Raw genomic sequence first — 137,505 nt, 5'->3', positions numbered from 1 at the left:
TTTCTGTGGTGCTTTGGGAAATTAATGAAGCAGTTTTGGTCAGAGGGAGGAGGTGAACTGTGATGCAATCCTACAGGCCTTGGATAATCCCATGCAGAGTTCTGATGCTATTAAGACTCTTCAGGGAAACGGACTTTGGCCCAGTGGTTAGGGCGTCCGTCTACCATATGGGAGGTCCGCGGTTCAAACCCCGGGCCTCCTTGACCCGTGTGGAGCTGGCCATGCGCAGTGCTGATGCGCGCAAGGAGTGCCGTGCCACGCAAGGGTGTCCCCCGCGTGGGGGAGCCCCACGCGCAAGGAGTGTGCCCATGAGGAAAGCCGCCCAGCAGGAAAGAAAGTGCAGCCTGCCCAGGAATGGCGCCGCCCACACTTCCCGTGCCGCTGACGACAACAGAAGCGGACAAAGAAACAAGACGCAGCAAATAGACACCAAGAACAGACAACCAGGGGAGGGGGGGAAATTAAATAAATAAATAAATCTTTAAAAAAAAAAAAAAAAAAAAGACTCTTCAGCTGTGTGTCTCGTTGCGGCAAGGTGCCAGGCCTTGATAATTTCCTCCACTACACGTTTTTTTGCAGACTCTCCTGCGTTAGGGGTCTGACTTTGGGCAAGGTGGATTTTTGTGTTTGGGGGCACTCAGTTGACTACTAACAGCTGCTAATACTCCCAAGAGTCATAGAATTGAGTGCCTCAGGCTGAAGGGGGAAGCTGGGCAGAATGCTACAACATCCACTACCACTCACCCCTTGCACTGCTCGGATCCACTTTCTTCATATCAAAGGTTCAGAGACAAACTCCTCCAAGATACTGAATCTCATTTTTTTGATAATTGACAGGAGGAAGAAAGTTAGGCATTGCAGCTGGCCTTGCACTTGGTCTTACTTTGCCTGAGCTGCTGTGACAAATCCCACACAAAGGGATCCTTACACAACAGAAATGCACCAGCTCATGGTGTGGAGGCTAGGAGAAGTTCAACACAGATGCATCAGCCAGGAAATGCTTTGTCCCCCAAATCTGTAACATTCTGGTGCTGGGTGCTGGTGATCCTTGGGATCCCTTGACTTGTATCCCTGTCTCATATCACATTACAATGTCCTTTCCCTTCTCTTCTTGGTTCTGTTGCCTTCCACCTTATGGCTCTTTCCTGTGGCATTTTCTACCTGATTTCTTCTGCTCATAAAGGTCTCCAGTAACCCAGATCAAGGCCCACCCTCCATCATCTGGGCCATACCTTAACTAAAATAACATCTTTAAGAGGTCTTATTTAAATGGGTTCACACTCACAAGGATGTGGCTTAAGATGCACGTGTCTAAATTGGGATACATAATTCAACCGACCACAGGGGTCAATGGACACTCGTGGTCTGTCTTTCCTAATGAAGTCCCAGGCTTTCTGTTGCAATGTTCTCCAAGGAGACCCCACCAGTAGGCAGTGGTGCACAGGGCCATGTTAGGATGGGCTCCCTGGTCTAGAACCACAAGTCCACCATCAAGTCCAACAATCTCTATAGCATATCATGTTCCCCTAACAATTCACTTGAGCATAGCAGTTCCATGTACTAATGGATGAACTGCTACTGGACACTCTGCAAAGACATGCCTGTCTAATGTTGAGAGAAGTAGAAACAGGGCGAAGGGGTGAGGTCATGTCAGGGTGTGTACCCCTGCTGTCTTCTTAAGAGACACAGAATGATTCATCTCTGAACTGGTTCTAATGTACTTACCTAGAGCTCTCCACAGAGAGTCATAACCCTTGAGAATCTTAGGGACAAGTTTTGATTTTGGGATTTAAATTTTATTTGGATTCAGGTGGCCTCTCCCTGTTCAAATTGGTCTGGGAATTCATCAAAATGGACCCAATTTTTAAATTCCCCCACGATCCTAGTGAAAATAGGAACAGAAATGGCCAGACCCATGTTTTAATGTAGAAGAGTTGAAAATAGACTCATTCTGTCCACAGCATATGGATAGTCAAGATGGGGAGACGCCCTTTCCAGGAAACATGAAGTAGATGGGTGCTTTTTCTTAAGCTGTAGTTTATCAGTAACACAGGAGTTTTCAGGGAATTTTCCCCAGAAGTGGATATCACTGTTGTGGTTCTGTGGGCACCTGCCCACCCACACTGGGGATCCGCCCAGAAATGGTGAACTCTCCAAAGAGAGGTCTCAAGGTCACTAAGTCATTGAAATGAACCGACCAGAAACCACCAAGAAAGAAACCAAATCACTAGATTGGCTGTCGCCCTCAGCCCTGACACATTCCAGGGAAGAAATCAAAGTCAAGAAGAAAATTTAGAGTTTTCAGGTAATAGCCACATATGGCTTAATTTGTTTGGTGAGTTCTTACAAGTCTTCAAAAATCAGAAAATCCATAGAGAATAACAGAATAGAAAAAAGGAAAAGGTCCCAATTTAGTTTTTTTCCTGATTTTTAAAAATGATTTTTTATGATCTTTTTTTTAAAGATCCATAGATCACACAAAATGTTACATTAAAAAATATAAGAAGTTCCCATATAACCCACTCCCCACACCCCCCACTGCTCCCACATCAACAACTTCTTTCATTAGTGTGGTACATTCATTGCATTTGATGAATACATTTTGGAGCACTGCTACACAGCATGGATTATAGCTTATGTTGTAGTTTATACTCTCTCCCAGTCCATTCAGCAGGTTATGGCAGGATATACAAAGTCCTGCATCTGTTCCTGCAATACCATGCAGGACAACTCCAAGTCCCGAAAATGCCCCAATACCACACCTCTTCTTTTCTCTCCCTGCCCGCAGCAACTCCCGTGGCCACAGTCTCCATATCAATGATATCATTTCTTCCATTGCTAAAGTCACAATAATTCCACAGCAGAATACCACTAAGTCCACTCTAATCCATATTTTATTCCTTCATCCTGAGGATCCTGGGGTGGCGATTTCCAGCCCACCTCTAAATCAAGAGGGGGCTTAGATCCCACATGGCTGATGGATGGAATTCTCCTGCTTACAGCTGTAAACTCTCTTGGTTCCCTGGCGTGGTGGCTGACCATCCTCACTTCCCTGTTAGCTGACCTGGGTAAGGCCAATGAGCGGGGGAGTAGGTGTTGCAACTCTGCTGAGGCTCAGGGCTCAGCTGGCACATGGACAGTCCAGAGATTCAAGTCTCCTGAGCATTCACAAACCCCAGTGCCAACCACAGGTCCAATCTATGATCCTTGCCTCATCCCTGTTGGCTTTCTTGGCTGGCACCATGCCATGTGCTAAATGGCAAAAGTCCCACCTACATACCCACTTGCCCCCCTAACCTCGGGGCTGGCGCACAGTCTCTCCACTGCCCCAGGTCAAGCCCCTATTCCTTCGGCACTGCTCTTCACAGCAGGGAGAGAAACAGAGCCCGCTGTGCAGGTAGAAAACACCAAGCCCAAAGCTGCTTTTCAACCAGGTTTATTGAGATGGGGCAGGGGAGGGAAGGGCATGGCTGTCCAGTCTGGGTGGCAGGAGGGCAGCTTCTTATCCCGAGACATGTCCACTCCAGCCTGGCCTCAACCAAACAGGATCAGGGCCACCGTGGAAAGGAGAAGCCAAGTTGAGTCTGGCCTCCACCGTGCCTGTGGGACAGTGGGATGCTGAGCCCTGCTCGGTGCTGAGATGGGAATGGGAGCTGGGACTAAGTGTTGGGGGGCTCCTATGCCAGGTCGACCAGCAGCTCCCCCCATGTGGGGTGCATTCCTCACTCTGACCCCTTCAGCCCCTGATGGCCACCCTCAGTTCAGTTAGGGTCAAGCCAGCTGAGAAACTGAGCTTGTCAGAGGCTTGGGCCAAGAGGACAGGGAACCAGGTACCCACAACAAGGCATGTGCTGCCTCTTGTGGGATGCTGAGGAATAGAGGGTTCCCACTCTGAGAGGGTTGGTGGGGGTTGCCCACCCAGGGAGGGAACCCCAGGGTGCCTTAGGTATCATCGGAGTCTTCATGGGCAACACAGCCTCGGGGTCCAGCTCAACCCCACACATCCTGAACCCCAACAACAGGGAGGAACTCCAAGGGGTTGAACTGGTTGACAAAGGGGTTGACCACAGCCCCCACCGTGGCATCCACAGCAGGAGCAGCAGGCTTGGCCACTGGGTTCACGAGGAGCACAGGAGCTGCAAAGCACAAGGAGCAAAGAATCATCTACTTGTGCCCCAGATGGGTCCTGTGCATACCTGCTGAGCACCTGTCTGCTCCAGGAGGTGCCCCAGGGAACCTTCAGGACCTGCCCGGTGTCCCTCACCCCCACTCACTCACTGAGGGCTGTCATGAGCTCCTGAAGCTGGGCGGTGGGACACATGGGCTGGTATCAGTCCATCTTGGCCTGCTGGGACTGGCAGTCATGAGAACAGACAAACATGCACAAAGCGGGCAGGGCAAGAGAGGAAGCTGGAGGACTTGGAGTGCCCCGAGCGCTGCAGTGTGGAGCAGGCTTCCTCCTCAGAGGATGGAGTGGCTGCCTGGGAGGTACAAGTGGTGTGGTGGGCAGGTGAGGAGATGGGCTGGCAATGAGGCGGCAAGGATGGAGGGAGCCAATAAGAGAGGTCTGGGGTTCGAGGAGCTCAGACAGGACCCATCCCAGTGGAAAGAACAGACCTTGAAGGACAGGTCCCACAGCTTCGAGGTGTAACAGCATCATCAGCATCACTGAGAAGGATCACACAGCACACCAGGAAGGTGGTGGCGAGCTTCATGGTGGCTTGGGGCTCAGAGAATGCTCCTGGGGTCTCCTTCAAAGCTTCTGAGAGCTTGGCCCTGCCCGCTTCATATACCCTGTCCCCTACCTCCTCCAGGGGCGGAGGCCTCACCCCATTACCCTGAGGAATGTGCTGTTTGCTCGGAGCCTCTGTCAACATCCTGCTCTGGCCAGTGGGCCCTGGGAAGCCTACGCCCTGAACCCGACCCAGGTCTCTGGGGACTGTTCCTCTTGGCAGGGTCTCGTGGGCCTGAGAGGGCTGGACCCATGCCCTGAGAGTAGGAACAAAGGCTGTGGTTTGTCTCCCACAAGGCCTACCTGTGGAGGGCTTTCTGTTCTGGCCCCGCCTCACCCCCACAGCAGGTGAGCGGGTATGAAGGGTTGGCTGGGGGCAGGGGGAGAAGAGGCTCCACACACAGGTGAGGTGCCTGCAGAATCCACTGTGAATCCCAGTCCTGCCTCCTAGACTGGAAATGCCCTGCAGACAGGATCCTCATAGCTCCTTTTGGACCCAGTGCTTGAGGCACCTGGTGGAGCCTCCAGGTAGCCCCCAGGTTTTCAGGCCGCACCTGAGCCACCCTCCCTGGGTGGACCACAGGCCACCTTTCCGTGGCCCTCCACCCAGGTCTTGGAAAATTTTCCAGCTTTAAATTCACTCTGGATGCAGGGAATGGTTCCTGGTGTAACCCAGAATTCTCTACAATTCTTCAAACAAGTGTTGCCTACAAAAGTCTGGCAGATGGAGAGCAAAACATATGGGTACCCATGAAGAGGCTCATGGGCTAGGAGGATTTGGCTTTCCAAGGTGTGTCCTGGATTAGCTCTTCCTTGATTTACAATTCATCTTGACCTTTGCAATATGGTTTCGGTCTCTAGCTACACATGAACTACCATGACCATAACACATGACCCAGCTTGTAACTCTTATTACAGTTCTGTGGCTGCTTTGAGTTCTCTAACCATGACTTGCTAATGGTCATGATAATTACATGCATATTCACATTTAAAAAATCAATTCCTTATACTTTTTCTTTCCTGTTTTGTAGGGGGCTTTTTGCTTTATAAACATTGAGTTTGGTATGTAAATTTCATTGGTTATGGTGGAAGTCATTTCAACAGGTAATACATTTTCAACTTGTGACAATTCGGCTTCTGGGCGATTTTCTGGAAGGAATGCTGCTCACAAGGTAGAGGGGCAACTGTCCTCATTACTATGGATAAGAGTGCTCAAGTGGGAAAGGTGTCTTTTCCCTGCAAGGGGACATTTATTGAATGGATGCCATCAGACTGGGACCGATATGTTAACTCCAATGGGTGGGCTAGGTAGACTGCATTAAATGGCAGAAGCTAGTCTAGGAAGACTTGTCTTGAGGAAAAATGGAGGCTGGTTCCTGCTTAGCTGGGACAACCACTCAAGGTTGTTATGGAAATGTGTGGACCCATTTGAGAGATTTCTCTTGGTTTAAAACCAAGGAGATTTCCTCTTTTCTCTCTCCTCTATCCCCTGTGGACCTGCCTCCCCATTTGGCATAAGTCTCTGAAATTGTCTCAGGCTGAGTCCAGGGACGTGGTACTAGACTCCAATTGTGCTCCCTTTTGGGAGCACCTCCTCAGCTTGGGGATGCAGGGAGGAATGAGTCCTTTGATGTGAACCTGCTGTGGCAACTGGGAATTGTCTAGTGCTTGCCAAAGGTATATGGGAGGAGGTGGGCAGGGTGCTGGTGCTGGAAAGTTCTCATCCTGTTGAGACTTGAGGAAAGGGGTCTCAAGCAAACAGGGTCCCCTGAATTTGGAGGTGGGGAGTAGCTTTTCCATTTCCACTGGCTCAGGTCTACCTGCTGCTGATAGATCTCATACTCCACTCAGGACCACTTGGGTAGTGGGATGGGGGACTTCCCTGGCTGAAGCTGAGCCAAACAGGAAGACAGAGGAGGGCTGAAGATTGAACTGCCATTCTTTATAGGGACTCAATTTTTAATTAAAAAAAGTATTTTTACACCAATATTACAATTTACCCAGTTACCACAGGATAATAACTACAATAGCCATACGTCTACTTTAGTCATTGGTTACATGCCCCCCTTATTTTTGCTCATTCCTCCATCTTGGGGGGTTTAGAACGATGTTCACTCTGACTGCTGCAGGCTGAGAAAGGATGTAGATATTATGAGGCAGAAGAATGGAATTGTTTTGCTTGCAATTGAAGGTACTCCTTGCATTTGGGATGGAGCTGGTCCATCAACATCGTTTGTTAGTTGTGCAGGACAGGCCCAAGGAACTGGAGAAGGAGTTTGCTGCATATCTGCTGGGTTTCAGGATTCAACCAGCAGAGGAACAATATGAAGGTTTTAAGTCTCTGAAAAATATACTTAACAGGTAAATTTAAAATTATAGGTTCAAATAAAAGAAGTAGAAGGATCATGCTTAGGGGATTTATAAATGAATATAATGGGGAATTAGCTTTTCATATATACCAAGATAGAGTCCGTTGAGGGGATGTTGATTTCATGAAGCCGTGTGGCTTGGCTACAATGTCTGTATGTCTTAGTGCCCTCAGGAGCCTAAACTTTTGTTTGTGGCAGTTTGTGAAGTCTGGCTGATACCTGTATAAGCATAACCTCTGGAATGACCTCCTAATTTACTTTGAAATGCCTTAGCCATAAAAACTCTATTTTAATTTAATAGTTCCCCCTTTTGATCAAGGTCTTTCTCCAAATGCATCACTGGTTCATGCTTGGAAATAATCCCTCAGTGCCAGGGAGGCTCATCCCTGGGAATTATGTCTCACATTGGGAGGTAGGTAGTGAGTTTATTTGCACCATTAGGTTTAGAGTGAGTTCACACTTGAGTAACAAGATTTTCAGGGGGTGATTCATAAGCATTAGTTATAATTAGGCTTAGTTTCATTATTACAGGACTAAGGTTCCTAAGAGCAATCATTAAGATCGAGGGCTTGGCTAATTAGCCTGTTTTCTTTTATTAGGCAAGGCTCATATATTTCAGAGATTTTTGCCATCTTATTTGAGAAAATAGGAGGAGGGAAGTTTAATATTTTATTAGCTACTATGAGGGCTTCAATCTATCCTGAAAAATATCTGTGGCAACTAGGACACATTTATATCTCATAGAAGTTTTTTCTATATGACATTCAAGCTATTCAAAAGACCCTGTCTGTTGACACACCTGACCATGTCCCACTTTTACCTTCTTACCAGATGTGCCAGTTTGAGATTGTTTAGAATTCCAAAAAGAGAGATTATGTTTGTAAACTTGTGTGTTCCTCCAGGTGAGATACTCTTTAATTGTATTAGATATAGCTGAGTTGTCTTTGATTAAATTATGTTAAGATTAGGGCTTTTCCCTATATATTCTATGTAGTATTTATGTAATCTAAGTATCTTCTTAAAAATTATTTAAAAAAAGACAAAAAAACTAGGGCTTTGATTTGACCACATCAGTAGGGTATAACTCATTTTAAGTCCCCACCCCCTTGGTGGGCTGTATCAATGGATACTCACTCAAGAAGACACACAGAAGAAGATACATGAGAAAAAAGAGAGAGGTCCAGAGACAAGGAAGAGAAGAGAAATTTAATCCTGTGGCCCCAGGAAGAGGTGAGCCATTTGCCTGATAGTTTACAGTTGAAGAGAACAGAGCAGCTGAGCAGCTAATGGCCAAAAGAACAGGCAGAGACAACCCTCCACCTTGCTTCAACATGTGGCAACTGACTTTGGTGAGAAACCAACCTTGAGTTGGGCTCTTTAGGGCCTTGTAACTGTAAGCTTTTACCCCAAATAAATACCCTTAATGAAAGTCAACAGATTTCTAGTGCTTTGCATCAGCATCTCTTTGGTTGACTAATACAGAATTTGGTACCAGAAGAGTCTGATGCAATTACCCAAAATGCTGGAATGGTTTTATAAATGGCTATAGCAGTTTGATATAATTGATGAATTCTAAGAAGAAATATTGGATGTACCTGGGCATGATTGAGTTATGATTAGGGCTTTGCATCCCCACCCCTTGGTGGGTGGGGACTCACAGATGCTGGACATTGTATGTCCTGCCATGGCCCACTGGGTGGACTGGGGGAGAGCATAAACTACAATGTAGACCACTATCCATATGGTGCAGCAGAGCTCCAAAATGCATTCACCAAATGCAATGAATGTTGCACGATGATAAAAGAGGTTGTTGATGTGGGAGGAGTGGTGTGAGGGGGGTGAAGGATATATGAGGACCTCATATTTTTTTAATGTAACATTAAAAAAATAATAAAGAAGAAAAAAAAAAAGGCATGGCAAAGAACGGAGTTGTGGGTTTTTGATGTTGGAGTTTGATGCTGAAGACTTAAGCTGGAGCTCCAGAAAATAAGCTCACAGAGGAAAGAGAAGCCAGCCCCAGGAAGGAAGGACTCTTATAGTCAGAGAAAAGCAAGCCCAAGGAACGTAAGAACCCAGGAAGCCTGAACCCTCGCAAACGTCGGCAGCCATCTTGCTCCAAATAGACTTTGGTAAGGAAAATAACTCATGCTTTATGACTTGGTATCTATAAGCTCCTACCCGAAATAAATACCCCTTATAATGCCCAGCAGATTTCTGGTATTTTGCATCAGCACCCCTTTGGCTGACTAATATAATGACTAAGGAGTATTTTTTGGAGAAATTGCCAGATGCTTAATGAAAAAGGCTCAGACTACTTTGAAGAGAATGTTAGTGATGTGGGTTATGGGTGGGAGGTTCTTTGTCTCTTCAGAGATAACTTAAGCTGTTTGACTTGTGGGTGTAGAATGGTGAGAGGCTGCAGTCCTGCCCTTAGTGACAATGGCAGTGACTCCAGTCCCAGGAGACAGTTTAAGACTGCAAGGTCTATAAACTTTAAGTATTTAGGGGAAATGCAAACAAAATATGTTGAAAGCTTATCTAGAATGTCTGGAGTCCATGCTAAAAGTTTACCTAAGATGTGGAAGATATCTATGCTAATGCAAGCTTATTGAGAACTGAAACAAAGCAACCATTTGGCCTTTCCTCGTGGTATAAAAGACGTTTGAAAATCTTGTTCCGGGCTCGGGATTCAAACAGAAGTTCCCGAGTCCCACCGGCCGTCAATAAACCATTTTTCCTTCTCAAAATCATTCCTGCGTCCTGGCCTCTCTATACCCAAATAATTGAACCTCTCTCAAATTCTACAACACTAGTAGGAATGTGGAGCCTAAAGTTATTTCTGATAAGGCCTTAGAAGGAAATGATGAAACTATTGCTGGAAGCTGGAGGAAGGGCAATCCATGTTTAAAAATTGCAGAGAACTTAGCAAGATTGACTCCTGATGTTATACAGAAGGTAGAATTTGAAAATTATGAACTTGGACATTTAGCCAAGGAGATTTCCAAAGTAAATGTGGAGAATATAGTCCGGCTTCTCCTTGCACCTTATAGCAAAATGTTGGAGGAAAGAGTTAAGTTGATAATTGAATTATTGGGCACAAAGATACCAAAAGCTGATTCCAGAAATTCCAAACCTCTGATCTCCAGAGGCTCCAGAGGCTTGGAATTTCCCCGATGATAGTACCCCATTTGAGGAATTAACTAAACTTGGAACTTGTAAGGCAGAATTGAAAACACAGTTATCCAGGAAAGACTTGAGGAAAGTGTTACTGTCTGATGGCTTGGACCCCAGCTTCCTGCATGCTAAACCGACAAGCATTTTGAGAAAGCTGTAGGAACAAAACCACTGTCAGCCTGGACAAAAAGGGACATGGAGGGGAGAGATGGAAGGGAAAAATGGCTTTAACAGAAAAACTATGGCCGCCGAGGTCTGGAATTAAGACATCTCCTTGGGCCAAGTGAGGGACCCCACCCATCTGTATGGAAAGGGTGAGTTTGCCCCAGTATTTAAAGATGGTAGATGTTCCAGCCTGCTCTTCAGGGACGATTTTACCACCCCAGGATACAGGGAGGGTGGAGCACATTACCCAAGTATTGGGGAGAGTGAGGTCGACACCCTAGTGCTCTGAGAGGGGTGGACATGTTCCCTGTAGATTAGGAAAGGCCAGGTCACCAACTCACAGTTCTGAGGAGATTGGACCTGTGTGCCAGAGATTAGGGAGAATGTTGCTGCCGCCTCACTGTACTAAGAGGGTTGAGACTCTACCTCAGAGATTGGGTAAAGTGTGGCCATCACCCCAACATTCTTGGAGGGTGTATTAGTCAGCCAAAGGGGTGCTGATACAAAATAAAGGGCATTTATTTTGGGTAGAAGCCTACAGTTACCAGGGCATAAAGTGTAAATTACTTTCCTCACCAAAGTTTGTTGCCGTGTGTTGGAGCAAGATGGCTGCCGACGTCTGCAAGCGTCCAGCCTCCCTCTTCCCCTTTAGGCTCCGTGGTCTCAGCTCCTTCCAATGTCAGCTGTAGGCTGGGATAAGGCTCATCTTTCTCCCAGGGCTCAGTTCTCTCTGGGCTCAGCTGCTCTGCTCTCTCCACAAGGCCAGCTGTAAACTATCAGGCAAATGGCTTGTCTCTCTTCCAGGGGCCTCTGCCATGTCTCACGGAGCCATCTGTCTTTCCTCATGTATCTGCTTCTCTGTGTGCTCACTTCCTGGGGCTCCAGCATTACAGCTCCAAACTCTGTTCTCTGGCATGGCTTTTCTCTGAGTCCCTGTCCACCTAGGGGGTGGGGATGCAATGTCCTACTGATGTGGCCCAATCAAAGCCCTAATCATTATTTAACCAAGTAAAAGTGAAGCCTCTGAATCCAATATAATCTAATATGCCCAGAGGAACAGCCCAGTTTACAAACATAATCCAATATCTATTTTTGGAATTCATAAACAATAGCAAACTGCTACAGAGGGTGAGGTCTGGAGCTCCATCACCAGACAGATGTTTGGTGAGGGTGGAACCAAGAAAACGGCCTTTGGGCAAGCCTGTGGAAAGGGTGGGCCCCCATGAGGCTCCAAGGAGAAGAAACCCTCATCTTAAGAAGGACTCTCAGACTTTGAAATCTAATGGAGTATATCCTGCAGGTTTTCAGAACTGTTGTGCAACAGTGACTCATGTTTCCCTCCCCAATTCCCCTTATGGTAATGCAAATGTTTATCCTACATCTGTCCCTTTGTATATTGGAAGCAGATAAATTGTTTTGTAAGTTTCACAGGTCTACAGTTTCACAGGTCTACCTTGCCCCAAGAAAAACTGTATTTGTAAAACTGTGGTGTGATTTTGTACTTAGCATTGCTTACTGACAGGATTTAAGGTTTTTTGAATATTGCAATGTCTTTTTGGAATTCAGATGGTTGAGCATGGCAGTTTGAGAGTTTGAGATTATTTATGAATTCCAAAAAGAGAGATTATGTGTGTAAAGTGGTCTTTTTCCTCCAGGCAAGACACCCTTTGATTGTATTGGATTCGGCTGGGATGACTTTGATTAAATTATGTTAAGATTAGGGCTTTAATTGGACCACATCAGTATGGTATAATTCATTTTAAGTTCCTGCCTCCTTGGTGTGCTGGAAAAATGGACACTCACTCAAGAAGACACATAGAAGAAGATACATGAGAAAAGAGAGAGAGCTCCATAGACACAGAAGAGAGCTTTGATCCTGTAGCCCCATGAGAGATGAGCAATTCACCTGATAGTTTACAGTTGAAGAGAACAGAGCAATTGAGCAGCTAATGGCCAAAAGACCAGGCAGAGACCACCCTCCATCTTGCTTCAGCATATGGCAATTGACTTTGATGAGAAACCAACCTTGGGTTGGGCTCTTCAGGGCCTTGTAAATATAAGCTTTTACCCCCAAACAAATACCCTTTATAAAAGCCAGCAGATTTCTGATTCTTTGCATCAGCACCTCTTTGGCTGACAAATACACCAGGGTTGTGTTAATTGACAGGTAGAATATAATCTATATAGCAATATTCCCATAACCTCCTGCCCTCTGTTGGCACTTAACATTGGTGTGATACTTTTGTTACAATTGATGCAAGAATGTTAAAATATTACTGTTACCTATAGTCCATATTTTGCTTTAGGTGTATATTTGCCCCACATACTACCCTATTATTAACATCTTGTACCAGTGACCTACTTTTGTTTTAGATCCTGAAAGAACATTCTTATATTTGTATTATTTACCACAATCCTTGGCCACCACAAGGTTCACTGGGCTATCCCATGTTTTATCCTCTCGCTTTCCTTCTACTAACATATATGACCCCAAATCCCCCTTTCAACCATGGGCAAAAATGTATTTCAGCGCTATTATTTACACTCACAATATCATACTACCATCACCTCTGTCCTTTCCCAAACCATTACAATCAACCTCATTATAAATTCTGCACAGATTAAGCATCAGCTCCCCGTTCTTGACCCTCATTCTATCTCCTGGTAACATATCTTCTAAATTCCACCTCTTTGTTTGCTTATTATATTTAGTTCGTATTAGTGAGATTGTACAATATTTGTCCTTTTGCGTCTGGCTAGTTTCACCCAACATACAGTCCTTAATGTTTATCCATGTTTTTGCGTGCATTTGTACTTCATTTCTTCTTACAACTGAATAATATTCCATCATATGTTTATACCACATTTTGTTTATCCATTCCTTAGTTGATGGACACTTAGCTTGCTTCCATCTTTTGGCAATTGCAAATAGTACCGTTATGAACATTGGTGTGCGTATATCTGTTTGTGTTCCTGCTTTCAGTCCTGTGTATATATCTAGTTGTGGAATTTCCAGGTCATATGGCAATTCTAAGTTTGCTGAAGAATCACCAAAATTGTCCACCACAGTGGATGCATCATTCTATTAATACCTTCCCACCAGCAGTAAGTGTTCCTATTTCTCCACATCCTCTCCACACATTAAGTTTTCTGTTTTTGTAACAGTGGCCAGCCTAGTAGGTGTGAAATGATATCTCATTGTGGTTTTGATTTACATTTCCCTAGTGATGTTGAGCATCTTCTCATGGGCTTTTTAGTCATTAGTATTTCCTCTTTGAAAAATATCTATTCAAGTCTTTTGACTATTTTTAAATTGGATTGTTTGTCTTTTTAATGTTCAGTTGTAGGATTTCTTTACATATGCTGGATATTAGACCATTATTGGATATGAGCTTTCCAAATCTTTTCTCCCATCGAGTAGGCTGCCTTTTCACTTTTTTGACAAAGTCTTTTGAAGCAGCAACAGTTTGAAATTTTGAGGAAGTTCCATTTATATAATTTTTCTTTCATTCATCATGCATAAGGTGTAAAATATATGCCTACCACAAGATCTCACAGATGCTTCCCTGCATTTTCCTCTAGGAGTTGTATGGTCCTGTGTCTTACGTTTAGGTCATTGATCCATGTTAGTTAATTTTTGTATAGAGTGTGAGATTGGGGCCTGCTTTCATTATTTTGGATATGGATATCCAGTTCTCCCAGCACCATTTGTTGAAGAGACTAGTTCTGTCCCAGTTGATTGGACTTGGAAGCTTTGTCAAATATCAGTTGACTGTAGATGTGTGGGTTTATTTCTGAACTCTCAAAATGATTCCATTGGCAAATATGTCTATCTTTGTGCTAAAATCATGTTACTCTGACAAATGTAGCTTTGTAATATGTTTAAAAGATAGGAAATATGAATACTCCAACTTCATTCTTCTTTTTCAAGATGTTTTAGGCTATTAAGGACCTCTTACTCTTGCATATAAATTTGGTAATTGGCTTTCAATTCCTGCAAAAATGGCTGTTGTAAGTTTTACTGGGATTGCATTGAATTTGTAAATCAGTTTGGGTATAATTGACATCTTAACAATATTTAGGCTTCCAATCCATAAACAGGGAATATTCTTCAATCTATTTAGGTCTTCCTTGATTTCTTTTAGCCATGTTATGTACTTTTCTGTGTACAAGCCTTTTACATTCTTAGTTAAATTTATTCCTGATATTCAATTCTTTTAGTTGGTCTTGTGAATGGAATTTTTTTCTTGATTTCCTCTTTACGTTGCTCATTAGTCGTGTATAGAAACACTACTGATTTTTGCATGTTGATCTTATATTGCACCACTTTGCTGAACTTGTTTATTTTATTTATTTATTTATTTATTTTTAAAGATTTATTTTATTTATTTAATTCCCCCCCCCCTTCCCTGGTTGTCTGTTCTTGGTGTCTATTTGCTGCATCTTGTTTCTTTGTCCGCTTCTGTTGTCGTCAGCGGCACGGGAAGTGTGGGCGGTGCCATTCCTGGGCAGGCTGCACTTTCTTTTCACGCTGGGCGGCTTTCCTCACGGGCGCATTCCTTGCGGGTGGGGCTCCCCCACGCGGGGGACACCCTTGCGTGGCACGGCACTCCTTGCGCGCATCAGCGCTGCGCATGGCCAGCTCCACACGGGTCAAGGAGGCCCGGGGTTAGAACCGCGGACCTCCCATGTGGTAGACGGATGCCCTAACCACTGGGCCAAAGTCCGTTTCCCTGAACTTGTTTATTAGCTCTAGTAGCTCTGTGGTAGGTTTTTGGAGACTTTCTACATATACAATCATGTCATCTGCAAATAGTGAAAGTTTTACCTCTTCCTTTCCAATCTGGAGGCCTTTTATTTCTTTTTCTTGCCTAATTTCTCCAGCAAGAAATGTCGAATAAGAGTAGCGACAGTGGACATCCTTATCTTAGTCTGAATTCGGGGAAAGTTTTCAGTTAACTGTAGGTTTTTCATATATCCCTTTAACATGTTTAGGAGGTTTCTTCCATTCCTGACTTTCAAAGTGTTTTACAAGGAAAGGATTTTGTTGAACGACTATTCTGCATTGATAAAGACGATCAAGTAATTTTTCTCTTTATATTTGTTCATGTGGTGTATTACATCAATTGATTTTCCTGTGTTGAATCACCCTTGCATATCTGGGATAAAACTCAGGTATTGTTGGATTCAGTTTGCAAGCATTTTCTTGAGGATTTTTGCATCTAAATTAATTCGAGAGATTGGGTCTGTAGTTTTCTGTTTTTGTAGCACCTTTATCTGGTTTTCTTTTTTTGTAGCACCTTTATCTGTATCCCCTTTATCTGATGTTGGCTTCATAGAATGAGATTGGTAGCATTCTTTCCTGTTCAATATTTTGGAAGAGCTTGAGCAAGATTGGCATTAGATCATCTTTGAATGATGGATAGAATTCACCTGTGAAGCCATCTGGTCCTGGGATTTTCCTTGTTGGGAGGTTATGATAACTGATTCAATCTTTTTACTTGTGATGGGTCTGTTGATGTCTTATATTTCTTCTAGAGTCAGTGTAGGCTGTTCGTGTGTTTCTAGGAATTTGTCTATTTTCTCAAAGTTCTCTGATTTGTTAGCATACAGTTGTTCATAGCATCCTCTTGTGATTCCTTTTGTTTCTGTGGGGTTGGTAGTGATGTCCCCTCTTGTGTGTCTGATTTTATTTAGTTACATCTTTTCTCTTTTTTCTTTTTCAGCCTAGCCAAGGGTCTGTCAATTTTATTGACCTTCTCAAAGAACCACCTTTTAGTTCTGTTAATTCTATTGTTTTTTGTTGTTGTTGTTCTCAATTTCATTTATTTCTGTTCTATTCTTTGTTATTTCTTTCTTCCTGTTTGCTTTGGGATTTGTTTGCTCTTCTTTGTCTGGTTCACCCAGATGTGCAATTAGGTTTTTTATTTTAGCTCTTTTCTTTAAAAATGTAGGCATTTAAGGCTATGTATTTCCTTCACAGCACTGCCTTCATTACATCCCATATTTTTATATATTGTGTTCTTGTTTTCACTCACCTCAAGATATTTATTGATTTCTCTTGCCATTTCTTCTTTCACCCACTCATTGTTTAAGAGAATGTTGTTTAACTTCCATATACTTGTGAATTTTCCAGTTCTTCACCTGTAATTGATTTCCAGATTCAGTCCACTGTGGCCAGAAAATGTGCTTTGTATAATTTCAATCTTTCTAAATTCATTGAGACTTGTTCTATGGCCTAACATGTGGTCTTTCCTGGAGAATGATCCAAGACCACTCTAGAACGATGTATAATCTGCTGTTTTAGGGTACAATGTTCTGTACATGTCTGTTAGGTCTAGTTCACTTATCATAGTATTCAAGATCTCTGTTTCCTTATGGGTCCTCTGTCTAGATGTTCTATCTATCACTGAGAGTTGTGTATTAAAGTTCCCCACAATTATTGTGGCGGCATCTATTTCTCCCCTCAGTTTTGCCAGTGTTTGTTTCATGTATCTAGGGACACCCTAGTTAGGTGCATAAATATTTATGATTGGTTTTTCTTCTTGGTAGATTGCCTCTTTAATTAATATGTAGTAACCTTCTTTGTCTCTTATAACTGCTTTGCACTTTAAGTCTATTTTGTCCAACATTAGTATAACTGCCCCAGATCTTTTTATCATTACTATTTGCATGGAATATCATTTTCCAACTTTTCACTTTCAACCTATTTGTGTCCTTGAGTCCAAGGATCCTTTTTTTTTTTTTTTTACCCATTCTGCCAAAGTGTGTCTCTTAATAACATTCAATGATGTTAATGTAAAGGTAGTGCTTACTTAAACCATTTTATCCTTATGTACTATCTTACTTTTGTTTCACTTCTTACCTTTTTAGTTACTCTTACTAATAAACTTCATTTCTACACTCTCCTCCAAACATCTCTCTCCTGTCTTTTCCTTTCAGCCTGTAGAACTCCCTTTAGTAATTTTTTTTTTTAGGGCAGGATTATTATTTTTTTAAGTTAATTAATTAATTAATTCTTTTGTATTTTTAGAAAGACACATAGAACCCAAAAAATGTTACATTAAAAAATATAGGAGGTTCCCATATACCCCACTCCCCACCCTCAAAAAAAAAATTTTTTTAAAGCAGGTAATGGGGATTGAACCCAGGACCTCATACATGGGAAGACAGTACTAACCACTGAACTACATCTGCTCCCCTAGTATTCTTTTTTAAATTTCATTATTTTTATTTTTTGTTTTTTGGTGTCTTCTTAATATCTTTTATTTCTTCCTTCATCTCCCTGAGTTGATTTAGGGGATTTATATAGACTTCTTTGATTAGTCATTCTAATGTCTTCATCTTCTCTGACTTTTTAATTTGTTCTTTTGACTGGGCCATATCTCCCTGTTTCTTAATATGGCTTGTAATTTTTGAGGATATCTAGGCATCTGATTAATTTGAAGAGTTTACTTTGATGGTCAGTTTTTCTTCTTGCCTAGGGCTTTATTTTTGTTCGACTTTGTGTTAAGTCTCTTCTTTGACACTTGCTTCTGCTTATTCTAAATCTTTTGAATTTCCCATGCTTAATTGATCAAAACCAGGCCAGGGACCCATGAAAGGGGCACAGGCCAGTTCCAAGAGCCAGTTCCTCTGTGTGGCCTCTCTCAGTTTCCCTGTCCTGCTTTTTCCTTGATATTGTACCATGGTCCCCTGGTCTCTGAAGCCCAGAACTGCCACCTTGCTTCCTCTCTGCACACCTGTGCCCACCTACACCGAGTGAGGCCTGCTCCACAAGCTACCCACATAGCTTCCCCCTACACCTGGTGAGGCTGCACCCCCACTGTTTCCTCAATACCCCTGAGGCCTCCCTCACTGGCTGTCTGTGCTGTTCCAACCCCTCTGCACCCTGACAATTTCCCCCACTCCCAGCAAGCCTGCTTGTCTTCTCGTCATTTCTGGAAGAGGAGTGTGCCCTGCGACTCCCTCCACCACCATGTTGACTCTCCTCTCATTCCAAGTGAAACTGGTTGCCAAATTTGTTGATGGGGCTGCATTCCTAGTGTTCAAATACTGTACATTTTTCTTTTGCTGGTATATTCATTTGTGAGGGCTGCCATAACAAAGTACCATATACTGGGTAGCTCAAAACAACAGAAATGGATTCTTTCATAGTTCTGGAAACTGGAAGTTAGAAATTAAGGCGTTGGCAGGGCCACACTCCCTCTGAAGGTTCTAAGGAGGCTTTGCTCCATTGCTCTCTCTTTGATCCTGGTGGAGGCTGGCAAATCTTTGGTGATCCTTGGCTTGAAGCAGCGTTAAGTCCAATCTCTGCCTTTGCCTTCACATGGCTCTCTCTCCCTTGATGCTGTATGTTTGCTCCCCTTCTTCTAAGGACATTGGTCATATTGGATTAGGGGCCCATCCTACTTCAGCATAACTTGGTCTCAACTATTTCCATATGCAACGACCTTATTTCCAAATCAGGTTACATTCTGAGATCCTGGAGGTTAAGGATTCAATATGTCTTTTGAGGGATCACAATTCAAGTCATCACAGCTGGATTTAGCCAGACCGCATTGTCATCTGGTGCTCTTGAGCAGCCCTTTGTCTGGGGAACTCAGGCAGTACAACTGAGGACAATGCCAAATTGGAACTGCAACAGTGGGCTGGACTTTTGGAAAGTGTGTCCGTAGAGCTGACTTAGATACTGACCCATTTCAAGGTTCTGGGTGCCACATCTCAGGAGCATTTCTGGGAGGGCTGTCTCCTATGATACCAGAGAACCATCAGCCTTGTTACTGCCAGGAGGGATCAGAAATCCCCTGACCACGTTTCACTGTTAAAACAGGGGGTTTTCAGAGGAAGAAAGATATAGAACCAAGTTACTGCAGGGGACAGAGTGCTAAGCCTCTCTGCTTCTCTCCCGGCTCCCTGCCGCCCATTCCTAGCTGGGATTACTGTCTGGTGAATTCCGTGCCCTAGATTGTTCACAGGCAGGTCCCACCCATGGGCAGGTCCACCTTGCCTCCCTCTTTTGTTCAAGTGGCTGTAGTGGTGGCACAGATCTGGCCTTCTCTGACCCTTTCTCTTCCTTGGGTTTTAGGTCAGGAAGAAGTGCCTCAGGGGTGTGTAATCTAGCCCTGTGCTCTGGTCCAATATACCAGACTTCTATGAGTTTGGGGCACAAATATTCTGGTATTTTGACAATGTTCTTATGGGGGTTCCCAAATGAAGCAGGGATGGCTGAAGCAGGTATCCCTGGGTTCCTGGCCAAAATCCATCTAATTAATGCCCGAACTTCGTATCATCTCTTTTAGGGAAAATTTGCTTTTCCTAGTGCCTTAGCTGAACTTCTTAAACAAGTGTGTTAAATGAAGGCCAGAGAAAATGGTTACAATTTGGACTGGAATTCTAAAACCAGGGCGTGTTGGAGTCGGTACGACCATGGCCTTCTGTGCCAGATCCAAAGCACTGTGCATTATGACCCCAGCCTAGCTCTCCTCTTTGCTTCTTGTGTCCAAGCCAAAGGTTCCCATGAATATTTTATTTGCATTTGTGATAAGAGGGGCAAGAATATTTATTTAATGGGATTAAGTATAAAAACGTTTATTTGCAGCTTACTGACCTTGCAGTCCATGACTGTGGGCCAAGCATATATTTACACATCTCCAGGGCTGCAGCTTTTCTTGGCACCTCAAAGCACCAGGGTGGGTAATCAAACTAAATGTGGGCAGGGAAAAGCATTGCTTACCTACCCCACTGGAGCAGGGTTTCCTAAAACCTGGGTTAATTCTTTGTAGAAATGTGACCACTGAATTTATTTTTAAAAAATAATAAAAATCAAGAAGCAAAAAAAAAAAAAAAAAAAATCAAAAAAGAAAAAATCACAGAAAACAACTTACATGTGTCTAGGTGTTGATGTGAGTGAAGTCGCTGTGCTTCTCCTCCCCATTTTCTTTTGTAGAACTATTTGAGATGATTCTCTATTCTAATCAAAAATAAAATTTTGAAGAGGGACCAGGAATGACTTACCCAGTACCCCCCTCCCCAGTGCCCACCTGCTTCTTCTGGGTTGAAAGTTGGAGACCTGCTGTCAAGGCCTTCTGTTTGTTAGACTTCCCTGGTGTGCTTCCTGCAAACTGAAGTGTGAGTCTCCAAACCCTGAAATGCAGGACCCTTCCCCCTAGCTGCCATGGCCATCCTCAGAAAGGCAGCCAGGTAAACAGGGAAGTGGGCAGGGCCCAGTGTCCAGGGTCAAGGATAAGGCTAAGAGGATTTCGCATTGACCGTGATGGCAGCAGGAGCAGGTGGCCTCTTCCTCCCTCCCCAGGGGAGCTGATTCTTATTCCCTATTCATCTTCAGTTTATGGCACTGGGACTCCAGAAAGGTCACGTGGGGTCGCCCACCCTCTGGTCCCAGGTAAATGTGAATGGAGACAGGTACTAGAACCTGTCCTCATCCTTGATTCCCTCACCCCAGGCCTTCTGACAATACCTAAGAAAGTCTGCTGCTCCCACCCCATGCTTGTCTGGTCAGTGGTCAGTGAATCGGAGGATCCGGCAGGAGTGTAAATATGAGCTGAAATGTTTTGATTGTACCTATTTGTGGTTTAGCTTTGTATTTAAAACAAGCAAAAAAAAAACAACAACAAAGGAAATACACTTGAAAATTATTTGTCAGCATAAAAACAGAACATAACCACATTTTGTTGGAAAACTGTTTTTTTCCTGACACTAAACACAGATGCCTTGTTGTGTTTTGTATGCTCCTGTTGCTGATTCTTCCCAAACTCTGCTCCTGTACGGGTGGAGAAGTTTACTGAGTCACCCGTATCCAGTCCTCTGTGCTCCTGCTCCCTTTCGGGCGGGGATCCTATTGACCAGTCCTGTCTGGTAATTCCCTGTGCCTCCTGTGCCTGGTCCCATTTTCTCCTCCAGCACGGAGAGGGAGTCACCTGGCCGTGTGGGGTGGGGACTGGACCTGGGACTCAAACTGCACCTCCTCATAGAACTGTCCCCCAGTCACCCCGTTCCTGCCTTGCTGGTCTCCCCCTGCAGTACCTGGTACTCCCCCACCGTAGCCCCCACGTAGTCCCCTGTCCTGGAGGGCTGGCTTGCCCATGACCAACCACCCCTCCCTCATCTTCGCATCTTTCAAAAAAAAATTTATTTTTGGCAGGCTCTGCCTTTGTTGTCTCCTCCTAAATTCCCATTGTCCTTGCAGGCTTACAACTTTTTAACAGTTATTAAATTAATTCCATTTTTAGCAGGACTACGGGAGAGAGTAAAGGAAATGCATGTGTCGAATCTGCCGCTAAAAAAAATTCCTTAACCGGAAGGAACTAGATTTAAATGTGAAAACGTCTCCAGTTTCATCCCGGCAGATTCATTCACTGGTTCTCCGCTTGCTGGTGGAAGAAAACCTTTTTCTGCCTACCAATATTTCTAAGAGTAAGCAGGACTGCGTTGGGTCTTTTTGTGGAGCCCAGGCAGTCTTCTCTTCGTGGGTATCTTCTTCTATAAAAAATAACAATATCTAACTTCGGTGTGGGCATAAACACGCAGATGATCCAGGCTGGGTTCATTGTTACATTCTCTTTTCTATGATTTCTACAGTTTCTCGTTTCTATGAAAACATTATCGTGGGCCCTGAGCACTTGGCTTCCTGGGACTCATGGAGAAGTCCTGAGAGTAATTAACTGGGACCTCCTGATGAACTGTCACAGAAGGTGTGTTCCCAGGCTATGACGCCACTGGCAAGGATGATGTGGGAGCATGTTCCTAATCTGGTCTGCGGTCAGGGATTCATGAACGTGTATGCGGTGATAGTGGTGGGGTGTGTGACGGTTATATTCATGTGTCAACTTGTTTAGGTTATGGTCAAGTGAGCACTGACCTGATTTTTACTGTGAGAGTAGTTCATAGACATATCACCAGTCAGCTGATTCCATCTACAGCTGGTTGCATCTACAATCAACAAAGGAGACTGCCTTCAGCAAGAACAGTTTCTTCAATCAGTTGGAGACCTTAAAACTAGATCTGAGCAGTGGTTGAAAAGGAAAGTGTAAGGTCATGTATATTACTGAAAGGAAAGCTAAAAAATGCAACATGGGACAGTAGAGCCTAGTTAAACCTCATGTGAAATATGAATAAGGGTAATATTACATATATGACTTTTTCTTTGAAACTGAACAAATGTATGTTAATACAAGATGTTAATATCAGACCAAAAAAACACTGCTAAGTGAAAGAAACCAGACACAAAGTACTACATATTGTATGATTCCATTTATATAAAATTTAAATATAAGTCAATTTATAAAGATGAAATTAGATTGGTGGTTATATAGGACTGGGGAAGGATAGAGGGATTGAGAAGTGACTGTTAAGGAGTATGGAGTCTTTCTTTTTAGAATAATCAAATTGTTCTGAATTTTTTGTGGTGATGAATGGTCAACATTGTGATTATACTAAGTGCCATTGATTATATACTTTGGATAGGTTGTATGGGATATGAATATATCTCAATAAAATTTCTTTTAAAAAGCTAGATCTGAGGATTTCAGCAGTCAGAAATCCTAGGAAAATCAGTTACTCCTAGGAAATTCATTGAAACCTTCATTGAGTTTCCAACTTGTGGACTGCCCTAAGGATTTTTGACTTGCCAATCCCCCTGGTTGCATAAGCCAATTCCTATAACAACTTTCTTATTTACTAAGAGATAGTATAGTAAATATACATATATTTACTGTAAATATATATAGTAATTCCTGTCCATTATGTTTCTCTGGAGTACCCTGACTGTGACAGTTTGATATTATTTATGAATTCCAAAAAGAGATATTGATTATGTTTGTAAACTGGACTGTTCCTATGGGCATGATACTCTGTGATTGATTTAAATTCAAAGATTTTACGTTTACTTGAATAAATAAAGATTAGGAATTTGATTTGACCACATCATTAGCGGAACTCAGTTTGAGTCCCTGCCCGCTTCGTGGGCTATATAAATGGATACTTAATCAAGAAGACAGGAGAAGATACATAGACAGAAGATACACAGTCTATAGACACAACAGAGAGATGAGCCATTTGCCTGATAGTTTGCAGCGCTGAGAAAGCCCCTGGAAGAGAGAGTAGCCCTCCAGCCTCCAGCCGAGATTGGAAGTAGCTGGGACCACAGAGCTTTAAGAGAAACAGGAAGGCTGACCCCTCGCAGACATCGCCCACCATCTTGCTTCAACACATGGCAGATGACTTTGGTGAGAAAGCAACCTTGAGCTGGACTCTTTATGGCCTTGTAACTGTAAGCTTTTACCCCAGATAAATGCCCTTTATAAAAAGCAACAGATTTCTGGTACTTTGCATCAGCACCCCTTTCGGCAGACAAATACACTAACAGGTGGAAATACGTGTCCCCTCAGCACACACCCTGGCAGTGATGCCTGCTTCTTTTAGCCCCCAGGTGCCACCTGGGCACATAAGGCCAGGTTGCTGGGCCTCTGTGCTAGAAGGGGAGGTGTTTTGGAGACCCTTATCCACAGCCCAGCTCTGCCACTGATGCTCAATCAAAGTTTCAGGACTTTTATCCAGTCCCACCCACCCTGTTATCCAAACAGGAGCCTGATCAGAGAGGAGAAGGTTCTGCTCTTTATCATGCTGGGAGAACCTGAGAATGAACGCTGGTATGTTTGCTCAGCCCAGCCTCGCCTGCCTCAGAAGCCCAAGGCAGCTGCTATAGCTACAAAGTGATCAAGTCTTGAACTAGAGGGGAATTGGCAAAGACCCACGCATGCACCTCTCCAAGTCTGGACCCCTCTAAGCCTGCACCCCTCCAACGGGGTTCCCTCACACTGGACTTCTCCAGCAGGATCCATCTAAGCAGAGACCTCTCTGGCAGATTCCTCACTGGAGCTCCAGGTCCACTTGCACTGGCCCAAGTCATCAGGGTAGACAGACCTCGGGAGCTACCAACACACAGAGGACCAGAGAAAGCCACATGGCAGGGAAAGATAAGAATGAAACAAGGGGCCAAGAGGAGGCGAAGACAAGGCGCTGGTGGTGTGATGACAGAACTTAGTCCTTGGTGTCTTTTCAGGGGCTTTCCTGCTTCCCCCTTCCTGGCGTTCTTTATCTTTAAAATAACTCCACCATCTTTCTGGAGTATGGGAGTTGCAAGGGGCCTATTCCTGGATTCTCACAAGCCTACAAAGTAATGGTATTCCTTCTTCACACATGTCCCAATGTCTCTAATCTGAAAAACACATCCATGTGCTCATGGGATCTTCACAGGCATCCAGCAATGTGCATGTCATTGTACCCCATATCAGCAATGAGGAGGTGACTCAGACCAGGTCCCCAGCAGTGATATTCAAGGCCAAGGCTTACACTAGGCACGTGGAACCCTCAACCCTACACCAGCTCCCAGAGCTGTCCCTTTAGCAGGGCAGGTGATGGGGGCCGTTGAGGGGCTGGCCCGAGCCCAGACTGTGTGGCCAGGATGGAGGATGCCTTAGCATTCCCTGCCTGTGGTTCCCAGACTGGGTGGCTTAAAACATCACCCACTTGGGAGCTGGTGTAAATCAAGTGGTTGAGCGCCGGTGTACCACATACGAGCTCCCAGGTTCAATCCCTGACCCTGGTTCCTAAAAAAACAAAAACATCCCCCCCCCAAACAAAACAGACAAACATACATTTACTTTCTCATAGCCAGAAGTCCAAAATCAGTCACCCTAGGCTGAAATCTAGGTGTCAGCAGGGCTGTGCTCCCTCCAGAGGCTCCAGGTGAGAATCCATTCCTCACTGTGCTGGTTTGAGTCTTTTGTGGACCCCAGAAAACCCGGTTCTTCAAGTGAACCCATTCCTGTGCCTGTAAAACCCATTGTAGATGGGACCTTTTGATTAGATTCGGTTAAAGGACCTTTTGATTAGATCACTTTTTATTAGATTGCTTCAGGTAAGGGCCTTTGATTAAATAGCAGGACCCAGAGTGGGTCTTAATCCTTTTACTGGAGTCTTTTATAAACAGAGGACTTAAGAAAAGCCACAGACACAGCAAAAAGTGACAGAGATGGAGAGAGGCTTCCAGAAGTTGATGAGTCTGGGAGGGAGAAAAACCACAGGCCTGGAGGAGTAGGGAGAGATAAGCAGACTGCATTGTGCCTTGCCACGTACCTGATTGCCCACAGCTGCAGCTTAGGAAAGAGCATCTCTGATGATGCCTTGGTTTTGACATTTTCATGGCTTCAGAACTACAAGTTTTTAACCTAATAATTTCCCATGATCAAAGTCAACCCACTTCTGGAATATTTCTTCCAGGAGTCTTTAGCAAACTAAAACACTCGCCTATCCAGCCTTTGGTGGCTGCTGGCATTCCTTGGCTTACAGATGCATCCCTCTAATCTTTCCACCCTTGCACAGCTGTCTCTTCTCTAATCTCCCTCTGCCTCCCTCCTCCAGGATAGTCTCATCAGGAGACACTTCACTTCATCCCATCTGCAAAGTGCCTGTGCCAGGTGAGGTAACACTCCCAGAGGCCAGGGCTCCGGACATGGATATCTTGGTTAATGCTCAACCCACCACTCCAAGTTCTGTGTTGCCCCCTCCCAGTCCAGCAGGGGGTCTCCAGAGAGGGTGTCAAGGCCCACCTGGCCCGCGGGCCAAGGAGAGGGTGCAGGAATGGGCTATGCCTGGAGCGACAGCCATGAGCATTCTCTACCCCACCTTGGCTTTGGCCTCCCACCCAGGCTCCAGCACAGAGGCTGGGGGTGGCACCCAGGTCACGCTTCGTACCTTCTGCAGAGAAGGTGGTCAGTCTGTGTGGTACAATGCCTGCAGGACAGCCCTTTGGGCCACAACAAGTGTTCACACCTCAGCCACTCCTCTGAGCATGCAAGAAATGTTGGAGGGTAAATAGGGCCACCCAGGGTAGTGGGCCAAATACTGAATTTGGGGCTCCCTTGTCCCACACAGGTCTTGGGGTTGGTGCTCAGCTCAGCCAGAGGAACCGAGTGGAATGTGCTAGGTGCTGTTGGCTCCGACCTTTAGTTCAACAGCCCCACCGTGGTTGGATGCTCCAGGAAGTGAGCAAGGCTGGCGGGCCCTTCAAATCACAGAGGAGGGTGTGTCACCTGGCAGGGGACTGCATGCAGCCCGGGCGAATCACCCTCGACATGGTGGATCCTTCGAGATCCCCCCAGCCCAGCGTGTCAGGATTGGTCTGCAGAGTCCAGCTCAGGCCCTGCTCAGGCTTCCTCAGGTCACGCTTTGCCCCCTCTCCCAGGCTCTGGGAGTTCCCAATCCCTGCCCACCTCCTGGCTCTGGCTGGCCTCCAGGATCTGTGTGGTTCTCCCAGGTCCCACCACCGTGGCGAGCGCACCCCAGGGCCACAGGGTGGCTGTGTGCGGGTGTGTGGGTGAAGCTCAGCTGCGGGAAACTCTCCCTTATGTCTCTTCTCACTCCCACTTTGCCACTTTGCTCAAACCAGAATCTCAGTTTCCAAGACTTGCCACCCAGGAGCCTTCTCGGATTAAGTACATTATTCACCAAACTGGGGCAGATTGTGGACATCACTAGGCGCGGTGCTGAGACACGGGCAGCTGGAACCTCTGCCTGGGGCGGGCAAGGTCTTTAGCAGGCATCATCAGAGTCGTCCAGGGCGGGGGTGGCTCTTCAGGCCCACCTTCTTCTTTTTTTTTTTTTTTTAAAGATTTATTTTCATTTATTTAATTCCCCTCCCCTCCCCCGGTTGTCTGTTTTCTGTGTCTTTTTGCTGAGTCTTGTTTCTTTGTCCGCTTCTGTTGTCGTCAGCGGCACGGGAAGTGTGGGCGGCGCCATTCCTCCTTTCCTTCGCGCTGGGCGGTTCTCCTTATGGGCGCACTCCTTGCGCGTGGGGCTCCCTTACGCGGGGGCACCCCTGTGTAGCAGGGCACTCCTTGCGCGCATCAGCACTGCGCGTGGACCAGCTCCACACGGGTCAAGGAGGCCCGGGGTTTGAACCGTGGACCTCCCATGTGGTAGACCGACGCCCTAACCACTGGGCCAAAGTCGGTTTCCCAGGCCCACCTTCTTGATTTCTCTCCCATGACGCCCTGTTCGTGCCGTCTCGTGGCCGCTCCAGTTTGGGCGGCGAGCGACGTTAGCTTCTCGGGGAGTCAAGATTCTTGTTTTGGTGCGTTAGCATGTGTCTGTGACGTTCCAATATATATTTTTTTTTTCCTCATCTGTTTTTTTTTTTCTTTAACTTTTTTTTTTAATATTTATTTATTATTTTTTTAATTACATTAAAAAATATATATGAGGTCCCATTCAACCCCACCGCCCCCGCCCCCCACTCCCCCCACAGCAACACTCTCTCCCATCATCGTGATACATCCATTGCACCTGGTAAGTTCATCTCTGAGCATCACTGCACCCCATAGTCAATGGTCCACATCATAGCCCAGGCTCTCTCACGTTCCATCCAGTGGGCCCTGGGGGGATCTACAGTGTCCCGTAATTGTCCGTGAAGTACTATCCAGGATAACTCCACGTCCCGAAAACGCCTCCACATCTCATCTCTTCCTCCCGTTCCCCACACCCAGCAGCCCCCATGGCTACCGTTCCCACACCCATTCCACATTTTCTCTGTGGACATTGGATTGGTTGTGTCCATTGCACACCTATGTCGAGTGAGGGCTTAGATTCCACATGGGTACTGGATGCACTCCTCCCGCTTCCAGTTGTAGACACTCTAGGCTCCATGTTGTGGTGGTTGACCTTCTTCAACTCCATGTTAGCTGAGTGGAGTAAGTCCAATAAATCAAAGTGTAGGAGCTGAAGTCTGTTGAGGCTCTGGGCCTGGGTGTCATATTATCAGTCCAGAGATTCAAATCCCCTACATATATCTTAAACCCAGCACCAACTACAATTCCAATAAAGTAGCATGCAAGTCTTGTGAAAAGAGATCCCCTCTGAGTCCATTTCCATCACGCAGAAACACCAGCTCCAAAGAAGGGCCATCTGTCATGGCAGTGAACCCCTTCTGCCATGACCATAGAACCCATGGGTCTCTTTATCCCTCAAAAGAACCAATACCTGGGGTTGTATCTACCTTATCTGTCTCTTAGACTCTGTGATGTTCCAATATTAATCGTTCCTCTTTCTATTTCTAATGCAGATGCACACACAGGCCTGGAAACATGCTCTGTGGCTGCCGTTCCTCATTGCCCTGTGTTCCTCTGCCCCTGCAAGGAGGCGGTGGATGGGGCAGCCTGCTCCGTGCCGGGATTGGGGGACCCACAGAGACTGGCCAGCACAGTCCTGTCCTGGGCAGTGGCCTTCCTGGGGAAGCCCTCCTGGGCCAGGACCTTCACAGCAGCCGGTGGACAGACCCCCGCCTCTCTCTCCTGTCCCCGGAGTCCCCAAGGGCTCTGCCCAGAGCCAAGGTGAGGGCATCCCAGTGGGGCTTCTGGACGTCTCCCTGCACCCATCAGAGGAGTTCTGAAGATGCACAGTGGGGGCTGGGGAAGCCAGGCCATGGGAGCAGGGAAGGTAGCTGGCTCTCAAGGCTCCCCGGCATTTTAGGCACCTGGAGGGGCAGTGCCCCCCGGGCTCACGCTGTGAATCCCTGCCAGACGCCCTCCACAGACCCCACTTCCTCCTTCCTCCCTGACGGCCGTCTGGGCCTGGGACGCTCGGGGGCCGTGTCTCCAAGGGCGCCCTGCCCACCTGTGTGGGCACCTCTCAGGTACTTCCTTTAGCCCCTTCCCTGCCCAGGGCCCTCTTCCCCGCAGGGTCCTCTAGGGCCAGGACCTGAGGACAGGGCTCAGGGCGGGGCTGGTCATGGCCCCGGCACTTTGGTTCGACCTTCTTCCTCAGCTGAGAAGTGGGGTCGCGTCCAGGGGCCGTGGGTGACGTAGGTGGGGCAGGTCTGGGGATCGGATTTTGCAGAAGACTGTGTAGGAAACATCTGGATAGCCAGGCTGGATATCCACAGAAGTCTGCGCTGGGCTTAGGCATCAAAGGCTCAGCGAATACCAGCGCCTCCTCAATGAAGAGCAGAGCTCCCCTTCCCAGATGTCCTCCAAGCCGTCTCCTTCCGTCTTCAGTGTCCACCTGCTGCAGCCCCAGCACTTCCCACACCAAGGCCTGGCACGGCCGCCTGGCTGCTCTCCGGGCCCCACTCTTGTTCCTTCACAATCCGTTCTTCTCAGAGCAGAGTCACCTTCCTAAAATCGTCAGTCAGGCCCCATCACCCCTTTCTCCAAAGTTGTGTTACTTCCCTTTAGCCTAGGGGGAAAAAACCCCCAAAGACCTCCTACTTATGGCCTACTTGGCCCTATATGATCGCCCCCTGCCCCGCCTCCTCTCACCGCCCATCACCCGCCCTCTTTTGTTGTGACCGTCTGGCCTCAGGGCCTTTGCACAATCGGGTTCTGCTGGGACCTGGGGAGGACAGGCGCACAGAAGGAGCATGAAGATCCAGCCCAGGGCCCAGAGGCAGAACCAAAGGCAAATGAGAGTGCGGGGGGATGGGGGGCAGGAGGCTCTGGTCCCCCCCAACACACACAGATGGACAGATGGACCTCGAGCCCACGGCCCTGGAGCCTCAAAGGGCTTGGTACCCACCCAGGCCTGAGTGCCTGGGGACCACCTGACGGCTGACACAGAGTTAGGGTCTACGTGCGGGACCCTCGGCTAAATTCAATCCATGATATTGTAAAGTAATTCAGTCAATGTATGGGGCTCATTTCTGTACTCCCGTCTAGATTTATTACGGAAGCAACAGCAGCCACAAAACCCACAAATGGCGAAGAGCAGGCTTTGTGGGCAGGAGCTCTTCACGCTCCCGCTGAAAGCCGCCGAGCGTTCGGACAAGGCCACCGCGGCTGGAGTGGGGGACATTGGCACCCAGGGCTGGGGACAACCCAACCCCGTCCTTCCGGGCCGGGCCCCGGTCCAGCTGGCAGGGCCGTGGCTGCCCCTGGGGGCCAGCTCCGCTCCCGTGTTCCCTCCCGAGCCCCCGGGCGGGCCGGGGCCCTCAGCCGGGTGGCCCGTGCCATGCCCCGATGTGTGGTCGGCACTGGGCCAGTGAGAAGGTGGGTCCCACCGACGCCGCTTCCAAGCGTAGGGCCCCGCTTTCTGCGTTTTCCACGCTTCACGCCCACAAACCTGGCAGCTAAGTCAGAGTCCGGGCAAGCACCGACCAAGCTGGGTGCTTCCCCTTGGCCCCTGCGGGCTCGCCACTGCCCCTCTCTGGGCCTCTGTTTACCCAGCCTGTGAGTGGGGTGATCCCAGTTACTCTCCAGTGAGGATGTGGGGTGCTGGCTGTGCTCCCTGGGGCCGTGGGCCGTCGGTGTTGAGGGCCTGGGGCAGCACTGGGCTCTAGCAGGCGGCGACTGCATTGTCTCGTCGCTTCACGGATAAAATTTAGAAGTTGCAAGCTCAGGAAGCCCGTCCGGGAAGCGCAGGCATTAAATGCCCACGGTGGAGAGAAACCCAGTACCCTGGCCGCTTCCCCGGCGCCCTCTGCTGGTGGCCACGGGGATCTCCACCCCTGGCCAACAGGCCGCCCACTGGGCGAGCCCGCGCCTCTTTCCCTGCAGCTTGTCCAGTGGCCTTGTGGGGCTGATGGTCTGGGGGTGGGGTGGGTGCGGGGGTACCAAATCCAATTTTCACAGAGAGCTTGGACTTAGCCTCCATTCATTGTAACTCAAACACTGGCATCAACTTTATTATTATCTCTTGTTAAATATTTTAGATCTTTTCAGAGAACATCTGTTTATAAGGGCGTGTCAGATTTCTTCCCCAGTACATTTGTGTGTGCAGTTACATGACAGGAGAAGAGGAGGACGGGGAGGGGGCGAAGCATCCCCACCAGCGCACACGGGAGGCCCCGGGGCCCTCGTCACACACACTGCCCCTCCCCGAGCAAACGGCCTCTGGACTTCCATGAGCCGAGACCCTGTCCCCGGGCCAGGTGACATGCAGATGGCGGTCGCAGATGCGATCGACGTCTCATAAAGCAACAGCACGCTCTGGAGTGAGGGTCTGCCGAGCAAGCCCCCCAGGCAGCACAGCCGCCTGTCCTGCCAGCGTCTTGTCGGGTGGGGGTGGGTGGGGTCAGCTGTGGGGGCACTAACTGGGTTGAGGGTCCCGGGCCAGGGGGTGCTCGGGCCATGGGAGTAGGGAGGCGGGTGGGGGGCAGGGCTCGGGCTTGCAGACAAGCTGCTCCCCGGTGAGGGCAAGGCTTGACCTTCTGAGTCCCCAGTGTCATGGACCAGGGAAGCCCGGCAAAGACAGGGGAAGGCCGAAGACGGGGTCGCCCCAAGGCCACACGGAGGCCCGCTGACCGCTGAGCGCACAGGGCACTGCGCACGTCCTCCAGGCCAACCCCACAGCCTTCCTCGGTGGAGCCCACCGTCTTCGCCTCCTTGAGGACAATTACGGCTTGGGAGAAGACTCCGGCAGCAGACCCGGGCTCCGGAGAGGACCCGGGGTTTCTCAAAGGAGGCAGCCGTCAGCCATCAGCTGGATCTTCAGTTTCCGGGCTAGTCGAGTGTGCCGGGGAGGGGGGGGCTTCTCTCAAGATAGCTGGCGCCTGCCCCCTCTGCTCTGATGGCACCGCTGCCTGAGGGTCTGAGGCTTGACCCCTCTAGATGCGCAAAGGCCTTCCTTGGGCTTCATTCGGATCAACGTTTTGAAAAGTAAAATCTTCACAGCAATGAAAATAGTCTCTGAACTTCTAATGGAAAAAAAAAATCTGTCCTGGTTCAATAGTTCTGGATGCTCCGGGTAAATGACAGGCGATTTGCCTTTTGTGACTGGGTTCATCACGGCGGACACGGCCGTCCCCTGGGAGGGCTAGCTGTTTGGCCGGGCCCGGGAGAGGCACCCCCGATTCCTTCTTGATTGTTCTGGGATGGGTAACGTGACACCCGCTCTTCAGGCTCTAAGAGGCAAGTGGAGGAAACCAGTAGCCATGGGAAGGGAAGGTGGCATTTGGGGCAGGGGCGAAGAGACTGGCTCAAGTCTAGCTCTACCTCAACCACCCTCTGATCCACGTATTCCTCATCAGAACATGGGAAGGCCGTGCCACCCGCTCATCGTGATGGGAGGAAGTGATCAGTGGAGACGGTCTCCCCGGGAGAGCCCTGTCCGGGGCCACCACCTGGGGGCATCGAGCAAAACAGAGTTTGAATCTGAAGGGGTACAAGGGACCAAAGGAGCACAGAGGCTGGCACTGGGCTTGGAGATGGAGCTCAGGTGAGGTCCTGAGCCTGGATTCTTTGCTCTTCCTAGCTAGGAAGGTGGTAGAGAAGGAAGAGGAAATCCTGCAGGGGCTGAGCTACCGGTGAGTTCCCAGCCTGGGCCTCCAGCCCTCGGTCCGCCCCTCCAGACACGGCCCCCAGGCTCAGCACGGGGTGGAAGCCTGGCCGGCTGCCGCCTCAGTAGCCGCTGTCTGCGAAGAAGGGTGCGCAGGCAGACGGGGCGCAGTCGCCTTCCCTGCACGGACCCGACAGCTCCCCGTACTCGCTGTTGTAGAACACCTGGCCTCCTGCGGCTCCCCGGTCCGACCTGCGCTGCATTCCTTGGGGGTCAGGGTGAGCCCCGGTCGCATCCGCATTCCGCCCAGGCCCTATACAGCTGCCAAGACAGGAAAGACAGCATTAGTGGGGAAAGAAAAGGGGCGGGACAGGACCCAGGTCAAGGTCGGGTTGGAATCACCAAAGATACAATCAGATCCTATCGAGTGGGCTCCAAGACAATGGGTAAGACCCAAAGACGGGACTTAAGAGAGAGTCAACCAGACTGATCGGGTTTGGCAAGCACTCACTGCAGCTTTCTCTGTCCTGGACTTCATCACCCAAAGCCACTTCTCCCCCACTCTCGCTCACCTCGACACCACCATTCATTCTCGCTCACATATCCGTGCTAACTCCAAAATGCACCCGCCTGCAGCTCGTCTACAGCTCTCCATTCGTCTGCCCCTACTTTAGAGCAAGCTGCCCTTTTCACACTCTGTGACAGCTTCCTAGCGGGTCTATCTTCTCCCACTCTTGCCTCTCTATAGTCCAATCTTCAGAGAGATCCCTCAATAGATCATGTGAGTCTCTTCTTGACAGATGCTCCCAGGGCTTCCCGTTGCTCTCAGAATGAAATCCGAGCTTTTTACCACAGCCTGTGAGACCTGGCAGCGTCCAGCCCTGACTGCTGCTCTCCCTCAGATGCTCTGTCCTTGGCTCTCACTTACTTTGAGTTCGTAAAAACAAATGCTGCTTTATTCTTGTTTTGCTTTGTGTGATGGTATTGAAAAGCATGGTGCCAATCTGATTCTTAATTTTCTCTGTAGGTGATTTGGTGGGTTTTTTTTTTTATTTGCTTTGATTCCCAAAGTGTTTATCTTTAAATTCTAATAGTTCTATCAGAATATGTCTCAGAGTCTACTGGTGTGGGTCAATTTTCCCAGTTGCCTGGTGGGTCCTTCCAATATGCAGATTCAGGTCTCCTTTTATTTAGGAGAGTTATCTTGAAGTCTGAGTTTAAAATTAGTTCTGTTCCACAGTTTGGATTTTCTCTCTCACGGATGCCACTTTTACATGTATTAGATCGTTTTACTCGTCTTCTCTGTCCATCTCTTTCTGGCCCTTTTTATCTCTTTACTTATTTCCTTTACCATCTCCATCCTCTGTGCCTCTACTCTAAGTCTGCTCATATAGATTGTTCTTTGAGTGCCCTGGTCTTCATTTTTGAAAGGATTTGTTTTTTACTTCAATTTCTTTCCTGAATTTGGTCAGCTCCCATTTTATAACTTACTATTGTTTGTCCATTTTGAATTTCTAACTTTCTGATTCATAGTCCAGTTGTTTAATTACCTAATTCATTTTGGAGGGTCATGTTACAGTTTTCCTCTGCTTCATTTTAGGAGCATTTACAGCTACTGAAAAATTTTTTATTCCAATTTTTTTGGTTTCTTCTTGTAAAAACTTTGTATGGATAGTACTTATTTCCTGGACCAGGAATGGCTGGTTATCCCAGGGAGGGGCTGAGGATTTGGGAGGCTTCACAGGTTTCTTTCATTGAGAGTGCTGTATCAGACTCACATCTTTGTTATCACTTCAAATTCCCTTGTCTTCAAAATGGCCGGTTGATGCAGCCTGGAATTTAGGAAAAGTTAATGCCTTGTGGGATGAATGTTGAGCAGTGATTAACAGGAGACAGGAAGGCACAAGGCAGAAAATGCCTTCTTTCCTCTGTCCCACAAACCCTTCCTCCAAGGCACATTCTCTCCACGGACCCATTTGGAGAACTTTCCACATGCCAGGTGAATGCACCTCCTAGTGGCCTGCTGCATCATCACGATACATTTCCAAGAAGAGTGACCCTGCTGTCACAGTAGTGAAGTGCATTTTCTATAACAGATGGATCTCTTGTATGTGAGTATCTGCCTTTTTCTGAATTCTTGATACTGCTTTGCTTGCATCTTCAGCAACTAAACACTTGGGCAACTTCTTCCTCAACTCCTGAGCACCTCCTTCCTTCTCACTGCCCTTCCACAAGCAGTGCCTTCCCAAAGGGCTGCTCCTGGTGCTTCAGGCTTTCCCTGGGAGCCCTATTCTGCTCTACCAGGTCCCGGACTCCTCTACTTTCTCCCCAGTCTGTATATTTCACTGTCCCAAGGACCTTGCCACATATCCTCCTCCTGTGGGACAGTTTCCATCTCCCTCTCATCCACATGGGCTCAGGCTCGCCTCTGCTGGCCTCGATGCCTAGTTACCTATTCACATGTAAACTGGAGGGTGTCTCCATCTGTTTATTGCACAGGCATGAATGATGTATAGACCCATTTGCTCGGACCTCCTTGTGGATCAGGCTCGGAGGATGGAGGTTTGAATTTCAGCAGCTCTCATCCCCTCGTTTGCCCTTCTACTTAATTACGTTGGGTAGGGGGTGATTAAAGACTGTTTGGTAAAGAAACATTAGCTGGAAACTTTTTCTGTCGGTGAAACTAGCATCAACACTCCCAAACGAGGTTATTAATTCAGGTGACCTGAGGGACTCAAGTTTTCAAAAGAGAAGGCACAGGTGCACGACACAGATGCAGGGATCATTCCTGGCTGTGAACCCCGTAACTGCCAGTGCTGACAATGCCACAAACGGTGCCTTTTGGACGTGGGTGTAAAAAAGACTTGAGTAACTGGTTAAGTTGTAGACATCATCGACACACATAACAAGAAAGGTGGAAAATGACATCAACTATCTTAATGTTATGTAAACAAAATATGTGTCATTTGGGGTAAAAAAAAAGTCAGTGACAATATCATATACAGATTTAAAACCTGGGAGACTCGTGGATTTGCACTGGCAAACTGGACCAGGTGACTGCAAAAGCGGCTCTTCACAGAGACGCTGAAGTCTGAGGTGCCAGTGAAGGATCTGAATAAAACTGGCTCTTGATGAAAGTGGAAAAGAGCATGGTTTTTAAAAATACTGTAGCTCGTGTCACTTGCGCAGGTGTGTGCAAGTAAACTAATAAACAGATCAAATACATATTTAACTGTTGTATCTCTATCACTTTTCAAGTTGGCCCAAATGCTTGTATTTTTTGGCCTCTTGTCCTTGGACACATGGAGATCACCTTAACTCCAGGTATTGGCCTGTGACCGTATTATCAAAATATGATACCAGCCACTCCAGGTTACATGTCTCTGACTCTTGCAACCTTTGGAGCTAAGAGCTGGGGTTCAGGGGAGGGGGTAGCTTCTCCTGGCTGGGGGAAGGGGTGTGCATGCGTTGTGTGTGGTGGGTCATACGTGGTGGATTGTACATGGGTTCACAAAGGCAGAGCCTCTGAGAATCAGACACATTAACTCAGGTTTGAGAGTAGGAGCCTGAAAGGGTGGTGGTGGCATGTCAGGGGCCAGCACATGCTGGGGCTGCCGGGAGAGGACGGTGATGGATGAGTGGGGGCTTACTCGGAAGGCCAGATGGCCAACCACCTTGAGTCTCAGAGTGGTTTACCTTGCAACACACGAAGAGGAGCCATGAACGGCTTCGGGTAAGAGAGTAGCTGGGGCTCCCCCAGAAGCCAGCCTCCCTCATGGCACCCTGCCTTCAGTGCCTGGATTGCCAGGACCCTGCTCAGACCTGCCTTATGGGGGAAGCGGTTCCAGGAGTCCTTACCTCAACCCGCCTTCTTGTCTATGTCTGTTTTCTATCCGCGCAAGCTCCTCAGAGGCCAGCACCATCCCACTGTCTGTCTGGTTGTCCTGTGCAGAGACAACAAGGCAAGGGCTATGGGCCCTACTGAGGCACTTCTGAGGGGCAGCCTTCCCCTGCCAGGAGGGAGCCAGCACGAACGGCCACCTGCACCGCTGCTGGCTCATTACCCCCTTTCTGGGAAAACTGAGCCGGAAACCGGACGTCCATTCCCTCTACCCCCAAACTAGCCAGTGAGCATCACGTGCCCCACGTCACAGAGTGGGGGGAGTCCTGGGGGTGGAGGTGGGGGACAGTGCCCGGTGGGTGCTTAGTAGGTGGTAAAGCTGAGCTGTCCCCATTGTTGGCCAAGCATTGGACTCAGGGTGCAACGAAAGGAGACACACTAAGAGGTGGAGGAAGAGGCCTGAAAGAACCTGAGACTTCATAGTTAAAAAAAAAAAGACCATGATGGAGAGACACCCCAACTTTAGTGAGATCTTGTTATCCTTGGATTGCCTATGATTCTGAGTGGCTCAAGAGGGGGAACTGCAATCTCTTCAGAGCTCAGGGCCCTCCCAGGTCACCTGGTCCTGAAGACGTGAACTCAGGCATACATGGCTCTGGCCAAGTCCTCCTCTGCTGCCTCTGCCACCCCATCCTTCCCATGGTGGTTTGGGGCCGTATGTACCTCAGAAAAATATGTTCTTAAACCTAATCCATTCCTGTGGGTGTGAACCCATGGTAAGTAGGTCCTTTTTTTAAAAATTTTTAAGAGGTACTGGAGATTAAACCCAGGATCTCATACACGTGAAGCATGCACTCAAGCACTGAGCTACACCCACCTTCTCCTAAGCAGGACCTTTGGATGAGGCTACTTCAGCTAAGGAGTGGCCCACCTCAATCAGGATGGGTCTTAATCCTATTACTGGGGTCCTTTAGAAGAGGGAAGAAATTTAAACAGAGAAAGCCACAAGAAGCTAGAAGCTGAACGGCCGTGGAACCCAGAAGAGGAGGGAGAGCCCAGGAGACGCCATCCCGTGCCTCGTCATGTGACATGCTAAGGAGCAAGGACCACTGGCAGCCGGACCCCGAACGCCAGTCCTCGGGGAGAAGGCATCGCTTTTGACAGCTCGATCTGGACTTTATCCCAGCCTCGAATTGTGAGCAAACAAATTCCCATGTCATGGTATCTGCTTGAGCATCCCAGGAAATGAATGCACTCCCCCGGCCCAGAGCTTGCTGACCATGGCCTAAAAGCCATCGTCCCTCATCTGGGAGGGAGGCTGGGATGAGGGTCCGCCACTGGAATTCACACCTGGGAGGCCCAGTCTCCTCTTCTGCAGGAGGGAGACACTAGTACCAACCCCACGGAGCTGTCATTAAATCAGGTCATGACCCAACTATGCCTGTACCTGAATACGGGTGTCATCACCTGAGCTGACACCTGTGTCCAGGATCTCCTAGAAGGGTCCTTCCTCAACTCTCAGGTCATGTGGCTTGGTGGGACCTGTGATCTGGGCAGATCCACCAAGAAGCATCCTGGGGCTTTCCTAGGAACCACTGGGGAAAAGGAGCAGTCTTTCCAGAGGGGTTTCTAAGCTGGTGGGAGGGGGCCTGGGGCCTGTGAAAGTGGTGATGAGGACCCGAGAGAGCAGCCGAGGGAGAGTGGTGTCACGTGAGCACCGAGATCCAATCACGCCTGAGGCTCTCCCTGGCCTTGACATTCTCAAGGGACAACTGATTCCCTTTTCTGTCTAAGCAGATCTGAGCTGGCTTCTGCCCCAGGTTCAAGAAACCTGACCGATGCTCACCTCCCCCACAAAAGAGCCAAGCAGGCCCCCATCTGAAGCCCCTAGCCCCCATCCTCACCAGTTCTCATTGGGCTTACCCCCGAGGCTTTGTAGGTTGTTGGGGCCATGGGAAATTCTTCAAATGTGTTCAACCTGGAGGAACTCTGGGTCTGAGTCTCCCTGGCCAGGCATCCAGGAAAGGACACACAATTGTAATATCTGTGGAGGGAAATGGAAAGCGCTGGAGAAACAGTCCACCCACCCTCTGGAAAGTTTGAGCCATCTCTACCTCTGTTCCTCTCTCCTCAAAGGACCCCACGTCTGGGTTGTGAGCACTGGAGCCTAGGTCTCAGTGCAGGTCTGGGGTCCTCCCCAGCTGGGCATGTCCCTGCCCATCCTCAGCCTCCCTTTCTTCTCCCAGCCAAAGAGGTAAAGCCTCCCGAGTCCACTGGTGGGGAGAGAACGGAAGGCGCATGCAGTGCATCCCGCCTGGGTGTGGGCTGGAGCTGGTGAGGCCCTCGCCCCGGGGTGTGCCTCCCCAGGTAACTCCAGGCAGTTCTGGGGATTCGAGCCACCCAACTGGCCACCTGTGAGTGCATGTGCATGCCTGCGTGTGAACATGCATGGCTGTGCTCCTGTGTGCAGGTGAGTGCCATGAGCGAGTGTGGACATGTGTGTGTTCCCATGTGCAAAAGTGCACCTGTGTTGGAGGGTTGGTGGGAGGAGCGCGACGCTCTTGTCCCCACATGCCTGCTCCTACCCTCTGCTGGATGGATTGGGGGCCACAGTCTCAGCGCCCACCTCTCAACGCATCCTTTTACAGCCGGGAAGGATGCAGTGGGGGCAGCCATCCTGGAGCGTAGTCCGCCACTTGGGAAGGGAATCACTGACCCAGAATGTCACTGCAGGATCTCAGGCTGAGAAACTGGGTACCCATCCGTGGGATGCCTGCTCTGTCCCCAGGGTTTTGGCCAGTGGCCCTAGGGATGCCCCCCCTGGAGCCTAAGGGAAGACTCAGGCTCAAACTCAGGCAGCTCCTGGTGATGTGGATCCAGGCACAGGGACGGCAGCTCCCTTGGCACAGAAGCCGGAGGGCAGAGAGAGGTGAGAACTAAGCAGGTAGCAGAAAAAGCCAAGCCAAGCCGCAGCCCCCGTGGCCTGGGAGGAGGCCCGCTGCGGGGGGCCGAGCCCAGCCGCGTTTAAAATGACTTTGCTGCGCGCACGGGCACGCAATGGTCTCGCAAGTCGCCGCCGCTGGGCTTTTCCTTCGTGACCGGTAAATCATCGTACATACCCAAAGAGAAAATACATGTCTTTCGTATCTATAAATGCCAGAATATAAGATCTATTTTATAAACTATCAACGTATCAAAATATAAAATATATTTTATTGGGGTAAAACAGACCGCGTCCGCCGAACCGCTTCGCCCCCGGGCCCCAGGGAGGGGCTGACCTTGCGGCCAGGCTGTGGCGCTGCAGGCGGGGCGGGCTGCCCTCGGCCTCGGCGACGTGCAGGGCGGTGGTGGACGCCTGCAAGAAGCTGCCCTCCTCCTCCGAGCTCTGCGAGCCGCCCGGGGCCCGGCGCTCCTCCTCCTCCTGCTGGGAAGTGACGAGGCGACGAGGCGTCAGCCGCCCGGGGCACCCTCCCCACGGCCCTGCTCCCGCTCCTTCCCACTCAGTGGGATCACCGTGGGCACCCAGCGCCTTCGGTTCTCACGCTATGCGGGACCCTGGGGCTGCGGAACCGTGGCCGGGGTCCCCCCACCTGCTGCATTAAACCCCCACGACAGCCCTGCCAGGCGGTCTGGCTCTATTTCCGGGATGAGGAAGGTACCCTTTAGGAAGGGGACGGGGCAGGGCCGGCCAGGGCGCCTCCCGCCAGGGGTCCCGCCTGCTCCTGCGGCCTCGGCCACCACTGCCAACAGGTCCTGCCTAAAGTGTCGGTCCCCAGCCCCCGGGTGGCCTGGGCGGTCCCTAGCTGGAGACACACAGGGCGCAGAAGCCCAGGGCGGGCGAGAGCGGGCGTGAGGGGGCGTGGGGCAGAGGGGCCAGCGCGGAAGCAGGAGAAGCTCCGGCCGGGCAAGGCCGGGCTCCAGCTGGGGTCCCTGAGCGGGAAGAGGCCTGGGTCTCCACCCTCAGGGGCCTGGGGCGTGCAGGCGGGGGCTGGGGTCTGCCCTGGCCGTCACCTCGCGGCAGAGGGGTGGCAGGGAGGAGGCCCAGGGGAAAGGGCCAGAGGTGGCGGCTGGCCGGCATGGAGAGCGGGGCGGGGGGCTGGGAGGGTTAAGGGCTCACCTGCTGGTCCCCGCCCTGGAGCAGATCCCCCAGGAGCTCCACCAGCTCGGAGAACGCAGGCCGTGCTTTGGGGTCCCCCGACCAGCAGCTCAGCATGATGCTGCGTCTGCAGAAACAAGCAGGGCCTCCTGGAGGGTGTTCTGAGCCCCCCCAGCCCCTCCCGCTACCTCTGCATGCCCCCCTCCCCCCGCCCGGGGACTCATGCACACGCTGTCCCTCCTGCCCAGAGGGTCCTTTCCCCCTCAGCTCAGTGTCCCCTCCTCCTGGGGATCCCTTTCCTGTCACCCCAGCTGTGTCTGCCTCCCGCTGAGTGTCCTCAGAGACCCCCATGCCACGTCTCCGGGAGCCCATCACAGCTAAGGTGATGGGGTCATCTGGGTGGTGCCACCGGGGACAGAGGCCAGGCCTGCGCTAGCCCCCTCTGCCTGCCCTGGGGGCGACGTGGGGCGGGTGCTGACGGGTGGCTGGTTCACCGCAGGCCTCCCCTGTGCCCGAGGACCACTCCCCCCCCCACACCGCATGACCATCTCCCTGTCCCCACCCCTGCCCTGTGCCCTTTTGTCCCCCCCATGCTGATCGTCCCACATGCATGCGGCACCCTGGCCCACTCCCACATTTGCAGGACCCCCATGCCCACAGTTTGCTCCCCGATGTCTGCGCGACCCTCTGTGACCACCCCAGTGCCCGGCGCCTGCACGCCCCTCCCTCCTGCCCCCCCCATACCCGCATGCCGCTATCCCCTTGCCCCCCCTGCTCCCACCCCCAGGCTTAAATGGCTCGCAGGACTCACATGGCAGGCGTGGCCAGCTCTGGGGCTCTCATCCGGGTGCCCTCTCTCAGCCGCTGGCAGAACTCCTCATTGATCTGCACCCCTGGGTACGGGGAGGCCCCTGAGGGTGGGAAGGGACGATGGGGTGGGTGGGGAGCCAGCCCAGACACCCGGACTGCCTCGGCCCCCGACACCCCTCACCCCTGGGCAGGTGGCCGGCCCCCCATTCCCCCCCGCCACCCCACCCAGCTCTGGTTTTTCAGTTGATTGAAAAAGGATGAAGCCGCCTCCTCGCTGGGGTCACCCTGAGCTTTGGCACCGTCATGCAACGCATCTGGGACGAGGGGCGCCTTGGAGACCGCTTTAGCCAAACCAGGGTGACGGGCTCTGGGGTTGGGGAGCCAGTTTCAGCAAAACAACGCCCCAAGCCTGTTGCCCTCACCTTCCTGAGGGCGCGCTCTCCGCCACCCGTCCAAGCCCTCCCCAAATCCTGTCGGCGCTATGTCCAAACACCCCCTGCCTCTAACCCCTCCTTGGCGCCCCCCGCCCCCTCCCCCGGAACCTTGCCCCTCTCCTAACAGTCCTCTCTGTTTCCCGCTCCCCCTCTACCCACTCCCCAGGCGGGTTCCATCTCCCCCTTGTCAAATGACACTGAACGCCGAGGTCCTCGGGCTGCTCCGGCTACGCCTCCCGCCAAGTGAGCCCCCCAACCCCATTCTCCCCCCACCCACCCTCTGCTCGGCACCCAGACCACTCCTGGCACACCAGGACAGCGTCGTGGCCACCCCCACCCCCACCCCCGCCTCCTTGGGCCTCTGTGCTCCCCCCCAGGCCCTCCTGCCTCTTTCTCTCCCCCCTCCCCTGCATTCCCCCCCTTAGTCCCCCCACGCCACGTTCTAGGCTCCTGCAGCTCTTCGGAAGTCCTGCCCCAGTCCCTCTGGCGCACACAGGGGCTTTGCTGCACTCTTTGCGAAGCTCCCTTCTTAGCAAGACCCTTTATCCTGGTTGCCATCCCGTGACAGCTTTTGCTTTTTCGCTTGTTCGCCGCCTCCGCCCGCCCCTCTTCCAATCTAAAGTGGGGATCCACTGTTGGCTGTGGAGCCCAAGTTCCCAACTGGGGCCTCGCCCCTTGCCCCGTGAAGACAGGAGCACACTGCCAAGTGGCAGGTGAGGAAGGGGTTCAGCCAGAGAGGGGGAGATCTGGGGAGAGCCCGGGTGAGGCCCCCTACTTCTGAGGACCCTTCTGTGTGTGGGGGGTGTTTCCTGGCAAGCTCATTCCCAGGCCCTGTGTGAATGCCAGTGGGTGGCACCAGCTCAGGTGCCAAGGGCTGGAGTGGGGGGCCTCGGGGGCCCACGAACCTGCTGGGTGCCACTAGCCCAAGTGCACATCTCCAGCCAGCCCCTCTCCGGCCCTCTGCATCAGAGCGGCCGCGGTGAGCCCCAGATGCCCCTGAGCCCAGAGCACGGGAGGGTGGGGCGGGCCCGGCTCTCCCCCTCCCTGGCCCCCTGCACTCACCCAGGGAGAAGATCTCCCAGAGAAGCACCCCGAAGGACCACACGTCGCTCTGCGTGGTGTACACCTTGTCGAAGATGCTCTCGGGCGCCATCCACTTCAGGGGCAGCCGGGCCTGCGCCAGGCGGGCGGGGGCGTTAGGGCGCTGCGAGGCCCCCGGGGGAGGGAAAGGGCCAGGCACTCGGGCAGCCCCATCCTGCCCCGCAGACTCCCAGGGGCCCCAAGAGGAGCTTCCCTGGTTGCCTCGGCCCCCCCGGAGACCTGACAGCTCCAGCTCTTGGCACCTGCTCTGGTCTCCTCCCTCCACTTCACCCCATTTCGCGTCCCCGCTGCCCACCCCCCGGCTTTCCCCACTGCAGGTCCTGTCTGTCTCACTTGAGGGCTTTCTCCCTTCTTCTCCCGCCTGTCCCAGCCCCTCTCTGCCCCTAGGCGCTCTCACGGGCATGCCTGCACCCCCTGCTCCAGCTCCCGACCCTCACCCGGCCTCCCGTGCACCCCCACCCCTGCACCCCGCTCCCCTCTTCTTGTGCCTTACGGGGGAGGCTTCTGCAAATGCACACCTGCCCCTCACCTCCAGGTGCCCCGCACGCCTGTGTGTCAGGGTGAAGGACAGAAGCCTTCCACGGTGTGGCCACATCTGGGCAGGGTGCCCCCCCCCACGACTTGGACCATTCTGGTCATCTCCCTGCCTGCAGCCCCCCTTCCTTTTTCTCTCCCCATAGCAAACACCTGATCAGCTTTGGGTGCTTGCTCAGGGGTTGCCGCCTCCCTCTGCTGCCCCTGAGCTCCCCCAGTGAGACACACACCCCTGCCTGGGCACGGGGGTACTTTTCTGTGACACCGCCCCCCACCCCAGACCTGCCTATCTCTGTGACTGAGACCACGTGGGGTCCACCTCTGCGCACCCAGTGTCCAGCAGGGGGACCAAAGTGTTGGGCAGAACACCAACTCCCATCACAGACGTCGATGCCTGCTCGTACGCTCTTGCCTCAGTTTCCCACAGTGGGGCCAACAGGGGTCCCAGGAGGGCCCCAGAGGGGGGGCAGTGAGTCTCCAAGCAGCTGGGTAGGTGGAGTCAAGAGGACCCACCCCCCCTCCTGCGCCACCCGCACCCCGTCCTGGACAGGGGCCCGAGGCCCTGCCCAGCGCCCTCTCAGCGGGAGGCGGGCACTCACGCTGCCCTTGCGGACGTAGTCGGGGTCTTTGTAGATGTCCCGGGCAAGGCCAAAGTCACAGATCTTCACCACGTCGCTCTCAGACAGCAGGATGTTCCGAGCAGCCAGGTCTCTGTGGATGCACTGGGAGGGCCAGGGGGCAGTCATAGCAGCCCCTGGGGCTCTGGGTGCTGCACCCAGTGGGGGCCCCCGGGGGGGCGGTTAGCGCCAGAGGCGTGATTTGTACGGCTGCTCTGAGCCTGGGCGTCCCCAGGATGCTCCAGAAGGCTCAGGGAATTGTGGGGACCAAGCACATCTTGGCACGCTGGTGGGTTTGTGACTCCCCCCCCCCTCAAGGGCCTTCTGGGGGGGTGCAGCTCACCTTGCGGGAGGCCAGGAACTCCATGCCCCGGGCCACCTGGAAGCTGTAGCAGACCAGGTCTTCCATGGTCAGCGGGCTCAGCCACAGGTCCTCGACTGCAGGAGGAGAGCGCGGGGTCGGAGGGGCCCCCGCCATGGCTCCCACCTTCCACCCGGCCCCCAAGGGAGCTTCGGGTCACCCAAGCCTGACTGCATCCCTCCTGGTTCCTGAGGCCCCTGGCACTCACTAACAAGCACGTTGTCTGCCACCCCCAACCTCCACTCTCTCTGGGACGTCCTTCCCAGTACCACTGGACCTTTGCATGTGCCACCTCCAGCCTGGACTGCCTCCCCCTATGTCAGGCGAACTCCTATTCATCCTGTGATGCCCAAGTCAGCTGTTTAAAACGACCCCTGAGGAACCCTCCCTTTCTGAAGCTGAGACCATCACATCCTGGTCCGTGTGGACGTTTTTGCTCCTCTAGTCTGCCTCTAGCCTGACAGGAGGCCCCTCCACGAATAGCACCAGATAGGCTTATACTTTGATCTCTTGATCGGGAGGCATCAGGATGCCAACCAGCTATCCCTGGGTACCGGGAGGCCAGGCTCTCACCCTCTTGGGGCGCAGGGGCCCGCCCCGCTCCGCCCTTGCCCATCAAGAGCCGGGAGAGAAGCGCGCGGTCGCTGTTCCCGGGCCGGCTCTTGGGGTCAGCCTTGGCGCCTTCTACCATGGCGCGAACGCGCCTTCGCTGCTCCGGGGACTTCTCCTGCGGAGGCACAAAGCGGGCTTGAGGGGAACCCCGCCACCCACGGCAGGGCGATGCCCCCTCCTCCCGCCACCTCGCCCCTGCCCCCTCCCCCCACCTCTGTGGCTTCGCCGTCAGAGCCTCCTCACCGCGTAGGGGCTGAAGGCGTCCCGCTTCGTGCGCAGGAAGTTGGAGAGGTTGCCGTACTTGCAGAACTCCACGATCACCATGAGCGGGCCTGGGACCGGCAGGCGGGGGCGCCTGGTGACCCGGGGCACGCCGGGCGGGCGGGGCCCGCAGCGAGCGCTCGGGCGACACCGCCCTCTCGGTCCACCCCACCTCGGCTCCGCCCCCTCGGCGCCGCCCCGCGCCCGCCGGACGCCTCTGCCGCCCGCAGCGCAGCGGTACCGTTAGGCTTCGTGCAGGCGCCCAGAAGGTTGACCACGTTGAGGTGGTTGCCGATGTGGATGAGGATCTTGAGCTCGGACATCAGCGCGCGGTGCTCGCTGGCTGTGGCGCCCTCTGGGGGGGATACAGGAGCCCCGCGTGCTGCGCCACCCCGATCCCTGCGCGCCCCCTCCCCACCGGTGCGGGGCGCAGGCGCGCCCTGCTGGCCTCTCGGAGGCAGGGGTCAGGCGGGATAGGGAAGGATTACCCAGAGAGTCCCAGGCCTAACTCTGACTCCCACCGGCTCCCTGTGGACCCCTGGGGGGAGATGCTAATTCTGAGCCTCAGTTTCCCTTCCTGCACCACCGCCCCATTAGCCCACGCCTGCACCCCACCAGCTCCACCGCCCTCCCCTTCACCCTCTGTCCCTCCCCGCACCTTTCAGCATTTTCACGGCCACGGTATCACAGCTGCTGCCCTTGCTGATGCCAAAAGCAGACGCTTCCACCACCTTCCCAAAGGCTCCGTGGCCCAGGACTCTCCCTGGGGGGGGGGGGGGGGGGGGGGGGGGAGTGCTCCAGGTGAGCTGTATGGTGAGGGTGGAGAGGAGGGGGCCGCGGCAGCAAGCCCTCCTGAGGGCCAGGAAGCGGGAGGAAAACCTCAGGCATGCCAAACAGGAAGAGCGCAGGAAGCGGGAAGAGAGGCGGAGGAGAGCGGGCAGGAAGGTGGTGTATCCTCTCCCAGCAGGTGGGATGCGGCCCCCTCTGCTCGAAGCCAGGAGGAAGTGACCTCAGGGGGCCTGGGAACTGGGAGCCCTGGCCACGGTTCTGGGGATACAGCCCAGATGGCCGGGTCAGGCCAGGTTGGGGGCGGCGGGGTCTAGGCGCGCCCTCCTGGCCCGAGTTCTGAGAAAGGAGGGATCCCGGGCGCCGCGGGCTGGACCCGGGGCAGGCGGGGTGCCGCCCTCACCGAGGTGCAGCCGCTCGCGGGGGAACTCCCACTGGCTGGCGTCGTAGGACAGGTACTCGCACTGCTCCTCCAGAGGCACCTCCCCAGGGTCCATGATGATGGACAGGTAACCGGTCTTGATGTCCGCGTGGGCGGGCTGCGGCGTGGGGGACAGCTCATTGCTTTGGCCGTGCCACCCGGGGCTCGGGTAGCACTTTCGCCCACGTCTCCGGGGACTGTCAGTCGAGGAGCCCGTGCACAGAGGACAACCTGTGTTTGGAGTGGGACCCGGAAGGCTTCCCGCGAGATGAAGCTTATAGATGCACAAGGCGAGACCCCAGGGCCCAGGAAGGCGGGACAGGGACCTTATTTTTTATCTCAGTGGCTGGCGGGGGAGGGGCACTCACCCTCCTCATGTTACAGAAGATGAGGAGGAGGAGGATCCAGAAGAAGACGGCGATGATCCCGGTGCCCACGAGGATGGCCACCTCCATGCTGCCCCTGTCCTCGGAGCCTGCGTGGGCACAGAGGGGACGCGGTCGCGGGGCGCGCCCCTCGGGCGGGCACCGCTTTGCGCCACGTGGCCGCGGGCGGGCGCCCAGGCGGGGCGGGCAGGCGGGTTGCGGGGGCGCGGGGCGGCGGCCGGACCTTCCACGGCCACGCTGGCGGAGGAGTTGACGCAGCCTCTGGCGTTGCACACGCTGCACAGGTAGCGGCCCGCGTCCTCCTCGCGCACGCGCTGGATGCTCAGCTTCTGGTTCGAGTCCGCCAGGTCGATTCCTGCAGCCGAGCGGGTGAGGGAGGTGCGGGGTGGCGGAGGTTCGAATCCAGGTGGGGTTGGGGCCCGGGCCTTGAGGGCCGCGGAGGAGCCCACTCCACGCCCCAGGGACCTACCGGACTCTTCCTCCAGGGGCCTCTCGTCTTTGTACCACACGATGCTGGGTATGTGCGCCCCGGCCACCGGGCACCGCATCTCCAGGGAGTCGCTCACGTTCACCAGGAGGTCGGTCAAGTTCTGCGTGAGCCGCGGGGCTTCCAGGGCTGGGGGTGGGGAGGTGGTCGAGGGGGAGCTAAACAGAGCTGCAGGAAGCAGGAGGGCGCCCTGCGAGGGGGGTACCCTCCGGGGTTGGGGGCCAGAGAGGGGACCCAAGGGTGGGAGGCCCGCGTGACGTACGCAGCAAGCGAGGAAGGGGTTTGCGCGTGGACGGGAAGGGGGGCCCCTTGGGCGTAGGAGGAGGGGGGCTGGGCAGCCCCGCTGGGCCAAGCTTGGAAGTGCAAGATCAGGTCGCGCGCAGGGCCGAGGCAGGAGAGGGACGGCGCCGCGCCCCCTGCTGGCCAGGCCGGGCCCCTCCTCACCTTGCACCGACAGGTATTTCTTGTGGCAGTGCTTGTCCTGGCTTCTGCGGTCCTGCACCTCACACACGTAGTCGCCCTCGTGCTCGAACGTCACGCGAGGGATGCTCAGGCTCAGTGTGGCGTGGCGGACCCCCGGCGCCGCCTCCTCCAGGCTGGCCTCCAGTGGCGTGGCGAACAAGTGCACGTTCTTGCAATCCAGCAGCAGCGGATTCCCGTGTGCATCGTGCAGCGTGGACAGGTTGAGGCGGTACCAGCGCAGGTGCTCGTACGTGTAGTTGTCTGCGCGGCAGCTCAGGCGCACGGCCTGGCCCTCCAGCGGATCCTCCGAGGGCTCGGACTCGATGCTGAACCCGTCAGGGATGGCTGGGGGGCGGGGGGGTGGCGTTGATAGAAAGGGCGACGGCAGCGCCCGGTGCTCCCTCGGCCCCTTTCCCAGTGGTCTTTATACTCATTCAGTTCTCTAGCAACGCTTGCTGGTCTGTGTATATTGGGGTCGGGGACACCGCCCTGGAGCCCTCTCCCCCACTTTTTTCGCCACGATCCCCCTCTTCGGAACAAAAGGGCCAGCTCTCCAAAGCCAGCGGGGCCAGGTCTGCTCCTGCCTCCCCTTCACTTCTCCCAGAACAAGCCGCAACGGGGTTACTGCCCCACCTCTCCCTGGAACCCAGCTCATTGGTGAGCTCTGTGTCCCCGTAACTCCTTGGACCATGCCCTACCGGTCTGCTCTCCTTGAAACATCAGTTCCAGGCCTCTGGGTGGCCTGGCTGCTCTCCGTGAGTCTCCTATGGGCCTCCTCCACCCCACAATGTTCTCTCTGGAGCCATCTGGGTCCCCTCGTTTTTCACTCTTCCAGCCACCCTCCTCTCTGCCCCTGGACCCAGCGACTGTGCACCCCTGAGCTTCTTAGCTCTCCTGAGGCCATTGGCACCTCTGAGAATCTGGAGCCTCTATGGATCTTCTCCCATGGGGCCAAATGCACACGTGAGCCGTGGGGCTGCACAGGCTGGGGCGGGGGTCAAGGCGGAGCTAAGCGGAGGTGTCGGGAGCAGGAGGGCCGTGCCGGGGGTTGGAGACGGAAGGTGCCATTCCATCCCAGAGGACCGGCAACGCTCTGCCTCTGTGCCGCTGCCCCGGGTCTCTCTCCAGCGTGGCCCCCACCTGGGCCCTAACCGTCCTCCACCCAGCCCCGCCCAAGGGGAGCGGCCAGGCCCGGGGAGGCCATCTGGTCACTCACTGGTCACGTAGAAGTAGATGAGCCGCTCGTCCTGGCCTGCCTTGTTGAAGACCACGCACTTGTACATGGCGGACACGTTGGCATCCGGGATCACCAGCCTGCTCACCGTCTGGGCAGAGCACGGGCACCGGCCTCCGTTTCCGGCCCCACGTCTCCCATCCCCGCCCTCCCCTTTCTGCCAGGGGCCCTTTGCCGAGAAACAGGGACACCGAGGCTCCTGAACTGAAAGTGGCCAAAGCTCAGAGACAGAAACCAGGGCGTGGTGAGGCATGGGGTCCTGGGGCTGGAGAGGCAGGTGGCTCCTCAGAAAAGTCCAGGGAGGAGTCTATGGACAGCTTGGACCGGCTGGAGCTGGGGTGGGAGGATGGCGTCAGGCAGGGGCAGTGCTCGGTCTGTGGCCGTGGCGAGGAGGGGAGAGGAGCCAGCTTGGCACTGGCCTTGGTCCCAGATGGGGTTAGGATTCAGGGCTCAGGCCACGGCCCAGGTCAGCATGGGATCCTCAGGACGGGCCCACATGGGCGGAGGGCTGCCCGCGGCCCCTGTCCCACAGCCCAGCGTGGTGGCTGGGGCGGAGGCTGGGTCCAAGGCTCCCCGAGGGCTCTGGTCTCCTGGGAATAGGAGGCTTGGGGAGCAGGGGAGGAGAGAAGGCCCGAGGCCCTGCCTACCAACCGAAGACAGCCCCCCCTCCCCTCCTCTCCCCAGCCGGGCACTTCCTGGCCAGGCCTGGAACAGGAAGAGGCTCTGGAGGTGTGTAAGAAAACAGGAAGTGACTGTAGGAAGTGGGTGCCTTTGTTCAGCCCCTCCTCCCCCGCCTGGCCTCTCCTCGGCATTGCCCCCAGGCTGGGCCAGCCCTCTGCCGTGACCTGTCCAGTCCCCCCATCCCCTAGTCCCCTCCCGGCCCTGGGGCCTGTGGGTGGCTGGGGCCCAATGGCCGGGGGATCTCAGCCTCCTTGTCTGGGAAGCAGCGGGAGGGCCAGCCTGCCATGTGCTTGGAGGCAGGGGCACTGAGGCCCAGGGACACTGCAGAAGGAGCCGCTGATCCTCAGCTGCTGTCCCCAAAGGGCTGAGGGCAAGTGGACAACGGGGAGAAGAAAGGCCAGGGGCGGTCCCCTGCCGGCCTCCCTCTTCTTCTGCCCCTCCGCCACTCGGGGACTCGGCCGGCTCGCACCTTATTTTTCCCCTCCACAAACTCCGTCGAGGTGTCCAGGCTCTCGATGGGGTTCACGGCGTCCTGCATGGTCACCTCCCTCCAGTCCCTGCACTGGAGCATGCGGTCCCGCTGCTGCCGCCGGCTGCTGGGGGCAAGGAACGGGGCAAAGGCTGGGCAAGGATGGCGGCAGGGAAGGACCGCGGGGGAGGAGAGACTCTTGTCGTGCCCAGAGTCTTCTTTGCATGTTGGGATGGGCAAGGCCTCGGGCTGGCCAGAGGGGTACGGGGTGAGCCTCCCTGGGGTGAGCCTCCCTGGGGTGGGGCTTTGTTTCGGGAATGCTCTCTCACCTCTTTATCCCCGCAGCCCTACAGCTTGCCAGACCCACCCATACCCAACAGGACAGGCACCTGCCACCCGCACAGCAGCACTTCTGGCCTGCCTGGGTGGGCGCCACCCCCTACCCCCCACAGGCGACCCCCCACAATGCTGTCCTTCCTGCCATGCCCACCTTGGGTCTGCCCACCCAGATCTCCCAGGCGCAGCTCGAGTCACCGCTCTCGGCACCTTGGACCATCCCTCCCTCCCCTTTGGTCCCCACTGGGAAGGGGTCTCCCAAAGGAGGCTCTTTGCCTCCCCCAGTGGAGCAGAGGACCCCTCAGTTGTGTGGAACATAAGCGTGAGCATCGGAGGGATGCCAGTTCTGGAGATGCCAATCATGTGGAATTCTGTCCCCCTCGGAGCCTTGAACACTGATGAGCTGACTCAGACTCACAGGCCACCCTGCCGAGCCCTCCCCACCGACCACAGAGAGCCTCAGCCCCTGTGCGGGGGTAGGGGGCTAACCAGGCTCCGCTCTGGATTCCTCAGCTTCATGCTGTCTCCTCTACCCTGCCCCACAGGGAATCAGACCCACCCACCCACTGCTGCAGAGCCCTCCCTGGCTCCCTAGTGCCTTCAAGCCAACACTCGGCTTCCTGTGCTCCACGGCCCGCTGTCCCCACACAGGTTCTCCCTATCCCCTGTCCCTTGGTGGGGGGGAAGCACGGCTCAGCTACCAGGCCGCTTACGACTGTGTGACCTTGCGAACGTCACGCCCCATCTCTGGATCTCAGGATCCTTCTTAAGGAAGGGGGTCCTGTGAGCAGGGCACATGACGAGCTAAGGAACAAGGAACATGAGACTGCGCGACGGGCGGACGGCGCTCAGGGCGGACGGAGCTCGGGACGTGGTGCATACAACTACCCCGGGTGCGCCCGCTGGGCGGGAGGCGGCCTCCTGGGAATGCAGAGGCGCCTTTCTCTGTCCTCTCCTGAAGCTGCAGGTGCAGGTCCAGGGGTCTTTGCTCTTGTGGGAGGCTGGGGGGTGGGGCATGGACAGACCCGCCCCCGGCGCCCAGCCCAGGGCTGCTGGGTGGAGGACAGACGCAAGGGGGGATCCGGTGAGGCTCGAGCCTCTCCGGCCAGGCGAGGTGGGGCCAGGCATCTGTGACCGTCGAGGCCAGGACGAGAGCGAGAGCTGGAAATTCTGGCTGAGCCTAGAGGCGGCTCCCGGGAGGGGAGTGCGGTGCAAGCGGGGCTGGGAGATGGGAACCAGTGGAGCTTGGGGACAGGGCGGGGAGATGGGGGGTGACAGGGCCGAGGGCCACTCACAGGCTGCGCTGGGCGAACGTCTTGCAGGGCGTCCAGGGCCTCCAGTGCCACTGGACGCTCAGGGGCGGCGGCACCCCGTACGTCGTACACGTGAGGGTCTGGCGACTGTGGCGGGAGTAGATGCTGGGAGAGGAGGCCTCCTTCTCGTGGATGTGGGGGGGGACTGGGGGCACAGCGTACAGCCCGCCGTCAGCACGCGCCCGCCCCGCCCGGCCCCAACGCCCGCCGCCCGCCCACCACCCGCCGCACCGTTCACCACCAGCTCCAGGCTGATGTTGTGTCGCAGGCCGGCGGCCGAGTTCCACAGGGCGAGGGTGTAGGTGCCCGTGCTGGCCTCCGTCACCTCCTTGATCACTAGGGCGTGCGGGCTGTGGTGGCCCGAGACCGCCCTTCCGTCCTTGTACCTGGCCCGGGAAACGGAAGTCAGGGGACTGGGGGGAGCCCTCCATGCCCGGCCCCCACAACCAGAACGGACTACGGGGAGGCAGGAAGGTAAGGCGCGGGGAAGGTCAGAGCCCGGGGTCCTTCTGGGACCCTAGCAGACACCGCTGGAAAAGGCTGGCAGGAACGGGACAGGAGAGCCGGCTCAGGTCTGGGGAGCAGGTGGCCTCGTGGCGACGCAGCCCTTCTACTTCCCATCCAAAGGCTTGAAGGGTTTCCTACAAGTGAGATCGCGTCCCTGCTGGAGGCAGTCCCCTTCTCGATGCCCTGTCTCAGCACCCTCAGCGGGCCCTGCCCTCTTCCTCCTGGGCATCCGAGAGCGTTTGCCGAGTGAAGGTCCATTCCCTACAGAGCACAGCCTAGAATCCTCCCCGCGGCCTGCAGGAGCTCTGGGTGCTGGCTCTGCCCTCCCAGTGATGCTCTCCAGCCACCCGGCTTCCTTGGCGACCTACCGCAGGACCTTTGCATGATATGCTCCTCCTTCTAGATACTGCATGGCTCCCGCCCTCCTTCATTCAAGTCCCTGCTCACATACCGCCTCCCTGAGAAGCCCTCCACGGCCACCCTGGACCAAGCAGTGGGTCAGCCCTCTCTTGCCCCTCCGCTCCCTTGCTGCTCCTTGAAGTGTAGGCTTTTTTCAACGCATGCCTCCGTGGATCGTCTCTCTGTCCCACTGAACTGTCCCCATATGAGCGGCGGCCCCCTCTCAGTGCCACATCCCCAGCACCCAGTACGGGTGGGTGCTCGTTGGCCGTTGCGTGCACAGGTAAATGAATGAACGAATGCCTCGCAGCCCAGGGGCTGAGCCAGAATTCCTCCAGGCAGCTGCATTTGTACCCCGAGCTCTGGATGCTGTCTGGAAAAAATCCTCCCCCAGGGCAGCAGCCTTTCTCCGTGGGTCCTGGTTGTGCAAAGCCCGAGACGAACGCCGCGTGGGACATGGGAGAGAGAGCTGGGGACGCTTGAGGGCTCAGGACATTAGGGCCATGGATCTGCTATGTCGGGGACGTAGGGGGCCACGCTCAGCTGTGACTCCACCTAGCACCACTGCAGCCCGGACTCAGAGAGGGACATAACTTGCCTGTGGTCACAGAGCGAGGCAGAGTAGGGGCAGGGATCAGAGCAGAACCAGCAGGAAGCACCTCCACAGTGGGGGCAGGTGTCACGGATTGAATTTTGTGCCCCGAAAATATAAGTGTGAGTCCTATCTTCCGCCTCATGAAGAGAATCCTATTTGGAAATAGGGTCTTTGAAGACGTGATTTGTGAAGATTAGGCCAAACTGGATGGCGGGGGGGGGGGGGTTGTTGCTGGCAATCCCTTATGACTGGGGCTAATTTGGACACAGAGACAGCCAGGTGACAAGGGCAGAGCCTGAGCGATGCCACAAGCCACAGCCAGAACCCTACCGCCTTCAGAGGGAGCACTGACACCTTGATTTTGGACTTCTGCCTCCCAGAACTGTGAGACAATGCAATTCTGTTGTTTTAAGCCTGCCCTCCGGTGGTATTGTGTTATAGCAGCCAGAGGAAACTAAGACAGCAGACTCCTGCTTAGGGTATGCTCTGGTGCATAGAGGGTTAGAATCCTGATTTGGCCACTGGCCAAGATCTGTGCCCTAGACAAATCCCTTCACTGCTGTGAGCCTCGATCTCCGGAGTATACTGGGAAAACAAAACGCATGGGGTGTGCGGCTTCACTGCGGCATGGAACATAAACTGGGCAGCACAGGACCAGGCACGGAAGAGGTGCTTTCTAGATCCTGTGTGTCCACCAGACTGTGCATTCATTCACTGACTTGTTGGTTCCTCACACAAACACCATGTGATACCTCAAAAGGTGAGGTCTTGGGAAGTGGATGTGGCTCAATCCCTTGGGCACCTGCCTACCACATGGGAGGTCCCAGACTCTGATCCCGGTGCCTCCTAAAGAGGATGAGCAAGACTGCAAGCTGACATGGCGAGCTGATGCAGCAAGATGACGATGCAGCAAGATGACGATGCAGCAAGATGACGATGCAGCAAGATGACGATGCAGCAAGATGACGATGCAACAAGGAAATGCAATGAGAGAACAAGCAGGGAGCAAAGGTAGTTCAAGTGATTGAGCACCTCCTTCCCACGTGGGAGGTCCTGGGTTCAGTTCCCAGTACCTCCTAAAATAAAATTAAGACAAGTAGGGAAACTATGTGGCTCAAACAATTGGGCGCCCGTCTACCATATAGGAGGTCCAGGGTTCGATGCCCAGGGCCTCCTGGTGAGGGCGAGCTGGCCCACACGGAATGCCGGCCCACGCAGGAATCTCGCCCTGTGCAGGAGTGCTGCCCTGTGTGGGTATGCCGCCTAGCATGGGAAAGTCGCCCTGTGCAGGAGTGCTAGCTGACATGGAGAGCTGGTGCAGCAAGATGACGCAACAAGAGACAGAGGAGAGACAATAAGAAGACATAGCAGAACAGGGGAGCTGAGGTGGCGCAAGAGAGTAATCGCCTCTCTTCCAATCTGGAAGGTCCCAGGATCAGTTCCCATAGCCGCCTAATGAGCAGACAAGCAGACACAGAAGAACACAGAGCGAATGGACACAGAGAGCAGATAATGGGGGGGCGGGGAATGGAGGAGGGGAAACATAACTAAATCTTAAAAAAGAAAATTAAGACGAATAGTGCAAAACAATGAGATGGGGGAGAAGTTAAATAAATCTTGAGGAAACGGACTTTGGCCCAGTGGTTAGGGCGTCCGTCTACCACATGGGAGGTCCGCGGTTCAAACCCCGGGCCTCCTTGACCCGTGTGGAGCTGGCCATGCGCAGCGCTGATGCGTGCAAGGAGTGCCATGCCACGCAAGGGTATCCCCCACGTGAGAGCCCCACGCGCAAGGAGTGCGCCCGTGAGGAAAGCCGCCCAGCGTGAAAAGAAAGAGCAGCCTGCCCAGGAATGGCGCCGCCCACACTTCCCGTGCCGCTGACGACAACAGAAGCGGACAAAGAAACAAGACGCAGCAAATAGACACCAAGAACAGACAGCCAGGGGAGGGGGGGGGAATTAAATAAATAAATAAATCTTAAAAAAAATAAATAAATAAATCTTGAAAAAAAAAAAGGTGAGGTCTTTCCCTTGTAGCAACCACAGCACTGTGGGAAACACCAGGGGGCCCGGGCTGGGGGTCTCGGGTGGGCAGGAGGCTGGCCGAGCACTTCTGGGAGGCAGGTGTGCGTCAAGTGAGAAGGGAAAAGGCGAAGGTGGCAAATGTCCAAAGGGAAATGCTAGGCTGGGAGGTGGTCTAGCCGATTGAGGCCGGCCTCTCTCAGACCCTGGAGGCGGCCGGGCCGGCTGCCGTGCCCACGCCAGTCCCCCTGGCTCCGTAGGGCAGGGGACGAGGCCCCAGGCACTCCCGGAGCCACGCTGGGAGCCCTCCCCACAGGCAGGGACGAGGAGCAGGAGGCGAAGCCCGCCTCTTGCCTGCTGTCAGCACTCTGCAGAAGCCCACCCAGGGGGCCTGGCGCCTGCGGGCTCACAGGGAGGGTCACCACAGGCCCAGGGCACCCCGGCCCTCCCGGGAGAAGCGGCGTCCAGCCGCACGGCCAGGCGGGCTCCTGGCTGAGGACGCCCGGGCTTCCACGCCCTTCTACGGCTGGGACCCTCAGCGCCCTTGCAGTTGACACACAGACCGGGAGCTCTAGCAGCCGTCGTGGGAGGCCTTGCCCGCGGGACCGAGCCCGGGGCCGGGGTTCAGAGCAGGTGGCTGAACCCTTGGAGCATCTCGGGACTCCTGGAGGGGAGGGTCCCTGGGGTGGGAAGGAGACCTAGGAAGCCTAAGGCCATTGCTGCAAGGCAGGCCCCCGGCTTCAGGGCATCCGTCCAGCTGGGAGGGCCCCAGAGAGATGCGAACTGGATGCAGGAAGCGGTTCAGAAAAGCCCCTTGCTCTGCCCAGCCCACCGCACGCGACGGACGGCCGTCACGCCACCAACCCAGACCAACCCTCCCTGGAACGGAAACTCTGCTCCCACCGCGTACGGGGAGAGAAGAGGGGGCAGCCCGGGTGGAGGTGCCCTCGGGGTCTCCCCTCAACCGTGTGGGCACCCCCGGGGCTCAGGGCGCGGCCCCCGACGGGGAGGGAGGCTGCCCCTCTGACCCCGGGCTCCACCCTCTCTCGGGCCCAGGTGGGGTCACCCGGGGAAGGTGGGGTGGGGGAGCAGGGCCGTTACCACTGGAACTGCGGCGGGGGGTAGGCGGCCAGCTTCACGGGCAGCTTCACCAGCTTGTCTCCGGCGGTGGCCTCCAGGACGGGGCCCTTGAGCCACTCGACGCTGATGAAGGGCTTTTCTGCCGGACAGGAGGAGCCAGGGTCAAGCATCACGGACCCGCCACCCGCAGACTGGGGCTCCCCTGTTTTGTGGGTGCCCACGGCACTCCCCTTCCCCCTGGCTCGGCCTCCCACTGCACGGGGCACCCTGACCTCTGGGCCCTGTGGCTCGGTGACGCCCCTGGCCCATCCGGCTCGAGGGTGCCCGGTCAAACCGTACCGTGCACGATGACCTGGGTGCTCTCGCGGAACCGCTGGAAGCCGTTGCTGGCCTCGCACGCGTACGGGCCGAGGTCCCCCTGGCTGACGTTGTGGATGGTCAGGATGCTGGAGAGCTCGGTGTGCGTCTGCTGGGAGCGCCGCTCGGGCACCCACCTGCCCCGCTCGGCCTGCCCGCCCCGAGGGGAAGCCCGCGTCAGAGAGAGGCTGGCTCTGCAGAGCTGACCTGCCAGGCAGCGGCGGCCGGGGGCCCCAGACCCAGGTCCACGGAATTCCACGGGGTGGGAAGACCTCCCCATAAGACCGGGCCTGTGCCTGCTCTGCACAGAGCCCCCGCGTACCCTGGGCGGAGGGCGGGCGTGGGCAGTGCCTGGGGGCTCCCTGGGACAGTACCAGGCATGGGGCAGGCGTGGGCAGTGCCTGGGGGCTCCTCGGGACAGCACTGGGCGTGGGGCAGGCGTGGGCAGCGCCTGAGGGCTCCTCGGGACAGCGCTGGGCACGGGGCAGGCGTGGGCAGCACCTGGGGGCTCCTCGGGACAGGGCTGGGCGCGGGGCAGGCGTGGGCAGTGCCTGGGGGCTCCTCGGGACAAGGCTGGGCACGGGGCAGGCGTGGGCAGTGCCTGGGGGCTCCTCGGGACAGGGCTGTGCACGGGGCAGGCGTGGGCAGTGCCTGGGGGCTCCTCGGGACAGGGCTGGGCACGGGGCAGGCGTGGGCAGTGTCTGGGGGCTCCTCGGGACAGGGCTGGGCACGGGGCAGGCGTGGGCAGTGCCTGGGGGCTCCTCGGGACAGGGCTGGGCGTGGGGCAGGCATGGGCAGTGCCTGGGGGCTCCTCGGGACAGGGCTGAGCGTGGGGCAGGCATGGGCAGTGCCTGGGGGCTCCTCGGGACAGGGCTGGGCGTGGGGCAGGCGTGGGCAGTGCCTGGGGGCTCCTCGGGACAGGGCTGGGCAAGGGGCAGGCGTGGGCAGTGCCTGGGGGCTCCTCGGGACACCACCAGGCACAGGGTGGACGTGGGGGAAGGCACCCTGGCAGGCCCGGTGACCTCACCTGCTTTCCTGGGTAATCCCAGTCGAAGGTGACGCCGGAGTTGAACTCGGCCCACACGGTACAGTTCAGGACCAGCTTCTCCCCGACCAGCAGCTCCAGCGACTTCTTGGGGATCAGCTGGATGTCATAGAGCTCGTTGCCTGGTGACACACCCACAGTGACACACACGACGGGCATGCGAGCTTGCCCGCGGCGCCCCCCGAGCGGCCCGCGCAGCCCCTACCTGTGATGTGCACGACGAAGGGGTTGGAGAGGAAGTCCTGGCCGCCCACGGTGGCCTCGCACTGCAGGTACAAGGCGTCCCGCAGCAGCGCCAGGGGCACCCGCATGCCCCGCTGGTCGTCCCACACCACCTCCTCCCCGTCGGGCTGCAGCGTCGAGCTTTGCTGGAGGGACACGGTGGCCGTCAGGGCTGCCCCCTGCCGCCCGGCCGGCCCGGGAGCTGCCATTCCCGGGGGGATGGGGCAGGGGGGCTGGAACCCGGGGTGGGGCTGTACCGAGCGCAGCGTGACGTTGAGGCCAGGGATGGACACCAGACAGGGCACCCACATGTAGTCCTTCCTGTTGACCAGGAGCGTGTCAGCCTTGTTGATGAATGGCTGCTCGAAGTCTGGGGGCAGAGGGCAGGAGTTGGGGCTCAGGAGCAGGAAAGGACGGGGCTTGGGGTGGCCTCTGGCGGGGGCTGGCAGGGATGACATCCTGCTTCTCTCCCTCTTGCAAGCTCAGGGGGCTGGCCGGCCGTGGGCAGGGGTGTGCAGGGCACTGGCCGCCCCCTCGTTGGGTGACCCTCCTTTTGGACCAGAAGGAGGACTGTCATGGGTTGAATGGTGTGTCCCCCCCAAAAAAAAGTCTTAATCCCTAGTTCCTCCAAATGGTGTGTCCCCCCCCAAAAAAAGTCTTAATCCCTAGTTCCTCCAAATGTGACTTTCCTTGGAAATAGAGACTTTACAGGTGGAATAACTCCAGAAGCAAGTTAAAATGAAGTCGTACCAGAATAGACAGGGTCCTTAATCTAATATGAGCAGTGTCCTTGTAAGAAGGGGAAATGAGGACACAGGCCGACAGATGTGGGGGGACGCCATGGGGCAACTGAGGCAGAGAACGCCTGGCAAGTGAGCACCGGAGGCCAGGAGAGAGGCAGGGGACAGTTTCGTCCCCGAGAGCCTTCGGAGGGGACGCAGTCCCGCCAGCACGTGGGTTTCGGGCCTCAGGCCTCCAGCAGTGGGGACATGCGTTTCTGTTGTCTCACGTCCCCGGTTTGTGGTACCCTGTTACTGCGGCCAGCCTGGGGGGCCCGGGGAGCAGGCGGGCCGGCCGCCTCCCCGGGGCCCCCAGGCCTCACCTCTCACGAACACGTAGGCGCTGGCCGCCGTGGTGCCCTCGATGCGCGCCTTGATGTACTTGTAGTAGCAGCGGTAGCAGCCCGTGTCGTTGGCCCGGGCCCCGCTCAGCAGCAGCTCCTTGCAGTAGGGCCTCGTGTCCGAGCCGGGACAGTCCCGCACGGCCCCCGTGTCCTCACCATCCTTCTCCCCTTGGGCCGGTGCCTCCGGAGCCCCTGGCCAGGCCCACTCGAGGGGGTGCTGCCCCCTGGCAGGGGACAGGAGAGGTCAAGGAGACTCCCCGGGGAGGCTCGCCCGCAGCGGGCCCCTCCCTGAGCCCCGGGGTGTCTGCGGGGATGGTCCGGGCCAGGGGCTGCGTGTGGCCGGCCGGCCTGCAGGGAGGCCGGGGCTCAGACCAGAGCTGGGCCGCTGGGGAGGTGACACCTTTGGGTGTCGTGGGGAAGGAGGACTCGGGGCAGGTGGCCTGGGAGCAGTGTGGGTGATCTGGGCTCAGCGCAGATGAGCTGAGGCTAATGAGGGGTGACCCGGGGGTGGGTGCAAGGGGCCTGGAAAGTCAGTGCAGGGTGGCCTGGGGTGGGTGCTGGTGACCCGGGCAGTGAATATGCGGTAACATGGGGTCATGTGGGGCTGATCTGGGGGTGGGTGCAGGTAACCCAGGGTCAATGTGGGGTCACTGGGGGGTGACCTGGAGGTTGGGTGCTGGTGATCCAGGTCAGTGTGGGGTGACTCGGAGGTGAGTGCAGGTGACATGGGTTGGTGCACGGTGGCCCAGGGCTGGGCGCAGAGTGCTGTGCGTCCAGTGTGGGGTGGGCACAGGGTGCCTTTATGCTCGGGGCGGGGAAGGCCTGTGCCTCTAGGTCCACTGTCCACACCCAGGCTCCCGGGGAGCCCCCCTGCGCCCCAAGGCTTCTCTGCCCGTGGGACCGGCTGCCTTATGGGTCCTCCTCAGCCTTCTTCAGCCTCCAGGGCCTGACAGGTGGCAGGTACCCAGGGCCCCTCCTCCCGGGGCCGGGGTCCGAGTACCTGCAGGAGATGGACAGGCTGTCACTGGCGTTGATGACGTGCGTCTCCTCTGTGATGTTCAGGGCCGGGGGGGTCATGGAATAGCCACTCGCCAGGCCTGGGATGGAAGACAGAGCCAGCGTGGTGCCGGGTGTGACTTCCTGCGACGGAGGCTGACCAAGCGGCCGTCGGCCCTTCTCCGTCCCGGGAGCAGACGCCGGCGAAGGGCAGGGGCAGCCCGGGCTCGAGGCCAGCACGGCTGGCCCCAGCCTGTGCGCCCCGTGTCGCCGACAGCAGGCTGACCCCGAGCCCGCTCCAGTGCCCACTGGAGCGTCGACCCTGCCCCAGGCTGAGCCCGGCCTGCGCTGACCTCTGACCTCTGCCCCTACGTGAGTCCACCCAGACCCCATGCTGAGCTGCCGGCACCGCGACTGGGAGCCTCGTCCCTGCACATGGGGAGGCCCTGGAGTGTGTCACCTTGGCCTCGTGGCCCCCACATCTCTGCCTCACGCCCCCTCCCCACTGAACTCCAGTCCCACCCCCACTGCTCGTGGGAGGCCCCCGACACCCCAGGCCTGCCCCCACGCCCAGACCCGAGGGCCTTGGTCAACCCCAGGCTCTTCCGCTCATGCCCCCAGGCTCCCCCGTGGATTCTACCCCCCACCTGCCTTTGAATCCCCTAAACGCCCTCCTCCCCCACAGCTCCCCCCGCCGGCTGCCCCAGCCTCCCCTGGGCTCTCCCTGCTCCGGCCTCCCCCGTCCGTCCCCCGAGGCCTGGCCCTCAAACGCACACGCCTGCCTCTCCTGTTCGCAGGAAGCCTCGACCCTGTCCCCGGCAGCTACTCACCCATCACCTTCCTCCTGGGGGACCCCCCAAGCAGCCCTCGGGGGCAGCCCTGCTCACCCAGATCTTATGTCAGCGCCACACGGGCCACGCGGCCGCCAGCCAGTGCCGGGGCCAGTGTTTCTGTCTTCTGTCCCTCCCTCCTGGCCAGCCCTCCTAAGGACCACACCTGGGCGGGTGGAAGTTGGAAGGCACTTGGAGAGCACCTGTAGTGTGTGTGTGTGTGTGTGTGGGGTCTCCGTGTGTCTGTACGCATGGATCTCTGTGTTCGTGGGGCTGTCCGTATGTGGTTCTGTGTGTATTTGTGTATTACCGTACCTCTTTGTGTATCTGAGTGGTGTGTGTGGGCAAACATATGTGTCCGTGTGTCTCTCTGACACGTTACTACGTGCACATGTACTTGCGGGGGTGTGTGAGGCTGTGTGTGCATGTGTGTCATGTGTACGGGTGTGGGTTGGGGTGTGTGTGTTTGTGCCTGCGGGTGTGCACCTGTGTGCGTGGCTCTGCATGTATTCGTGTGTTACTGAGTGACGAGCTGTGTGGTCTGTGTGTGTCTAAGTAGTGTGTGTGGCTGTGTGTGTTCAAGCATGATTGTGTCTCTGACATGCTAGTGCACACTTGCAGGTGTGTGTGCGTGTGTAGTGGGGGCCACGCCTGTGGGCACGGGTCCGTGTGCATTTGTGTCTGTGGGGGTGGCTCTGTGCTCACGGGGCTGGGGTGCGCCTGCGTATTTGTGCATCATGGAGTGTGACGGACCACGCGTATCTGGGTGTGTGAGAGGAGGGTGACGCCTGTGGGCGGGGGTGCGAGGCTCCTTGCGCGTGCGTGTGAGCACGGTGGGATCCTGGGGGGTGGGGTGGGAGCAGCCCCCCGGGGGGAGGCCTGGGGCTGCAACTCTGGCAGATGCATCCTGCCAGGACCATCCTGAGACAACAGGAAGGGAGGACGGCGTGGCCGGACGCCCAGGGCTGCGTCCTGTCCCTGCCCCTGAGTCCCTGTCCTCCTGGGGTGGGGCCCAGCCCACCACCAGTTCCCAGCCCCTTCCAACCCCGCGGGCCTGGTCCCCCCAGCCCGGCTGGCCTGAGGCCCTGGGTCCCGCCCTGGCAGCTAAAGGGGCTGGGGAGGAGCTCGGGGGACCCCACCCTGACCCCGAGTACCCCCAGGTCTTACGTTGGCACCGTGCTGGCCATGCGGCCCCCAGCCGGTGCCCGGCAGGGGCTCCCTTCTTCTGCCCCTCCCTCCTGGCCAGCCCCCCTAGGCAGGGAGCTGGGAGGCCTCTGCAGAACATCTAGTCCCACTGTATGGACAGGAAAGCTGAAGCGTCTCCGCCACCTGCGCAGCCGCACCCAGGGGGTGGCCCCTCGCCAGCCGAGGGCGGCGGCGGCTGGGCAGTCCTTCCTTAGCGGATCCCAAGGTGCTTCCTTCGTGCACCCCGCTCTCGGGACTCACCCAGTCCTGGTCCCACGGAGTGGAATACCCTGGACCCCACCCCCAGGTGCATTCTCTGTCTGCGCTCTGCTGCCAGGTCCAGGCTCCTCCCCCCAGGACAGGTCCAAAGCCCCCTGCCCCCGTCCAAGCCCCACCGTGCACGCGGCAGTCCCTGCACCAGGGCTGGGGGAGCAAAGGCAGGGTCAGGTGAGAAGGGGTCAGGAAGAGATCTCTCCCACCCTGTGGGAGGGCACCTTCGAGTGTGGCTTTGAAGGAGAAGTGGGTGTTTTCCAGGCAGTGGAAACCAGAGAAGGTCATCCCAGGCACACAGGTGGGTACAGGTGTGTGGGCACCCAAGTAGATGGATGGTGCTTCCATCCTCTGAGCTACAGAAGGCAGGGGTGGGTCTGGGGCGGGATGGGGCTTGGTGTCCACCACATGGTCCCAGTTAGAGGATTCGAGAGGGGTCTGGCGGAGCCCTCTGTCCAGGCTGACCTGAAGCTGGGAGGACAGAGGAGAGGAGCAGGACAGTGGACAGCCCCAACCCCACCCTGGGCTGGGAGGTACTGTGCAGAGGCTGTGCAACCAAAGGGAGGGGGGAGTTATATCACTGAGGGAGAAGGTTTTGTGCACTGGGGTGCCCAGGGAGGCTATGGCACCCCTTCTTGGGTGTGCATATCCTCCTAGGCACACACCTGGCAACTGCCAGTGTGAGGTTGTGGCAATTGTCAGCTCAGCCTCCTTTGGTGACTCCTCTTGGCTTCCAAGACAAAGTTCAAGTTTGCTAGCAGGGCACAAAATTGCCTTTGCCTTTCTCTCCAGCTCCAGCTCCTGACACACCTCCAAGGGCTGCCAGGTCCAGCCTCCTCCCCCCAGGACACCATTCTCACCATTGTCCCAAAGTGCCAAGTCTTCATGTCTTGCTCCCCCTTTTGCCTGGGATGCTCATACCTCCCTCCTCGGCCCTCTGAATTCCTCCTTTTTGCACATCCCTTCCCTATGGAGCAGTCATCATCACTTAGACAGTTTTGGCCTCACCCTCTCCTGGCTCCTACTGCTAGAACATTTGCCAGACTGAAATGTGGTTTTCTGTTCACATCGGAACAGAGACTGTATTTTATTCATGTTCCTGAGCCCAGGAAAGAGGAGATGCACTACAAAGATTTAGGGGATGTATATACAGGATTCATTGGAAAGATGAAGGATAGATGAATGATGGATAATTAGATGGATAGATGGATGGGTGACTGGATGGTAGGTAGATGGGTGGATAGGTCAGTGGATGGTGTGTGGGTGGATGGATGGGTGTGTAGGGGGTGGAAAGATGGATGGGTGGCTGGATGAATGGATGGATGGATGGATGAATGGATGGATGGGTGAATGAGTAGATGGATGAATGGGTGAGTGGATAGATGACTGGGTGGGTGGGCGGATGGATGGAGCCTGAAGGAACTTCCTTCCTAGAGGCCACTATATCACCAACGAAAGCATGTGGACCATTTTGCTAAAACAGGGGCATCAACCATTGTACTTTCCATTTTACCAGTTTGTGCAAGCCTCTCTCTGTGGCCACATGCCCTGACTTACCCCAGTGCCCCTTTTGCTTTCACCAACCTTCCATTTGGCCCTCTGAGATCATTAAACTTTATCGTACACCTCCTGTCCTCTCTAAATGTTCCCTCCACCACCTATCTAGCTGAAACCTGGTTCTCTGAGGACACCACCGTCCCAGTTTGGGGGTGGGAGATTACTGCTCTCACACTCCACATGCCCGAGGGCAGGAGATAGGGGTGGCAAACTGCTCCCGGCCACTTTCCCTCCCAATAGCAAAATGCTTTGAGGCTCATGCCCTTTGACCATACCTCCCTCTCCTTGCCAAAGCTGTCATTGGCTGCTCCCCTTGTCACTTCCCCTCATTCTCTGCTGACCATAGCTCCTGGCTCACCATCCCCCACTCATCCAACCCATGCTTCACTACAGCGTCCACAATGATGACTCACCAGCACCCTGGCTTTTAAGATCCCTCCCGTCACGATTTTCCTCTCTGTTCCCCTTCAATCGCTCACTTCCGTGGGCACACCCTGGACTTGGTCATCACCAGAAACGATGCCATCTCTGAATTCCTGATGTCTCACGCTTCTCTTCCACCTTCTCCTCTCCTTTTTGCTTAGAAGCTCTTGGTTCACCACTGCCAAATTCATCAAACTCACCAAATCCCAGCCCAGGCATTTCCCCTGGATTCCGCTGGGACGCTTTCCCATCACTCCATCCATCCCCTGCCGGCACCTCCGCGTTCCTGGCCCAGGGTGGACTCCAGGGTCCATCGTTAGGACTGTTCCCTTGTCTTCTCACCTGCATTCCAACCCTCCACCCCACACCTCCTGAGCAGCTGAATGCTGCACAAGGAAGGCAGAGCCCTGCATTGCCTGCTTCCCCTTCCTTCTCGTGTCTGCGGGTCGTAAGTGGGCATCAGCACCACGGGTCAGGTGTGTTCTCTGCCGTCACTGTCTGCACGGAGGAAGCCATCAGATGGAGACCTCTCCAAACCCACACCATCAGCCGATTCCTGGAAACCCTGCAATTCTGCCATTCCTGTTCCCAAGGCCAGGCCTCCCATCACGCCCGGAATCCCATTTCCTTGAACCTGATTCCCGCAGAGAATTCCTTTCTCTTCTGACTACCAAGCTCTCTTTCTCTCTGTGGCAGGGGTTCTTAACCAGGGATCCGTGAGCTTGAACTGAAATTCAAAAAAATATTATTCTTGTGGGGATGCATGGGCAGGAATGTGATATATTTATTAAATAATACATGGCATAGTGTGGGCTTAGGAAGGGTCTGTGGTTTTCACCTGGCTGGCAAAGGGGTCCATGGAACAAAAACATTTAAGAACCCCTGCTCTATGGAATTCTCTCCCACCTTCAAAACAAAATAGTTCCTTGATCCCATATTCCTTCTGGCCATTTCCCTCTTTCCTACCTCTCTTTGTAGCAAAAGTCCTTAGAGGAGCTGCCTCTGCTCACCGTCCCGCTCCTCTCACCTTCACTGTCTACCTCCTGGAGTGCAGCGCCCACCCCCCCTCCCAGAGGTGCTTGCCAAGGCTCCACGCTGCCCTCCTTCCTGCTGGATTCAGGGCGCGCTCTCCAGGCTCCTCTGCTGTCCCCTCTCTCGCTGGTTTCTGGGACCTCATGCTCCCACCTTCTCCACCCAACTGCTCTTCTTCACTTCCCGGTCTCTACCACCCTATGTCCTCGGCATTCTGACACCTTCAGCATTTGTACATCCAGCCCAGACCATGTCCACCAATGCTGACCTTAAGTACCCGGCAGTCCGCTTGCCTCAGACACCCCCAGAAACCTTCAGTTCTGCCTTCCCAACACTAAAGCCCAGACTCGTTCCCTCCTGGCTCCTCCCTTCATGTTCCCACCTCCCACATGCATGGCACCGTGGAGACCTGCCTCTCCACCCCCATCTGGCTGAGTGCATCCCAGAGCCAGCCCCTTTCCTCCTGCCAGGGGAGCCTGGACAATTGCACTTGCCCCAAAGTGGTCTCCTGAGTCCACTTTGCCCCCCTCCCGTCCTTCTCTATGCAGTTGTTAGAGTGATGTATTAAAAACACAAACAGGGCCATATCGCTGTCATGCTTAAATCTTGTTCATGACTTTCTGCTGCACTTCCAGGAAACTCTGGACCCCTGCCCGCCCCTGACCACCTCTCCACCTGTTCTTGTTCTGCTTTCACCTGGTGTTCACATCCTGCCTCACCATAGCCTCCAGGCTCTTCCTTCCTTCCCTGTGCTTTGCATGTACCTCTCCTCCTGTTAGGCTGCCCCTCCTATGCCCTGCACAAGCCTCAGCGTAGATATGGCCTCCTTAGCCCCTACAAAACCTAAGTCCCTCCTATAGGTTCCACCTCAGCCTCCTGGTCACTTACTTCGTTCCACTTATCACGAGTTGTAATTATCTTATTCACTTACTTGTTTGTTTAATATCTTTTTTCCCAGTTCCTCGACTTGACAGTAAGTTTCAGTGAGGTAGAGACCCTGATTTCCCTCTCTTCTATCCCGCCCCATGCCTAGCACAGCAGCTGGCACAGAATAAATGCTCAATACATACTTTTTGAATGAATGAACAGGTGGATGGATAGATGGATGAGTGTAAGGAAAGATGACTGGGTGGATGGACAGACGGACAGACTGGTGGGGAGACAGCTGGAAGGATGGGTAGATGCAAGGAAAAGTGAAAGGAATAGGATGGATGAGTGAACACAAAGATGGAAAGGAGGAGGGCAGGATGTAAAGGTGGATGGACAAAAGTAAGGATGGGCGGACAGAGGGATGAATGGAAGAATGGAAGGATGGATGGATGGATGGAAGGATAGAAGGATGGATGGGTGGATGGATGGATGGATGGATGGAAGGATAGAAGGATGGATGGGTGGATGGATGGATGGATGGATGGATGGACAAATGGATGGATGAACAGATGAAAGGAAGGAAGGATAAATGGATGGGTGGATGGATGAATTGATGGACGAAAGGAGAGTAGAAGGATGGACAGATGAAAGGATGCCTGGATGGAGAGTTAGAGCTCGCTGAGGTCTTCCTTGGGGTTGGAATTATACCATACTCTGTTTCTTTGTTTCCCAGTTTTAAGGAACAGAATCCCTGATGACTGTGTGTACCCCACGCTCAGTGCCTGGGGCGGATTTGGGCCCGAGGCCTCCCCCCACCCCAGCCCCCACGTGCCTGAAGAAAGTGCATCCTTTCCTGCCTGGCTGTTGTCTGTCCCGGCCTGTCCTTCCTTTCCCGCAGCAGGAAGCACTGTCATCCTGGCCTCTGCCACACTCCCCCTGCCTTCCTGTTCCTGGCCCGGGAACTGGCTTCTTCCTTCCCCCTGCCGGCTCGGCCCTGGCCCCCAAACCTGCAGCGCAGCCGCGGGGGCAGGTGCTGGGCCGAGGTCAGCCGGGCCAGGGTGCACACCTCCTCTTCTCTGGGCCGTCAGCAGATCCAGGGCACCATCCGGCCTTGGCCGTGGGGACCCTGGCGTCAGCCACAGCACGCCCGACGGTGGGAGCAGCTCCCAGGGATCTGCAGCCGCTTCCCGGGGCAGCGCTAGCACCCCCTGGGGAGGGCGGGCAGGGCGGGGAGGGAAGTCCGCGGGTGCGACGCTGACCGTCAGCCCGGCACCGGACAGATGGCCTGACGGCACTGCCTCATCTGAGCCTCGCAACAGGCTGCCGTCCAAGGGCCGGGGCCTGGGGGAGGCCGGGCTCCTGTGCCATGCCGCGCGGCGCCCAGGGTGCCCACCCAGCCCCGTGGGGCCAGGAGCTCAGACCAGAACCTGGCCCTCCCCCGCCTCTGAGCTCCCCAGCCCAGCAAAGCCTCCGAGACCCCCCCACACCAGGCAGGACAGCCCAGACAGAAAGCCATCCTGGTCCCTAGCCCCCAGCTGCCCCAGTGCACCCCTCCAGCCCCTCTGTCCTCCTTGGCTGCAGGCAAAGTCCTTTAAGCCGCCAACGATGCTTTCCAACTAAAAGCGCCTCCTGGAGAAACTGAGGGAAAAGCCAGCCAAACACAAGAGGAAGAACGGCTGAGAAGCAGCGCGGCTGCTCTTTTGTCCCATCGCCGTCCCGCCGCGGCCCTGACCCCACCCCCTCCGTGAAGAACTCAGGTTTTCCTCTCTGGGCTCAGCGGGACAGGATGTGGTCCTTGGTCCTGCAGAAGCACCCAGCCTGGGTCTTCCCTGCAGGGCAGAGGTGGGTGCTAGCCTGGCGTGGTTTCTAGGAAGCTGCCTTCCCAGTGGCCGCGAGGCTGCAGGGGAGGACCAGCCCAGCTGGGGGAGGGTGCAGCGGGGCAAGGGGACCCTGCCTGAGAGAGGCAGGGCAAGCACCGCAGCAGCTGCCCACCCGCGCCGCTCCCCACGCCCCACCCCCAGCTTCCATGTCCCCGTCCCCTCCTCTCCCACCCCCCGCCGAGTCCCAGCACCCATGCCTCTGCTGGGGCAGCAGCAGCAGCCTCCTTCCTGGTCTAACGGCACCCTTATCAGCTCCTCGTGGCCCCCTAGAGCTCTGCACGCCCTCGGCCTGGGCTCTGGGGCGGCGTTGGTCCCGACAAGCCCCTGCCCTCCTGGCTGGCTTCCCATTGCTCAGCCACACCGGCCATCTACCTGCCTACCTGCGCTCAGGTGATTTCCTCTTTCCTCCTCTTTCCTTCCCTTGCTCTCCGGGCGCGTGGCTCAGGCTCCGAGGTCTATGACGCCTGCCCCGACCCCCCCACCAGCCCTGACCCACAGTGCAGGGGGCTTCCAGGGGCCTCACTGCTCTGTCCCCAGGTCCAGCGCGGGCCGACACAGGGGCCAGCTCGGGGCTGTCTGCGTGCTCAGGGATGGCTTTCCACACACTGGCAGAGAGCCGGGCCCTGCCGCGGGCCCCCCAGGACCAGGCTCCCCTGGCCCCCCTCCCTGGGCTGTCCTGCAAGACGGTGGATTGCTTGGACCACCCTGCTGGCCCTACCCACCCTCCTCTTTGCAGCTGTGTCCAGGAGGACAGAGGCAGCCGGGGGCCAGGTCTGGGGCTGCTGACCAGAGGTAAGGCATGGGGGAAGCATACCCATGCAGTGGTCATTTTCCCCTACCCAAACCCAGCCCAGGGCGTGGGGCCGGACCGACACACAGAACGGGTGGGGAGAAGGCAGGGGAGTTCTGTCCTGGAGTCCCCTGCCCCCGCCCACTGCCAGCACCCACAAGGCAGCCCCTGTGCCCACACAGGCTGCGGGAAGAGTGTGGGGAAAGGGTCCACCTCCAGCTCCCAGGAGTGAGAGTCAGGCGTCCACCCTGTCCCCCACCCACCTGGTAGGACGGAGGTGGCTAGGGCAGGCGGGGGCTGGCCGTGCAGCCCTGGGTGTGGGACCTGGACCCCTGAGCCTGGCTGGGGGCCCCTCTCTGGCTGCATGGCCTCAACAAGTCACTCTGTCTCTCTGAGGTCTTATCCTTTCTCGAGCACGAGATTGCTCACTTGTGACACGGAGAGTGTCCTTAGGGTGACTGGGAACCCCCAGCCACAGAGACAAAATAAGACTGCAGTCAAATCCCCCGCCCCCCCCCCCCCCCCCGGGAACAGAACCACTGCCCGGCTCACACACGCTGGGCCCCGTGCGGCGTCACCCGCTGGGCCAGCCATTTCCGTGTCACGTCACAGCTGCTGAGTCTTACTGCAACCCTGGTCACAGCCTGGAGGCATGTGAGCTGAAATGGGCTTTGAAGACTGAGTAGGAGTTTGCTGGATGCTGACCACAGGGCAGAGGGAGACTGAACAGATGGAGCATGGTGTCGGGGTGACGAGGCAGCAGAAAGGGGGCGAATCTCAGGCTCTTGGCCATGACGTCCTCCGGCACCACTCCCTCCTCCTGGTGGTGGCACACACCCCCTCCTCCATGCCCACTGCTTCCCCACCTGTCCCTGACCACTGTCCTGAGCTCCGGCCGTGGTGGACCCGGGCAGACCCTGCTTCCGAGATGCCTCCTGGCCAGTGTCGCCAGCCCTCAAACCCAGCACGTCCTAGACCACAACCAGCATTGCGGAGGACAAGCCGGCGCCCCGGGGCCCAAAACTGTCCATCCAGCAGGTGAGCAACTGTTAAAGCCAGAGATAAAACACCCAGTGTTGGCAAGGATGTGGGGAAACAGGCGCTCGCAAGGTCACGAGAAAAAAATGCTCGCACACTTTGACCCCCAAATTCTGCTTGCACTGATGCATCCTGTTAGAACAAAAACGGCGAACTCGTATTGAGCGCAATCTCTGTGCCAGTCCCGCCCGGCGCCCCTGTACCTGGATGGGCTACCCCTGAGGCAGGTACCACCATCACCATTTTACAGAGGAGAAAATCAAGGCACAAAGGGACAAGGAACTTGCCCAAGGTCACGTCACTCGTCGGAGATGATCTCTGGGGAGACGATTATGGGAGGCTCCCGGTTATTCTACGTTCATCTGCATTCTTTGCATTTTTACAGTTCAAGACATGCAAAGGCTTTAAGCGGCTTGATCATCTTTTTGTCCATCACCTCTGGAAAAGCTGCTCCTCCCTCCCTCGAGTTTCACCCTCCTGGCGACGGTCACCCCGGCAGGTATCCTTGACTCCACTCATTCCCGCTACAGCCAATTACTCGGTCACCAGGTCACTCACAGGCCATCTCAGAGCCAAGCCCCTGCCCCCTCTCCTCTCCCTGGCAAAGGACTTTGTACTCCCAGCTCTTGGAACTTTGCACCGAACGCCTTCCGGCCAGAGAACCACTTGCCCTCCTGGCCAGCCTTCGCCTCCCTCCCCCGACGGCCACACCAGCCTGATGCCCCATATTTTGGCTTCTCATGTTTCCCAGATGATCTCTCTGGAACCCAAGTCCCTCTCCTACCTAACACCATCCTCGGCTCTCCCCCTGCTCGTGGGTGGAACCCGAGCTTCTCCCATGACCCTCCGAGCCCTCCAGCCAGCCTCCTGGCCTCCCCACCACCCACCTCCCCTCCTGCACCCCTCCTGTCCACTCCAGCCTGGGAGCCTCTGCCCCTGACACGCCATCTAGCTGGATCGCTTTGCTTGCCGTTGCCAGCTGGCACATTCCTGCCACTTCGACGCCTCGGCTCTAGGGCCACCTCCGCAGCTTGGCAAACCAAGGTTCCCTTTTTCGGGGGGGGACATTTTGGCTTTCCGTGCCGCTCCGGGTATAGCAACTGGCTTAAGGTGTTTGAGAATTCCTTAGTGCCAATAGCAGGGGTTGCAGTTTGTCTCTTCCTTGTGCCGCTTCCCGCAGAGGACTTGGCTGGTGATTGGCCCGGGATCGGCTTTGAGGGTCCGAGGGACAAAAAGGATAGAATGAACGTAATGCGTGGGCAGAAGTGCGCAGTGAGGGGGTGGCGAGGGAAGAGGCACAGGCGGCAGTGGGGCAGATGGAGGCGCCGTGCACTTAGGAGGCACATCAGGCAGGGAGCAGACCTTGGGGAAACTCGTCCAGTCTGTTTGGGACAAACGCTGCTTTTGAAAGGTCTCTGGGACATCGGGGTAAAAGCATCCGCGAGGTGGCCAGAAATTCGGGATCCCACATGCCCACCTCTCCGGCTTTCACTGAGGAATGAGGACAACTCCCACTGTGCCCCTTCTTCCTCCCTCGTCCCCTGTGCCACCTGGGACCAGACATCAGACGCCCATCATCTCCCTCAAATCCTCCAGTCGCTCTCATTCCTCTGGCCTTAATTTCATAATCTCAAAATTTGGGGCCAACAAAGCCTCTGCCACACACGCGGGTGCGAAGTCATTTGATTAGGCATTTTACACAGCGAGGTGGCTGCTTGCTGCCAGACACTCTGTGTGTACGAGGCGCCGGCGCGCCGCGTCGTGCAAATGGATCTCCATTTGGTAGAATTTGGTGAGGATGAGGCCTGCCTCTAAACCCCACTCTTGGGCCAAACACGCCAGAAAGCCCAGATTCTCACTCCTGAGGGTAGTAACAAAGCACGTGAGAATGAAGCCCCCTCCCACCCTGGGAGACCCCTCCCCGGGCAGCAGGTGCTTTATCTTTTCTGGGGGGTGGGGGGAGACTCAGATCTGTGTTGCAAAGAAGTCCTCTCCCTCCCCCCGGGGACAGAGTGAAGGCAAATCTGAGGGACACACGGTGGAAGCCGAGAGTGGCAGTGAGGCTGAGTGGGGACTGCCTGGGGTGGCCCATGGGGTGGCGATGGGAGGAGGTGGGCTGGCCGCCCCGGCAGATGCTGGGCTCCCCGCCTCGGGTGCAGCGGGGAGGAGGGGGGCGGCCAGCTGTGCCAGGCAGTCATCCCGGCCTCCCCGGGGGTCAGGGCCCTGCCGGGCCGGCCCTGTTATCAGACAGTCCAGCTGGTTCGGAGGTGGCCCCCCAGCGCTGCTAAATCGGGGTCGCAGGAAGAGGGAAACGCAGTCAGGATGTCCTCTCCTGTGGCCGACGAGTCCTTTCCCATGAACCCCTGCTGACCTCGCGGCCACGTGGCGGGGCTCCCCCCACTCGCCACCCCCCCCTCCCGCGCCCGCTCGCCCGGGGCCACCCACACCCCGGCACGGCCGCGGAGGGGCGGGGGTGGGCGCCGGGGCGCGGGCCGGGGCCGGGGGCGGGGCGTGCCGTGCGCCCGCCCGCCCCGGCGGCCAGGCGCCCTGGCCTTCTCCAGCCCTGCGCGCCGGCACCTTCCTGCTCCCAGACTTTTCCCCTCGGCATGACCGGAAAACCGAGATCCCAGAGGAAGCCGGCGTCTGAAAGGGATCGAAACGCAGGAATCCCTGGCTCCAGTCGGGGACACGTCAGCTGCGCCTCGCGCAGAGGTGGGTCCAGAGCCTTCTCTCTGCTCACCCACGCTCACCTCCACTCCTGGGGGTGGGAGTCATCCCAGAGGGCCAGAAGGAACAGGCTAGGCCCCGGTGGAGAGAAATCGGCCACGCTCAGGAATATGTGCAAATGACAGCAGGAGGGGTGTAAGTTAGACTCAGAGAAGAACTTCCCCCTTCTAGGAGGAGATCGTACTTAATTTCCCCAGGTTGCCTGATTCACTGGTAGTTGGGACATTCAGTGCCCCCAGCTTTCCCAGGGAAGTTCTGGGGGACGTCTCCACCTGGAGGGGCTCCCCAAGCAGGGCTCCTAATCTTCACCCCCCCACATCCCCTTCTCCTCCCAGGGTCCCCTACAGGTTAACAATCCCATGATCCACTCTCACTTAGGCCAGGGACAGGTACTCTTCCCCCTCTCTTCCTCCTTGCTGCTTCCGCGGCTGGCGTCTCTCTCCGGGGAAGCCACTTGCAGTTCGCTCTGTGACTTCCCTGGCTCACGCTGGCCCGGGCGATCACGGACCCCTGGTGCTGGCTGGCACCTCGTCCTGGCCCTCTGGCACGGCTCCCCCGGTCAGAACCCACCCTCGCCCCTTACCTCCCCTGCCTGGTCTCCCCGCCCCCCCCCCCCCGCCCCCTGCCGTCCCACCCACCCACCCCAAGCCTCCTCCCATCACTCAGGGGCCCCCGCACACCACCTGGACTTCCCTTCTCCTGGGCCTCTGAGGGACTCTCGGCCCTGCTAGGATTCTCCCTTCCTTGGAGTTCTGCGCATCCTCCAGGAGGCCCCTGGCTAGACTCAGTGGGGTCACCGAGCACTTGTCCCTGGGCGACAGACGTCTGATTGTTGTCTGCGTCTGCTGGACCGCCGCTGGGAAAACCCCAGCAGGACAGGGGCCCAATCCTCCCGGGGGCCACCGTCGTCAGGCCCCGTGGCTGGTCGCCTGCCTGGAACGCCTGTCCCCTTCCCTGGGTGGCATGCCCGGGAGTTGGCCAGGCAGGCCACGGAGGCTGGGTGGAGCCCGACACACCCTGCGTGGCCACGTGGGCACTGTGCTCTGGGGAGGCACGACTTCAGCCACACCTGACCCTGTGCCCTGGGCAGGTGGCGGCAAGCGAGCAGCACCTGTATCTGGGTCCCCGTAGCCCTGAGCTGGGGCCAGAACACCCCGCCGCCAGGTAAGCGGGTCCAGCCCCCACGTCTTACCTGTACCTGCTTCCTCCCCGCCCCCCCATCCCCACCTGCCTAAGCGCTGAGGAGCCGGGGCAGTGAAGGGCGGCGAGGGCTGTGTGTGGACTCAGCCCCGGGCAGGGGCCAGCCACCTTCAAGCCGGTCTGTGGCTTCCCCTTCGCGTCCTGAGCTGGCTGCCTACTGGCCAGAGGCACAAAGAGCTTCTCTCTAGGCTAGCCCCAAGAGGCTAAGCTTCCTCCTTGCCAGCCTATCGCTATGCATGGGAAAGCTGAGGCACAGAGAGGGGCAGGGAGGCGCCTGGGCCACACAGCAAGGGATTGAGGTCCAGAGCTGACACCAGTGTCTGGTTCTACAGCCAACAATGTGCCTTTGAGAGGGTCAACCTCCAGCTGCCCCAACACTCAACTGCACTTAATCGTTTATGCTGCGGCCCTCACATCCCCCCATCAGGCCGGGGGCTCCTTGGGTCCTCCTCAGCCCCGCAGTGGGTGGGGCAAGGTGTCAGCCTCAGGGGGGTGGCAATGGGTCTTTGTCTCCAGCAGGGTCTCCCCACCAGCACACCCTGTTCCAGCCTGGGCCCACTTCCCCAGCGTGGACCCCTTCAGCTAACACCCTCTCTCTTCCCTCCACATCCGGATTTCGGGAAGAATCGCCACGCTCACCGCCATGCCCAGCCTCGCCTCCCTTTCACGCCTCCATCGCCGGCCCTTGATTCCATTCCAGCAGATACTTGCTCCCCTCCTCGCCTTATCGCACTCCCTCTGGCACCTGGCGTGGCTGGCGCTTTCAGCTTGGTGACTGCTCCGCCCCGGGGCTCCAGACCCTGGCTTCCCTCGGTCCTCCCTGTCTCCCTGGAAGCCTCCCCCTTTTCTGCGCCCCTCCCTGCAGGACCCCAAACCCTCCTCTCTGACCCCAAGCCCACCTTCTTTCCTCTGCCTCGGCCGTTACCGCCCCTGCCTCTCGGTCATCAGCGCCAGGTCCTCCACCCCTCGCCTCTGCAGTCACCCCTGCACCCTCTCCCCCGCCCCACCCCTCACGCATTCAGCCACCCAGCCACCAGCTGAGCTCACCGCAGGAGAACGAGGGAAGGCCAACGGCCAACAGCCCTGCGCACGCGGGCCCGGGAGTCCTCAGAGCGAGACAGGTGGCCAGCGTCCTCTGCAGCCTGGGTTCCTCCACACCTCGGGGAACTCACCTCCCTCATCCTCACACCTCCAGCCAGGGAAGGCACACGTGGGTGAGCAGGAGCAGCGGCTCTGTGACCCCGCAGGCCTGGCCTCCCGTAGGAGACCCGTGTCTGGGGACCTTGGGAAAGTCGCTTCCTGCCGGTGATCTAGCCTGCCCGCCTGTAGCACGGGGCTAACCCTCTCAGTGAAGAGATGAAGGATGGCAAGCTGTCTACGGTGTTCAAAACGGTTCACATCTCCGGGGCAGCTTCCCAGCACTCCTCCAACCACTAGGAGCCCCGGATCCCTCCTTCACCCCCAGATTTCCACTCCTGCAGGACTCCCTGCCGAACCACCCAGCCAAGTCCCGCTCTGCCCCCTCAGGCTCCCTCCTCTCCTGCCCCGTGGCTGCAGGCTCAGGTCTGGGTCTCTCCCCGCCAGCGCCACGTTCCCAGCTCAAACCTGCTTCTCCGACCCCAGACCCTCCCGCGCGTAAGGTCTGAGCCCGGCCTTGAAGGCTCGTGTCCCCTCAAATCCCGGGCTTGCCCCTCTTCGGCGACGCTGAGTCTCCTCCCCACCAAGCCGCCTCAAGATCTGCCTGCAGTCGGCCGCCGCGCACCCACGCCCTCTCGGCCCGACGGGCGTGCCTCCGGCGCAGACGGTCCCCGGGGCTCTGCCGCCTCCCCCGCAGGCCCAGATCTGGGGGCTTTGGACATCCCTCCCTGAGCGCCCTCTGGGGGATCTCCAGGGACCGACCTGGAGCGCGGACGGGAGGCGCCGGGAAGGGCGCACCCAGGTCTGGGGCCGGGCCGGCCGGGCCGCCTCCGCGCCGGGGGCACGGTCCCCGCTGCCCGCGGGTGGGCAGGACGCGGCGGGATGGCGCGAGGAAGCTAGGACTGGAACGAAGCGCTCCAGGCTATCGGTGCGGCGCGACGGGGTCCGGCTCTCAGGGAGCTGAGTCACAGACCGTGGAGCAGGGTCAGGGGACCCCAGAGGACGATGCCTGCGCTGGAAGGCAGCCGGGCCGTCCCGTCCCTAGCCCGGCCGCAGTCCCCTCCGGCCGCTTCCTCACCCCGGCGGCTGTCCTTGCCCCTGGGTTCCCGGCCCTATCTCCCCGGGAGCCCCAGGCTCCCGGCTTGCCCGTTTCCCTCTCTGGCTCCGCACCGAGCTCCGCGAGGCTCCCTCCCGCCCCGCGCCCGTGCGCTCCCACCGCTCGCCCAGGGCGCGCCGGGCCTCCCCCACCCGCGCCAGCCCGGCTCACCGTCGAGGAGCGCGAGGCCGAGGCACAGGCGCAGGCACAGCGCGGCGCCCCGCTGCATCTCCGGCCGCTGCGGCGCGGGTCGGACCTGCGCGGCCGCGGCTGGGGGCTCCGAGTGAGAGCGCGCGGCCGGGGCGGGCGGGGACCCGGGCGGGGCGGCGGGTGGGCGGGGGCCGGGGGCCCCGGGGGGCGGAGCCGGGGCTAGGCCGAGGCCTCGGGGGCGGGGTCCGGGAGGCGGGGCCAGAGGGTGCTGGGGCCGCCCCCTCGCCCCCCTCGCCGCCCCTCCCCGCCGGCCCGCGGGACCTCCAGTGTCGGGTTCGGAGCGCGCAGTCCTCGCGTCGGAGCTGGTGCGTCTCAGCCCAGCCCAGCTCCCCGCTCCCCGCGGTCCCTCCTGGCGGGGAGGGCTGGCGAGGCAAACGCCCCTCTCGACGCGCTCTCCAGGCAACAGAGCCTGGCAGTCGCGGATGGGCGCGTATTTTTCTGTAATTTCTGAATTTCCGTCAATCCATGCGTACGACGTTTCGCGGAAGCCAAAAAGCAATAAGTAGAACTTGGAGAGAGCAGGAATTCTCCTAACTCTGGTGGTTCTTGCTACCGGTGGAAGGTTTGCCCTTGAGCCGGCCCCCGGGACAGCTCTCACCCGGCAGGCCTGGCTTCTCCTTTAGATCTCCTTTCCAAATACTTTGGCTCTGAGCTCATTCATAAGTCGTCTGGTCAGGTGACATTTTACTCTCTGACTTGGAGACCCTCTCACAGACTTCCTTTCTCTTTTCCCGTTTTTTCCAAAATAAATCCTAGGATGTTGAGCCTCTCAACTTCCCGCTCCTGCCTTTAATTCTACTTCCTTCGTACTTTTCTCATCCGCCTCCCCGAATTCCATTCATCCTCGCGGAAAACCAAGATCCGATTAATGACAAGCATTGTTGTCTTTCTCAAGTGCAAGGAAGAATAAAGGATTAAGTTGGGATCACACATCAGTGGGAATAGTCTATGTTATTTTAATAAATAATGTTGGAGAAACCAGGTAACCAAATAATAAGTGAACGAAGTTAGATTTTTCCCCTTAATCATATGATTTATTTTCTTCCAATTTTTCTTTAGTGTCAAAATTTTTAAAAAGACAACTCTTTATTGTGAGTTGTAACACATATGGGGAAGTATATATGATATAATGCATATAATGCATTATAAATGGGAATTTTAAAGCAAACACCTCTTTCACCACCTAGGTCAAGGGTTAGTGGATGGCATTAGCATTTCAGAAAGCCGCCTTTCCTATCACAAACCCTTTCCTAACCACAAGGTCTCCATTACCCTGGCTTAATCACTTACCTGCTTTTCTTTAGCATTTTGTCACCCAAATATATATTTTTGCTTGCCTTTTTAAACCTAATTTAAATGGACTCAAACCATATATATTCTTTTGCTCATTGCCGTTTGAGAGATTCATCTGTGTTGCTCTGGTGGTCTATATTTTGCTCATTTTCATTGCTGCATAATTCCATTTTATGATACAACACAATTTATTTGTCCACCTACTGTTGATGGAAGTTTGGACTGTTACCAGTTCCCACTTTTGATGCTCTGAATGCTCTTGTGGATGTTTCCTGGTGTACTTGGGCCCTGTTCTCAAGAAGTGAAATTGCTAGGTCATAGGATATGTATCTTCAAGCTTAGTGGACAGTGCCAACTATTTTTCAAGTTATTTGTGCCATTTTGCAACTCAGTGTTACTAGTTCACTGTACTTCACATCTTACCAATGCTTGGTATTGTCAGTTTGGTTGTTTTTTAATTTAGTCACTCTAATTGGTTAGTAGTGGCACCTCATTGTGGTTTTAATTAGCGTTACTCTTATTATCATTGAGGTTGGGCACATTTTTATCATTGGCCATTTGGATTTCAAGTCTTTTGCTCTTTTACAACCCCTGGATCTCTGTCTTTTTCTTACTTATTTGCTGGAGTTTTTTATATATTTTGGATGTGAGCCCTTTGTCATTTCTGGTTATTATTGCTGTGCAAAAAATTATTCCAAAATGTAGTGGTGCAAAACAGCAACCATTTAATTTCATTCCTGCTTTTGAGGGCCAAGATTTGATATGGGCTTGGCTGATTGGATAATTCTTGCCTGGGGTCTCTTGTGCAGTTGCTGGCAGCTCTCTGAAAGCTTGGCTGGGTTGGATGGCTGGCAGTTGATGCTGGGAACTTAGCTGGGGCTATCAACCAAAGTACCTACTCATGGCCTTTCCAGCATGGCAATTTCAGTGTAGGAGGGACTTCTTCCATAGCAGCTGGCTTCTCTGGAGTGAGCGCTCCAAGATAAGCAGATGGAAGCTACTGGTCTTGAAAGTCACATATCATCACTTCTGCCATACTTATTGATGAAAGATGTAATCACAAGCCTGGCCAGAGACCATCATCCCCCAGCTTTTGACAGTGAGTGGCAAAGCCACATTGCAAAAGTTAGGTGGGTGGGTAGAGACCAACAGAATATTGCTCTCCCATCCTGGGGAGTTCAGCTACATTCTCACAAAGAATGGCAAGCATCTCTAGAGTATATGGGCAGTGCCTAGCAAAGGAGGACAGACCAATACAGACCCTTGATATTGAAGCTTATAGTTGTGAACCTTGTTCTTATGAAATTCAAACTTAGCCTAGTAATATATAGTACCTAAGAGTTACCTCCTGAAAGCCTCCTTGTTGCTGCAGTGTGGCCTCTCTAAGCCAAACACAGCATATAAATTCACTACCTTCTCTCCCTGCTGCCCCCACATGGGACATGACTCCCAGGAATCAGCCTCCTTGGCCCTGAGGGATTATTGCCAAGGGCCAACTAGCAATGCATTTGGGAAAAGACCTAGACCAAAAGGGGTAAATGTTAGATGCAAATTAGTTTTTATGGCTAAGAGATTTCAAAATGAGTCAGGAGGTCTTTCCAGAGGTTATGCTTATGCACCTCTCAGGAGGATCTCACTGACTGCCACAGTAAACAGTACCTCAAGCAGGGGTGCTCTTGAGGGCTCTAGAGACATCCAGACATTATAGGTAGGACAGACAACCCCAGGAAATCAGCACCCCATTAGTGGGCCTTACCTTGGAATATATGTTAATCTGTCTCCCCAGTGTATCAGAGTTAGACTCATTATAATTTTCCTACACATGGTTCTTCAGTCCCATTTATTTGAACCTGTAATTAGCACTATGCCCATTAAATATATGTCCCAGAGACTTAAATCTTCTGGCTATTGCTATGCCAGTTGAGCCCTGAATCTCAGCAGAGTTGCAGCCAATACCTACTCTCCAGTTCATCGGACTCACCCAGGACAACTAACAAAAGGATGATGATGGGCAATGCTTATCACACAAAAAACTGAGTATCTACAACTATAAGCAAGACAGTTCTATCCATCGGCCCCCTTGGGATCTAAGCTACCTCTCAATCGGAAGCAGAATAGGCATCACCATCCCCAAATTGTCAAGATAGAGGAATGAACAAACTTAAGGGGGGAATGCAACTATGGATTAGTATTATTCTAGTAATGGAAGCCCTTGTAACATTAATATAAGACAGTGGTCACCAGAGGTTCTGAGGGGAGGGAGAGGGAAGAGTAGGTGTAACATAGGGCATTTTGGAGATATTGAAATTGTTCTGCATGATATTACAATGACGAATATAAGCCATTATACATTTTGTCAAAATCTAGAAAATTGTGCTGCGCAAATTGTAAACCATAATGTAAACTACAGACTATGCTTAGTAGCAAATAAATAAACAAACAACAAAAAAAGAGCATTTGGGATAGGAGACACTGTTGAGGGCATCTTTGGAAAATATACTTGGCCTCAACACGTTACAGATCTATTCTCCTATTTTATTTTTCACTCTCTTTATGGAATCTTCTTTGGGAATCAGAACATCTTAATTTTAATGTAGCATAGTTCTTTTTCTTATGGTTAATGCTATTTGTATACTTTTAGAGAAATCTTTCCCTATATTGGTGGCATGAAGATGTTCTATTTTTTTAACCACTAAATTTTAATTGTGTGTGTGTTTTTTACATTTAGATCTATAGGAACCTGTATCTGGTATTATTTTCCTTCTGCCTGAAGGACTTAATATTTAACATTTCTTACAGTGTGTGTTTGCTAGTGATGAATTCTTTCATCTTTTAAAAGTCTGAAAAAGTTTATTTTGCCTTCTCTCTTATGGGACTCCAATTAGAAGTACATTAGACCACTTGATATTGCCCCATAGTTTCCTGAGACTCTCTTTGTTATTAGTTAGTCCTTTTTTTTTTTTTCCTAATGTGCTTCACTTGGAAAGTTTCTATTGTTATGTCTCCAAGTTCCCTGGTCCTTCCTTCTACAGTGTCTAATCTGTTGTTAAGCCCTTTTAGTGAATTTTTCATTTTAGGTAATTTTGGCACTTAAGAGTCCATTGGATTCTTTTATACAGCTTCCAGCATTGCAAAAAATCATCTACTCAGTTACTTATCTTTGCATTATTTTAATGATGTTTTTGATGAATGGAAGTTCTTATTTTTAATTTAATCCATTTTATCATTTTTATCACTGTGGGTACTATGTTTTTATCATTGTGGGCTCTATTCTAAAAATTTCCACTCACTCCAAGATCATAAAGATATTCTTCTATATTTTTTTTCAATGCATTACAGTTTTACTTTTCATACTGAGATTAACAATCTATCTGGAATTGATTTCCATGTGGGATTGATCTTCTTTTTATATCACTATGCCATTTACTTAGTATAGTTTACTCTCCCACTGCTGTGGCACATTTGTCATAAATCATGTCACTCTACAGGGGTGGATCTGTTCCTTAACTCTTATCTTCCATGGGTTATTGGTCTATTCTTGTCCCAATACCAGTTTTGATTACTGCGATTTTCACACCAACTCTTTTTTATACTTTTTTTTATATAAACTTTTACTGATGTGTATTATGCATACACGAACATACATATGCAATAAGTGTTTAGCTAAAGTTGCGAACTTACAAAACGAACATGTATGTCATCACACAGGGCTCCCATCCATCACCCTACCGCCAACACCAGGCTTTGTTGTGAAATATTTAGCCAGCTTATTCTTAATCATGCCGTGGGGCATGCAGACAGCAGACCAGGCCCTGAAACCTCAAACACCAGGCAGCTGCGGGGTGCTGGGTGCTGGCTGGAAATGGCTGGGCCCCCCGGGCCACAGCGTCCTTTCTCTCAGCTGTCCACATCCTCGTTCCCCCCACACTCACTCTTTTTTTTCTTCATTAAATTGCCTTTTTAAAAAGATACATAGATCACAAAAAATATAAGAGTTTCTCACATATCCCCCCCACCCCACCCACTCCTCCCACATCAACAACCTCTTTCATCAGTGTGGCACATTCTTTGCATTTGGTGAATGCATTCTGGAGCACTGCTGCACCGCATGGATTATGGTTTATGTTGTAGTTTACACTCTCTCCAGTCCATTCAGTGGGTGATGGCAGGATATATAATGTCCAGCATCTGTCCCTGCAATATCATTTAGGACAACTCCAAGTCACGAAAATGCCCCCACATCACATCTCTTCCCGCTCCCTGCCCTCAGCAACCACCATGGCCACTTTCTCCAGATCAGTGCTACAGTTTCTTCCGTTACTAGTCCCAATAGTTCTACAGTAGAATACCAGTAAGTCCACTCTAATCCATATTCTATTCCTCCATCTTGTGGACCCTGGGTTGGTGATGTCCTCTCCACCTCTATATCGAGAGGGGCCTTAGATCCCACAGAGTTGATGGATGGGATTCTCCTGCTTGGAGTTGTAGGCACTCTTGGTTCCCAGGTGTGGTGGCTGACCGTCTTTATCTCCCTGTTAGCCGACCTCCCACATTAACTTTTAATATCTGGTGGCATTAACTTTCAAACCTCAGGCTTTCTTTCCCAAAGTGTCTTATTATTGGCTTTTGCACTTCCATGTTAAATTCAGAATCCACTTATCAGTTTTCAGAAATAAAAAATCTGCTAGCTGTTTGACTGGAATTATATTGAATGCATAGGTTTTTGGAGGAATTGACAACGTTTTTGAATCTTCCAATTTATGAATATGTTATATATATATCCATTTATTTTATTATTCTTTCAATAATAGTTGATTTGCTATGTTTTCTCATGATTCGGTTCATATCAATTTGTGCTATCTTTCTGTTATTGATTTCTAGTTTAATTTGCCTGTGATCAAAGAATGTTTTATCACTGAGCTCAGTAGTTTGAAATTTACTGAGATGATTTTAGGCTCAAGATGTGGTCTATCTTGGTAAATATATCATGTATATTTGGAAATACTGTACTTGAAAAGACTTTTGGTGTAGCATTCTATACATGGCACTTAAGCTGGTTAATCATGTGGCTCAGATATCCTATATCCTTTGTGTTCTTTTTCTGACAATTACTGAAAGAATATGTTAAAACTCTTACTATAATTTGGATTTGTCATCTTTCTTGTTAGTTATGCTAGTTTTTGCTTTATGTATGTGGGTTATGGCATGATATATAATATCCTGCATCTGTCCCTGCAATATCATTTAGGGTTATTATGTATTTATATATTTGCTTTTTATGGTGTGCCGTGCCACGCAGGGGTGTCCCCCGCGTAGGGGAGCCCCACGCGCAAGGAGTGTGCCCTGCAAGGAGAGCCGCTCAGCGCGAAAGAAAGTGCAGCCTGCCCAGGAATGGCACCGCACACATGGAGAGCTGACGCAGCAAGATGACGCAACTAAAAGAGACACTGATTCCCGTGCCGCTGACAACAACAGAAGCAGACAAAGAAGACGCAGCAAACAGACACAGAGAACAGACAACTGGGGTGGGAGGAGGGGAGAGAAATAAATAAATAAATAAATCTTAAAAGAAAAAGATCAGAATAATTCAGAAACACTGGCCTCAAAACCTATCCCTGTAAAGGAGCCTGTATTAGTCAGCCAAAGGGGTGCTGGTGCAAAATAACAGAAACTGGCTGGTTTTTATAAAGAGTATTTTTTGCAGTAGGAGCTTACAGATACCAGGCCATAAAGCATAAGTTACTTCCCTCACCAAAATCTGTTTCCATGTGTTGGAGCAAGACAGCTGTTGATGACCATGAGTGTTCAGGTTTCCTGGGTTCCTCCCTTGCAGGGTCTTGCTTCTCTCTGAGTTCAGGGTTCCTCTCTTCCTCCACGAGGTCAGCTATAGGCTATCAGGCAAATGGCTCTCTCTCCCTGGGGCTCCAGCTTAAGACTTCAGCATCAAACTCCAACATCAAAATTCCAACATTAAGAACCCTCGCATCAAAAGCTCCAACTCGGTCCTTTGCCATGCCTTTTATCTATGCCCTAAGGACATGGCCCAATCAAAGCCCTAATCATAACTCAGTCATGCCCAGTAATAGACCAGATTACAAACATAATCCAAAGTCTATTTTTGGAATTCATGACTATACCAAACTGCTACAGAGCCCAAACCTTATTGGATTAGTCTATAAGCAATTTATGCCCTGGGCATTGTTGAAACGAATAGCGCAATCAGTCATCAATTAATAGAAATTAACATTAATTGGGTGTAGTGAGGGAGAGATAGTCAAAGAGGGTCTTCCTCAAACCACTGTCATCCAGGATGACTGTGTGCAAGCCCAAGGTTGTATTCTCCAAGGAGCAACATCAGTGGGGAAAGAGTCAGTAAACAAATAAATAAACAAATTCCAATAATAATCCCCCAAAGGAGGTGGAGAACAGTACCCAGAATTACTACAATATATCATCTAAAATGTCCTGTTTCCAAAAAACTTATGACACATGCAAAGAAATATGAAAGTCTGATCCATTGTCCAAAAAAAATTAGGCAAGAGAAACCTTCTGTTAGAGTGACTACATGTCATATTTACAAAGAAAGGCTTCCAAGTAATCATTATAAATATGTTTAAGGAACTAAAGGTAACCATGGTTGAAGAAGCAAAAGAAAGTATGATGACAATGTCACATAAAATATAGAATACCAATAAAGAGAAAATTATTTAAAATAGAACCATATGGAAATTCTGGACTTAAGTGTACAAATAATGTTAATGAAAAATTCCTTAGAAGGATTCAAGAGGGGATGTGGACTGGCAAAAGAAAGAATTGGTGGACTAGAAAATAGATTGATGGAAGTTATGCAATCTGAAGAAAAGAGAGAAAAAGAATGAAGAAAAATTAACAAAGCCTCAGAGATATGTGGGATGCCAATAAATGCTCCAGTATATGTGCAATTGCGGTAGCAGAAGGAGAGGAGAAAGGGAAAGAAGAAAAAATATTCTAAGAATAAATCTTGAAAACCTACAAAATATATTGAAAAACAATAACTACACATCAGGAAGTTCAACAAACTGCAGGTAGGATAAATGCAAAGAGACTCACCAGCAGACACATCATAGTTAAAATGCTGAAAGTCAAAGAGAGAAAATTTTGAAAACAAGCAAGAGAAAAATGAATCATCCCTTACAAGGACACTCCAGTAAGATTAATAGCTGACTTCTCCTCAGAAGCAATACAGGTCAGAAGGCACTGAGATAATATATTCAAAGTACTCAAGGGAAAGAAAAAAAGCCAGTGTCAACCAAGAATCCTAAATCCAGTAAAAGTATCTTTTAAAAATGAAGACAAAATAACAATATTCCAAAATAAACAAAAACTTAGGGAGTTTGTTGCTAGAAGACCTGACTTGCAGGAAATACAAAAGGACTTTCTTCAGGCTGAAAGCAAGTGACCACAAACAGAAGTATGGATCTACATGAAGAATCAAAGTACCAGTAAACGTAATTATGTGATTATAAATGACTGTAAAAATGTATATTTATTTCCTTTCTTCTCAACTGATTTAAAATGTGATGGCATAAAAATATGTTGTTGGGTCTCTAACATATAGGAATTTAATACATTTACCAATAAGAGCATAAAGAGGGAGGGTAGGAATGAAGTTGTATTGGGATAAGGAAGTGACTCCAGATGATAACGCAAATCTGTGGAAACAAAATAACCAAAACTTGTAAATAAGAAGACTAACTTGTTCTCCTTTCTTTTCTCAGCTTCTTTAAAAATAAAGACCTAAAATTATATAAAGTAATAATTACAACAATGTATTGTTGGGTTTGTAACCTGTATAGATGTAATATGTATAAGACTAATTGTAGCAGTTTGATATTTTTGATGAATTCCAAAAAGAAATATTGGGTTATGTTTGTAAACTCGTCTTTTCCTCTGGGCATATTAGATTATATTGGGTTCATGGGTTTATTTGATCAAGTAAACCTGTTGTGCCAGTAGGGCGTTGAGTCACCACCCTTTGGTGGGTGGGGACTCACAGATAAAAGGCATGGCAAATGACAGAGTTGAGGGTTTTTGATGTTGGAGTTTTGATGTTGGAGTTTGATGCTGAAGCCTTAAGCTGGAGCCCTAGGAAGTAAGCACACAGAGGAAAGAGAAACAAGCCCCAGGAAAGGAGGAATCTAGGAAGCCTGAACCCTCATGGACATCAACAGCCATCTTGTTCCAGCACATGAAAATAGATTTTAGTGAGGGAAGTAACTTATGCTTTATGGCCTGGTATTTGTAAGCTCCTACTGCAAATAAATACCCTCTATAAAAACAAACCAATTTCTGGTATTTTGCATCAGCACCCCTTTGGCTGACTAATACACTAATAATACCACAAAAAGGAGGGAAGGGAATATATCTGTATAGGAGTAACTTTCCATATCTCATTGGTTTAAGCTAGTATGAATCTGAAGTTGATTCTGATAAATTAGATTAAATGCTAAGTACAAGAGCAACCACTAAGCAAAAACTGAAAAAAAGTGAAAAAAATCATGAAAGTAATTTTAAACATTACCTTAAAATATTCATATATTGCTAAAGATGTAAAAGAGAAAACGAGGAATAAAAAGGTGAAAAAGGAAACAACAATTAAAATGGCAGAAATAAATCCAACTACATCAATAATGATATTTAAAGTGAATGGATTAAACAATCAAATCAAAAGTCAGAAATGGTCAGACTGATAAAAATACATGGCCCCACTACATGCTGCCTACATAGTTTATATTCAAAGATACAAATAGATTGAGGGTAAAAAGAATAGGACGGTGTGACAGAGTTGGACTCAGTTGTGTTTCCCTACACATGGCTCTTCTGCCCTTCTATTTGAACCTATAGTTAGTACTAGATTTGATAGGTGTATGTCCATGACACTTAAATCTTTGGGCTGTCCATGTGCCAGCTGGGCCTGAATCTCAACAGAGTTGCAATACCTACTCTGCAGTTCATGGGACTCACCCAGGACAACTAACAAGGAAATAATGATGGACAACAACCATCCCAAGAAACAAAAAGAGTCTGCAACTGCAAGCAAGATAGTCTAATCCACCTACCCCATGAGATCTAAGCCCCCTCTCATTTAGGGGTAGAGTGGGCATCACCATCCCAGAATCCTCAGGATTGGAGAATGAATGATGGACTAGAGTAGACTTACTGTTATTCTACTATAGACTTCTTGTGATTCTAGCAATGGAAGAACTTTTATCATGGATGTGGAGGCAGTGGCCACTGGAGGTTCTGAGGGGAGGGAGAGGGAAAAATAGGTGTAATATGGGGGCATTTTCAGGACTTGGAAATTGTCCTGAATGACATTGTAATGACAGATGCAGGCCATTATATATCCTGCCATAACATACAAAATTGTGCAGGAGAGAGTGTAAACTACAATGTAAACTATAATCCACACTTAGTGGCAATGCTCCAAAATGTGTTCATCAAAGGTACCACACTAAGGAAGGATGTTGTTGATGTGGGAAAATATGGGAGGATTAGGGAGCGGGGCATATGGGAATCCCCTATATTTTTTATGTAACATTTATGAAATTTAAGTATCTTTTAAAAATTTTTAAAGTGTATGTATAAAAGAAATACTACCAAAAAAAATTGGAAAAGATATGTTATTGAAACAGCAACTATGAGAAAGCTGGGGTGAATACGCTAATATCAGACAAAACAGACTTTAAAACAAAAATGCTATCTGAGGTTAAAAGGAAGATTTTATAATGATAAAAAGTTCAATTCACCTGGAAGATCTAACAATTATAAATATACATGCACCTAATATCAGAGCTTCAAAACACACAAGGCAAAAGCCAACAGAAATGAAAGGAGAAATAGCCAATTCAGCAATAATAGTTGGAGACTTCAATAATGGATAGTTGGACAGAACAACTAGGCAAAAGATCAATAATGAAATAAAACACTTGAACAATACTAAATACCAAATAGACCTAACAGACACCTCTAGAACACTCCACTCAAAAATAGCAGAGTATGCATTCTTCTGAGTGCACATGGATTATTCTCCAGGTTACACCATAACTTAGGCCATAAAACAAACGTCAGTACATTTAAAAGGATTACTATAATATAAAGTACTCTTGACCACAGTGAAATGAATTTAGAAACAATAACCAAGAAATTGTGGAAACTTAACAATGTGTGGAAATTAAAGAATACATATAAATAACCAATGAATCAAAGAAGAAATCACAAGGGAAACTAAAAATAATTTGAGTACTGTGAAAATGAAGACACACTACACCAAACCTTACAGGATGTAGATAAAGCTATGCTTAGAGGAAAAGTTAGAGATTTAAATGCTTATATTAGCAAAGAGGAAAGATCTGAAAACAATAATCTAATTTTCTACATTAAGACACTTGAAAAAGAAGAGCAAACTAAACCTAAATCAAGCACAATGAAGGAAATAATGAATATTAGAATGGAAATAGATGAAATCAAGAATAGAAAAACAATAGGGAAAATGAACAAAACCAAAAGTTGGTCTTTAGACAGATAAATAAAATTGAAAAGTCTTTACCTGGATTGATGAAACAAAAAAGAGAGAAAACTCATTACAAAAATCAGAAATGAAAGAAGGGGCACTACTATCGAACTTGCAGAAATAAAATGAATTATGAAGGAATACTATGAACAATTATATGCCAATAAATTAGAAAAGTTGGATGAAATAATCAAATTATGCAAAAGACAGAAACTAACAAAACTGACTCAAATAGACATAGAAAACCCAAATAAACCTTTAAAAAGTAAAGACTTTGAATTAGCAATAATAGTAATTTTAAAACCTAGGAAGAAAAGCCCAAGCCCTGATGCCTTCACTTCACTGGAGCATTCTACCAAACATTTAAAGAATGAAAACCGATTCTTTACAAACCGTTACAAATTTAAAAAATAAAAAAAAATAGAAGAGGGAACATATCCCACCTCATTTTATGAGGCCAATGTTACCTTAAGAGTAAATGGAGAGACATCACAAGGAAAGAAATCTACAGAGCAATATCTTTTATGAATATAGTCACAAAAACCTTAACAAAATACTAGTAAGCCAAATCCATAAACATTTTTAAAAAGATATACACTAGTTCCAAGTGGAATTTATCCCAGCAATGTAAGGTTGTTTTTAACACCTGAAAATTAATTAATTTTAGTTTCCTTTGCTCCTCAAGTAAATACCATGCAAAGGTTTGGCTTGAACAATAGCAATTTAATGACTCACAGTTTTGAGGTTAGGATAAAAGTCCAAATCAGGGCATCATCAAGGCAATGCTTTCTCCCCCAAGACTGTGGCATTCTGGGGCTAGCTGCTGGCAATCCTTGGTCCTTAGTTCGTCACATGGCAAGGCACATGGTGGTGTCTCTGATCTCTCCCTTCTCTTCTGTTTCTGTTATGTTCAGCTTCTGGCTGCTCCCTCTGTCTGTCTGTCTGTCTATCTGTCTCTCTCTCTCTGTCTGAATTTCATTCCACTTATAAAAGACTCTGGCATAGGATTAAAACCCATCCTGGGGAGAAAACGTAGCTCAGTGGCTGAGCACCTGCTTCTCATGTACGGGGTTCAATCCTCAGGACCTCCTAAAACAAAACAATACAAAGAAACAAACAAAAGAACCCAACTTTAATTGGGGAGCAGATGTAGCTCAGTGGTTGAGAACCCGCTTCCCTGGGTTCGATTTCCAGTACCTCCTTTAAAAAAAAAAACCTTCTGATTGAGTTGGGACACACCTTGATTGAAGTAACCTTCTTACAATGGTAAGGTCCCACTTCACACCTACAGGAATGGATTAAGTTCAAGAACATGTTTTTCTGGGGTACATAGGCCCAAACCACCACAGAAACACATAATATCAATAGAATAAAATAAACTTACATGGTCATCTCAATTCCTGTAGAAAAGCATTTGACAAAATCCCACACCATTTCATGATAAAATATTCAACTAGGAATAGAAGGACACTTCTTCAACATGATAAAGGGCATCTCTGCAAAAACCCACAGCTAATGTCATACTTAGTGGTGAAAGACTGAATGCTTTCTCCCTAAGATCAGGAAGAAAATTAGGATTTCTGCTCTTGACACTTCTATTCTAGATTATATTAGAATTCTAGCCAGGGAAATTAGGAAAGAAAATGAAATAAAAAGATATCCATATTGGAAAAGACAAAGTAAAACTCTTTCTACTTGCAGATGACCTGATCTTGTGTATAGAAAATCCTAAGGAGTCCACTAAAAAACAATTAGAACTAGTAAATGAGTTCAGGAAGGTTGTAGGGTACAAGGTGGATACATGAAACTGTATTTCTATACACTAGCAATGACCAATCGGAAAACTAAGAAAACATTAAGGAAACAATTCCAGGAGAGAAGACTAAGGTGCTGAATTGTTGGCAGATGTCATGGGACTAAGAGGCAGAGCTCAATGCTCTCACAAAAGCAATGGAGAAAGAGCCAAAAGCTGTCTAAGAGCCCTGCTTTGGAGGTCAGCAGAGCAGGACAGGCTACACAACTCCCAGGAGGGTGAGGGACAGAGAGACCAAGAAGCCAAAATGAAAAACGTGTGTTACCAAGCCCCTGCAGTGGTGGGGAAGGGCTCCCCTCCCCACTCCCAAGACGTTAAGCTGGGGTAAAACCCATGGCTCACTGCAGCTGACAGAGGGGAGCAGGCATCCTTCTTCCCTGTCAGCTGTTTCAAGAGAAAAGGGAGGGGGAGTCGGGGGCGCTTTTCTTCAGTGAATTCAGCCAGCAGAGCCTACTTTGAATCTCTGTTCTGGAGATTCAACACAGGAGACACAGGAAAGCCCAGAATGAAACACCTCCAGGGAAAGGTGTGCTGAGAAGCGCCATCTGCTGACCAGTCCGGAAATTTCACGGACAAAACCTGTTTATAGTACCCTCTGTATCCTATCTAGCCGTGGGAGAAAATCTGCACCCCATTAGTGAGTCCCTATTTTGATAATGTAGGCCAGATTTTAAAGACTTAGAATAAGTTGAAGGAAATATCAAAGAACAACTGTGGGGGGAAAAAAAACAATAGGCAAGAGAGAGAAATTGGCCATCAGAGTAAAATTCGCCAATTCAGATGCCATACCAGGAAACAGGAAGAGGTGGCCCAGCCAAAGAAACTAACCAAATATCCTGAAGAGATACAGAATTAAATACAATTAATCAGTGATAACCACACAACTCTCCTAAATCACTTAAAAGAATTTAAAGAAAATATAAGTAAAGAAATAAAAGATATTAAGAAGACACTGGGTACGCATAAAGAGCAATTTGAAAACTTGCAAAGAAAACTAACAGACCTTATAGGAATGAAAGACATGATGGATGAGATTAAAAAATACATTAGAGGCACATAAGAGTAGATTTGAATTGCTAGAAAACAGAAATAGTGATTTTGAAGACAAAACTGAAAATGACAGGAGAACAGAAAGAGAAGAGAATGGAAAAAATGGAACAGAGTCTCAGGGAATTGAATGACAATGAGAAATGCACAAATGTTCATGTTATTGGTGTCCCAGAAGTATAAAAGAATGGAAAAGAGTCAGAAAGTATATCTGAGGAAATAATGACTGAAAACTTCCTAACCCTTATGAAGGACATAAATATCAATATCCAAGAAGGACAACACACCCCAAACAGAATAAATCTGAATAGACCTATCCTGAGACACTTTTCAGAATGACAAATATCTGAGATAAAGAGAGGATACTGAAAGCAGCAAGCAAAAAGCAAAGCATCACATATAAGGGAAAATCAATAAGATTAGGTGCTGACTTCTCATCAGAAACCATGGAGGAGAGAGGAAAGTGATAGATATACTTAAGGTACTGAAAGAGAAAAACTACCAGCCAAGAATTCTGTACATGGCAAAACGATCCTTCAAAAATGAGGGTGAGATCAAAGTCTTCACAGACAAACAAAAACTTAAAGAATATGTTACCAAAAGACCAGAATTATAAGAAATACTAAAGGGAATGCTGCAGCCTGAAAGGAAAAAACAAGGGTAAGAGATTTGGAGAAGAGTTTAGAAATGAAGATTATTAGGAAAGGTAAACTAAAGGGTAAGAAGACAGACAATAGAAAATTATGACAACAGAGAACCAAAGGACAAAATGGATGAAGTAAGTAATGCCTGTACAGTAATGACACCGAATGTTAATGGACTGAAGTCCCCAATCCAAAGACATAGACTGATAGAATGGATAAAAAATACGAGCCATCTATATCTTCTCTACAAGACACTCACCTCAGACATAAGGACACAACCAGGTTAAAAGTGAAAGGTTGGAAAAAGGCATTGCATGTAAATAGTATCAAAAAAAGAGCTGGAGGAGCGATACTAATATTGGACAAAATAGATTTCAGGTGCTGGTTCTCCTGAGGGCTGCAGAGATCCACAGGCTCTATGGTCATGGCAGATGGCTCTGGAGTTCAGTGTCATGTCAGTTGGCCCTACTTTGGAGTTTGTGTTCCTGAGTGTGATGGAGTTGGACTCAGATATGACCTTCCTACACATGCCTCTTCTATTACTTTTACTGGACCTGTGGTTGGCATTTGGGTTGGTGTATACTAAGGAGACCTGAATCCCTGGACTGTCCATGTGACGGCCAGGCCCTGTGCCTCAGCAGACTTGCGGCTCCTACCCTCTGGTTTGTTGGACTTACCCTGGCCAGTGAACAGGGAGGTGAAGAAGGTCAACCACCACCCCAGGGAGCCAAGAGTGCCTACAGCTACAAGCAGGAGAATTGCATCCATCATCCATGTGGAATCTAAGTCCCATCTTGATGTAGAGGGGGAATGGACATAACCATCCCAGGGTCCACAGGATGGAGGAATAGAGTATGGATTAGAGTGGACTTATTGGTGTTCTGCTTGGGAACTATTCTGATTAGTAAGGGAAGAAATTGTAGTAGTGATGTGGAGAGGGTGGCCACAGTGGCTGCTGATGGTAGGGAGATGGAAGAAGAGATATGGTATGGGGGCATTTTCAGGATTTGGAGTTGTCCGGGGTGGTGCTGCAGGGATGGATGTTGGACATTGTGTGTCCTGCCGTGGCCCCCTGGATGGACTGGGGGAGAGTGTGGACTAGTGTGGGCCACTGTCCACGTGGTGCAGCGGTGCTCCAGAATGTATTTGCCAGGTGCAGTGGATGTGCCCGATGATGGAAGAGGTTGTTGATGTGGGAGGGGTGGGGTGGGTGGGGTATGGGGTATATGTGGACCTCATGTTTTTTTAATTTAACATTAAAAGAAAATAAAGAAGAAAAAATTTTAAAAAAAGAGTGATGGTAAAATAAAATCATTTTCAAATTTTCAAAAAAAAATAGATTTAAAATGCAAATCTGTTACTAGAGACGAAAAATGTCATTACATATTAATAAAAGGGGCAATTCACCAAGAAGAAATAACTATACAAAATATTTACACACCTAACCTGAGTGCTCCAAGATACATGAGGCACACACTGGCAAAACTGAAGGGAGAAATAGATTTCTCTACAACAATAGTTGGAGACTTTAATACATCACTCTCAGTATTGGATAGACTATCTGGACAGAGGATGAATAAAGAAACAGAAGTTGAATAATATGAAAAATGAACTATACCTAACAGACATCTATAGAGCATTGTACCCCAGAACGACAGGACATACTTTCTTTTCAAGTGCTCATGTTTCCTTCTCCAAGATATGTTGGGTCACAAGACAAGACCTAATAAATCTTAAAATACTGAAATTATATAAAACATTTTCTCCGATCATAACAGAATGAAACTGGAAATCAATAATGGATGGAAAAAGGGAAATTCATACATATATGAAGATTAACAACATACTCTTAAATAATCAGTGGGTCAAAGAAGAAATTACAAGAGAGTTCACCAAATATCTTGGGATGAGTGAAAATTAGAGCACAAATATCAAAACTTATGGAACACTGCAAAGGCAGTGCTCAGAGGGAAATTTATAATCCTCAGTGCTTACATTAGAAAAGAAGAAAGACCTAACATTGAATATCTAACTACAAACTTGAAGGAACTACAAAAAGAACAGCAAACTACTCCCAAACCAAGCTGAAGGAAATATATGGTAAAGATCAGAGCAGAAATAAATGAAATCAAGAACAGGAAAAAAAAACCAAACAAACAATAGAGACAATCAACAAAACCAAAAGTTGGTTCTTTGAGATCAACAAAATTGACAAACCCTTAGCTAGACTGACAAAGGAAAAAAGAGAAGAAGAAGCAAATAAATTAGAAATGAGAAGGGAGACATTACCACTGACCCTGAAGAAACTAGAAAGATCATAAGAGGACACTATGAACAACTGTACGCCAAAAAACTAGACAATGTAGAGATGGACAAATTCCTAGAAATGCACAAACCACCTACACTGACCCTGGAAGAAATAGAAAACTTCAACAAACCAATCACAAGTGAAGATTGAAACAGTCATCATAAACTTCCCAAAGATGAAAAGCCCAGGACCAGTGGTTTCACAGGTGAATTTTACCAATCATTCAAAGATGATCTAATACCAATCTTGCTCAAGTTCTTCTGAAAAATTGAATAGAAAAGAAAACTACCAATCTCATTCTAAGAAGCCAACATCACCCTAATACCCAAACCAGATAAAGATACTACAAAAAAAGAAAATTACAACCCAGTATCTCTAATGAATACAGATGCAAAAAGCCTCAACAAAATACTTGCAAACAGATTCCAAAAGCACTTAAAAAAAATTATACACCACGATCAAGTGGGTTTTATCCCAGGTATGCAAGGATGGCTCAACACAAGAAAGCCAATTAATATAATAAGCCATATTGATAAATTGGAGAAAAATCACATGATCTCTCAATTGGCACAGAAAGGCATTAGACAAAATACAGCATCCTTTCTAGATAAAAAACACTCCAAAAGATAGGAATAGAAGGAAACTTTCTCAATATGGTTAAGTGCATATCTGAAAAGCCTACAGCTAGCATTGTACTCAATGGTGAAAGACTGAAAACTTTCCCACTGAGATCAGGAACAAGTCAAGGATGCCCACTGTCACCACTGTTATTCAGTATTGTGCTAGAGGTTCTAGCTAGAGCAATTAGGCTAGATAAAGAAATAAAAGGCAACCAAATAGGAAAGGAAAAAGTAAAACTTTCACTATTTGCTGATGATATGATCCTATACCTAGAATCTCCTGAAAAATCTACAACAAAGCTACTAGAACTAATAGATGAATTCAGCAAAATGGCAGGATAGAAGATTAATAAACAAAAATCAATACCGTTTCTACACACCTCTCATGTGCAATCTGAGGAGGAAATAAGAAATAAATTCCACTTATAATAGTAACTAAAACAATCAAATATATAGTAATAAACTTAACCAAAGATATAAAGGACCTGTATTCAGAAAACTACAAAACATTATGCAGTGGTAAGAAAAGAAACTGAAGAAGACTTAAATAAATGGAAGGATATTCGTGTTCATGGATTGGAAGACTAAATATCATTAAAATGTCAATTCTAACCAAAGTGATTTATAGATTCAATGCAATCCTGGTAAAAATTCCAACAGCTCTTTTTTCAGAAGTGGAAAAACCAATCATCAAATTTATTTGGAAGGGCAAGGGGTCCCGAATAGCCAAGAGGATCTTTTTAAATTATTATTATTTTTTAATTGTCTTTTTTAAAAAAGATAAAGAGATCACAAAAAATGTTACATTAAAATATATAAGAGGTTCCCATATACCCCACAACCCCCCCCCCCCAACTCCTCCCACATTAACAATGTCTTTCTCACTGTGGCACATTCATTGCATCTGGTGAATACATTTTGGAGCACTGCTGCATCGCATGGATTATAGTTTACATTGTAGTTTACACTCTCCCCCAGTCCATTCAGTGGGTCATGGCAGAGTATATAATGTCCAGCATCTGACCCTGCAATATTCTATAGGACAACTCCAAGTCCAGAAAATGCCCCCACATCACATCTCTTTTTCCCTCTCCCTGCCTTCATGGCCCAATCCAATGAAAAAACTAAAAACCAGGAAGAGGAAAAGAACATTTAACAACTAATCAAAGCTCTCAAAATAAATATCATGGGCCAATTTAATGAAGTGAAGGAAGAGATTAAGGATATTAAGAAAACACTTGGAGAGCATACTGAAGAAATTGTAAACATACACAAAGAGATAATGGATATGATGGTGAGGAATGGCAGAATCCAAGAAATCAAAAATACACTCACAGCAAATAACAACAGATTTGAAGAGTCAGAGGAAAGAATTAGTGATGTGGAAGACAATACATCTGAAATCAAACAGATAGTAGAATTGATCAATAAAAAGATAGAAAAAATCCAGCAGGGACTTAGGGACCCAAATGACAATACAAAATGCACAAACATACACATTACAGGCATCCCAGAAGGAGAAGAGAAGGGAAAGGGGCCAAGAGGGTCTTAAAAAAGAAGAATGAAGTTGGAGGACTCTCACTTCCAGACTTTAAAGCATATTACTTAGCTATAGTGGTAAAAAACAAAAACAAAAACAAAAAAACAACCACATGGTACTGGCATAAAAACAGACACATTGACCAGCGGAACTGAATTGAGAACTTAGAAACAGACTCTCACATCTATAGGCAAGTAATTTTTGACAAGGCTGTCAAGCCCTTCTAGTTGGGCCAGAGCAGTCTATTCAACAAATGGTGCTGGGAGAACTGGATAGCCATACACAAAAGAAAGAAAGAAGAATCGTATCTCACACCTTATAGAAAAATTAACTCAAAATGGGTCAAGTCCCTAAATATAAAAGTGACAACTATGAAATTCCTAGAAGAAAATGTAGGAAAATATCTTCAAGATCTTGTGGTAGGTGGTAGTTTCTTAAATCTTACACCTGAAGCATGAGCAACAAAAGAAAAAATAGATAAATGGTTCCTCCTCAAAATTAAATACTTTTGTACCTCAAAGAACTTTGTCAAAAGAGTGAAAAGGCAACTGACTCGATGGGAGAAAATATTTGATAATCACATATCCGATAAGTGTTTAGTATGTGTGATATATAAAGAGATCATACAACTCAACAATTAAAAGACAAGCTATCCAATTAAAAAATGGACAAAAGACTTGAAAAGACAATTGTCCAAAGAAATATAGATGGCACAGAAACACATGAAAAAATGTTCATCACTAGCAATTAGGGAAATGCAAATCAAAATTACAATGAGATATCACTTTATACCTATTAGTGGCTGGTTAAAAAGTTGGAAAACTATAAATGTTGGAGAGGATGTGGAGAGATAGGAAAGCTAATTCACTGTTGGTGGGAATGCAGAATGGTACAGCCACTGTGGAGGACTGTTTGGTAATTCCTAAGGAAGTTGAATATAGACTTGCCATGGGACACTGAAATACCATGCTAGGTAGAACTGAGAGCAGTGACATGAACAGACATCTGACTGGAAAAATCCCACCAGTAAGCCAGGACCATAAAACTCCTAGATGATAATGTAGAGAAACATCTACAAGAACTTGTAGTAGGTGGGGGTCTGTTAAACCTTATACCCAAAGCATAGGCAACAAAAGAAAAAAATAGCTAAATGGGACCTCCTCAAAATTATACACTTCTGGACCTCAAAGGATTTTGTGAAAAGGGTAAAAAGACATTTTACTCAATTGGAGAAAATATTTGGAAATCACGCATCCGACAATGGTCTAACAACCATGATAAAGAGATCCTACAACTCAATACTAAAAAAGCAAATGACCTGGTTAAAAAACAGGCAAAAGATCAGAATAGACATTTATAAAGAAGCAATACAAATGGTGAAGAAAAATATGAAAAAATATTTAACATCACTGGCTATTGGGAAATGCAAATCAAAGCTACAATGAGATCATTTCACACCACTATTTTTAAAAAACCAGAAAATTCCAAATGTTGGAGAGGATGTGGATTGATGGGAACACTTACTCAGTTCCCACCAGTCTACACTGGGAATGTAAAATGGTACAGCCACCATGGAAGTCTGTTTGGTGATTCCTAAGGAAGTTGAAAATAGATCTACCATGTGACCCAGCAATACCTCTACTAGGTATAGCCAGAAGAACGGAGAGCAGTGACACGAACAGGTGTCTGCACATCAATATTCATAGCAACATTCATTAGGCAATGTTCATTGGGCAATATTCATTGCCAAAAGATGGAAACAACCCAAGTGTCCATCAACTGAGGAATGGATAAACAAACTATGATGTGTACACAGGATGGAATAATATTCAACTCTAAGAAGAAATGAAGTTGTGAAGCGCATGAAAACAAGGATGAACCTGGAGGACATTATATTGAATGAAGCCAGCCAGGCACAGAAGGACAAATATTGTATGATTTTGCTGTTATGAACTAAATAGAATGAACAAACGTATGGAGTTAATAGCTAGAATATACGTCACCAGAGAATAGGATGCGGTTAGAGAATGGAAAGCTGAGGTTTAATCTGTGCAGTTTGGTAAAAAGTTGTTCATAAATATTTGTAAATGAACAGAATTGGTGAAAGCAAATCAGAATTTGTACTCAGTAGCGCTAATGTATAAGTATGATAGTGGCTTTTTTGTTTGTTTAATGAAAAGCCTCTAATATTGACTGAAGTGATGAATGCACAACTTTGTGGTTATACCAAATGCTGTTAATTGTACACTTTAGATAAATTATATGGGTGTGAACACTCACCCCACTGGCCTGATGCCTCCTTCACCAGGCCACCCTGCGTGTTCATCCTCATTCCCTCCTCAGATCACAGGGCATGCCTGTAGCTTCATTTATCCTGAAACTGGCCAAAGTGGAGAGAGTACCCCATCTTCAAAGAGCTAAAGGGCTGTTGTGGAAAACAGGATTCGATTCCTTCTATCTGGCTCTGGGAGACAGATTTAGGATCGCTGAATCAATTTTCAAGGAGATTTCATTTTATCTGAAGTAATGTGCTTTTTAAAAACCCTGCATAATCAAAACTTAAATCTAGGGAAGTGGATGTGGCTCAAGTGATTGGGCTCCCACCTACCACATCAGAGGTCTGTGTTTCGGTTCTCGGTGCCTCCTAAAGAAGACAGCAGGCTAGTGTGACAGGCAGTCACAGCAAGCTGACACAAGATGATGCCACAAGAGACACAAGAAGAAAAACATGACGAGAGACCCAATGAAGCAGGGAGCGGAGGTTCCCAGTGCCTCCTAGAGAAGACGGGCAAGAGAGTGAGCTGATGCAATGGGCTGGCGTGGCAAGCTGACACAGCAAGATGATGCAACAAGAGACAGAGGAGGAAGGACATAATGAGAGACACGACAAAGCAGGGAATGAAGGTGGCTTAAGCAATTAGGTGCCTCCCTCACACATCACAGGTCCCGGATTCAGTGCCCAGTGCCTCCTAAAAAAAAACAAAAAAAGACAAACAGACACAGCAAGGGCAAACGACGAGGGGGTGGGAAGAAATAAAATAAATCTTTTAAAAAAACTTATATGAGGGGGTGTTCTTGGAGCCTATATACCTCCAGCCATTGCAGTGTATTTGTATTTCTACTTTAAGGTTGCCATTCATCTTCTCCACATTGTCTCGTATCTCACAGGATCTCTTTCTCTTTCTAGAGCTATAGCATAGAGTATTGTGGCAGAAGGTTTGGCTTTTTCTTAGAATTTCATCACCTGTAATTTCACTTTTTTTTTTGTTTTTTAAGAGGTACTGGGGATTGAACCCAGGACTTTGTACAGGCAGGTGCTCAATCACAGAGCTACAGATGCTCCACAAAATTTCACTTTCTAGTATTGGTTCTTGCTTATGTTTCTCAGCTGTCATTAATGCTACCATCTAATGGATACCTAGCTTACCTTGGGATAAGAATATTAGAAGCCACACCATAATCATTCTAAAAGTTGAGATGTTAGAAGATAGTAGTATGGGTTACAGGATACTAAGCCTAGACAATTTGTGTCCTGCCTGAATGATGGCACCACCTTGTGGCCATATTGTGCCATGCGGCCAGAGCTCCCTAAACTGGTTATCTTTAAAACCATGCTTTCTCAGAGAAAAGGTGGCAATGGAGTGGGAAAAGTGGACATGGTGGCTGTTGGGTATGGGGAATGGCAGGAAGAGATGAGATGTGGAGGTGCCTTTGGGACTTGGAGTTGCCCTGGATGGTGCTTCAGGGGCAATCACCGGACATTGTAAATCCTCCCAGGGCCCACTGGATGGAATGGGGGAGAGTGTGGGCCATGATGTGGACCAATGACCATGAGGTGCAGAGATACCCAGAGATGTACTTACCAAATGCAATGGATGTGTCATGATGATGGGAGTGAGTGTTGCTGGGGGGGGGAGGGGTGCGGTGGGGGTGGTGGGGTCGAATGGGACCTCATATTTTTTAATGTAATATTTTTACAAAATCAATAAAAAAAATAAAAAAACAAAAACAAAAACAAAACAAAACAAAAAAAAACCATGCTTTCTGGGAGTTCCTCCCACCACCCACTATATATATGTATTTTTAAAATTTTTACATATATGTATATATGTATTTTTTTAATTTGGAGGGATTCACATTATCTTCAAAAATTTTTGCACAAAGTAGGGCTTTGTGAAGGGTTTTTAGCAGGTAGTTTAAATTTCATACAATTTATACCTATAGAAAATATCTCACTAGGAGACAGAATTTAACTAAATTAAATAGAAGAAGAGCTGTGCAGACCTTCTCTGTGAGTCACAACGGCCAGCCTTTCCCCTTCCCATCTGTGCTGGAGTTCCTAACACCAGAGGAAAATCCCTCTTTAGAGCAGGTGACAGGTTCAATAATACTGTTAATATTTTTTAAACTTTATTTTGTACATTTAATACTTGAAAATATAAACAATAATTAAAAATAAAAAGAAAACATAGTTGAATAAAAACATATATTTCTCAATTAAATGTACTGGATACATATAAAAATTTTTTTGAATCATGATATATTACACAATATATTTGGTTCATAGTAGTGCAGTTATACAGTACTTGTCCTTTGGTATCTGGCTTGCTTCGCTCAACATGATGTCCTCCAGGTTCCTCCATGGATGGACAGCTGCATAACATTCCATCGTGTGAATGCACCACAGTGTATCCATTCTTTGGTTGATGGACACTAGGCTGTTTCCAAATTCTGGCAATCATGAATAATGCCGCTCTGAACATCAGTGTGCAGTTGTCTGTCCATGTCTGTCCATGCCACTGCTCTCAGTTCTTCTACTACCACCCGGTAGTGGTACTGCAGAGGCATGTGGCAAGTTTATACTCAACTTCCTTAGGAACTGCCAAACAGTCCTCCCCAGTGGCTGTGCCATTCTGCATTCCCACCAACTGTGAATACGTGTTCCTCTCTCTCCAGGCTGTTAATAGTTATTGGTTCTGATCGGGTGCCACCCCCTGTACTAAACATTCCACACCTTCACTTACTTGCTTAGTCCTTCAACAGTTACTACTTGCCCTTCTACTCTGTGGCACACGCTCAGGATACAGGGAAGAAAGAGCCTGAGGTTTTGGTTCCTGTTTAATCTACTGGCCTCACCCCAAAACCTGTGAGGTAGGTACTACAATTGTTGCTTCTCAAATTCAAGAAAAATCAGGAACAAATCTATTAATTTTTCTCAGCTACAGGCCCCCGCGTGTTCGATGGAGAATCCTTTTCCATTCCTGCCACATGTCTGGGTGAGGGCCCAGGAAAGGGACTGGAGCAGGTGAGCCTGCTGATGCTCTGGGCTGTGCATCTCTCTGCTGCTGGTGGTTGGTGTCTTCTCTGGCAGCGGTGGCAGGTGAAGGGGGGGGAAGGGCCACCCGCCAATCACCTCTTCTTGAAGCCATATTCTTTGTGTTCCTAGAAGAGGTTGGTCTTAGAGCTCCCCAAATCAACGATCTTTGGGCAGTCAACTCTCTCCTTTTCCTGGATGGTGCACTCTTTACAATAATAGACATCAGAGACTCCAGGGCCTCCTCAGATCACACGGCGCCCCTGGTAAGAGCCACAGTTACACTCATCACATGTGCGCGCAGGGTGCAGGGACACACGTAGGAATCACAGACCACACACTTGCCACATTTTTCACACAGTCTTCCGATGGCAACACCGGCTTCTTTGCGGCTAAAGATCAAATCCGGACGATGTTGAGCCATAGCGTCCACCGAGGTTAAGCTGTGTTTGAATAAGGAAATGACACCAGCTGTTATGCTGAATCCACAGGAAGAAATGGAGGGTACCAAAATGGGAAATAAGTTCATTTAAAAGTTTTGTATAAATATTTTTCCTTTCTTCTCTTATTTTCTCTGAAAGACATGAGATTATAAAAAGCAATAATTACAACATTGTGTTGTTATTATTTATAACACATATGTAATATATATGTTAATAAGAGCAGAAAGGAGGGGGAGGGAGGAGAGCTATATTGGAGCAAAGTTTTTCTATTTTATTAGAAATTAGTATTAATCTGCAGTAGATTCTCATAAATTAAGTTGAATATTATAATCCCCAGCAACCATTAAGACAATAACTCTAAAAATTATTTAAAAATCAACAAAGGAATTAAAATGGTAAAAAAAAAAAGAGAGAGAGAAACAAAAGATTCACAAGACATTTAGAAAATAAGTAGAAAATTGTCAGACATAATTTCAATCATATTGGTAAAAACATTAAATGTCAATGAATGAAAAATCCAATCAAAATAAGTGGTTTTTCAGGCTATATAAAAACTAGATCCAGCTGCAGTTGATACTCATTACTCATGGTAGTTACATTCTATAACGTTGCCACAAACACTGAATTAGCAAATACTAAACGATTACTCCTAGGAGATAGAGAGGGTTAGGGAACTAGGAGCTTGTAGTCACAATATTTTCATCAACCAATCAACACATAGCTGTGTTTCATGTGTTTCTGTTTAGAGACACTATTCATTCATTTATTTATTTATATTGAGTCATTAACGTTGAACTCATGGCCAACAGCACTATAACTCGTGTCTGAATAAATCTTTTATAACACATGTATTTTCTCTGTAAGACATAGTGCAGCCTTCTTGTGGTTAGGCCAGACAACAATTCAACACAATGCTTGGGGGCCATTTTAAGTAGTGAAATCACCAACGAAAAGCACAAAAATTTGAAAAACACAACACTAAATATAAGGTGAAAAGGATACTTGTTTACAGTATGAGAGCTGAAACAAGAAGGCAGAGCATCGCCGTGTTCGACTTTAGCTGGGAATGTTTGTGATGGGTGACTAAAATTTTCACTACTCTGTGCATGTCTGTGAAAGCACCAGGTATATCGATTTTGGTGTTCCAAATAAATGTTAGTGAGTAGCGCAATTGTCAAACACAGAATCCATGAACAATGAGACAATTGTGGATGCTGTGTACAAAAGACACTTTAGATTAAAAAATAGAAATGGGTGGAAGTAAAATTATGGAAAAAGATATGCTATGCAAATGGCAATCATAAGAGAGCTGAAATGGCTATATTAATATCAGATAAAATAGTTTAAGACAAAAATATCACTAGAGACAGAGAGACATTTTATGATAAAAGTCTCAATTTATCAGGAAATATAATAATTATAAATGTATGTGCATGGTAGTGAGGAGTGTGACTCCATTTATTGATGTATGACCGTTGACAGCTTTTAGGGCTCATCCTGACCCTCTTCTCCTCAAGCCTACAATTGGACAAGCTGATGAGAAGCCTGGGTGCTTCTACTTTTGGCACCAGTGGGAGAGTCAAACCACACAAGACCCTGCCCATGTGCAGGAGCTCTCACCCTGGCCTCACCCACCCACCACAATAAAAAACCCAGGCCAATCTTACTCTCTCAAACCACTTTGGACCTGTTTCAGAGGCCTGCTCTGCTCTCCCCAGGGACCTCCATTGTGTAAGTAAGACACCTTTTCTTATCTTCTTGGTGTATGTGCCATGTCTCAACATTTGAACCTAATTTGGAATGGGGTCCCTTCCGCTTTTGTAGGGTAGCTATAATACGTACCTATATTAGTCAGCCAAATGGGTGACAATGCAAGGTACCAGAAAACAGTTGAATTTTATAAGGGTATTTATTTGGGCAAAAGCTTACAGTTACAAGGCCGTCAAGAGTCTAGCTCAAGGTTGCTTTCTCCCCAAAGTCAGTTGCCACGTGCTGAAGCAAGAGAGTCACTGGTCTCTGCCTGGTCTCTCCTCTCCCTGCTGGTTTCCAGTCTCTCTCAGTTAGGGCTTGTCTCTCAGGGCTTCCTCTCTCCTGGCATAGGGCTCCTTTCTTTCTGGGCTTTCTATATCAGTCTCTGCTCTCTTACCAAGTCATCGGAGAAACGGAAATAAAAAACACAATGAGATATCATTTCACCCCAACTGGGATGGTTACAATCAAACAGATGGATAATCCTATGGCTTCAGTGACAACTGATCACAAACGGGGTGACTTAAAGCTACACACATTTATTTCCTTACAGTTTTGGAGACCAGAAGCTTTCCTGAGCCAACCTCCAAGTGTTGACAGGGCTGTGCTCCCTCTGGAGGCTCTAGAAGAGAATCTGTTTCCTTGCTTTTCCCACTTTCTGGAGGCTGTCCTTCCACCTTGGCTTGTGCCTGCAGCACACTGTCTTTTTCCCCTGTTTTTACTATCATGTTAACTTCTACCACTTCTGCCTGTGAAATTTTCCTCTCCCTCCCTCTTCTGCATTTAGGACCCACTGGACAATTCATGATAATCTCCCCATCTCAGGACCCTTAATTCAATCACATCAGCAAAGCCCGTTTTTCCATAGAAGGCAACATTCCCAGGTTCCAGGGCTTAGGATCTGATATCTCTGGGATCTATTATTTATCCTGCCACAGACAATAGCAAGCATTGTTGAGAATGTGGAGAAACTGGAACCCCCTCCAAATGGCCAGTGGGAATTAAAATGTCCCATTATGGGGTATAAGACTTTGCATTTTTTTCTCACCCCAACTCTTCCTGCTCTTTTCCCCACTCCAAACAGTAGCAGCATTCCTGAATAGTTAAAGCAGCAAGCCCCCGTAACTCGTGACTTATCAACAGGTCTTGTACTTGAGTGCTTTAACCTGTTTTTCTGGAAGCCTGCCATGGCATCTGCTTTCCAAAAAATGTCTAAATCACCCATTCATCAATTAACCCATTCCCACCAACGTATAACATCTACTCTGGTGAAAACATCTGTACCTTTAGGATTTGTTTCCAGTAAAAGTCATGCATATCCCCTGAATGCCTTGATAATTATTGTCAAGTCGTGTACCTTTGTCTCAGAGCATTGGCTCTGCGTTCTTTAGAAGGCAGCTCCCCTCAGCAGCACATAGACAGGCCCCTTAAAAGACCCCTCTCTTCTGGTGGGAAGCACGAACAATCGAGCTTGGAAAAGGCTGTCTGTCCTCCCACCACCGAGGATGAGGACCCCACGTAAGCCCCTGAAATAAATGCCCGATACTTGCCAAGCTGGACTTGTCTGAATCTTTCTTTGGCCTGACGTAAGCATCTCAGTTCGGGGAGAAGCTGTCGTATTTTATGTAGCTCCTTGCCCTACTCTGGACACACATCTGCTTTTAAACAAACAGTTTGACGGTTTCTTCAAGTGTTAAATGTAGTTTTATCATCTGGCCCAGCAATTCTGTTCCTAGATATCTACCTCCAAAAATGATAACAGGTACACATGAAGACTTGTCAGTCAATGTCAAAGCAGCATTGTTCATAACAGCCTAAAAGAAGAAACCACCGGAATGTCCATCACCTGAGGAATGGATGACTAAAATGTGGCCTAAGATATAATGGACTACTACTTGGCAACAAAAATAGATGAAGTAGGGGTACATGCTACAACACAGATGAACCTCAAAAGCAGTAGACCGTGCAAAAGATGCTAGACACAAAACAGCATGTCTTCTCAGAGACCATTTATGTGAAATATTCAGAAAAGGCAAATCTATAGACAGTATATAAGTAGTTTCTTGCCAAATTTAAGGTCATATATGTCATTAGAAGGAAAGCTAGAGGATGAAACCTGTACCCCTGTAGCATAGTAACCCTGTTGTGGATGATGGGTGGTTCATAGCACAAATACGAGAATGTTCTTCCACCAACTAGGACAAAAAGATGTCATTATTACAAGGTGTAAATAATAATAGGGTGGTAAAAATAAATAAATAAAAGAAAGTGTATTAGTGGCTGCCTTGCCTAAAGGGTGAGAGAGTAGGAACTGACTGCAAATGGCCATGAGTTTTCTTTTCAGGGTAATGAAAATATTCTAAAATTAGGTTGTAGTGAAAGTTTTTAAGTTACTAAAAATCATTGAAAAGTATGTGCTCTTAAAACAGGTGAATTTTATGGTATGTAAATAAAGCTTCAATACATCTGTTTAAAAATTCATGCTTGAGGTGCGTCTTACTCTGTAGCACACCCACGACCCATGTCTCAGGTTGTCTGTGTACTTATTTCTAGTGTTCTTCTTTCTTAATAATCTCTGAAAATTCTCTCTTTGCTCACCCCCAAAGGCAAGAACCACAGTTTCTCGTATTAGCGGTTTGAACGGCGGTGCGAGCAGCAAGCGAATCCCGCTGCTTTGGGGCTGCGCCGTACCTCCGGGGTGACACTGCGCGGGGCCCGGGGCGTGCGGACCGCGCTCCTCTCCCCCCTGACCATACGCGGGCGCGCGGCACCGCCCGTGCCCGCTCCGTGCAGGGCCTGAAGGTGGAGGGGAGCGGCCCGCTGCTGCTGCCGCCCCCCCCAGGCCGGCTCCCGGCTCCAAGGTCAGTTCCCGCCGCCCCGCCCCACTGTGCTGCACAAGCCGGCACCACCACCAGGAGGCCCTGCACCACCGAGGGCCCAACACCTGCACAAGCCGGCTCCACCACCACGAGGCCCTGCACCACCAGGGCCCAACACCTGCACAAGCCGGCTCCACCACCACGAGGCCCTGCACCACCGAGGGCCAACACCTGCACAAGCCGGCTCCACCACCACGAGGCCCTGCACCAGCAGGGCCCAACACCTGCACAAGCCGGCTCCACCACCACGAGGCCCTGCACCACCGAGGGCCCAACACCTGCACAAGCTGGCTCCACCACCACGAGGCCCTGCACCACCGAGGGCCCAACACCTGCACAAGCCGGCTCCACCACCACGAGGCCCTGCACCACCGAGGGCCCAACACCTGCACAAGCCGGCTCCACCACCACGAGGCCCTGCACCACCGAGGGCCAACACCTGCACAAGCCGGCTCCACCACCACGAGGCCCTGCACCAGCAGGGCCCAACACCTGCACAAGCCGGCTCCACCACCACGAGGCTCTGCACCACCGAGGGCCCAACACCTGCACAAGCTGGCTCCACCACCAGGAGGCCCTGCACCACCAGGGCCCAACACCTGCACAAGCCGGCTCCACCACCACGAGGCCCTGCACCACCGAGGGCCAACACCTGCACAAGCCGGCTCCACCACCAGGAGGCCCTGCACCACAAAGGGCCCAACACCTGCACAAGCCGGCTCCACCACCACGAGGCCATGCACCACCGAGGGCCAACACCTGCACAAGCCGGCTCCACCACCAGGAGGCCCTGCACCACAAAGGGCCCAACACCTGCACAAGCCGGCTCCACCACCACGAGGCCCTGCACCACCGAGGGCCCAACACCTGCACAAGCCGGCTCCACCACCACGAGGCCCTGCACCACCGAGGGCCCAACACCTGCACAAGCCGGCTCCACCACCACGAGGCCCTGCACCACCGAGGGCCCAACACCTGCACAAGCCGGCTCCACCACCACGAGGCCCTGCACCACCGAGGGCCAACACCTGCACAAGCCGGCTCCACCACCGCGAGGCCCTGCACCACCGAGGGCCCAACACCTGCACAAGCCGGCTCCACCACCGCGAGGCCCTGCACCACCGAGGGCCCAACACCTGCACAAGCCGGCTCCACCACCACGAGGCCCTGCACCAGCAGGGCCCAACACCTGCACAAGCCGGCTCCACCACCACGAGGCCCTGCACCAGCAGGGCCCAACACCTGCACAAGCCGGCTCCACCACCACGAGGCCCTGCACCAGCAGGGCCCAACACCTGCACAAGCCGGCTCCACCACCACGAGGCCCTGCACCAGCAGGGCCCAACACCTGCACAAGCCGGCTCCACCACCACGAGGCCCTGCACCACCGAGGGCCCAACACCTGCACAAGCCGGCTCCACCACCACGAGGCCCTGCACCACCGAGGGCCCAACACCTGCACAAGCCGGCTCCACCACCACGAGGCCCTGCACCACCGAGGGCCAACACCTGCACAAGCCGGCTCCACCACCACGAGGCCCTGCACCACCGAGGGCCCAACACCTGCACAAGCCGGCTCCACCACCACGAGGCCCTGCACCACCGAGGGCCCAACACCTGCACAAGCCGGCTCCACCACCACGAGGCCCTGCACCACCGAGGGCCCAACACCTGCACAAGCCGGCTCCACCACCACGAGGCCCTGCACCACCGAGGGCCAACACCTGCACAAGCCGGCTCCACCACCGCGAGGCCCTGCACCACCGAGGGCCAACACCTGCACAAGCCGGCTCCACCACCACGAGGCCCTGCACCACCGAGGGCCCAACACCTGCACAAGCCGGCTCCACCACCACGAGGCCCTGCACCACCGAGGGCCCAACACCTGCACAAGCCGGCTCCACCACCACGAGGCCATGCACCACCGAGGGCCAACACCTGCACAAGCCGGCTCCACCACCGCGAGGCCCTGCACCACCGAGGGCCAACACCTGCACAAGCCGGCTCCACCACCACGAGGCCCTGCACCACCGAGGGCCCAACACCTGCACAAGCCGGCTCCACCACCACGAGGCCCTGCACCACCGAGGGCCCAACACCTGCACAAGCCGGCTCCACCACCACGAGGCCATGCACCACCGAGGGCCAACACCTGCACAAGCCGGCTCCACCACCACGAGGCCCTGCACCACCGAGGGCCCAACACCTTCTAGGGGCCCCCTCCCAGAATTAGCCCCAATAAATCAGCGCAACCGCAAACAAACAAACAAACGAATTCCTCTTCTGTTCCAATCTGAGGTTTCTTTGTTTTTTTAACTTCCTATTTAATTTTATTTTTTATGAGCATTTTTATTGAATTTTTTGAAGATACATAGATCACAAGAAATGTTACATTAAAAAATATGAGGTTCCCACTTACCCCACATCCCACCCCCACCCCCCAGCTCCTCCCACATCAACAACCTCTTTCATCATTGTGGCACAGTCACTGCATTTGGTGAATCCATTTGGAGCACTGCTGCACCGCAGGGATAATAGTTTATATTGTGGTTTGCACTCTCCCCCAGTACATTCAGTGGGTTATGGCAGGATATAGAATGTCCAGCATCTGTCCCTGCCATATCATTGAGGACAACTCCAAGTCCCGAAAATGCCCCCACATCGCATCTCTTCTTCCCTCTCCCTGCCCTCAGCAACTACTGTGACTAGTAACGGAAGAAACTGCTTACTTTAACTGTGTCAGTCTGTTTGTGCCTAAGAACTCAGATTTGCGGTTTCGCCTGATACAAATTGGATAATGGTGAAAGGTAATCTAAAAATGCGTCTTTAAATTTCAGTGCTATCTTGCAATTTGATTTGATGTGTAATTCACAAGTGGAATTAGTTCAGCTGCTGGAAAGGCAGAAAAACAGCAAAGTTAATGTTAAAAAAAATAGTTTCAGTTGTTTAGCTCATCAACAAAAGTGCCCAATTTGTTTTGAAGTAAAACTTACTAGAAACTGTAACTAAGAGTTAAGATTGGGGGAGTGGAAGTAGCTCAGTGGCTTGAGTGCCTGCTTCACATAGATGAGGTCCCTGGTTCAAGCCCCGATGCCTCCTAAAAAAATAAAAATAAAAAAAGAGTTAAGATCATTATATATAATAGAAGCCTTTATATTATAAAACAGCAGAAGGATAATATTTGAAATTGCTATAGTTGGTGGATTTAGCCTAGACCTACTATTTTTTTTTTTTTTTAAAGATTTATTTATTTATTTAATTTCCCCCCCTCCCCTGGTTGTCTGTTCTCTGTGTCTGTTTGCTGCGTCTTGTTTCTTTGTCCGCTTCTGTTGTCGTCAGCGGCACGGGAAGTGTGGGCGGCGCCATTCCTGGGCAGGCTGCTCTTTCTTTTCACGCTGGGCGGCTTTCCTCACGGGTGCACTCCTTGCGCGTGGGGCTCCCCCACGCGGGGGACACCCTTGCGTAGCGCGGCACTCCTTGCGCGCATCAGCGCTGCGCATGGCCAGCTCCACACGGGTCAAGGAGGCCCGGGGTTTGAACCGCGGACCTCCCATATGGTAGACGGACGCCCTAACCACTGGGCCAAAGTCCGTTTCCCTAGACCTACTATTGAGATTGTAATCGTAGACAAATTTTTCTTTGTTTGTGATTACTTCCGGTCTAGCTTCGCTCTTGCTGGAACAATGAGATGTCACTATTTGTGCTTGCTATAGTAATGGTAATTATTAATATAAACTGAACTTAGCTTTGATTGTGGTTGTTTTCAGACTAGCTTCTCCCTAGACCTACTATTATGATGGTAATTCTAAACTGAGTTTGCCTCTGCTTATGGTTATTCCAGCACTGACCTTACCTTGGGCACACTTGCTCACCTTTGAAATGGTGACCACTGTAATCTCCCCCGCTTGAATCCATGGAAACTTCTGCTCTCCATGGCCTGGGGAAAGGCAAATTTGAGACATCCCTGTCTTCTGTCCTTTCATTGGTGTTAATAGCCCTGCTTTTTCTTATAATTATTTAGGTATGTTCTCCAATTTACCTAATCTGTTTAAGAGCCCGAGGGATCCCACAGCCTTTGAGGAAAACGCTGTGTGGTGGGAATCCTTGGCCCTTGGGGTTGGAATCCACTCTTCCAGTCCAGTGGCTGCTGAAGTTTTGTTATCTCCAAGGACTGGGGAGTGATGACCTCTTACCTTGAGCATCACGAATTCTAAAAGCAGCAGGTCATGAGAAGAAACCAGTTTTGCTTGAAACTTCAGTGACCTCAATGAGCGTATACTGAAATTGGTATTGTTCACCTAAATTCTGTCAAAGTCAAAATGAGAAATAAGCAAAGCTCTGAAGTAAAAGAAAATGTTGTAGATTGTATTTAAAGCATTGGGAACATTTTGGCTATAAGCCAATAACTAAAGAAGGAAATCCTTGTGCGAAACTGCATGGTCACAGTGCAGATTATTTTAGAATTAGCCTTCAAAGAGATCATTTGAATAAAATGTTATTTTACAGTTAAACTTATTATGTAAGAGAATGAAAATTATAAGTAACTTTGGTGAGTTGTATGTTTCTGCATCTAACTCTATTTGTGTCTATTCAGCATATATTTTTATATATCAGGATGGTAATATAAAATTAACAAATGAAAATTCTTGAAAAAGCTCTATTCAAATTGTTAAAAATTAAATATGCACTGCTTATATATGTGGATGAATATTCCTGGAGCTCAAATTAGGCTAAGCAGGATGGAAAGGTCATATAGAAATCTGAATATAGACACTATTGGGAAAGGGAAAAAATTTTCCTAAGCCCTCTGATGAACCCAACCCTCAGGGCCTTCTCTTTGCAAGGGCTATGAGGGAAGGGCTGAGTGTAAAAGATTAAAACTCTATCTTCTAGGCTGGGTAATTAAGAATCATAGTTTGTCCTGTATTTCCCATATTTTAAACATTTTAACCGCCTTAAAATGAGAGTAATTAATAATCCAGTTGTCAATTTTCAGTTAGGAAAAATTCCTTGAAAGTTAAGGAAAGATTTTTTCTAAACTATGATTAAAACAAATTAAACAATTATAATATATTACAGAACCTGGCAGTCAGTATGCTTTTAAAGTTATTCACAATTTTAGAATTTTATTTTTTAAAAAGGGGTTTTAGCCTCCTGTGGAGGAAGGAAAAAGAACATTCCTTGCATAAATTATAATTGTTTCAATTTTATTTAGCTTAGATGTACTCTCCCTAGGCTTATAGAATACCAATTAAATAAAATAGCATTATATGTATTAAGTCTTTAAGAAGATGAAAACTGTAAGGTTATTTTAATGAGATACATATCTGTACTCATTAACGTAAAGTAAATTCAGGGAAACCTGTCAGAGACCACCTCAATCTGCATGTTAAAGTGGTGGTAAGGTAAAATAATCTTGAGTCCATTGGGAATCCCATATTTTCATAAAATAATAGAGAAAGTAATTTTTCCTGTACTGCTAAAATAAAATACCTGTTAATTAACACAATCATGGTAAAGGTGGAAAAGTAAAAAGCAAAGCACTAACAGAGTTAAGTTCATTTGATATGTTATGCATTGCATTGGAAGTGTTTAGAAAGTATAAAAATAAAAGAGACTTTGGTATTGCTAAATTCTGTGCATTTAAACCAGGCCCCAAATACTCTGCATGGTGCCTCTCCATTTGAGTTATTGGCTAGGTTGGTCAATATGACTCCTAAAGCCGTAAAAGGATCTACCACATCTGGACATGCTCCTGAAATGGATGGAGAGTACATTGCAGTTCCAGACTCCTGCAGCAGCTGGTGATGGCTCGATATGGCCAGATTTACAATGGACATTGCTTCCAGACTGGCTCTGTTTCAGAGTGCCCACAGGTCCTATGCATGAGGCCAGTGAAACACTGGAGCCTACCTTCCTAGCCTCTTTCTAGGGTCAATGTTGCTTCAGCATGCTGGCTGTGTGAAGGACATATCAATTGGAGCAATAATTACCAGAGTGATGTAAGTAGAACTTAAACACAATTGCAATTATGGCCTGCTCCCATGGAGAGACAACAGGTATGATTTTGCAAGCCTGGAGCTTAGATCCATTAACTGCAGCTCAAAGAGGTACTTGTGCATTACTACCTATGTACCTGATGAATATAATATCTCTTCTATCCTAGATCATATGCAGAGGAATATTGAACATGCTAAAAGTCTTGGTAAACCTAACTCATTTTCTAAGTTAATGAACTTGCCTGTAAGATAAAGGAATGGCTCTCTTAAGTACTGTCTTTATTTTGCTTGCCATATGATTGTCTCATTGTTCCCTCTACTGTCTTTGTGATTTATGTCTAGGGTAGTGCCTCTCCTCATACCTCTCCTAGCTGTCCTGGGCATAACCATCACCATGGGAACTGGGGCTGGCAGTGTATACCAAACCCAGCAGGTCTACCACAATCTCTCCCTAGAGTTAACTAACAGTCTAAAAGAATTCAGGGAAGAATGCTGCTTCCCATCAGCTTTGGGAGGATGTAGGCTCTGAAGGCATCTGGGCTTTCCCACTCTCCTGGTCCAGTATGTCATGGCTGGCCCCCTTTTTGGGCCCACTTACCACCATCTTCTTTATCCTTTTAGTAGGACCATGTATCTTAAATTCTAACAAAGTTCATTTCTTCCAGAATCAATGTCTTCCAGAACAAGATATTAGTCATGTGACAATTTCATCCAGTTCCAACCAGTGCTGGACCTGTCTTCCCTCACCCTCAATAGAATAGCCAGAGAGTTCCACACCCTACTGCCCCTAATCAGCAGGAAGCAGCTACAGAAGAATGACCATTGCCCCTCAGCTCCCCCTTAAGAATAAGGGTGTAAACTCTCTGAGAGGGGAGTTGAGGCAGGTTATATGGAAAAGGGAAGACCAGTCACAGCTGGGACCCAGCAGAGAACATGGTCATGAGACCCCACCCAGAAACCCCCTGCTACAAAAACAAAGATGGGAAGACCCCACTGAGACCCCGGCCATGAGGTTCCATTTGGAACTCTTTCTGGGATCAAGGGAAGCCCAGATACTTCCAAACAAAAGGCCTCACCATTGGTCCCCTGAAACCTAACAGGAGGGGCACCCAATCAGAACAGCAAACAGCTGGGACCCCTCCCCAACATTAGGAAGGGGGAGGAGGAAAGAATTTAATAGGCCTAAACTGGGGCCCCACATGTGCATCTTACCCTGTAGAACACCAGCAACCCATGTCTTAGGTTGTGTACTTATCTCATTTCTAGTTTTCTTGTTTCTTAATAAACTCTTCACTCCTTTGTGTATCCTAAAAAAAAAAAAAAAAAAAGAATGTTTGAAAAGAATTACTCAAGATGGTATTTGAAAGATAATAAAAATATGATTATATTTTACTTTAATATGTCTATAGTTATTTTTTGAAATTGCAAAATTGATTACCTCTAACTGCCTGGGGTCATTTCATTCATCTGGTGGCAGTATATCTACTCCTAGCATGAATTTTTCTTTTATTTCATTTTATAAAGGGCTTTGAAGCACAGCAGGTTTGTTTTATTTATTTTTTTAATTCATTTTTAAAAAAAATATTACATTCAAAAAATATGAGGTCCCATTCAACCCCACCGCCCCCACCCCCCACTCCCCCCATAGCAACACTCTCTCCCATAATCATGACACATCCATTGCACCTGGCAAGTACATCTCTGGGCATTGCTGCACCCCATAGTCAATGGTCCACATCATAGCCCACACTCTCCCCCGTTCCATCCAGTGGGACCTGAGGGGATCTACAATGTCCCGTAGTTGTCCATGAAGCACCACCCAGAACAACACAAGTCCCGAAAACGCCTCCCCATCTCATCTCTTCCTCCCATTCCCCGCACCCAGCAGCCACAATGGCCACCCTTCCCACACCAATGCCACATTTTCTCTGTGGACATTGGATTGGTTGTGTCCATTGCTCATCTATGTCAAGTGGGGGCTTAGATTCCACATGGATACTGGATGTAATCCTCCTGCTTTCAGTTGTAGGCACTCTAGGCTCCATGGTGTGGTGGTTGACCTTCTTCAACTTCATGTTAGCTGAGTGGCGTAAGTCCAATAAATCAGAGTGTAGGAGCTGAAGTCTGTTGAGGTTCAGGGCCTGGCTATCATATTATCAGTCCAGAGGAGATTCAAATCCCCTAAATATATCTTAAGCCCAGCACCAACTACAATTCCAGTAAAGTAGCATGAAAGTCTTGTGAAAAGAGATCCCATCTGAGTCCAGTTCCATCACGCAGAAACACCAGCTCCAAAGAAGGGCCGTCTGACATGGCAGTGAACCCCATCTGCCATGACCATAGAACCCGTGGGTCTCTCTTTTTTTTTTTAAATTTTTTATTGATTTTGTAAAAATATTACATTAAAAAAAATTATATGAGGTCCCATTCAACCCCACCACCCCCACCCCACCACTCCCCCCCCAGCAACACTCACTCCCTTCATCATGACACATCCATTGCATTTGGTAAGTACATCTCTGGGCATCTCTGCACCTCATGGTCAATGGTCCACATCATGGCCCATACTCTCCCACATTCCATCCAGTGGGCCCTGGGAGGATTTACAATGTCCAGTGATTGCCCCTGAAGCACCATTTAGGGCAACTCCAAGTCCCAAAGGCGCCTCCACATCTCATCTCTTCCTGCCATTCCCCATATCCATCAGCCACCATGTCCACTTTTCTCATTCCAATGCCACCTTTTCTCTGTGGGCCTTGGATTGGTTGTGTCTGTTGCACCTCTATGTCAGGAGGAGGCTCAGATTCCACATAGATACTGGATACAATCCTCCTGCTTTCAGTTGTAGGCACTCTAGGCTCCATGGTGTGGTGGTTGTCCTTCTTCAACTCCATCTTAGCTGAGTGAGGTGAGTCCAATAAATCAGATTGTAGGAGCTGGAGTCTGTTGATTTTTAGGGCCTGGCTATCCTATTGTCAGTCCAGAGATTCAAATCCCCTAAATATATCTTAAACCCCAACACCAACTACAATTCCAGTAAAGTAGCATGAAAGTCTTATGAAAAGAGATCCCATTTGAGTCCAGTTCCATCACGCAGAAACACCAGCTCCAAAGAAGGGCCATCTGACATGGCAGTGAACCCCGTCTGCCATGACCATAGAACCCGTGGGTCTCTTTAGCCCTCAAAGGAACCAACACCTGGGGATTGCATCCAGTCCATCTGTCTCCCAGACTCTGCTCAGCTGTGCACAGGGGCAATCCTTCTGACAGCCTCTGACTCTTTTTTAGAGACTCGTAGCCATATAAACTCATTTCTGCTTTCCATTTCCCCCTTATATTAGGTCAAACAGCATTTTAAGGTCATGTTATTATATGTAGACAGGGATATTCTGCTGATCCGCATTGAATCTTTAATTCAAGGTCATTTTCTAGTTTCATCTTCAGCTGGTATTTGGTAGTGATCCCTCGGTGCCAGGGAGGCTCATCCCCGGGTGTCATGTCCCACACTGGGGGGAATGCACTGCATCTGCATGCTGAGTTTGGCTTCAAGACTGGCCACATTTGAGTAACATGAAGGCTGTCAGGAGGAAATTCCCAGGCACAGTGCTGCTCTAGGCCTTGTTCTTATTTCAGGCATATAGGCTCACAAGCATAGTCATTAGTATCATGCTCTCCCTGTTGGACCCTCATTCCTTCCTGGTCCTTACTGTTGCACCTGGGGGATTGCCGCTGTTCCCCTAGGGACCACGACAGAGTACCTCCGGCCAGGAACTCATTTACTTTGGTTCCACACATTTAACATCCATTTTCCCATCCCCTTGGTGCCCACAGCGACAGCCAACCTCCATTTCCCGAGGAGCCCCGTCCAGAGATACTTGCAACAGTGTTCAGGGCCTAACTTGCTCAACTACCCCAATGCCCTGGGAGCCACCCTTTCTCTTGAGAGATACAGTTCCCTCTATTTGATGGCATTAGTCCTCCCCAGGATGTGGGTCCACCCCCACTCTCACTGCTTGGGTCTCTACCCAATGGTACAACCCACCCTGGCAAAATGAGCATTCAGACATTCCCCAGGAGTCCGTCCCACATCAGACCATCCCCTCTGAGCATCCTAAACAGGTAACCCTCCTAATTATATTTTGATACGATTTTCTCAGCATTTTACTCTCGACCAACACCTGACACTCTCCTATGTTCATATGTTGCCCCTCTCTCCCCCAATTTTGTGGGCAAAATTACCCATCCACCCATCCTCAGCCCCCCTCAAACCTGCAAAGCCCCCCCCAAAAGCAACCCCTTGCCCCCATTTTATCTCTTCTTTGTGCTCATACTTACTGCCAGCTCATCATAGATTCCACCCCTGCAGACGTCGGCTCACATCCTTCCTCCACCCCCCAATCTCCTGTAAGCCTATTTTCCAGTCTCTAGCTCTCTGAGGCAGGTTGCTTATTTCATATCATTGAGGTCATGTAGTATTTGTCCTTCAATGCGTAGGTTGCTTCACTCAACATAAGGTTCTCAAGATTCATCCATGTTATCACGTGTGTTTGTAGTGTATTTGTTCTTACAGCTGAGTAGTATTCCATTCTGTGTATATACCACATTTTATTGATCCACTCGTCTGTTGATGGGCATTTGGGTTGATTCCAACTTTTGGCGATAGTGAACAATGCTGCTATAAACATTGGTGTACATATATCGGTTTGTGTCCTTGTTTTCAGTTCTGATGGGTATATACCCAGCAGTGGTATTGCTGGGTCATATGGCAAATCTATGGTTAGTTTTTTGAGAAACCGCCAAACTGTCCTCCACAATGGTTGGCTCCTTCTGCATTCCCACCAGCAGTGGATGAGTGTTCCCATTTCTTCACATCCTCTCCAGCATTTGTATTCTTCTGTTTTTTTCATAGCTGCCAATCTTATGGGAGTAAGATGGTATCTCATTGTAGTTTTGATTTGCATTTCCCTGATAGCTAGAGATTTGGAGCATTTTTTCATGTGCTTTTTAGCCATTTGTATTTCTTCTTTGGAGAAGTGTCTGTTTAAATCTTTTTCCCATTTTTTAAATGGGTTGTTTATCTTTTTATTTTCAAGATATAGGAGTTCTTTATATATGCAAGTTATAAGTCTCTTATCAGATATATGGTTGCCAAATATTTTCTCCCATTGTGTGGGTACCCTTTTTACTTTCTTGACAAACTTCTTTGAGGTGCAGAAGGCTTTAATTTTGAGGAAGTCCCATTTATCTATTAGTTCTTTTGCTGCTCATGCTTTTGGTGTGATATTCATGAATCCATTTCCTATTACAAGGTCCTGTAGATGTTTCCCTACACTGCTCTCCAAGATCTTTATGGTCTTGGTTCTTATATTTAGGTCTTTGATCCATCTTGAGTTGATCTTTATATAAGGTGTGAGATGGTAATCCTCTTTCATTCTTCTACATATGGCTATCCAGTTCTCCAGGCACCATTTGTTGAATAGGCCACTCTCTCCCAGTTGAGAGGGTTTGGTGGCTTTATCGAATATTATATGGCTATATATATGAGGTTCATATCAGAACTTTCAATTCGATTCCATTGGTCTGTGTGTCTCTCCTTATGCCAATACCATGCTGTTTTCACTACTGTAGCTTTGTAGTATGTTTTGAAGTCAGGAAGTGTGATTCCTCCAATTTCGTTTCTCTTTTTCAATATGTCTTTGGCTATTCGGGGTCTCTTTCCTTTCCAAATAAATTTCATAGTTAATTTTTCTAGTTCCTTAAAGAAGGCTATGTTGCTTTTTATTGGGATTGCATTGAATGTGTAGATCAGTTTTGGTAGGATAGACATCTTACTAATATTCAGTCTTCCTATCCATGAACAAGGAATATGCTTCCATTTATTTAGGTCTTCTTTGATTTCCTTGAACAGTCTTGTATAGTTCTCAGTGTATAAGTTTTCTACCTCTTTAGTTAAAATTATTCCTAAGTATTTGATTTTTTTATTTACTATTGTGAATGGTATTTTTTTCTTGATTTCCTCCTGATCTTGCTCATTATTGGTGTACAGAAATGCTACTGATTTTTGCGCATTGATCTTATAATCTGCGACTTTACTAAACTCATTTATGTGTTCTAGAAGCTTTGTTATAGATCTCTCAGGGTTTTCTATGTATAGGATCATGTCATCTGCAAAAAATGAAATTTTGACTTCTTCCTTTCCAATTTGAATGCATTTTAGATCTGGTTCTTGCCTCAGTGCTCGAGCAAGTACTTCTAAGACAATGTTAAATAGGAGCAGAGACAATGGGCATCCTTGCCTTGTTCCTGAGTTTAGAGGGAAGGATTTTAGGATTTCTCCATTGTAAACAATGTTGGCTGTAGGTTTTTCATATATACTCTTTATCATGTTCAAAAAATTTCCTTGTATTCTGATCTTTTGGAGTGTTTTTATCAAGAAAGGGTGCTGTATTTTGTCAAATGCTTTTTCTGCATCTATAGATATAATCATGTGATTTTTTTCCTTCAATCTGTTTATATGGTGTATTACATTGATTTTCTTATGTTGAACCATCCTTGCATACCTGGAATGAATCCCACTTGGTCGTGGTGTATAATTCGTTTAATGTGTTGTTGAATATGATTAGCAAGTATTTTGTTAAGTATTTTTGCATCTAGGTTCATTAGAGAAATTGGTCTGTAATTTTCCTTTCTTGTGGTGTCTTTGTTTGGCTTTGGTACTAGGGTAATGTTGGCATCATAGAAGGAGATTGGCAATGTTCCTTCTGTTTCGATTTTTTGGAAGAGTTTCAGCAGGATTGGTGTTAGTTCTTTCCGGAATGTTTTGTAGAATTCACCTGTGAAGCTGTCTGGCCCTGGGCTCTTCTTAGTTGGGAGATTTTTAATGACTGATTCTAACTCTTTGCTTGTGATTGGTTTCTTAAGATCATCAATTTCTTCTTTCATCAATATGGGCTGCTTATGTGTTTCTAGGAATTTGTCCATTTCCTCTAAATTGTCATTTTTGTTGGAATATAGTTTGTCAAAGTATCCTCTTATGATAGTCCTTATTTCTGTGGGGTCAGTGGTGATATCGCCTTTCTCATTTCTTATTTTGTGTTTTTGCATCTTCTCTCTTTTTTCTTTGTTAGTCTTGCTAAAGGTTTGTCAATTTTGTTGATCTTCTCAAAAAACCAGCTCTTGGTCTTGTTTATCTTTTCAAGTGCTTTCTTATTTTCTATTTCATTTAGTTCTGCTCTTATCTTTGCTATTTCCTTCCTTCTTCTTCCTGTTGGGTTACTTTGTTGTTGTTTTTCTAATTCCTTCAAATGTGCAGTTAGTTCTTCAATTTTTGCTCTTTCTTCTTTTTTGAGATATGAATTTATGGCTATAAATTTCCCTCTCAGTACTGCTTTTGCTGTATCCCATAAATTTTGGTATGTTGTGTTATCATTATCATTTGTTTCAAGGTAGTCATTGATTTCTTTTGATATTTCCTCTTTGACCCACTGTTATTCTAAGAGTGTGCTGTTTAATTTCTAAATTGTGGTGTGAAATCTGTGCCTCTGTCCCTTGCAAATTTCCAGCTTCACTCCACTGTGGTCAGAGATATTGTTTTGTATGATTTCGATCTTTCTGAATTCATTAAGCTTTTCTCTGTGGCCTAGCATATGGTCTATCTTGGAGAATGATCCATGTGCGCTTTAGAAAAATGTATATCCTGCTGTGTTTGGGTGTAATGATCCATATATGTCTATTAGATCCAGCTCCTCTAATATACTGTTCAAATGTTTTGTTTCTTTAGTGATTCTCTTTTGAGATGTTCTGTCCAGAGTTGATAGTGGTGTATTAAAATCCCCCACTATAATTGTAGATGCATCTATTTTTTCACTTAGTTTTTCCAGCATTTGCCTCACATATTTAGAGGCACCCTTGTTAGGAGCATAAATATTTATGATTGTTCTATCTTCTTGACAGATTGTCCCTTTCACTAAAATGTAGTATCGTTCTTTGTCTCTCACAATTATTTCACATTTAAAGTGTATTTTGTCTGATATTAATATAGCTACTCCTGCCTTTTTTTGGTTATTGTTTGCTTGTATGATTGTTTTCCAACCATTCACTTTCAGCCTCCATGAGTCTCTGGGTCTAAGATGTGTCTCTTGTAGACAGCATATAGATGGGTCATATTTCCTTATCCAATGTCCCAGTCTGAATCTTTCGATAGGTGAGTTTAATCCGTTGACATTCAGTGTTATTACTTTCAAGGAATTATTTGTGTTAGCCATATTTTGATTGGATTTGTGTTTGTCATATTTTGTCTGTATTTTTTTCCTTCTATTTTTGTCTTTTTTGTTGCTCTTACACTCTCCTCCAACTCTGCCTGTCCTGTTTTTTCCTTTCTTCCTGCAGAACTCCCTTTAGAATTTCTTGCAGGGGAGGTTTCTTGTTGGTATACTCTTTCAGTTTCTGTTTATCTGCGAATATTTTGAACTCTCCATCATTTTTGAATGCTAGTTTAGCTGGATAGAGTATTCTTGGTTGGAAATTTTTTTCCTTTAGTACCTTGACTATATCATACCACTGCCTTCTTGCCTCCATGGTTTCAGATGAGAAATCAGCACTTAATCTTATGGAGCTTCCCTTGTATGTGATGGTTTTCTTTTCTCTTGCTGCTTTTAGAATTTTCTCTTTGTCTTGAGTGTTGGATAATTTGACAAGTGTATGTCCTGTGGTGGGCCTGTTGGGGTTTATGATGATTGGGGTGTGCTGTGCTTCTTGGATGTGTACATCTGTCTCTTTCAGTAGATTTGGGAAGTTTTCAGCCATTATTTCCTGCAACACTCCTTCTGACCCCTTTCCCTTCTCTTCTCCTTCTGGAATGCCTATAATATGTATGTTTGAGCGTTTTGCATTATCATTCAGGTCCCTAAGTCCTACCTGGACTTTTTCTATCTTTTTAACGACCACTTCTACTATCTGTTTGATTTCCAATGTACTGTCTTCCACATCACTAATTCTCTGCTCTGCCTCTTCTAGTCTGCTGATATTTGCTGCAAGTGTATTTTTGATTTCTTGAAGTGTGGTGTTCATTTCCATCATATCTGTTATCTTTTTGCGTATGTCTGCAATTTCCCCTCCAAGTGTTGTCTTCTTGTTGTTAACCTCTTCCTTTACTTCATCAAATTTGTCGGTGATAAATGTTCTGAGATCTTTCATTGCTTGTGCGAAGTTCTGCTCCCCTTCCTGATTTTTAGTTTGTTGATTGGATTCAGCCATGTTTTCCTGAATACTGGTTTGGTTTGTAGATTTTTGTTGTTGTCTGGTCATCATTTTTTCTTGACAGGTTTAATCAGTTCCTTACCTTCTTTGTCTAGTCTTGGGGATTAATTAGCTGTTGTTTTTGCGTAAGTGTTATATCTTCTCTTTGTCACTTTGTTCTTCTTATTCTAATTTCTTATTGCTGGTTAAGTTCACTTTAAAGGAAAGTATTAGTGCCGGGGAAAGGCAATTGTGTAAGCAAGGAAAAAGTGTAAAGTAGTATTGGTGATATATGTTAACAAAGCAACAATATGAGATCTGGGAGGATGGAGGTTAGATTCATGTAAATTGTGTAGAGTTATAGCAGTAGGTAGAGTACCTATAATGAGGTAGTCGACTGAATATGGGAGAAATATGGTATGAACTACAAAGCTATTGTTTTTGTGAGAGAGGGAAAGAGAAAAGAAAGGTAATAGTTTCAAGAGTGGATAACAGACAGAAAACAAAACAAAGGTATTAGAAATTAAGAGTTAGACACTTTGTGGATCAAAGAAAGGGAGGTGGAATATAGCAGAGATAGTAGATGATGGAGGATATCAAGATGTAGGGGAAAAGGGATAGTGTAGATAGCCAAAATCTATTCACACAGAAATGAGGCAGTGGAGGATGTGGAAACCCAGCAAATGTGAGGTGTTTCCTGCAGCACCTATTGTATAGTTAAGATAAAATAGAATAAGAAGAAGATGGGGGACGAGAGAGAGAGAAAAAAAAAGACTTTGGGGGATACGCTGGGAGAAAAGACTAGGGGATAATGCAATGTTAGCAATCAGAACATTAAAAAATAAAATAAAAAATAAAAATAGAATAAAAATAAAAACAAAACAGAACAAAACAAAAAAGAAAAAACGCAAACGTTGAGGGCTAGGACATTCAAGGACCTCAGATGGACCTCAGGGCGTGATGGATTCAGGGATGGAAAGTCTGAGATATTGAAGACTCAAGAGGTGTGAGTCTCTGGGTTGTGGGCCACCAGGGTTTAGGGGACTCAGACCTGGCAACCTCAAGTCCAGTTAACAGGAAGTCCGGGAGCACCACAGTGCATCACAGCCTTCAGGGATCCCCACAGCTGGGTGCCAGCCCTATGGGTGAGGTCACATCCACAAGCTCTATCCTGTGTTCTGTACCCCACAATTCACTCACTCACTGGGGTCTATTCTGTGGATATATCACCAATTGACTTCAGGACCCCTCCCTCCCTGTGATCCCCCGGAACAGCCATCTGGGGGCTCCTCTAGGCTGCAGCCAATTTAATGACTCAGATCAATAGCCAGGTCCGGGGGAGGGGCTCCAGCCCGGAAACACTAATAACAGAGTCCAAACTCGAAATTTCCACGCTTTGCAAAATATTCCTCTAATCAGCTTCCAAACATCTCCCACCCTGCCAGACCCTGGTGGTGTCTCTTTATTGCTATCATTTTAAGTCCACTGTAGATCGGCAGTCAGGTTTGGGGGGCATGGCTCTAGGGGGAAGTGCTATTGTTTGTGTCCGCAATAAAAAATCCCCCCCCCCCCCCCGCTTTGCCATAAAACTCCTGTTTGTCTCCCTAAATCGGTCTGCAAGCGCCTCCTGTCCTATCAACCCCCCAATTGGCCACCCAGGGCTTATGAATTCCCCAGTACTGCGGAGCCTCCAAAAAAAAAAAAAGGCAGCGCCCGATGCTGCAGCTCCGCCCACCCAAGGAGGGAACTTTCCGGTCGCAGCTGGGACCTCCGTGTATATTTTATAGACGTATTTTCTCTGTTACCTTCCCACAATTCGATGTCCAGATACCTCGTGACCTGCAAAAATCCTGAAACAGCCTGGTCCCAAAGAGCCTCCAACGCTGCCCAGCCGCTTCTTTGCAGGAGAGATTATCAGGTAAGTTCACTCAGCCACCATCTTGCCCCGCCCTCAGCAGGTTTGTTTTAAAGACCAAGTCAGGAAGTCAATATTGTTCAAAGTAATTTTGCAGAAAAATGAAAATCTAACTCCCAAATTTCAGAACCCATTTGTATAGTTCATTAATATACAAACCTTTAAATGGTTGTTACCTATGGCAGTTTGATATTATTTATGAATTCCAAAAAGAGATATAGGTTATGTTTGTAAACTGGTCTCTTCCTCTGGGTGTGATACCCTTTGATTTAAATTCAAAGGTTTTAAGTTTACTTAATTAAATCAATTCAGGGCCTTTGATTTGACCATGTCAGTAGGGTGTGGCTCAGGGTTGGGTCCCTGCCTTTTGGGGCTAAATAAATGGACACTCAATCAAGAAGACACAGAAGAAGAAGGCACAGGAAGAAAGAGAGCTCCGCAGACACAGAAGAGAGAGACAGTGGGTCATTTTGGTCCTGCCGTGTGACAGAAAGGAGAAGCCTCAACTAGCTAAAGCCCTGAAGAGAGCTAAGCCATTCACCTGATAGTTTGCAGCTGAAGAGACCAGAGTCCTGAGGAGCTGAGAAGACCTGGAAAGAAATGAGCCCTCCAGCCTACAGCTGAGATTGGAAGCACTGGGTCCACAGAGCCTCAAGAGGAAGAGGAAGGCTGGACCCTTGCAGAGAACGGCAGCCATCTTGCTTCAACACGTGGCAACGAGTTTGGTGAGAAAATACCTCTTAGGGTACCTTGAGTTGGACTCTTTAGGGCCTTGTAACTATAAGCTTTTATCCCAAATAAATACCCTTTATAAAAGCCAACAAATTTCTGCTACTTTGCATCAGCACCTCTTTGACTAACTAATACATTACCCAAAGTCACATTTCCCATCTCTGTTTACCCACAGCAATATGTACTAGTATAACTTTGAAAATCCATATGGCCTTCTAAAATTAATTTGGGCTTTCATCAAGTGATAACAATCTAAAAAAAAAAAAGGTAAAGGAGATAAAAGAGTAAAATCAAACAGAAAACCAAAACCACAGAAGATTATGGGAGCAATTATTAGAACATCAAAGCATTGAAAATAGTCTGAATATTCTATTTGTTCACCACTCACCTAATATTAGCCTCAATCACAATGCTTATCAGGAAACCAATTTTGAGTTGCAGCTTGAATAACCAGGCGTGGACACGTCTCCCGTTCCTCACCAGCCATTCACTGGAAAAAGCTTTGGCTCTCTGCAGCCTGACTGAGGAATGAGCTCAGGGCCGGAGGTGGCAGGTAGGGGTTATCCACAGATCCATTTCTGCATTGGTGAATGCAATACCTGTTTCCTCTTTCTACTGCAATCCCTTAGAGCTTCAAAAAGCGGTCCTTTCCATCTGAGGCGGTGCCACTGTGGAAATGGGAGAGCAAAGCCTTAGGTGCTATGTATGGATAAAAGACACACACACAAAAGCAGTACAGAAAAAAACAGACGTCAGACACCCAGTTTCAGGGGAATCCACACTCAGTAGACCAAGTGTGTAGCTCAGAGCAAAGGAATGGAAAGAGCCATATCCTAAATGAAGGTGGTTGTTTCTGGATCTTCTGAGAAACAGCTGAATAAAGACATTTCCCCGTTACGTGAAAAACTGTCTAGCAATTACGTAATCCCGAAGGGCACTTTATGGGCTAACTAGGTTTCTGAGAGTCACCTGGAAATAGAACACCTCTTTGAGGCATTGTGTACTGACCCAGATACAACTTTTCAGGCTACATCAAGGCATATGGAGGACTTGTGATTGCAATTCTGTGGCTTTGTTTTTTTTGCTAGAATGAAAATAAATCTATCACAAGTCAGACTTGACTTACCAAAAAGGAGCCACACATACTTACTGAAAGGGAATGACACAGAGACAGACGTACAGAATCTGTTAAGGAGTAGAAAGCAAAGAAACGAGGTAATTGTGTTGGCAAAGCATGACCGTCAAAGCCGTAAGGTAAAGTTTTATGTACCAGATCATACTACTTCTGGCTGAATAGGCTTAGCTGTCTAAAAACGGTATCAATTTGGTGCCTCAAAAATCTGACTCTCGTTGTTTATAAAGTATGTCTAGAATCCGTACTACCCAGGGAAGGCGGGGAGGGCAGCAAGGAGAGGTACCTGGAAAAGTAAGATTCCCTGAGAAGGGAAGAGGGTGCGTGGCGGGGACCCAGGGCTCCCGCAGCCCTCAGCGCCCTCCGTCCTGCGATTATCCCGCCCCGGGAGCTGGGCGACGCCGGTGCCTGCGGTTAAGCTCCCCGCTCTCCTCCCGTATCCGCGGGGAAAGGATGAGCGGGCCCGCAGATGCTGACCCGAAGCCACCGCCTCCAGCAGGTCCACCTGAGCCTGGAGCCCGGCGCCCCTGCTCCGGAGCTGGGGGTCGCCAGTCCTGCAGAGTCACCCCACGGAGCCGGGGCCTGAACGGGAGAAGGGCGGCTGCGCGTCCTCCTAAGCCAACTGCCCTCAACCAGCGGCAGGAGGTGGGGAAGCGCAGGGGCTCCCGTGGGGCTGCCCGGCGCTCTGGGTGCGCGCGCCCTTCCGTGGCGCGGGCCTGGCGCGCGCCCTCTCTGGGCTCACGCGTTCCAACGCCGCGTCACAGGCTGGCCACCCGCCAGTGCGCGCTTTGCTTTGGGCGCCTCCGGCAGCTAACGGAAACCTCTCTGATCCACAGACCCCAGCCGAAGGACGCGGCGGTGCAGAACGGCTTCTCATGGGCAGTTACCTGAGCCGCCGTCGGCCCCCGCCACCGTCTCCCGGTCTGCGCGGCCAGGACCAGCCGTCGAGCCCCGACGGCCGCTGGCCCGCCCATCCCGTCCTCGGTGCTCGCCCTGATGAGCAGGTTCGCTCCGATGCCCCTGCCCTCGAACCGGCTCGCGGGCTGTCGTCCGAGGATCGTGTGGCTTCAGCCTGCGGCGGCCGCCGCTTTGTCATAGTCCACCCGAGGCGATGTCCGGTCCAGCTGGACCGGTGTCTTTTCATGGGGGTCTTTTCCTCGGCGCCCCGGAGTGGCTACCTGAAGCCAGCTCTGTCTGCGGGCAGCGCCAGGATGCTCTGTACCTCGGTTATACTGACGATGGCACCGACCAAGGACAAACCGGCCCTGCACTTGGCACTGACGCCGGCGGTGGCTTACACGTGGCCTTCGCTCTCGGCTCACTTCCCCAACACGCGTGTGACTCTGATGAGCGCCCTCGGAGAGGGCAACACAACGAGAGCGCTGGAAGAGCTGGCGGCCCTCGGGGAGCGCAGGAGAGCCACGGGACAACAGGAGGACGACGACACAGTCCCCGAGAGGCCGGGCGATCGCGGAAGGGGCTCCCACGCCGGTGGACGTGGGCAGTCTGCGTTTAAGCCCCTGCGGGCCAGCGGCGTCCTCTCTTCCTTCGTGCCCAAGCCAGGGCCTCTGAAGAGCGAGCCCCGTTCCAGGAACGCAGAAGACAGCCTGGGGAGGAAGTCCCCGCCTTCCTTCAGGAGTTCCTGCCGCAGAAGAAACGCTATCACGAGCTCCTACAGCTCCACCGCAGGTTTCTTGCCATTGCAGAGAAGGGGTGCAAGTGCCCCCCGCCTCTCCGGCTCTGTCTCATCTCACTCCCAGGTGCCAGCAAAGAAACTGAGCGAGGAAGGCCATCCTTCTGGCTCTTCCGGCCCCGGGGGATCAGTCTCAGGGAGGCAGGTCCAGGGTGAAAAGGTTTCAGACGCTCCCTCCCGGCAGAAGCAGAACTGGAGGAATTGCTCACCCACCTCTAACAGCGCGAGGCCCCGGAAACGCAAGATTCCTCTGCTGCTGCCCTGTAGGCGGAGGGACCCACTGACCCTGCCTGCACCCCTCCAGCTCAGTGGCCGAGTCACTGCTGAAGACCTGGATTTGGAAAAGAGAGCTGCCATCCAATGGATAAACAAGGTCTTGACCGGGTAAGAAGAGGCTGTCTCGGAGCGCAGGGCCACGCACCCTTCCAGTTCTCCCACCTCCCAGCCTGTCTGCTGCGGGCGCGGCTCCTCCGCTAGCCCTCCCTCTAGCCCAGGGGTCCTTAACCAGGGGTCCACGGGGCTCCAGGGGGTCCACGGAAAGATTTCAGGGGGTCTGTGAGCTTGAATTGAAAAAAAAATCAACTTACCTTTACTTTCTCTGGCTTCTAACTGAAATCTAGCATTTCCTTCACTTAGGAGTAAATTCACAATTTATGGATAGTATTTGTATACAATTCTTTCTGCCTTTAGCCTTACAATCTCCAGCCAAAAGTCTGTTTCTCAAGGTTTTTAAGTTCGGCTCAATTCAGCTCTATTTCAGTGAGGTTATGTGATTAATTTGTAGTACAGATTCATTTATCACAACCTGCATTCCGTTTTGGATTCCTCCAACAATCTGATTGTTTTTAATTTGCAAACAATAAAACTCACTTTTCGTGGTGTACAGTTTGTTTATATTTTGTTGAGTAATTTTGTGTCTATGTTCATGAGATACCTATCTGAAGTTTTATTTTCTTGTGATGTCTTTGCCTGGTTTTAGTATCAAGGTAGTACGAACTTCATAGCGTGAGTTGGGAAGGGTTCCCTTCTCTATTTTCTGGAAGAATTTCTAGAAGAATTGGTATAATTCCTTTAAATGTTTGGGAAAACTCATCAATGATGCCACCTGGGCCTGAATTTTTCTTTATAGAAAGATTTAAAATTACTAACTCAATGTCTTTACTTGTTTTAGGGGTATTAAGATTTTCTAATTCTTCTTGAGTCAGTTTCAGTAGTTGGTGTCTTTCTAGGAATCTGTCCATTTCATCAAAGTTGTTTAATTGACATAAAGTTGTTCATACTATTTCCTTATAATCCTAATATCTGTAAAGTAGGTCATGATGACTTCTCTGATTTCTGATTTTAGTTAATTAGTGTCTTTTGTCTGTCTCTGACTCTGTTTCTTGTTTTCTTTTTGTTCAGTGTAGTTAAAGGTTTGTCAATTGTATTGATTTTTTTCAAAGAATCAACTTTTGAGTTTTAAAATTGTCTATTATTTTCCTGTATTTCATTCATTTTGTCTCTGATCTTTATTATTACACTATTTCTGCTTCTTTTGGTTTCAGTTTGTTTTTTTACTAGTTGGTTAAGGTAGAAGAATTGGCTACTGGTATGAGACCTTGCTCTTTTCTAATAGAGATATTCAAAGCTTCAAATTTCTCTTCAAGTACTGCTTTACTGACATCACATAAAGGCTGATACGCTTGAATTGCTTTTAGTTCAGTCTATTTTCTCATTTTCCTTGTGATTTCTACTTTGACACAGGAGTTTAGAAGTGTGTTCTTTAATTTCAAATATTTGCTGATTTTCCACATTTCTTTCTGATTTGTAATTTTATTCTATTGTCACCCTAAGTCTACATTGAATGCTTTCAATCCTTTTAACATTATTGGAACTTTTAAATGGCCAAGCATATGCTCTCTTCTGGAAAATGTTCCACGTGTTTTTGAAAAAAAAAGGTGTATTCTGTTTTGGGGTAGAGTGTTCTATAAATGTCAGTTTGGTCAAGTTGTTTGAGAATGTTGTTTCAGTCTTCCTGTCCTTATTGATTTTCTTTCTGGTTGTCAATTATTGAGAGTGGGATCTTAAAAAATATTCAATTATATCTTCTCATCCATTTCTCATTTCAAGTACATCAGTTTGGGCTGCTTGGATACTAGAGCTCTGTTGTTAGCTGTGTATAAGTTTAAAAGTTGTATAGCTTCTGATTGACCCTTTTATAATTTTGAAATGTCCCTCTTCATCTCTATAATAATTTTAGCTTTAAAGTCTACTTTTCTAAATATCGCTACAGCCACATTAGCTCTCATCTATATAATGTATATATACTGTTTGCAATGAATATCTTTTTTCATCCTTTAAATTTCAACCTATTTGCATTTTTTAATCTAAAGTATCTCTTATACTCAGAGTATACTGGAATCTTGATTTATTAATGCAATTTCTTCCTCCTGATTGGACATTTTAGTCTCTTCAATTTATTGTAATCATTGCCCATGAGTAGATTTATCTCTTCCATTTTGCTATTTGTTTTCTACTTGTCTCATGTCTTGTACGATCCTCTGTTCCTCCTTTACTACCTGTATTTGTGTTAAATAATTGTTTTTTGGATTTAATTTCCCCTTTCTCTTTTTTTTTTTTTTGGCTATTAGTGGTTGCAGTAAGAATGCAATTATGCACCTTCAATTTTCAAAATCTACTTCAGGATATACAAATGGCAATTTAAGCATATGAAAAGATGTTTACCATCAATAGCTATTAAGGAATTTCAAATTAAAATCACAATGAGCTATCACTACATGCCTATTAGATTGACTAAAATAAATAGTCATAAGAAAATGCTGGTGAGGATGCAGAGAAGCTGGGTCACTTGTCCATGGATGGTGGAAATGTAAATGAGGCAGACACTCTGGAAAACAGTTTGGCCATTCCTTTGAAATCTAAAAATTGACTTACCATGTACACATTTATCATAGAGAAATGAGATCTTATTTTCATATGGAAAATTGTTCACAAATGTTTATAGCAGCTTTAGTCACAATAGCCCAAACCTGGAAACTACCCAGAAGACCTTGAGTGGGTGTTTTAGTTAGCTAAAACCTGCTGGAAGCAATATACCGGGAATGGGTTTTTTTTGTTTTTTTTTTTGACCATAACCTCAAGATTTTATTGTCATAACAAAAGGCAAAGTTTTGTTTTGTTTGTTTTTCGGCTTTTATAATGGGAATTTATTAGATTAAAATCTTACAGTTCTGAGGCTGTGAAAATGTCCAAATCAAGGCATCATCAGAAATGCTGTCTCACTGAAGTTCGGCTGCAGGTCATCCCGGACCCCTGCCACACAGCACATGCCGGCATCTGCTTCTCTTCCCGGTCTCATTACTTCAGCTTCTGGCTGCTCTGTCTGTGGCTTCCTCTCTCCCGGGTTCCTGTCTGAGCCCTGGGTTCCTTCTCTCTGTCTCTGCGACTTTTTCTCTGTGTGTCTCTGCTTTCAGTCTTCCATTTATAAAGGACTCCAGCAAGAGGACCAAGACCCACTCTGGGTCATGCCTCATTGAAGCAATCCAATCAAAGTCCTCCCCGACTGAACCCAATCCAATACCCACAGGAAAGGATTAACACCAAGAACATGATCTTTTCTGGGATCCATGAAAAGTTTCAAATTGTCGCAGTGGGTGACACTTTGTATATATCCCTACCATGGAACACTATTCCTCAATAAAAACAGAACTATGGATACATGCAATGACTTGGATGGCTCTCAAGGGAATTATGCTGAGTGAATAAAGCCAATCACAAAAGGTTACATAGTATATGATTCTATTTATATGACATTGTTTTTTTAAAGATTTATTTATTTCTCTCCCCCTCCTTGTTGTTTATGCTCACTGTGTCTATAGATTGTGTGTTTGTCTTACTCTTACGAGGCACCAGGAATTGAATTCGGGTCCTCCCACATGGGAATGAGGCACCTAAATCACTTGAGCCACTCTGCTTCCTGCCTTGTTGTATCTCATTATGTTTTTCCTCCTTGTGCCTCTTGTTGATTAATCTTGTTGTGTCAGCTCACTGCGCCAGCCCATCACATCAGCTTGCTGTCTTGCTTGACCTCAGGCACTGGGAACTGAACATAGACCTCCCATGTGGTAGGCAGGTGCTCAATTGCTTTAGCCATATCTGGGGTCACCCCTCGGGCTGAAGTGTGGTTTGCTGGCCTGGGGGGGGAGCAGCCGCGGCAGGCCAAGCCGCTGCCCCCATAATAGGGTGGCTGGTTGGACTCACCGCCACCCCTGAAGGGAGCTCGGCATGGGCGCAGAGTGCCCTCGGGTCTCCCCTTCTCGGCAGCCATGCTTCCGCGGCCGCCCCTCCTCCCGGATGGCGCCACACGATGCCTGTGGGGCGGCACCCTTCTTCTTCTTTCTCCCTGCGCAGGCGCAGGGCAGAAAAATCCAGTCTGCCCTTTTCCCCTCCCCCGACAGCAGCAACAGCCAGGCGTGGGCGGAAAAATCCAGTCTGCCCTCTTCCCTTCCCCCGACAGCAGCAACAGCCAGACGTGGGCGGGAAACTCAAGTCTGCCCTCCACCCCAGCAACAGCAGCCACCAATCCCTAAACCCTGCCCCTTCCCCCAGCAACAGCGACAGCCAATCCCTAACCACCACCCCTCCCCTGTCCAGTACCGCCCACTGACCTTTCGCCGGCAACCAATCAGAACAGGGCGTGACTTCGACCAATCAGCCTTCCCCAGCCCCTATAAAACTGTTGCCTCTCCCTCAATAAAGTGGACTTGTGTGTTTACCTTGTCTCTGCGGTAGTTCTTCTGCCATGCGCCCTCCAGTCCTGAGAGCCCCCGACAAGGGCCTGGCCTCCCTTGTCCCCAGTTCGTCGCCTGCTTCTCCGGGCGACCCCTTCGTCGCCGGCTTTGCCGGGCGACCCCGTCAGCCGAACTGCGCAACCCCTTGTGAGACCGATCCCTCGTCTGCTGCCGGACCGACCCCTTGTCCCAAGTGGGACCGACCCTTCGTCCCAAGCGGGACCGACCCCTCGTCCAGAGCTGGACCGACCCCTCGTCCGCAGCCAGACCCCACCTCTACCGACCGAGCAAACCGTCGCAATATCCACTTCCTTATATAACATTCTTGAAATAACAAGAGTATGGAAATGGAGAACAGTAGTGGTTGTCAGGGGTTAGGGATGGGAGGGGAGCAGATTGATGTGGCTATAAAGGAATAGCACAAGGCAGCCTATTGGTGATGTATTAATTCTATATATTGATTGTGATGGTGGTTCCATCAATCTATATGTAATAAAATTGCTGTATACACACATGAAGAGACATAAAATGAATGCATATAAAACTAGTGAAATGGTGTTATCACTTTTGCTTCAACTATAAAATATGATTAAAGAAACTCATGAGGTAAAGGCTCATCTACTATATTTACTTCTGGTTTTACCCATCCTGTTATTCTTTCTATTCGGAAGGTCTGGTTTCTTCTGTTATCATTTTATTTCTGTTCAGAGACCTTCCTTTAGCAGTTTTTGAAGGGTAGGTTGGCTAACAAATGACCTTTGTTTTCATTCCCCTGAGAATATCATTATTTCCCATTCATCCCTGAATAATAGTTTCACTGTGTATCAGATTCAGGACTGACAGTGTACTCTCAGGACTTGACAGGTGTTCTGCCCTTTTCTTCTGGCCTCCAAGGTCTTAGATAAGAAACATGAAGCCGTTCTACGTGGCATTCCTTTATAGATGATGTTTTGCTTCTCTCTGGCTCTTTTTATATATTATTTCCTGCCATTAGTTTTCAAAAGTTTAATTATGCTGGGTCTTGGTTTGAATTTCCTTGGGTCTATCTTGAATTGTTAGGTTTGTGCCTTTCACCAAATTTGGAAAATTTTCAGCCATTATTTCTTCCAATACATTTTTGGACCCATGCCCCATGTCCTCTCCTTCTGGGGCTTTGATGATATGAATTCTAGACCCTGTTTATTGTCTAATAAGTCCTTTGAAGTATACTTTTTTTTCATTTATTTTGTCTCTATCATTCAGATTGAGTAAATTCTATTGATCTGTGTTCAAGTTCACTCACTCTGTACTCTGTCATCTTCATTTACTATTGAATTGATTTGGTGATTTTTTTAAAAAAGATTTTATTCATATATTCCCCCCCCACCTCATTGTTTTTGCACTGGCTGTCTCCTGTCTGTGTCTTTTCATTCTGTGCTCATCTTTTTAGGAGGCATCAGGAACCAAACCTGGAACCTCCCATGTGGGAGGGAGGCACCCAATGGCTTGAGCCACCTCTGCTCCCACTTGTTGTCTCTCATTGTGTTTCCTCATTGTGTTTCTTCATTGTGTCATCTTGTTGCATCAGCTCATCACACCAGCCCATTGTGTCAGCTCTCTATCTTGCTCTTCTTTTTTGGGAGGCACCAGGAACCAAACCCAGGACCTCCCATGTGGTAGGTGGATGCCCAACTGCTTGAGTCACATCCCCTTCCCCTGGTGAGTTTTTATTTTAGTTATTGTATTTTTCAGTCACATAATTTTTATTTCTTCTTTTTTAAATGAGTTATTTTCCTTTTTAATTGGTCTTCAAACACACAACTCTATGTTGCAGATTAATCATAATTTATTTTTTCTTTTTGCACTTTTAAAGTAACACATTTCTTTGCTTAGATTCCCCCCCACCCCATTTGTTTCCAGAGAATTTGTAATTGATTGCTAAAGCATATTTATAATGGTTGTTTAAAATTCTTGTTCAATAATTCAAAAATTTTTTTTCTTATTTGTCAAGTGATCTTATTTGAATTAAGTAACCCATTAAAGGACTTTTGGATAACTTCCAGGTTTGGACTATTGTGAACATTTGTAAACAAGTTTCTGTACGAAAATAAGTTCTCATCTCTGCAATACTCATATGATAAGTCAATTTTTAGATTTCAAAGGACTGCCAAACCATTTTCCAGATGGTCTGTATCATTTACATTTCCACTATCCCTGTATGAGTGACCTAGCTTCTCTGCATTTTCCTTGGTATGAGGAATGGTTTTCTATTGTATCTTAGACATTTTGTTTATTACATTAAGACACTCTTTTTTTGCCTTCCTTCCTAATGACTTTTGTTTATATATATATATATTAATTTTAAAAGATACATACATCATGTAAAATGTTACATTAAAAATATAGGATTTACTAAGATACTCTTGATCTTATTTCAATCTTCTGTTTTGCCAGGCAGTTTCCTTGTTGGTTCCAGCCTGTGATGCGATTCTGATCTGTTTCATTCTTTGGGTGCTACCAGGGCTTCTGCTTAATCCATACCAGTGCTGTCTCTGGGCACAGAAAGCATTCTCTGGGCTAGTTGGCACCCTTGACCACCTTCTGTGGAAGAAGGAGGTCAGAAGCCATTGGTCTTGGGTCTCCTTTTGCCCCTGGGTGCAGGGCAGTGAGACACAGGACTTTGCTGCTGATGGCAGTGGGGGCTGCTTGCCATATGGAATGGGTCTTTGTTGGGCTTCTCCTTTCCCATCTTTAGGCTAGAAAAAGCAGGCTTTCCCTAGTTTTTTTTGTCTATGCCTGTTGGCAGTACAAGTTGCAGATCTCCTTCTCTGTGCTGAGTCATGGATATATGGGGATAAAAAGAAAACCCCAGGAAACTCACCATTTGTTATCCTTCAAGTTCTGAGATCCCTAGTCAGTCCAATTTCTTCCAATCTTTCAGAGTCCTTTTATCATTGTCTTTTGAATAATTTCCAAGGAATTTTGTTGTCCTTATGTCCTTTTGTTGTCCTTATAGTGGAGGAGCAGGGGAAAGTGAGTCTACACCATTTTTTTTAATGGAACTGATGGCTCTATTACTGCTTTGTAGGAATCGGATTTGCTGACTTCCTTATTCCACCAGTTAGAAAGTCCCACTCATGGGCGGCGGACTTGGCCCAGTGGTTAGGGCGTCCGTCTGCCACATGGGAGGTCCACAGTTCAAACCCTGGGCCTCCTTGACCCGTGTGGAGCTGGCCCATGTGCAGTGCTGATGCACGCAAGGAGTGCCCTGCCACGCAGGGGTGTCCCCCGCGTAGGGGAGCCCCACGCGCAAGGAGTGCACCCCATAAGGAGAGCCACCCAGCACAAAAGAAAGTGCAGCCTGCCCAGGAATGGTGCTGCACACACGGAGAGCTGACACAGCAAGATGATGCAACAAAAAGAAACACAGATTCCTGTGCCACTGACAACAACAGAAGCGGACAAAGAAGGCACAGCAAATAGACACAGAGAACAGACAACCGGGCGGGGGGAGAAGGGGAGAGAAATAAATAAATCCTTTAAAAAAAAAAAAAAGAAAGTTCCATCCATAAATCAGTTTTAATTATACAGTTTCTAAGAAAAGTTAGTGTGTTAGTCAGCCAAAGGGGTGCTGATGCAAATACCAAAAATCTGTTGGTTTTTATAAAGTGTATCTATTTGGAGTAAAAGAGTACAGTTGCAAGGCTCTAAAGAGTCTAACTCAAGGCACCATAGGAGGTACTTTCTCACCAAAGACAGCTGCCCCGTGTTGAAGCAAGATGGCAGGTGATCTCTGCCTTCCTTCTTCCTCGTAAGGCTCCATGGGCCCGCTTCTTCTGATCTCAGCTGTCAGCTGGCTTAGTGCTTGTGTCGAAGGGCTTCCTATATCAGCTGCAAACTATCAGGCAAATGACTCATCTCTCTTCCTGGGGCTTCAGCTGTTTGAGCCTTCTCCTTTCTGTCACATGGCAGGACCTAAATGACCACGTTCTCCCCTCTTTCATGTCTTCTTCTGTGTTCCTCTTGAGTGTGCATTTGTATCAGCCCATCAAGGGGGCAGGGACTTAACCTGAGTCATGCCTTACTGATGTGGTGGAATCAAAGGCCCCAAACGGATTTAATCAAGTAAGCTTAAAACCTTTGAATTTAATACAATCAAAGGGTATCACACCCAGAGGAACAGACCAGTCCCAAACTGCCACAGTTAGTTATTCCCTATTTATACCCTCCTCAAGAGAGTCTCAGCCCAGTCCAAATACTCACCAACTAGTCCCTTGAATTTTGTATGTTATTTAGGCATTTGTGTTTTTAAATGGGTCAGGAAATTAATTGTATTATATGCTATAATTATACATTTATATGATAATTTTTCTTATATTCCTAATCTATTTTCTAGACCCACATTTATTCTTGCTGAAATAAGCCTTTAATCGTTCCTTTAGTGGGGCTGTATGGGAGTACACTCTCCTTTTTCCATTTTAAAAACAGTTTATTAAAGTATATAATTCATACATGAACATACATAAACAATAATTGCATAGTCAAAGTTGTGAATTTACAAAACAAACATGCATAACATCGTAGAGGGCTCCCAAACATCATCCCACCACAAATACCTTGTATTATTGTGAAATGTTTGTAGCAAATTATGAAAGAGCATCATCAAAGTATTTCTACTAATTATAGTCCATATCTGACATTTGGTGTATTTCCCCCCCCCAACCCACCCCAGTTCTATTAATCCTTATCTTTAATCACTTTCTTAGGCTTCACTTTTGAAAGATAATATGGATAGTTTCTAGGTTGATAGATAAATCTCTTACTTACTTGAACTTACTTGAGAGTAGTGCATTGTCATCTAAAGATGTAAGTTTTGAGTCTGTTGGGCAAGTACCTTTCATTGGCTAAGATTTTGTGTTCTGGCTTCAAGGAGTCACTCATTCAAGTGTCACCTCTTGTACACATCAGTTTTTATCTTGAGTATGTTACTTAAATATATGATCTTCTGCTTACTTATAGATGAAAATGGGGTTGATGATAAGTGCTACATAATGCTTATATGTCAAGCACATGATATTAAGTGCTTTGCATTTATTATCCCTTCTATTCCTTTTTATGTAGTCACTATTATTTTCTCTCTTTTACAGATGATGGAGCTAAGGCCCAGAGCAATTAAAGAATTTGACACTGGGCACACGACTCAGCCACACCTGAGCTGACCCTCCAACCCTGACTCCTCGTCTGACTCTGTATATACACTGCAG

At 49.7% G+C, this 137,505-nt stretch overlaps 2 protein-coding genes and 1 long non-coding RNA gene across 3 annotated transcripts; 1 reads left to right on the top strand and 2 right to left on the bottom strand.

The window, feature by feature from the left end:
* Window positions 1-3,420: 3,420 nt before the first annotated feature.
* Window positions 3,421-4,923, bottom strand: LOC139436235 (uncharacterized). Its single transcript, XR_011645322.1, has 2 exons — window positions 4,618-4,923; window positions 3,421-4,136 (listed from the first exon to the last, which is right to left on the bottom strand). It is a non-coding gene; the product is annotated as an uncharacterized lncRNA (long non-coding RNA).
* A 26,183-nt stretch (window positions 4,924-31,106) lies between these two features.
* On the bottom strand, window positions 31,107-76,631 carry FLT4 (fms related receptor tyrosine kinase 4). Its single transcript, XM_058283211.2, has 30 exons — window positions 76,524-76,631; window positions 60,322-60,418; window positions 59,301-59,545; window positions 58,456-58,568; window positions 58,182-58,344; window positions 57,959-58,098; window positions 56,914-57,082; window positions 56,596-56,713; window positions 52,204-52,358; window positions 51,955-52,117; window positions 50,324-50,450; window positions 49,156-49,264; window positions 47,922-48,284; window positions 47,460-47,606; window positions 47,214-47,345; window positions 46,973-47,079; window positions 46,587-46,722; window positions 46,056-46,160; window positions 45,639-45,752; window positions 45,380-45,468; window positions 45,098-45,251; window positions 44,507-44,601; window positions 44,146-44,268; window positions 42,974-43,085; window positions 41,479-41,578; window positions 40,689-40,794; window positions 39,850-39,995; window positions 38,495-38,615; window positions 36,589-36,674; window positions 31,107-33,051 (listed from the first exon to the last, which is right to left on the bottom strand). The coding sequence occupies exons 1-30, from the start codon at window positions 76,579-76,581 to the stop codon at window positions 32,853-32,855; spliced, it is 4,092 nt and encodes a 1,363-aa protein (XP_058139194.1). The 5' UTR covers window positions 76,582-76,631; the 3' UTR covers window positions 31,107-32,852.
* A 22,445-nt stretch (window positions 76,632-99,076) lies between these two features.
* Window positions 99,077-108,997, top strand: LOC139440079 (basic proline-rich protein-like). The gene is made up of 2 exons (XM_071218722.1): window positions 99,077-99,175; window positions 106,679-108,997. Exons 1-2 carry the CDS (start codon window positions 99,077-99,079, stop codon window positions 108,995-108,997), a joined length of 2,418 nt encoding a protein of 805 aa, XP_071074823.1.
* Window positions 108,998-137,505: the final 28,508 nt, after the last annotated feature.

This window comes from Dasypus novemcinctus, chromosome 2 (genome assembly GCF_030445035.2).
Source record: "Dasypus novemcinctus isolate mDasNov1 chromosome 2, mDasNov1.1.hap2, whole genome shotgun sequence".
Classification (NCBI taxonomy): domain Eukaryota; kingdom Metazoa; phylum Chordata; class Mammalia; order Cingulata; family Dasypodidae; genus Dasypus; species Dasypus novemcinctus.
Note: the sequence above shows the minus strand (reverse complement) of the source record. Positions and strands in the feature narration are given on the sequence as shown.

What these genes read in the sequence shown, in the direction of transcription:
- FLT4 (XM_058283211.2), bottom strand. Translation starts at nt 76,581, where the DNA reads ATGCAGCGGGGCGCCGCGCTGTGCCTGCGCCTGTGCCTCGGCCTCGCG. An exon ending in CGCCTACGTGTTCGTGAGAG is followed by an intron (nt 58,569 to 59,300) that starts GTGAGGCCTGGG and finishes CTCTGCCCCCAG; the next exon opens with ACTTCGAGCAGCCATTCATC. An exon ending in CTGGGAGATCTTCTCCCTGG is followed by an intron (nt 41,579 to 42,973) that starts GTGAGTGCAGGG and finishes TCCCACCCTCAG; the next exon opens with GGGCCTCCCCGTACCCAGGG.
- LOC139440079 (XM_071218722.1), top strand. Translation starts at nt 99,077, where the DNA reads ATGATGCCACAAGAGACACAAGAAGAAAAACATGACGAGAGACCCAAT. An exon ending in TAGAGAAGACGGGCAAGAGA is followed by an intron (nt 99,176 to 106,678) that starts GTGAGCTGATGC and finishes CGCTCCGTGCAG; the next exon opens with GGCCTGAAGGTGGAGGGGAG.